This window comes from Aquarana catesbeiana, linkage group LG06, assembly GCF_042186555.1.
Source record: "Aquarana catesbeiana isolate 2022-GZ linkage group LG06, ASM4218655v1, whole genome shotgun sequence".
Classification (NCBI taxonomy): domain Eukaryota; kingdom Metazoa; phylum Chordata; class Amphibia; order Anura; family Ranidae; genus Aquarana; species Aquarana catesbeiana.
In genome coordinates this window covers 26781709-26925887 of record NC_133329.1, presented here as the reverse complement: position 1 = coordinate 26925887, position 144179 = coordinate 26781709, and the positions used below count along the sequence as shown (strand labels likewise).

The 144179-nt window shown below is 44.0% G+C and overlaps 1 protein-coding gene across 1 annotated transcript; it reads left to right on the top strand.

Annotated features, from left to right (window-relative positions):
- The first annotated feature begins 52926 nt into the window (after positions 1 to 52926).
- LOC141148241 (uncharacterized) lies at positions 52927 to 118296 on the top strand. The gene is made up of 4 exons (XM_073635495.1): positions 52927 to 53357; positions 90819 to 90948; positions 95869 to 95942; positions 117833 to 118296. The coding sequence occupies exons 1-4, from the start codon at positions 53033 to 53035 to the stop codon at positions 118204 to 118206; spliced, it is 903 nt and encodes a 300-aa protein (XP_073491596.1). The 5' UTR covers positions 52927 to 53032; the 3' UTR covers positions 118207 to 118296.
- Positions 118297 to 144179: the final 25883 nt, after the last annotated feature.

The window sequence follows — 144179 nt, the reverse complement described above, 5'->3', positions numbered from 1 at the left end:
AATTTGCGCCATGACTTGCTGTGCACGCTGATGCGCAAAGAAACAAAAAATTCACCCGTGGGACTTTAAATGAAGTGTCCATGGTGATCCCATATAAATAGAGAGAGTATAGAAATACCAAAATTTATTGAAATAAATATCATCCAGTACAAGCCATAAGCATAGGTGACAATTACATAGGAACAGCAACATGATAAAATGGTCCTAAAAACATAACCATCATGACATAACATCAAAGTATAAAAAGTACAGATATACATGATACATCTCTAACCCGACGCGTTTCGCAAGCTCTCCTCGCTTCATCAGGGGCTTATGTGTATATCTGATGTCTGTAATAACAAGTAAAAATGTATTGAAGTATAGTTTGTAATTGGACAACAACATGAAGCCGGAGCTAGTAATCCGATACCTACTTGTCAGGCACTTGACCTCAAAGAGGGCGGCCCCAGGCAGGGGGTGGTGGGAATACATCTCCCCCGGGAGCTGAGGGGGAGGAGACCACGAAGTGGAGGTCCCGGATCAGGCATAGGGCAGGCATGGCAAATGAATAGAGAGAAAAGAGATGGACCCGACTGTCACCCACGATGGTTACAGAGCGTGCTCACTGTAATAAAATATAACAAAGATATATATATATATATATATATCTAAGATAATGGCAGTAACCATATCCAAAGGGGTTTGCAGTAATATGATTGAGTATGGTGGGTGCAGGTTGTCCAGCAGAGAATGAAAGAGAGAGTGAGAGCAGAACAGAAAACAGAGAAAAAGTAAAAAAGATGTGAGCCCAGGTGTTACCCATAATTCTAGCAGGGCATAATCTCTGTAATGAAATATATAGATGTATATATATATTAAGGTGATGGATAATATGGTCTCCTAAATAGCCTAAAAATCCTACATGGCATGTACACCAAGATAAGGTACATGAATATGTTATTGTAAACTTGAATGGTTCATGTCACAGTGTAATGGGAGTTTAGGGTAGTAGGCTAGGGTACAGGAAATACAAGAGTGTCCTGCAGAGCATGCAGGGGGGGGGGTGATTTGAAAAGAAAGAAAGTGTAAAGGAAAGAGTGGGGGGGATAGTGAAGGAAAAGGAAAAAAGGGAAAAAGAAAAAAAGAAAAGAAAAGAAAAAGGAGGAATAAGAAAAGTTGGCAAAGAAAAAAGACAAGAAAAACTGCAGAAGTGAGAAAAAAAGAGAAAGATGCAGACAAACAAGAAAGTAAAGAGTGGTGAATAAACAAAAATAAATATCAATAGGTTGCAAGTGATATTCCAGGGTGTACCTATATAAATGGTAAGTGCACTAGTGGGGTGACATGTAAGAATATAAATATAATGGTGATGCCTACCAGTATGATCTCTCGCCAGTGTGTAGAAGGAGCCAGATGAAAAGAAGACTGACCATGCCAAAACCCCCGCCTAAATACCCGGACGTCCGCCGTAGCCTCCGCCCCAACGTCATACAAACGTCGGTGGGGGGACCGCACACACCGCGCCCGCCAGCGTGCGGCGGGATGCAGCAGAGGTACCCGCCCATCGTCTGGATGTTGACTGTGCTCAGGAGGTGGGGACACCGCTGTATGCGGAAGTCTCTCACTGTAGCACATGGCATGACGCCGATGCACTGGTGGCTCCGCTCCTTTTTTTTTTGCCAATGCGCAACTGACATTTTCGTATTTACAAAGCATTTGCGCTGGTAACGCAGCGCGATCCCCCATTTACTATTCTCTTCCCGGCTCACGGGAAGAGGTGATCTGTACGCCACTATAGACCTGGTGCACGGCATGTTTAACTTCAAATTTAAACAAGCTGGAAGTGCCAATAATATGGGGGTGATGTGGAGTGATGTGGGGAAGTGTTGTACTAACTGTCCAAGTCACAAATATGACCAATCTAGAACGAGAAAGTGACTTTCTCTGAACAAGCCGGCAGTGCTGGCAAATACATTTAAACTGTGGGAGGTGAATTTATGCACTGCGCATGCTCAAACGGCATTTGCGCTTTTTCAAATACTTTAGTTCAGTGCGCCGGCAAAATATTAGTAAAAGCATTTGCATAGGTTGAACGGGCACACCTCTGTTTTTTTTTTTTTTTTTTTTTTTTTTTTTTTAACGCTGGTTCGTGCGGCTCTAATGAAATGTCAGTCCGGCAAAACACATAAAAGTTCATTGATAAAAACAGCATTAAAAAAACAAACACAATTTAGAAAAAAAAAATGCGTGGGGTTCTGTCATGAAGATCCTGCCAGTAACCGGCGAACCAGGCGTCCGGGAACACGGCCACGGGTTCCACTGCGCATGCGCGCGCGTTCACGGGTGCGGTCACGCACGGGCACGCGCGCGCACACTCCCGCTATCAGGCGGGCTATTTAAACCGGTCTATCACACACCATCTCCGCTGTCTGCTCTACAGCGTTCTGTGAGTGTTACCTGATCTGATCGGTGTATCCTGTTATCTGACCCGGCTTCCTGTTTGACGATCCTGCTATCTGCCTGCACCAGACCCTCTTGGCTTGCCTGACCATCCCTCTGCATTCCCCCTGGTACCTCTGCTGTCCGAACGTTACCGACCACCGGCTTGTTGACCCTCCGCTGTGTTCATCAGCTTCCAGTCTGCTATTACCTGCTGTTGTTCCTGGTTCCAGTTCAGCTTTCAGTCTGCTATTACCTGCTGTTGTGCCTGGTTCCAGTCCAGCGTTTCAGGCTACCTTCTGCTGTATTCCAGTCCAGCGTTCCAGGCTATTACCTGCTGTTGTTCCTGGTTCCAGTCCAGTGTTCCAGGCTATCTTCTGCTGTTGTTCCAGTCCAGCGTCCAGGCTATTACCTGCTGTTGTTCCTGGTTCCAGTCCAGTGTTCCAGGCTATCTTCTGCTGTTGTTCCAGTCCAGCGTCCAGGCTATTATCTGCTGTTGTTCCTGGTTCCAGTCCAGCTTCCAGTCTGCTATTACCTGCTGTTGTTCCTGGTTCCAGTCCAGCCTCCAGTCTGCTATTACCTGCTGTTGTTCCTGGTTCCAGTCCTGCATTCCAGTCTCTATCCTCAGTCTACACCCCAGACTACTGACTCCAGAGGGTGCCACCACTATTGGACTTTCAGCAATTGTTGATCCTGCCAGGCACCCATACCACTCTTCACTCCTGGCCCTCTGTCTCCATTCCAGGGGAATGGGAGCTGTAAGGGAGGTCTTTTCCTGCACTCCAGGCTCACAACCTACCAGGTACGTGACAGTAGCAGACAGCCATGTCAGAGCCTGAGCAGGGAACCTCTCCTATGGAGGAACTTTGTGCACACCTGGCAGGATTGACTGAAGCAGTCAAGAACCTGCAGCAAGGATATACCAGGTTGGAGGAACGAGTATTAACTTTGTCCAGCCCCATGGGGGCTTCCTCTGCTCCTGCTCCTTCAGTTGGGCCTTCCTCAACGGTGGTGATGCTTTCCCCAGAACCAAAGGTTCCTACACCCGAACGTTTCTCCGGAGATCGCCATAAGTTCAGGGCCTTCCGTAACTCCTGTGAATTATTCTTCACTCTTCAGCCACGTACCTTTTCCCTGGAGGCTACCAAGGTGGGCTATGTAATTTCTCTGCTTTCTGGGGACCCTCAAACCTGGGCCCATCGCCTCTTGGAGCAAAAGGATATATCCTTAAACAACCTCTCTACTTTCTTTGACCCACTGGGTCAGTTGTATGATGACCCCCAGCTGTCCGTAACTGCGGAGACTGTCCTGCATACCCTTCAACAGGGTCGCCGGGCGGCAGAGGACTATGTGGCTGAATTCAGAAAGTGGAGTGCGGACACTAATTGGAACGATGCGGCTCTCCGCTATCAGTTTCGGATGGGACTATCTGACTCACTGAAGGATGAATTGGCCAGGGTGGGTACACCACTGACTCTAAATGCCTTAATCGATCTGGCCATTCAGATCGATCGACGTCTACGAGAGCGTAGGTCTGAGAGAGCGATGGGGTCTTCCTGTCCAACTTGGGTTACCCCTAAGGTTCCCCATCATTCAGCACCAGCACCACCTGTCTCCATGTTTAATCGACCTGAGCCAATGCAAGTAGGATTCCTACAGCCTTTAAGAAACAAAAAGTGTAGCGCTAAAAGAAAATACACCCTTAGTGTATAAATGTGAAAAATGGTAAGTGATGTATGATTGTCCAATATTTTCAATACAGACAAAGGTGCATCCAAAACAATATAAATGTCATTCGGTGACCTAATAATAAACAATAAGGACCTCAAAGGTCACCACTGGTGAAAAGGTGTGCAATATGCCGTCAACAGCGTGTAGTTCAGTACGAATATTTATGTAAAAAAAGTAATTTGGTATAACAAGTTTCTGGTTCAGCTGGTTGCTATTATGTCCATAGTATATACACAATGGATCTAATTGGGTGGTGAATATATACAAATCGATTCCATACACCGCACCACAGTGTCCTTAAAAGAAATGTGCAATGCCCACTCCCCGTGAAGATGGAGGCTTACAGGAGGGTTTGAACCCAGATCAGCATATACTGTCGGGGTCAAACCAGCTTGTATTGCACACCGGCAATGAGGGGGAGACCTTGGCAACCTGGAGATGGAAAAGTCCCAGGGGGCTTCATGGATGGGTCTTCTCCAAAGTGGCGTTAACTATCCCAACGTATAACTCATAGAAGATAGAAAAGGGGCCACATAGTGTAAATCCGTAAACAAATACTTTTATTGTAAAAAAGAAATACACTTACATTTTAAGAAGATAAAAAAGTGCTTGTGAATAAAATAAAGGCGGCAGTGGAGTCCTCCCAACGCGTTTGGAGGACTCCACTGCCGCCTTTATTTTATTCAATAAAAGTATTTGTTTACGGATTCAAATTTTTCAGTCCCTGTTCAACAGGGGCATGTAATTACAATTCCTGATCTAATATTTCACAGCAGGGCCCATTTCTGCACCCACCAAAAGTGAGTGAGGACTTACAGTGTTGTGGCACCAGCACCACCACCACCACCAAAGGCCCAATTTTTCTGCCCTTGTTCAACAGGAGCATGTAATTACAATTCTTGATCTAATATTTCACAGCAGGGCCCATTTCTGCACCCACCAAGAGCGAGTGAGGACTTACAGTGTTGTGGCACCAGCACCACCACCAGCACCAAAGGCCCAATTTTTCTGCCCCTGTTCAACAGGGGCATGTAATTACAATTCTTGATCTAATATTTCACAGCAGGGCCCTGTGAGGGCTTACAGTGTTGTGGCCACAACAACACCTAAGGCCCTAATTTCTGCTGAGTATATAGGGCAGGCCCCTACTTTCAAATATCTAACTTACAAATGACTCCTACTTGCAAACGGAAGGAGACAACAGGAAGTGAGATGAAATCTACCCCTAGGAAGGGAAATTCTCTCCTGTAAGAGTTAATATGGGAAAAACATTTCTCTTTTCCACTGATGCTTTCCAATCCTTGTTCCACAAAAAACCCCAAATTTTCAAAAAACATTTGTCATTGGGACAAAAAGTGAGGTGAAATCTTCTGAAGAGGAGGACAGACAGCAAAACAAATGTCACAGGGGTGATAACCCTTCCCTATGTTTTCCAAAAAGCTTAAAAAAGATTTTTTGGCTGGAGCTAAACACGTTAAAAATGTACCCGTTCAAAATTACAAACAGATTCTACTTAACAACAAACCTACAGTCCCTGTCTTGTTTGAACCGCCTGTATACTGCTGTTCAGAGTACAGAGCCTGTATACTGCTGTTTCCTTTTTTAATTTGGGTGCGGGGTTCCCCTTAATATACAAGACCCAAAGGGCCTGGTAATAGACTGGGGGGGTACCCATGTCGTTTGTCTCATTGATTTTCATCCATATTGCCAGGACCCAATATTACATTAAAGCCACAAGCAGTTTGACCTTTTTTCCTTTAAAAATGACATTTTGTGCAGTAACTGTTCTAAGCACGGGAAACATTTTGCTGTCAGACTGTTATAAACACGGGAAACACTCGCCACTTTACAGGCATACTATAGACACCCCCCAGGTACGATATTTAAAGGAATATTTCACTTTTTTTTTTACCTTAAGCATCATTAAAATCACTGCTCCCGAAAAAATGGCCATTTTTAAAAGGTTTTTTTGCATTGATACATGTCCCCTGGGGCAGGACCCGGATCCCCAAACCCTTTTTAGGACAATACCATGCAAATTAGCCTTTAAAATGAGCACTTTTGATTTTGAACGTTCGAGTCCCATAGACGTCAATGGGGTTCTAACGTTCGTGCAAATTTTCGGTCCGTTCGCAGGTTCTGGTGCGAACCGAACCCGGGGGGTGTTCAGCTCATCCCTACTAATAAAATATTTTGTTTGATATCTTCATGCAAAGCATCTAGAACCATACTCATATGTACCAAGCCTCCACGCTCAAATACAAGATTATTACCAACCAAAAATTCCATAATAGTTTCTATCCTGTGTGACAATTCATGGGGAGATTCATTTTGCATTTGTTGGATCTTCCCATGAATAGTAACATCAGAACGTACGCCATACAAAGCACACAATAATTCCAGTAATATGTCCATTGTCCTAAGAGGCTGAATACTAGGGATGAGCTTCGAGTTCGAGTCGAACTCATGTTCGACTCGAACATTGGCTGTTCGCAAGTTCACCGAACAGCGAACAATTTGGGGTGTTCGCGGCAAATTCGAATGCCGCGGAACACCCTTTAAAAGTCTATGGGAGAAATCAAAAGTGCTAATTTTAAAGGCTTATATGCAAGTTATTGTCATAAAAAGTGTTTGGGGACCTGGGTCCTGCCCCAGGGGACATGGATCAATGCAAAAAAAAGTTTTAAAAACGGCCGTTTTTTCAGGAGCAGTGATTTTAATAATGCTTAAAGTCAATCAATAAAAGTGTAATATCCCTTTAAATTTCGTACCTGTGGGGTGTCTATAGTGTGCCTGTAAAGGGGCGCATGTTTCCTGTGTTTAGAACAGTCTGACAGCAAAATGACATTTTGAAGGAAAAAACTCATTTAAAACTACTCGCGGCTATTGCATTGCCGACAATACACATAGAAGTTCATTGATAAAAACGGCATGGGAATTCCCCAAAGGGGAACCCCGAACCAAAATTTAAAAAAAAAATGACGTGGGAGTCCCCCTAAATTCCATACCAGGCCCTTCAGATCTGGTATGGATATTAAGGGGAACCCCGGCCAAAATTAAAAAAAAAAAATGACGTGGGGTTCCCCCTAAATTCCATACCAGACCCTTCAGGTCTGGTATGGATTTTAAGGGGAACCCCGCGCCAAAAAAAAAAAAAAAAAACGGCGTGGGGTCCCCCCAAAAATCCATACCAGACCCTTATCCGAGCACGCAACCTGGCAGGCCGCAGGAAAAGAGGGGGGGACGAGAGTGCGGCCCCCCTCCCTCCTGAACCGTACCAGGCCACATGCCCTCAACATTGGGAGGGTGCTTTGGGGTAGCCCCCCAAAACACCTTGTCCCCATGTTGATGAGGACAAGGGCCTCATCCCCACAACCCTGGCCGGTGGTTGTGGGGGTCTGCGGGCGGAGGGCTTATCGGAATCTGGAAGCCCCCTTTAACAAGGTGACCCCCAGATCCCGGCCCCCCCCCTGTGTGAAATGGTAAGGGCCTACCATTTCACGAAGAAAGTGTCAAAAATGTTAAAAATGACAAGAGACAGTTTTTGACAATTCCTTTATTTAAATGCTTCTTCTTTCTTCTATCTTCCTTCATCTTCTGGTTCTTTTGGTTCTTCTGGCTCTTCTGGTTCTTCCTCCGGCGTTCTCGTCCAGCATCTCCTCCGCGGCGTCTTCTATCTTCTTCTCCTCGGGCCGCTCCGCACCCATGGCATGGGGGGGAGGCTCCCGCTCTTCTCTTCTTCTTTTCTTCTCTTCTTCTCTTCTTCATTTTCTTCTCCGGGCCGCTCCGCAATCCATGCAGGCATGGAGGGAGGCTCCCGCTGTGTGACGGCGCTCCTCGTCTGACAGTTCTTAAATAACAGGGGGGGGGCGGGGCCACCCGGTGATTAAATCATTGCAGGGAACCATTCCTGTTTCTTTTAGAATTGCATCTAATTCTTTTGGTTTCAGAGGTTTCATTACAAGCGGAACTTCACCTGCATTGCTATTATTGTTGTAAACTGTGGTGGTCACAGTGGGTGCAGCTGGCAATGAATTATCAGATTTAATATGAGGTTCTGTTTCATTTGATAGAAAGTTTGTGTCTGTATTTTGCTGCAGATTGCTGAATCCAAGATTTGATGCATATCTGCATTCCTGAGATCTCTTCTCTAATTCCATAATTCTTCATTTTAATCTCTCATTTTCCTCTGATAATTCATGACAACGTTTAGATTTCTCAAGTGAAGCTTCCCCAATGGTAACTGCATGCAATTTAAAATTTACAGTCTCAGTTTCTGATTGGTCACAGACCTTGTTGCTTTTATCAACTGCATTCTGTAACTGGGCAATTTCCTCAACCTTACCCCTCAAAGAACTTTCCATAGTTAAACAGCAAGATAACAAGCCCTGCACAATACAACCTTTTCTTTTACTTTCTGAAATTTTGTTATTAAAAACATTTTTGTCTAAAAATTCCTTCATAAAAGTCCATGTCTGCTTACATTTTTTAGGAATTTCATAAGGACCACCATGACGCTTAATACAATTTAACCGCTTCAGCCCCGGACCATTTGGCTGTCTAAAGACCAGAGGACTTTTTCCAATTTGGTACTGCGTCGCTTTAACTGCTAATTGCATGGTCATGCAATGCTGTACCCAAACCAAATTTGCGTCCTCTTCTTCCCACAAATAGAGCTTTCTTTTGATGGTATTTGATCACCTCTGCGGTTTTTATTTTTTGTGCTATAAACGGAAAAAGACAGAAAATCTTGAAAAAAAATGATATTTTTTACTTTTTGTTATAAAAAAAATCAAATAAACTCAATTTTAGTCATACATTTAGGCCAAAATGTATTCGGCCACATGTCGTTGGTAAAAAAAAGGTCAATAAGCATATATTTATTGGTTTGCGCAAAAGTTATAGCGTCTACAAGCTAGGGTACATTTTCTGGAATTTACACAGCTTTTAGTTTATGACTGCCTATGTCATTTCTTGAGGTGCTAAAATGACAGGGCAGTACAAAACGCCCACAAATGACCCCATTTTGGAAAGTAGACATCCTAAGGAAATTGCTGAGAGGCATGTTGAGCCCATTGAATATTAATTTTTTTGTCCCAAGTGATTAAAATACAAAAAGTTGTCACTAAATGATATATTGCTCACACAGGCCATGGGCATATGTGGAATTGCACCCCAAAATACATTCAGCTGCTTCTCCTGAGTACAGGGATACCACATGTGTGAGACTTTTTGGGAGCCTAGCTATGTACGGGGCCCCCGAAAACCAATCATCGCCTTCAGGATATCTAAGGGCGTAAATTTTTTATTTCACTCCTCACTACCTATCACAGTTTTGAAGGCCAAAAAAAACCCAGATGGCACAAACCCCCCCCAAATGACCCCACTTTGGAAAGTAGACACCCCAAGCTGAGTATTTTGCAGCTCTCATTTGTTTTTGAAAATGAAGAAAGACAAGAAAAAACTTTTTTTTTTCTTTTTTCAATTTTCAAAACTTTGTGACAAAAAGTGAGGTCTGCAAAATACTCACTATACCTTTCAGCAAATAGCTTGGGGTGTCTACTTTCCAAAATGGGGTCATTTGGGGGGGGGTTGTGCCACCTGGGCATTCCATGGCCTCCGAAACTGTGATAGGCCGTGAAGAGTGAAATCAAAAATTTACACCCTTAGAAAGCCTGAAGGCGGTGATCGGTTTTCGGGGTCCCGTACGCGGCTAGGCTCCCAAAAAGTCTCACACATGTGGTATCCCCGTATTTAGGAGAAGCAACAGAATGTATTTTGGGGTGTAATTTCACATATTCCCATGGCATATTTGAGCAATAAATCATTTAGTGACAACTTTGTGCAAAAAAAAACAAACATTTTGTCTCTTTCCCGCAACTAGTGTCACAATATAAAATATTCCATGGACTCGACATGCCTCTCAGCAAATAGCTTGGGGTGTCTACTTTCCAAAATGGGGTCATTGGGGGGGTTTGAACTGTCCTGGCATTTATGCACAACATTTAGAAGCTTATGTCACACATCACCCACTTTTTGTTTACATAAAAAAAAAATTTTTTTTTGCAAGAAAATTACTTTGAACCACCAAATATATATATATTTTTAAAGCAAATGCCCTACAGATTAAAATGGTGGGTGTTTCATTTTTTTTTTACACACAGTATTTGCGCAGCAATTTTTCAAACACATTTTTTGGGGAAAAAAACACACTTTTTTAAATTTTATTGCACTAAAACACACTATATTGCCCAAATGTTTGATGAAATAAAAAAGATGATCTTAGGCCGAGTACATGGATACCAAACATGACATGCTTTAAAATTGCACACAAACGTGCAGTGGCGACAAACTAAATACATTTTTAAAAGCCTTTAAAAGCCTTTACAGGTTACCACTTAGATTTACAGAGGAGGTCTACTGCTAAAATTACTGCCCTCGATCTGACGTTCACGGTGACACCTCACATGCATGGTGCAATTGCTGTTTACGTTTGACGCCAGACCGACGCTTGCGTTCGCCTTTGCGCGAGAGCAGGGGGGGACATGGGTGCTTTTTTTTTTTTTTTTTTTTTTTTTTTGCTTTTTTATTATTTTTAAACTGTTCCTTTCATTTTTTTTTTTAATCATTTTTATTGTTATCTCAGGGAATGTAAATCCCCTATGATAGCAATAGGTAGCGACAGGTACTCTTTTTTGAAAAAATTGGGGTCTATTAGACCCTAGACCCAAGATCTCTCCTCTGCCCTCAAAGCATCTGACCACACCAAGATCGGTGTGATAAAATGCTTTCCCAATTTCCCAATGGTGCTGTTTACATCCGGCGAAATCTAAGTCATGAAATGCTTGTAGCTTCCGGTTTCTTAGGCCATAGAGATGTTTGGAGCCACTCTGGTCTCTGATCAGCTCTATGGTCAGCTGGCTGAATCACCGGCTGCATTCTCAGGTTCCCTGTTGAGACAGGAGAGCCAGAGAAAAACACGGAAGACGTTGGGGGGGGGCATTCCCTCCCACTGCTTGTAAAAGCAGTCTAGAGGCTAATTAGCTGCTAGGATTGCTTTTACATGAAAGCCGACCGCTGGCTGAAAAGAATGATACCAAGATGATACCTAAACCTGCAGGCATCATTATGGTATAACCACCCAAAGTCGTGAATGGCGTACCTGAAGACAAAAAAGAGAAAACAATAAAACGACAACTATTTTTTTTTTATATATATATATATATATATATATATATATATATATATATATATATATATATATATATATATATATATATATATATATATATTTTTTTTTTTTTTTTTTTACACTTTTTTTTGTAACTAACTTTATAACAGTAACCGGTTCCAGGTTCGGGTCCCTCAAAATGCGCTGGCATCTTGGGAGACCCTGTGAAAGTGCGCCTAGTCTGTGCAATGCTGTACCCTACGCTAATACTCAACTAGTGAATGGTAGCGTTCAAAACATTCACCAATGCAAAGACCAGGATTGTCAGGACAGGAGGGACAATAATAGCGGGTGTCACGCCTATATCCGCGCTTGCTGCAGACACAACATCTTTTTTGGGGGGGGTTCGTTGGGTAGGGGTACTCGGGAGGACATAAAGAAAATGCCTCTCATGCAGCCAACTGCATTTGGTTGGGGATGTGAATGGGGGAAGTACGGTCGCTGCAGAAGCGGTGGGTTCCCAATTATTAGGATTGGCGAATGCAGCAGGAAGGGCATTATGGGCACGACGGGCCTGTGTTTGTCTTCTTCTTGGTGGCAGCGGGACACTACTTGTGCTTGCCACCTCACCAGCTTGAACTGCACTTATGGGACTCGCCACGTCACCAAGTGTTACTGCAGTGCTGGTTTGACTACAACCGGGGTGTACTAGGCCGCTGGTGCTTGCCAGTTCACCAAAATGCTACAAAAAAAACTGTTAGCGATCGCAGAGATCAGGCCTGACTCTGCGAACGCTGCAGTTATGCATTTAGTGTTTTGTAAGTGACAGTGATCGATCGATACTGCACTTGGGTGGGCTGGGCTGGGCCGGGCAGAGGGGCAAAACACAGGTGCTAGCAGGTATCTGGGCTGATCCCGCTAACACTGCGTTTTTGGGAACCCTAAACTGCTGGGGACGCTAGTATAGATCTGATTGGATCAGATATTGATCCAATCAGATACTATACCACTAAGGGAGGTGTACGGTGCGTGCATGGGTGTTAGCGGTACTGGCACTAACCTGATGCTGCCTGGGGCTGGTGCTTGCCAGTTCACCAAAACGCTACCAAAAAAACTGTTAGCGATCGCAGGGATCAGGCCTGACTCTGCGAACGCTGCAGTTATGTGTTTAGTGTTTTGTAAGTGACAGTGATCGATCGATACTGCACTTGGGTGGGCTGGGCTGGGCCAGGAGGAGGGGCAAAACGCAGGTACTAGCAGGTATCTGGGCTGATCCTGCTAACACTGCGTTTTGGGAACCCTAAACTGCTGGGGACGCTAGTATAGATCTGATCGGATCAGATATTGATCCGTACAGATACTATACCACTAAGGGAGGCGTATGCTGCGTGCGTGGGTGTTAGCGGTACTGGCGCTAATCTGACGCTGCCTGGGGCGACGCATATCACCGCCGGGCGATCAGGAGGCTAAACCTTTATTCGGTAATAAACGGCGGGTGCCCTGACACTATAAAAAATAAACGAACTAACCAGCGTCACCCGTAACACTTATACGGTGATCAGTGGTGAAAGGGTTAACTAGGGGGCAATCAAGGGGTTAAAACATTTATTAGGTAGTATATGGGGGTCCCTGTCGCTATAAAACGCCAACAGCTTTCCTAAATATTTACCTCCCTAACTAACGTCACCAGTGACACTAATACAGCGATCAGAAAAATGATCGCTTAGCGACACTGGTGACAGGGGGTGATCAAGGGGTTAAAAATTTATTAGGGGGGGTTAGGGGGGTACCCTAGACCTAAAGGGGGCTAACAGTATCTGTCCTACCACACTAATTGTCACAAACTGACACCATGCAGTAATCATAAAAAAAAAAAAAACTGCTTGGTGTCAGTGTGACGGGGGGGGGGAGGGATGATTAGGGGGTGATCGGGGGGTAAAGGAGGGTGTTTTGTGTGCCTGGCATGTTCTACTGTGTGTGTGTTTTCACTCACAGTGCAGTCTTCTCTCATCGGCGCCGGAACGGAAAATACCGAGCCGAGGAGAGATGACATCATTTCCTTTGCTGCTGTTTAGCATACAGCAGCACAGGAATTATCTGATTGGCCAAAATATTTTACAGCGCACACATACAAGAATGACATTTCCTGCAGGGCTAGTTAAAAACACCTGAACATATTCAAAAAATACGGGGTTTGGTCACACTATATGGTCATATATTGCTAAGCCCACTTACTGCGACAAAGTACCCCGAATTAGTGGGTCCTACACTAGTAATAGAATGGAAGATCCTTTGTCTCAACCATGGGAGCTGAACTCCTCTATGTGGGAGAACTGAAAGGGATACATCCTATGCACTGGTGGCCACTAAATAGGAGGTAATGAGGAGGGGTGCTCCAGCCCAAAGTACTGGTCAGGGCCTATTACCATATACAAAAACATATTTGGAGGGCACACCATACAATGCATTTAAATTCAAGATGGTGCTGCTATAAGACCTACAAACAGTACAAAATATTTTACAGCGCACACATACAAGAATGACATTTCCTGCAGGGCTAGTTAAAAACACCTGAACATATTAAAAAAATACGGGGGTTTGGTCACACTATATGGTCATATAGTGCTAAGCCCACTTACTGCGACAAAATACCCCGAATTAGTGGGTCCTACACTAGTAATGTTAACATCATGTTAACAGTTTGAAAACGAATTCCTGATATTTGGCGCATATGAAGCTTTTATAAGGGTTTTGTCAATCTGCTTGCCCTCTAGAGAGTGATCCCCAGATCACGCTCCAGCCTAAGATAAAAACAACTATAGCTAGCACTACAGCATTCTAATTATTTTGGCCTCTTTCTCACGGGGCGGATCAGTGATGATCCGCCCCGTGAACATCCGCTGGCTCAGCGGGGATCGCTCCGCCGATCCCCGCTGAGCAGGAAGATGACAGGTGCATCGCTGCACACTGTGCAGCGACGGACCTGTCAGAGCGCCGCTCTCCCCTATGGGGGGATCGGATGATGACGGACCGTAGTGTCCATCGTCACCCGATCCGATAACGGATGGAAAAGTAGGTTTTTCCTCCGTTACACTTTTCGGATCGGAGCGGGTCGGATGTCAGCGGACATGTCACCGTTGACATCCGACGCTCCATAGGGATGAATGTATGTCCGTTTTTCATCCGAAAACGGAAGAATGAAAAACGGACATACGGATCGTCCATGTGAAAGAGGCCTTTATCTTACAGAGGTGCCTGAAGTATATACTTTATACATCCACTGTATCCAGTTTTAAGAGGTGGAAAGTTGGTTCTTGTTTCATCTTGTCATTTTTACATTTGTTGATTTTAAACTCAAAGTGAAACTCTAAAAGCACATCTACAAATACCTTATGCGTTTTCACCTTTCGGGAACCTTCTTAACAGGAAAGCCATCTGTTAAATGTAAAGAGGTGTGTATGAGCATTGTGGAACCACAATTTCCTGTTTTTTGTATTTTTGACCTTTTGGTACTTAGTATGCTTACCCCTAGCATACAATGTTGCCAACCCAATGAAGTGAAATTTACTGGCAGGATGCCAAAATTTACAAATGGCACCAATTTTTTTACTGGCAAAAATCATGACAATTACTGGCAGAGCCGCATTTTTTACTAACACTGCAAAAAAATACCTAAAATTAATGTTTTCAGTGCTAAACAGTGCGAGTATAAATATTTGAACTATAAACACATAACTAGTGCTATTAGCAATGTGTTTAAGTTAAAAAAAGTCAAAAAACATATTTCTCCATTGACATGAAGGTCAGGTTACTATAACCCAGCCAGCACTGGGTTCCCCCCTTACATCAGAGTCTGCAGGGACCCCCCTTACAGTGAAAGGGAACTCTTATGTAAAGGGGAATGCTGCAGATCATGATCTAAGTGGGAACTCTGATGTAAGAGGATGGCTCTGGTGACCAGAGACCACCTTATATCAGAGTCCACTGCATTCCCTTTACATCAGAGTTCCCACTTATATCAGGGTCTGCAGCATTACCCTTTCCCTGCAATCCTGCAGACTCTGATGTAAAGGGGAATGCCAGGAACTCTGATGTGGGGCGCACTCTGGTGACTAGAGACCACCTTCCACAAAGTGAATACACTAAAGCTGGCCATACACCTATAAATTATCTGCAGATTTTCTATGGTTGGATAGAAAATGTGCAACAGATCTCTCCGTGTTCGCTAAACTGTGTGGATGGAGGAATCTCCCACTTTTTCCATCTAACCATAGAAAATCTGCAGATAATCTATAGGTGTATGGCCAGCTTTAGGTAAGGGGAGTTACTAATAAAGGGGGAACCTTTATATCAGTGCCCCTTACATTATTTTATTCACTCCCCTTACATCAGCAACCCCCCCCCCCAGACTGGCCTGGCGGCCTTGTCACTGACCTCCTTTCAGGTGCATCGTGCACGGCTCAGTCAGATGGCTCCAGCTTGGTGGCTCTGGTTTTCTTATGGTCTCCTCTCCACAGTTCACACACGTACAACTTCTCCCATGACCGCCATGATCCTGGCAGCGGTCCCACTCATGACCCCTCTCCCAACTCCCCCTCAGAGACTGCAGACATGATGTAGGAAATGGTCAGAGGCTGCAAACAGGATACAGGAACAGGAGATGGTCAGAGGCTGCGGGCAGGAGATGGTCAGAGGCTGCGGGCAGAAGATGGTCAGAGGCAGCGGGCAGGAGATTGTTAAAGGCTGTGGACATGGTAGTTTCCTCCACTGTCCCCCTTCATATTACTATACCTATCTCCAAATCAGTCAGTGACAGTGTCCACCTTCTGTCACTGACTCACTGTGACTGTGTCCCTTTCATCTCTCCAGTCACAGACAGGCACAGTGTCCTCCTCTACCGGGTCAGTTTCACCCCCTCCAGTAATGTTGCCCGTCATGTGGCACATCTCTGCACCGTTGCACTCCCCCCGCTGAACCGCCGAGAACAACAAGTGGCGGCTTCCGTTTAAAAATGGCACCAGGTGGTGACATTACGTTACTGCGCATGCGCCGCCCAGCCGAGCTTGTAAGATCTTTCCCGAGTCCTGCAGGCTTCAGAATGGCGCATTCGCAGTTGCATGGCTGGCCCACAGCCATCTTTTCTACAGGCAGCGGCTGCCCGTAACGGACATTCACGGGCACCCTGAAAATTGGATGAAATTTACGGGCTGCCTGTAAATTAACGGCGGTTGGCAACATTGCTAGCATACATGGTTAGACACTATAGCTAGCTACTGTGTTCTTCACCTATAGCAGCCCTCTTTCGCATAAGGAAAGCAGGCCTACTGGTACTCTGTTGTCCCCAGGACTTATACACAATGCTATAGTATAGTGCCTGGCTACCACGCAAACAAACTGAGCAAAGCAAACAGGTACCTTTTAGTTGACAGATAGGCAGTGTGGTTCAATGACAGTCCAGGTACAAGGCAGGCAAGGTTCAGAATAGTCAGGATCAATCCATAGTCAAAAGGTGGCAGAGTTCAGAGAATAAACCAAAGTGGTAGAGTGATGTGGTGTCATATGTCATCCCATTGGAGAATATCATCCCTAATATGGTGTAGAACCAATCATATGTATATGTAAATGAAAGGGACTTTAAATATATGTCTCCAATGATTTTACACATGAAAAGTAACCATCTTTAAAAATAGTCATACATTTTTATTTATACATGTAAAATATACAAAGCTTTCAAAATAAATTAGACCCCAGTTGATTGGTAAATGGTAGGGACTTGAACTGTAGGGTCCCTGGAAACCATGGAATGTAGGTCAACACGTTTTGTGGGATAACCCGCTTCCTCAGGACCTCAGATCTCCACAAATATTAATCCTTTGACACCGACCACACGCAAATCGGTGGGTGAACCTTAGCGCCAAGCAACCACATATTTTCGTGAATTAGTGTAAATACAGCTGTGCCGAGAGCACGCTCCCGCCACAGTTACCAGTGGCTAACGGAAAGCTTTCCGATCATTTGGCTCCCAGTGTCAAGAGGTTAAACATTTAGCAAATATGTGTATGTAGCGGTAACCCCCTGGAGACTGCTGATTGACTCAATACCCCACTGGTCACCCTGACTCTACAGATCCTCTCTTACCTCTGACACCTTGGGTTCCATTCTGAAATGTCATGTTAATAATGAGAAACTCACACAATATCACTGAACCTCTCAGAAATGTTTACTGAGATAAAGAATAACACAATGAAAAGGGTATGAATAACAGATGAATGAACACAGGTTATGATTGACAAAAAAGTATTATTCAGTGCACATACATCATATACTTGTAACCTGATGACAACCTGAAGGGGTATATGTGAACAGGTGCACAGGGGGATAGATTTCCAATACCTTAAACACATGTATTGAATACCTTCCACTGAGGCCTCAGCACACAGACCTGTACAAAATGCACAACAATGAATACATTAGCACAGTGCAAATTCTGATTACATCTCACTAAATGACTCCCCCTATGTTGTAGTTCAGAGCATAACTCCAATGTAGAACAGTAAAGCTTAGTAAAAGGAGAAAGTGGTAAATGTTCCTTAAATTCCGGATGTCTTCAGCTAGCCTGATATTATACTGCAGTGATGATTTTGTATGTGCTTGTAATCCAAAAGAACAAAAGACAAGGGCTGCAGAACAAGATGCCAATAATTGCTCAACTAAAGAACTATTCTCACTTGTAGATTCCTTCTTACATGTGTGATTAATACAGTATGGGACCTTACAGCACAGGGGAGAAAAGCAAGGCCCCAAAGTCTCGCTGTATGATGCCTGGGTGCATCAGATCCACAGCCGTGGAACTACAAGTCTCACCAGTCCAATTAGAGGACATACACTCACGTTTGAGTAATTAGTACATTTTACTAGAGATGTGGGTTCACTGACATTACAGCTCTCCTTAGAGGTGACACCATCTCCCCATATTTATCTAACGGGTAGCAAATAACCACCTCCTCTTCTGGTGTCCCTCTTGGATATTAGACTGTATTAGTACCTATTTTTCACAATCTATATTGTCTATAATCTACTATGACTAACTATGTTGGAAAGAATTGGGATAACACCATGTCTGGTCTTTATAAGAATTTTTCTCAAAAAGAGCAAAAGGACTCTGAACTCTCTTCTTTTTTTTCAAATCTTAGAAAACTTCTAGAAAAAAAATCATCAAATCACTGGCACATACATTCATTTGAACATTACCTTAGAAACCACATTAACCCCTTTGGACTACGGATCCAGATTTTCCCCCACCATGGAACATATAGATTCATCTTTTAAAGAAGCATGGGAAAAAAACTTATCAGCATGCTCAGAAGGCATAATGTCCCTCTTAATAGATGAATATAAGAAAACTATTATAAAAATTGACAGTGAACTGGAGCCCCTGTATACGCAACTTTTACCCTTCAAAACACATGCATTGTTCGCTAAACTAGATAATGATCTTAATGAACATCTGGAACAATTTAACAGAAGTATCCTTGTCAAAAAGGAAAACAAATTCCTGAGGGACCAAACTGCTTTTCTTGAGCAGAAATCATACAATTGGAAAAACACTCAAACCATATCCAAATTTAAACCAAGATCGTATCATAACGATCCTGGGCTGTCAGATGCCTCGTCGGTATCTTCTTCTTTTTCTTCCAGGGTACAGTCTGGCTCAAAGAGATCGAGAAAGTCCAAAACGAGGGCCGAATGGAAGTGGTTCTAACGGCAAACATCCTAAGAAATGTATCACCAAATCGCACAACCCTCCGGCACACAATCTTGGCACACAAGCGACACAAGGTAATATCCTATCCAATATGAGCACTTTATCCACACTACCACACCCGGACACTTACGCACTTTTTACCAGGCTATCCACTGTGGGCAACAAGGCATCGCCATCCAATGTGGTACATGATGACAGTGCGACCAGGGAACCTATCAACTTAGAATCACAATGAAATAGAGATCGGGCCGATAAATCCCAAACTCCTTCAGACATGTCCACCCGAGATCTAAATGTGATCAACTTATCTAAGTACAAACCAGCCCAGCCAGGACATCAACACATTTGAGGCGATTAGGGACCTCCAATTATTTGCCCTCAAATTATTTTTAAAGCAACTATACTCTAAAGAAATTCCCACTGAGCCTTGCTTCAAACTAAAGGCCTTGAATGCCCTAGTTAGTTTGCTTGAGGAAAATTAGGTTTTTGATCAATCAGATTGATCTGGAACACCACTTAGGGCGTTTTGATCAAACAGTACCCCCCACAATGCTTACTTTCAAAAAGAAATCTGACAAATTTCCATCACTAAATACCAACTCCAACATCCTGGCCTTTGTTAAATTGGTGGGCAGCGAGATATGTAAAATAAGAATCAATAGTTCCGATCAGGGCAACTTGTCCAAAGATGAAAGATTGGTCCTTAAAACACTGAAAGAGCACCCGGGCTTAACAATAAAGCCCTCCAATAAGGGGGGCAATATTGTAATTATAGATAATGACAAATATGTCGACATGTGCATGAAAATTCTTTAAAATAATAAATGGTATTGTAAGCTTAATGCCAATAAAATTGAAAACTTTAAGCAGGATTTTTATTCTTTGGTGGACTCGGCACATGTTCAAATATTATCACCAAATCCTAATGGGAATTCATTAGGACCAAATTCCCTAGGATCCCAACATTCTACTCTTTGCCCAAATTACATAAATCCATGCAACACCCACCCGGCAGACCCATTGTATCCGGCAATAGGTCGCTGATGGAAAACCTCAGTATCTTTGTTGATGGTTACCTGCGCCCGTATGTGACCAATCTCCCTAGTCATCTTTGGGATACCTTGCATTTATTGCAAATTCTGGATGGTTTGTGCATTTCCCCCACGTCAATCTTGGTTGCTGTGGACGTGGAGGCACTGTACAGCTCCATACCTCACGACAGGGGCCTAACATGCATGAGACATATTATCTCTAGGGATAGCTGGCTCGCAGGCCTAATGGGTGAATTTCTGTTGGGCTCCTTAGAATTCATTCTCCACCACAATCATTTCACCTTCGATGGTTCCCACTTCCTCCAGGTACAGGACGTTGCGATGGGGACCTCTTGTGCCCCATCGTGCACCACCCTGTACCTGGGGGAGTGGGAACACATGATTGGAGAATCTGAATCCATGGCCCCCTTCATGAGGAGTGTCGGTCTTTGGCTTCGATTCATCAATGACATTTTCCTCATTTGGGACGGCCCACCTGACCAACTGGAATCTTTTTTTTTTTTTTCCAATAAATTTTTATTGGGTTTTACAAATTACAGGTTATGTGGTGACAGTGAGAAACAAAAACATGCAAGTATAAGCATACAGATTGGTTATTGCAAGTGTTGTCTGATTATAGATTATATGAACAACGTTCCTAAAGAAGAAATTAATTGTTAACAAAGTGTGTATAAAACATAAGTCAGAACAGTTAACCTGGTATGGTAGGAGGAGGGGTAGGGTAGGGAAGGGATGGAAGGGGTACAAGGAAAAAGGAGCAGGAAGGGATAAGGAGGGGGGGAAAGAGAGCCTCAAGTGGATGTTTTAGACATTCAGTTCTTACATCATTTTAGATTTGTACCAGAGAATCCATGGATTCCAACGGACCAGTGTCTTTGTGTGAGATTGTTTGCTGCGTGACAGGAGGGTTTCATACGTGAAATGAGATTGAACTAAGTTGGTTACTTCAGTGAGGGTAGGGATGTAGTCTGATTTCCAGTTTCCAGTGATCAAGAGTTTGGTAGCTAGGGGAACATGTGTGATCATTGATCTCTGGTATGGTGGAAAATCGTCTATGTTTAGATTAAGAATGGCTAGCTGTGGGGTAATTGTTATCGAGCAATGGAATATTTCACGGAGCATGGTTTCCACATTTTTCCATAGTTGTGTTACATGTGGGCATGACCAAAGAATGTGGAGGAGTGTGCCTGAGTGGCCACAGTTTCTCCAGCATTCCTGTGGGGTGTGTTTGTGGAATTTGGCCAGTCTGATTGGAGTTAGGTACCATCTCATTAAGGTTTTTTGTGTGAGTTCCCATAGGGAGGTGCAGTTTGTTGCTTTGTAAATAGATGTGATTGCTGTTTGCAATTGGGTGTCTGTGAATTGTGTTTGTAGGTCATTTTCCCAGTCAAGGAGGGGTTTGGATTTGATGAACATACTTTTTTCTTGTAAATGTGAGTATATAAGGGAGGTCCCCCTTGTGTTATAGTGTTCTGTAAAGAAGTAGTTCCAAAGTTTTAGGGGCAGTGCTCCTTCTATACATGCGTGTGCCGTTAAACATTTTTGTAGTCGGAAGTAAGTGAGGAAGTCTTTGGAGGGTGCCTTTAAGTCTTTGCTGATTTGCGAAAAGGATTTGCATGTTGTGAGGTTGTGAAGTTCTTGTGTGTGTTTTACCCGGTCTGTAATCCAAGATGGGATTGATAAATCAGGTGTAAGAAGCTTCAGGGTATTTAAAGGAATGTGTAATGGTTTTGTCGTCAGACGTGCCCATTTTGTAATGTGCAGTGCATGCCAGACTTTAACTGAGGCTTGGACTGTCGGTGAGTAATGGAAAAGGTAAGTATTGTGTGTAGCGGTACTAAATAGCCAATTGGCGAGGTTTTTGCCCGGCGTCATGTGATTTTCTATATAGCTCCAGAGAGTTGTGGGTGATGTATTCATCGATTCTTTTATTTGTGATAGAATGGTGGCATAGTAGTAGTCTTTGATGTCTATATATCCCATCCCACCTGTGGATCTGTGTTTAATAAGTTTAGTGTGACTACATCTAGATTTTTTCCCTTGCCACACAAATTGGCTTAGGACGGATTGGAGAGATTTCAGGTAGGATGATGAGAGTGGTATTGGAAGTGTGCAAAAGATGTAAAGCAACCGGGGCAACACCATCATTTTAAAGGCTGCTAGGTGATCTGCCCATGAGAATTCATGTTTAGAGAGTCTTGTGGTTTCAGTAATCATCATTTGTTTGGCGCCCGTATAGTTGTGTGCGAAAAGCCCTCTAGTGGATTTGGTAAGAGTAATGCCTAGGTAGGGAATACCATCATCCACCCACGGATAGGGATATTGGGTCTGAAGTAGATTACTAGTGGTTGCATCAATGCCTAGGTCTAGGATGTAGGATTTATGTTCATTAACCTTGTAGTAAGATAGAGTACTAAACCTTTTCAACAACAGTTGGACTGAAGCAAGGGAAGAGTGTGGGTGTGTGATCATCATTATCACGTCGTCTGCAAATAGGTTTATTTTATGTTCTATGGTGCCAATGGTGAATCCTGATATGTTGGAGTAGGATCTGACATGTTCTGCTAAGGGTTCCATGATTAGGTTAAAGATGATCAGTGAGAGTGGACAACCTTGTCGGGTGCCATTAGTGATGGGAAATGGCTTGGATAGCATCTCCAAGGTATATACCTGCGCTGATGGGGCGGAGTATAGGGCCATTATGGCCTTCAGAATGGGACCTTGGAAGCCAAATTTGCCTAGGGTTGCTTCAAGGTATTTCCAGTGAACTCTGTCGAACGCCTTCTCTGCATCCAAGGATAGGAGCAGAGAAGGCGTTCAAGACATCTCAGCATGGTGGATTATGTTGATAATTCTGCGAGTAGCATCAGTTGTCTGTCTCCCTTTTGTGAAACCTGATTGGTCTTTGTGTATTAGAAGGGGCATTAGGTTAAGTAATCTGTGGGCTATTAACTTGGCATAAATTTTTGTGTCCACATTGAGAAGAGATATGGGCCGAAAGTTTTGTGGAGAGGTAGGTTCTTTCCCTGGCTTCGGTAATGTAATGATTAGGGCAGTCAGCATTTCTGAGGGGAGAGAGAAGGATGAAGCAGCGTCATTGCACACCTTGGTCAGATAGGGTGCTAGTATAGTTCCGAATTGTTTGTAGTACTCTCCTGTAAGACCATCTGGTCCTGGAGATTTGTTAGTGGGTAGTGAGGAAATTATATTTCTGATTTCTAGATCTGTAAATGGGGTGTTCAGGGTGTCTAGTTGTTCTGCAGTTACTTTGGGGAGGTTAATCTCGCTAGGGAATGCTTCTATGTCAGGTAATGACGGCTGGGTGACAGATGCGTCATCCTTTAGATTGTAAAGTGTATTGTAATAGTAACTAAATGCGTCAGCAATAGCTTGTGGTTCTATCAATTTCTGCTTAGTAGCTGGGTGGAATAGATGGGTAATTTTAGTTTTGGAATAGTGACCTTTGATTCTGTTGGCCATTGCCTTTCCGGCTTTGTTGCCCGTGGAGTAGTGTTGTGCTCTAAAATGTTTGTGTGCTTTCTCAAAGGATTCTAAAAGGAGAGATTTTAATTCTTGTCTAAGGGAGTCTAGTTTAGTCTTGGTTAAGGGATCAGGATTAGTTTGATTTTGGTGGTCTAATGTTTTGATATCTGAAGTGAGTGTGTCTAGACGCTGTGATTTCATCCTCCTCTCTCTAGCATTAAGTTGTATAAGGATCCCCCTTATGAATGCCTTATGGGCATTCCAAAGAACAGTGTCATTGCTAACAGTCCCTGTATTAGCATCAAAGTACTTTGTTAAACGGTCCTTAATATAAGCAGAGTGGGCCGGTGAGTGGAGAATAGCAGCATTCACCCTCCAAATCCGTGTTCGAGAAGTCTTCGGTGAATCTTCTATGGTCATTGTGACCGGGGCATGATCCGACCATGTAATGGTCGATATCTCCGTGGAAGAGATTTTGGGCAGAGTCCATTTATCCACTAGGAAGTAGTCAATCCGAGTATAAGAGTTGTGTCTAGGGGAGAAATAGGAATAATCCCTTTCAGTGGTGTGATGGCATCTCTACACGTCAAAAAGATCGTGAGATCGGAGAAACGGTCCCATAGGAGATGTGAATCTGCTAGAGTGGGAGGAAGAGTCGATGGAGTTGTCAGGTACTATATTAAAATCGCCACAGATGACAAGATGACCCTGTTTAAAGCGATTGATTTTCTTCATCAATTTGGATTTGATACTGATACAATGGTATATTGAACGTTATTTAATAAGCAGTTCAATGCCAGATATCTTCCCGCAACATCTTGAAGACTGTCATGTAGGGTGAATAAACATGTATTTCTGACGGCTATCATGACTCCGTTTGTTTTGTCAGGGCCTGAGGCTCTAAAGATATTAGAGAATTTTTTGTTGGAGCATTGAGGTTCAGTATTTGTCTAAAAGTGTGTTTCCTGGATGCACATGACATCACAGTGGGAATCTTGGGCTGTTCGCCACATTGATGATCGTTTGGCATGATGATTCAGGCCTTTCACGTTCAGTGACAGAAATTTAGGCATTTTGAGGGTGGCGTGTAAATAAAGTGGAGTAATGTGTTACTTACAGTTCCACAGGTGGGTGAATTGCTCGAGGAGGTTGAGGTCAGCTATAAGTCCTGGATCCGATGTACTGGAGCTCCCGTGGATGAGGAAGGAAGGGAGAGAAACAATAGGGTGGTTAGTGGTAGACAAGAGGGTAGAGGAAAACAGGTGTCAGAAAGATTGCGAGTGTGAATTGTGGGTCACTGGGGTTGGAGTGTCACCATCAGGTATAATACCCCAATTTTTGAGCAATTGTATGCCTTCTTCTGTGGTGTGGATGTTGTGACGTACTCCATTTCTGGTAACCATCAGCTTGGTGGGGAAGCCCCATTGGTATGGGATTTTGTGATTGTTGAGGGGTTTTGTGACCGTTTGCAGTTGACGTCTCTGTTGACGGGTGTATTGGGAGATGTCAGCAAAAGTTTGCAGCTTTGCGTATGGATGTGGGAGCTGTCCCAGGCGTCCCAGGATTGTGTAAGGAGCATGTCCTTGGTGTGGTAGAAGTGGATGCACATTAGAGTGTCGCGTGGTACTTCTGCGGGTAGATGAGGAGGTTTTGGTAGACGGTGGATGCGATCGATGATCGTCTCAATCGGTGGGAGATCTGGGAGGAGTGTTGAGATCAATTTCCTAGCATAGGAATTTAGATCTGCAGGCAGGATAGTCTCAGGGATTCCTCTGATTTTAACATTTTGATGCCGTGAGCGATCCTCGAGATCCGCCATTTTGGCACGCACCCAGCAGTGCTCTTCTCTGGTATAATCATGTGCATCTACTAGGTCATTAACTGTTTCTGTCATGACGCTCATTTGTTTTTCCATAATCCCCATTTTCTGCCCTGTGTGCAGCATTTCTGTTTTAAATGCTGTAAACATTGAGGAAATGTCAGATTGGAGGGAGCTGTGAAGGGACATCAGCATCTCTTTCATCATAGTGTCTATGACAGGCTGATTAGTAGTGGGGAAGGCTGCTATGGGGGAAGATGCAGGTGGATGTGTGAGGAGGTTTTCTAAAGCAGGCCTTACCTCCTGTAGCTGATCAGTTGTATCCAGTCGCATCCTTGCTTTAGCAGGGCTGTTGGAGGTGGATGAGGGGCCTGAGGATAGCTGGGAGCCTGAGGAGTTATGTTGAGGTGTAATGGAGGATTCTTCAGCATCAGGCAGGTCAGTGTAGGAATCCTCTGATGATGAGGAAATCTGTGATTTTCGTGGGAATCCTGTATTCTTTTCTTTTCCTAGAGGTTCCGGTCTGGTTCCCCAGGTTGTGGGGGTCTGAGGGCTGCATTTTTGAGGGTCAGATGCTGTGATTTGGGGTCCGTTTCTCCGTTCAGTGCAGGAGCTGTGAGATCATGCTTCCATTCAGCTCGGCTGTTAGCCACGCCCTCTGGAATCTTTTTTGAAACAACTAAACACTAATAACTTTATAATTACATTCACATTGGCACGGAATAGATCCTCCCTAACATTTCTGGATGTCAACATCCATAAAGATGAAATGGGCCGTATCAGTAGTAGTCTCTTTAGAAAACCAACATCTGGCAACACTATCTTACACGCCAGTAGCTTCCATCCCAAAGCACTTACAGCATCTATCCCTTATGCCGCGTACACACGGTCGGACTTTTCACCTGCAAAAGTCCGACGGACGCCGCCGGACCAAGTCCGGCGGACAATCCGACCGTGTGTGGTCTCCATTGGACTTCCGACGGACCGTTTCGGGTGGAAATCCGACGTACTTTAGATTTGAAGCCTGCTTCAAATCTTTACGTCGTACCTCCGCCGGACTCAGTTCCTGACGGAAAGCCCGTTCGTCTGTATGCTAGTCCGAAGGACCAGATACGACGGAGGAGCAGGTTACTGCATCTCGCGCTCGCGAGCGGAGAAGAACCAACCGGACGCCGGGAGAAGATGAACCAGAGGGACCCCCGAAGACGGAAGAAGACCCCCCCGGAGCTGTTTAATAAATTATTTTAAAAACCTGTGTTGTGTTTTATTATTGACACTTTTTACCTAGGTGAATGGGTAGGGGTACCATGTACCCCATACTCATTCACATAGGGTGGGGGGGCCGGGATCTGGGGGCCCTCTTATTATAGGGGGCTCCGGGATTCCGATAAGCCCCCCGCCCGCAGACCCCGACAACCAACGGCCAGGGTTGTCGGGAAGAGGCCCTTGTCCTCATCAACATGGGGACAAGGTGCTTTGTGGTGGGGGGGGCACCGCAAGGCGCCCCCTCCCCCAAAGCACCCCCCCATGTTGAGGGCATGTGGCCTGGTACGGTTCAGGAGGGGGGGGGGCGCTCGCTCGTCCCCACCCCCTTTCCTGACCGGCCGGGCTGCGTGCTCGGATCGGGGTCTGGTATGGATTTTGGGGGGACCCCCACGCCGGTTTTTCGGCGTAGGGGGTTCCCCTTAAAGTTCCATACCAGACCTAAGGGCCTGCGACGGGGCTCGCAAGGTTTCAATCTCGCCAAAAAAAGCGGCGAGATTGAATTCCTTTTCTAGTCCCGTCGTACCCAAGTCACGTTCAAAATGAACGGACTTGTCCGTGTGTGGGAAAGTCCGTTCATTCTGAAAGTCCGGCGGAAGTCCGTCGGGAAGACCGGATTCCGGAAAGTCCGGCCGTGTGTAGGCAAGTCCGGCCGTTCAGAAAGTCCGGCGGTAGTCCGCCGGAAGTCTGGCGGCAAGTACGTCGAACCTAGCTTTCTAGAAAGTCCGACCGTGTGTATGCGGCATTATAGTTAGTATTTAAGGATACACAGGAATTGTACTGACGACACTATTTTCAAAAATGAGGCCGATTTGCTGCGTGAGAGACTGCTCCGACGTGGATACTCCAAAACTTGTCTTAAAAAGGCTTACAATAGAGCTCTATTAAGACAAGAAATGATCTTTTAGACAACCCATCGTCAAAAAATAAGAAAACCAATCCAATCTCTATAACAACCAGGTTTTCCAATCAGGATGAAACGCTCAAAAGGATTACCAGTAAGTACTGGCATGTCCTTACTATGGATCCCAAAATTGCCCCATTTGTCAGCAAAAACCCTGCATTTACTTACAAACGGGCCAGATCTCTTAAAGATCACCTGGTCTCCAGTGAGTTTAACAACTTGGGCCGACAAGATCCGTGCAAATACCCAGGTACTTTCACCTGTGGGGGTTGCAACTATTGTCGCTATTTGAATATCACCAGAAATGTGATACTCCCCAATGGAGAACGTTATGAACCCAAAAACCACGCCAATTGCCAGACAACAGGCGTGGTCTATTTCCTTTTGTGTGACTGTTCCTGTTTTTTTGTAGGCAAGACGATCCAGCAGTTCTGGGGTTGTGCCTACCGACACATTGTGTCAATGCAAACCTGCAATCCCAGTTTTCCACTGGGGAGGCATGTCACAGAAGTACATGATGGTGTCACACCAAAAATATCCTTTCTCATCTTGGATAGGATGCATTCCAGAATATGGGGTGGTGATACAAACAAACTACTCCTACAGTCTGAACAGAGGTGGATATTTTGCTTAAATGCGACCAAACCACCTGGCTTAAATGGAACAATATCATTTAAACCCTTCCTGGAGGGATTTTCTTCGGGAGGATCTGAGTGGGAACCCCCCGAATAAGCAGAGGCTCCGACTAACCGACTGCAACCTTCATGTAGCATTCTGGTTATGATCGGACCCCCTGCTTGTCGCTTTAATGTGTGCAGCATTTATTCTTTTCTTTTCGTTCTTTCTCTTTTGTTCTAATGTTTCTTGCTTTTTTTTTCATGTATTATGCATATAATACTATGTATGTACTTTCATATTTTGTTGTTCACTGCATTGTTAATATATTATTATATATGACCGATTTATTTATACATTGCTTATCCATCCAGGCTACCAGGTGATTGGTCTGTGGTGACTCGAGAGAGACCTCCTTCCCTTCGGGTGGGTGGGACCACTTCGGTCTGTATCCTCTCTTTCGTCCTGATAGCCTCCAGTCGGTGCAGGGGGGGCGTGGCATGCCTGTTTTGACATGCCCCGCCTCCCCAATCTCCGGCAGTCTGTTGTCCGGGTTTCCGTGGCAATGAACACGCCGGATACTGCGCCACAAGACTTCGACGCGGGGTGACACCGCCGTGACGTTACGCTGGCCCCGCCTCCCTGGGAACCAGTGTGACGTAGTCACGCCAGGCCGCACCCCCTTTGGGACGCTCCTCCTCCTCTCCTATCAGGTGGCGTGCAGGAGATGACGCCGCGCACCACTGCATTTGGGGGGCGTCTCATCAATGCCTATACCCAGTGTTAGGTACCTCCTCCCCCAGTCAAATGAGCCTATCACACGGCTACTTCTCAACAAGCTTCACATATTTAAGGATCAGCTGTTATCTAACAGCTTTCTGCTTGCAGCATATCACAGACACTCTGGGGCAGCTGATTCATTTAGGTTAAGCTAATCTCTGACCAGCTGACACTACTATTAGGTCTATCTATAGAAGCTCACTTGGAGTATCCAAACCAATATCTTACTTAGCTCTGTACCCTATTATTATTATTTTTTTTTAGATCTTCCAGTCCTCCCCAATACACACCAAGGAGGCCTGGTTCTAGTCTGCCTTATATCGCAAAAGGACCCTGAAAATGACCCCCCCTTTCTTGATTCTGTGGATATACAGTTGAGAGCTGGCAAGCTGGTAGGTATTATCTTACCCTCAAGATCCTGTCCCCCACATCCCTACATACTCTTTTGCTGTCTGGTAATCCATATAGTGGTGGTTGTATGACAATTCAACCACCACGGACCCCCCTATATATTCTATATATATTATACATTATATATATATATATATATATTCCTTACTGATTCACATATACCCTTTTTTTTTTTCTCATAGTGACTGGGATGATACGGGGACCACTTCCTGTGAATTGGTTCTGTCCTACTCCTTCAAGGAGTGACAATAAGTGCCATTGGAGATGACCTTTGTGGAGCTGTTCTGACGTTTAGGGTACCCCTGCCAGCTCCGGGGACGGTATCCACTCAGTGGTACCTCTCCCCACTGCTTCTTTTCACTTCAGGTTCCTCCGTGTCCCTGTTCCTTTTCTTGTCCCAGTTACCTGCCTTTGTCTCTCTTCTGGTCTCTCTGGATCTGATCCCCCTTGGATGCTTTGGATGTTTGTATCAGCACACACGGGCAGTACCTATACTATTATCCAATATATGTTTGGCTAACTAATTACTATATATATGATCACCTAGGACAAATATTGGAAGTACAGCAAACTGTTTAATGCATTGTACATACTCCTAAATCTTGTCCTTTTGGTCGTTTGACTGTAGATATAAATTATTGTCATGACCAAACTTATTACCCCTGAAGAGGTTGATCCCCTTATTACCTTGAAACGTTGGGTTTTGTCTATCTGTTATTATACAATAGGGTCGCTGGTTCGAATCCCGACCACGACACTACCTGCCTGGAGTTTGCATGTTCTCCCTGTGTCTGCGTGGGTTTCCTCCGGGTACTCCGGTTTCCTCCCACACTCCAAAGACATGCTGGTAGGTTAATTGGATCCTGTCTAAATTGGCCCTAGTATGTATGAATGTGAGTTAGGGACCTTAGATTGTAAGCTCCTTGAGGGTGTAGGGACTGATGTGAATGTATAATGTATATGTAAAGCGCTGCGTAAATTGACGGCGCTATATAAGTACCTGAAATAATAATAATAATACAATAGAATTGGTCAATGTTATTTCTTCTGATCTCCATGAATATGCATCTATTTTAGTGCTTATTATGTTATGTCATAGTTACTATGTTTTTATCTTTTTTCCATAATAAATATTTTTTTTTAATTACTACTCCTCTACTTCATGTACTAATATATATATATATATATTTTTTTTTTTTTATTTAAGTTATTTGCAGCGATACAAAATATAAAAAAAGACATAACATTTACAATATAACCATACTACAGTTACAATTAGCAAGAATACTCCTTTTCTGGATTTTATGCCCCACCCCCACCCCACCCCCCTCCCTTAGAGAAGACGAACCTTTTACACACCTAGTTCCCAACATACTACCCTTCTCGTTACACTCTCTAAATGTTTCTACTGGAGACTATTTATTCTGTGTTACCTCTCCTGATTAGGACAACAGATACTCATAAGCACTAGTGTAGCACTGACGAGGAGCCCACCATCTATAGTACCCATGGATTCCATAACTTTATAAATTTGTTATAGTTACCCGACCTGGTGAAGAATGTTTTTTCTTTCCACACTAAAGAATTGATGGTGCTGACCCAATCTTCCGGGGTCGGAGGTGTTCTTGATTGCCAAGATTGAGCAATTAATTTTCTTGCTTGATACAAGCACCTTGCAACAGCTATTACCGTACTCCTATTGCCTAGTTCTTTGCTTATGTAACCCAGAATACATATTTTTGGTTCGGGCTCTAATTTGACTCTAAACGTGGTGTTAATTATTTCTAAGATCTCATGCCAATATCTAACCAGTTTTGGACATCTCCACGTCATATGTATTAAGCCCCCTGTATCGCAACATCTAGGGCACTCATCATCAGGCCTACATCCAAACATATATAATTTCTTGGGGGTGTAATAATCTCTATGCAGTAGTAACAGGTGCGAGGCTTTTTGTGAGGGAGAAATCGATGTCTCTGGGCCTAGTTCTAATATTCTCTTCCACTGAACATCTGTTATTTGCCCCACATCTGCCTCCCATCTGTCCCTACTCCCAAAGGGCCCCGCCTGAGTGATGATTCTGTTCATTAATTGAGCATAAATCTCAGCTGTAAGTCCCTTGGTGGTGTCTGATTTAATTATTTTTTGTAGTAATGAGATCTTGCTCCAGGCAAGCGGCTGAGCACTGAACTGTTTACCCAGGGCTTGTCTAATCTGTAGGTAGCTGTAAAATATTTGATTTGGTATCCCATACTCTTGCCTCAGATCCTCAAATGATTTTAAGGTGTCCCCTTCATACAGTTGGATCAACCGACTCACCCCACATATTTCCCATAGCTTCTTTTTGTCTATGGTTAGTAATTTGTGTAGATATTTGTTATTCCAGATTGGTGAATATTCTGAGATTCCATTATACCCCATGATTTTTCTAACTGTCTGCCAAACTTTAATAATCATTTTAAGTGTCGGGATCTCCTCTGGCCTTGAACCTGCCTCTAGTGTCTAATGAGCTATGCGGGTTCCCCTGTAGTATATTTTTGGCGTTATTATTTCCTCCTCCCCCACTGGCGCATCGCCCCAAGTGTTGTAGCTGGGCTGCCAAATAATAACTAAACAGATAAGGAACGCCCAATCCCCCCTCCGTATCAGGGCGCTGCAGCGTTTGTAGGGCGATCCTGGCCTTTCCTTTTATTCCATATTAGCTCTCTAAAGAGAGCTTGGATTTTTTGGAACCACTTCTCTCCGATCAGGGAGTTGTGGAATAAATACAACAGCTGTGGCAAACATATCATTTCTGCTCCAAATATCACATTTTTTCTTGAATTTCAGTAGTAAAGGGGCTAGATTATCCTTGATAAACAAGTTTGGGTCTTTAGACAACACTATGCCGAGATATTTCATCTTCTCTGTAATCTTTAACTGAGGGGTTCCCACCAAGATAGAGTCATCCAATGGGTCAACTGGCAAAAGGGATAACTTCTCCCAGTGAATAGATAAGCCAGAGAAGCTGCCAAATTCCTCAACTATGTGCATCACTTTTTCCAAAGAGGGTCCCGTGTCTCCCAGGAAAAATAAAACGTCGCCTGCATATAACGCTATCCTTTCTTCACCCCATTTCCTCTGAAATCCCCGTTAACTCAGCCGATGCCCTCACCGCTTCCGCTAAAGGCTCCATAGCTAGAGCGAATAAGAGGGGGGACAGAGGGCACCCCTGTCTTGTCCCCCTCTCAAGCAAGAAACGCTCTGAATAACCGTTGTTTATTTTGAGCCTAGCGCTTGGGCGATTGTATAGCAATTTCAACCATCTGATAAATACCGGGCCAAATCCGAAACTCTCCAGTGACCACCAGAGGTACTCCCACTCAAGGCTATCAAAGGCCTTGGCTGTGTCCAGGGACAAAATAGCTCTGGAACCCGTATTTTCTGTTGGCACCTGGAGGTTCAAATACGCCCTTCTGATATTTGTGCTTGTGGACCGACCAGGGATGAACCCCGACTGGTCCAAATGCACAAGTTTTGCAATACATTTATTTAATCTAGATGTCAGCGCTCTTGCAATTATTTTAACATCGGAGCACAATAGTGATATTGGCCTGTAGGAGTAAACTTCTAAATGGTCCTTACCTTCCTTTGGTATTACTACTATATTAGCCTCTGTCATGGAGGAGGGCAACCCACCCTCCTTTGCCGCCCACTCCAACACCTCTAGGAGCTCCGGGAGCAGGACCTCTCCGTATTGCTTATAAATCTCCAGTGGTAACCCGTCTGGGCCCGGGGATTTCTTACCAGACAGCTCCACAACTGCTCTTAGCAGATCCTCTAAGGTCAGAGGGGACTCCATCTCTCTCCTTTCTACCTCCGAAAGTACAGGTAAGTCAACTCCCTCCAGGAACCTATCCATTTTGCACCTGTCTGAACGCCGGCACGACCTCTACAGGTCCTATAAAATGTAGAAAAAGCCTGCAAGACTGCCAAGGGTTCAGACGTAATCTCTCCAGATGTGGTCCTAATTGAGGAGATAGCTGAAGGAGATGTGTTGGACTTAACTAAAAGTGCAAGCATACGACCCGTTTTTCCCCTTCTCCAAAGTAATTTTGTCTCTGAAAGAGCCTCTTGTTCTCGGTTTTTCTAATAATTACTTACCTACCTGTCAGTGACCCAAATCAAGTTCCATTAGAGGACATACACTCACGTATGAGTAATTTTCTCTTCAAGTCTCACCAGCAGTCTGTAGGAAAGAAACTCACTCAGCAATACTTTAGTCACTACTTGGATGGGCAGGTGCCCTCTCACCACAATGGATCCCAGCAGATGTTGGACTCCATCCAGAATCTCCTCCTGGTGCCTCTGTCAGTGAAGATGGCATCACCACGCTGTGCTGCAACTCCCGGTTGCCTGGAATGCAGATGGCATCAAATGCTCTGAAGCGCAGGCCGATCCGCCTGCTAGATTAGCAGGGCCATCCTCCAAGATCTCTCTGAGGTGGGCGATCCGGCTCTCCGCTGTATAGGCCGCAGTCTTTCACACCTGGTCACTCACAGACCTCCTGCTGACAGGTGTTGAATGGCGTCCAGAGAGACTGAAAGCAGGCCGCACCTGTGCTTTTATCTCCCCTCCCAGCAGGCTGTTCTGTGCACTTTGCATTGTGTGTCCTGTAGTCCAGAGCTGATTCAGCCAAACGAGTAACATCCTCATCCAGACTACATATCCCACAATGCATCACTCTGCTCACTTCTCAGAAGGAAGGAAAAATCCTGACAGAGATCAGCAGACACTAGGGGGAGCCAAACTCTTATTCAAGAAATAATGAACCATTCAACATATTAACTATAGTAGCAACCCCAGGGTTACATGTAAAAACCACATATACTATTTTTCACATAACAACACTATATATTTACAATTCCTTCAAAATATTCTTGTTTGTGAAAAAAAGTATATGTGGAATTTACACATCTTTGCTAAATGTTTAATATGTGTCTTTAAATACCATTGTAGTGATTTCTGTATTGGTGGAAATTTGAGGTCCTGAGGAAGCGGGTTATCCCACTAAACATGTCAACCTATAATCTATGGTCTCCGGGGACCCTAAATTTCAAGTCCCTACCATTTACCAATCAACTGGCATCCACGTGATATTTAAAGATTTGTATATTTTAACATGTCTAAATAAAAATATATGATTATTTTCAAGGATGATTACTTTTTGTTTGTAAAACCATTGGAGACATATATTTATATATTTACATTTACACTACATATGATTGATTTCAGAGTTCAGAGAATAGTCGAGATCTGATCCGAGGTCATCAATAAAGGAATCCAAAATAGTGGAGCAGGGCAGACAAACCGGGAGCTTGGAGCACGTGTTACAAATGCAAAATCACAAGCATGAGACTGCATGCTTGGCTGGCTTAAGTCAGGTTTGGTCTCTACCCAGAGATTGGCCACATCAATCACCCTGCAGGTGGACAAACAAGGAGAATTCATCATAGCCAAAATCAGGATGCAGGAAGGAGACCAGCAGCAGTCAAAGAAGAGGAGGGTTTACACCCTCCTGTCAGTAGTCATCCCTGTTGAACATTCACAAAAAAACTGGTGTAGATGGTGTCCAGAAGTTGCTGAAAGTCACTTCAGTAGTCAGTAGGACAAATCCAATGTGCAAATCAAAAGGTATCTGGTCTTCACTATCGAAGAGACTGGGTTTCAGGTCAGACCTGGAAACGAGGTAATCCCAGCCTGACTACCATTTGCATTTCATGTTTTTCTGGTTTCAAACTTTCTAAACTGTGTTCTTGTTTGATTTCTGGTAAATATTTGGATACAACATGAGCCCAGCAACTCCATGATTGGTGAAATGTTCATAAATGATGGCATTGAGGCTGTAAATGTTGTATTGAGCAGAAAGGGTACTATGATTATACCATCAGGATCCTAGTTGTGTTTGGCTGATAAATGGTAAATTTGAAGAGTAACTCCACTATGGGTGATCTATGTACATTTGTTGCAGATTCCTACCTTTTGTTATACTGAAGCACTAGCTGATTGTTTGTCTATGTCCACTGTAGGGGGGGTCTGTGTAACATGCAGGGGGTCCAGAACTGTTAGGGGGGTGTCTGTGTAACATACAGGGGTCCAGAGCTGTGGAGGAGCTGTGTAATTAAAGGGGTCCAGAGGTGCAGGGTGCTGTGTAATGTGAAGGGGTCCAGAGGTGCAGGGTGATGTGTAATGTGAAGGGGTCCAGAGGTGCAGGGGGCTGTGTAATGTAAAGGGGTCCAGAAGTGCAGGGGGCTGTGTAATTTAGAGGGGTCCAAAGGTGCAGGGTGCTGTGTAATGTAAAGGGGTCCAGAGGTGCAGGGTGCAGTGTAATGTAAAGGGGTCCAGAGGTGTAGGGTGCTGTGTAATGTAAAGGGGTCCGGAGGTGCAGGGTGCTGTGTAATTTAAAGGGGTCTAGAGGTGCAGGGTGCTGTGTGATGTAAAGGGGTCCAGAGGTACAAGGGCTGTGTAATGTAAATGAGTTCAGAGGTGCGGGGTGCTGTGTAATGTAAAGGGGTCCAGAGTAGGGTGCCCACGTGTCCCGAATTGCCCGGGACAATCCCGCAATTAGCAAGTCTGTCCCGGTTCCCGGGCACCTTCATTCCGGGACAATACAGTGTCCCGGAATGATACTGACAGAGTGAGCAAACCCCGCTATAGCGCTGGTGCTCACTCTGCCTCCACCTCCACCTGGTACTCTATTGGCCACTGGTTGTTACAGCCGCCTGGTGTGTAGCAACCAGTGACGTAATAGATGTGACTCCCTGCTCAGCACTTAAAGCGGAGGAGGAGTTAACTTCCTCCTCCTCCGCGCCTAGTGCTCTCCACCACGCTGGATGCTCTCCCACCTCTTCTATCTTCTGGCAAGTGACACTGCATCTGGGCTAGGTGTCAGTGGGGCATCCCAAAGAAGAGTCTCTGCTACCTCATTTCCAGTCTCCACAGGGATCTCTACTGGGACCGTTCACAGCATGGAGCAGCTGACACCAGCGATGTTCCCCGATCAGTGTGATCGCACAGTGAGTGTTATTCTAGTAGGGGGGAGCTGCCAGCCTCTGCCCACACCATAAGGAGAATCGCCGGGGACACTCTGGATTGTCAGAGAGAGTTGTAGGAGTTCTATAAAGCTGTCTGTTAGATGGATGAGCCTGTGCCTCCTTGTCAGTCCATTTCTTCACCTTCCCCCTCCCTAACCTGCCAGCTTGGAATGCTCTGCGGTGGCCGTGCTACAAGAATCATAAATCACTGTGAGAGGACAATGAACAAGTGCTCAGGAGGGAGAGGGAAATGTACAGCTGTCAGTGTGTTTGTACATGTCTACTGCCTGTGTGTGCTACACTGAGACATGGGACAACACTGGCTATGTGCAGAGAGACTGCTCACCCACTCACAGCATGTCACTGTACACAGAGAGACAGTCCCTGACCTGGAGACCAGTCCCTCTCCTTCACCCTCTACTGTGTATGGCATCTCCCAGATTAATAGGGACAGTCCCTGTTTTATAAACCAGCCGCTCTGTCCTTTTATTGTCTTCTGTGACTCTACCAAGTGTAACTATCATAGCAGTCCCCGAAGTACAGAGAAGGTCCATGTTATAGACAGTCCATTAAAGAAATGGTCCTTATTATCCACTTGCTCTCTGAAAGATTTACCCCTCCTTAATGACCAGGCCATTTTTTGCAAAAAGTCACTGCGTTATTTTAACTGACAATTGCGCAGTCATGCAACGCTGTAACCAAATAAAAAATGTCCCCTTTGGTACCAAAAATAGAGGTTTATTTTGGTGGCATTTGATCACCTCTGCAGTTTTCATTTTTTACACAATAAACAAAAAAAGAGTGACAATTTTGAAAAAAAAAAAAATTTTTTTACTTTCTGCTATAAAACATCCACTAAAAAAAATTGAAAAAAATCTAATTTCTTCATCAATTTAGGCCTATATGTATCCTGCTACATATTTCTGGTAAAAAAATACTAATAAGCGTATATTGATTGGTTTGCGCCTATATGTTTATAGCATCTACATGGAACATTTATGGAATTTTTATTTATTTTTCTTCTACTTGTAATGGTGGCAAACAGCAACTTATAACGGGACTGCAATGTTGCAGTTGACAAATTGGACACACTGCATCTGGTGGCAAGTGACAAGCTCAGGGCTCCCACTGATTCTGCATTATGGTGAGTTGAACTATTTCATTATATATTACAACGTGGTCATAGAAATAATGTGATTTAATCATCCTGACACCATATCAAGCACGGTGTCAGGATAATTAAAGTGCTAACACCAGCCATTCACCCGACAAATCACCCACTGCCAAATTCCCCATCAACTCCTGAGACTACATACCACCTCCACCTCGCACACCACCACCCATCCGCCAGTTGCCTCCACCCCCCGGTCATTGGCAAAAAATTGTTCCAGGAAACAGGTCCCTCAAGAATGGGGGGGGGGGTGTCCCTGAAGGGCAGTTTGGAAATGTGGTCACCCTAGTCCAGAGGTGCAGGGTGCAGTGTAATGTAAAGGGGTCCAGAGGTGCAAGGATAGTCCTGGCCAGAGAGGCAAAAACTCCATTGTGGAGAATATAATAGCTGAGCAGTTTTTTCATTACAAAATGACTTTTCATTGTGAAAAACAAATGATTGATAAGACATATTTACAGAGTACCGGCTGTACACTCCTGTGGCCAGAAGGCCTTCTAGCTGAATTGTTGGCATGCTTACTTATCAGCACATGTAAACACAGACAATTCTACATAAAATGGAAGACGTACAAAAGACAAATATGACTTCAACATGGCTGAACTACTTTTCAAATCACATTATATATATGTATATATATCCCTTACAATTAAGGTAATTGAATCAAAAAGTACCCTAGACTGTGATCGCAAGAGGGAAACAAATCAAACACAGAAATTTCTTTAATTTAGTCATTTTTGCAGTGTCTGGTGTGGATCCAGGTGACTTTTCCTTCAAGTTTTGCACAACTTGTACATGAAATAGATGCTGTATTGAGTCTCCAAACATTTCCTTATATATAAATGTCTCTTAACAATCTACAAGTCACCTGGCATGAAGTTTTAGATCCTTCCAAACTTTTAGGATCTTGAATTGGGGGCGAAAACACATAAATGAGTTTGTCAAAAACCTTAAAAGATCAGCAACATTCTCTGTGAGATCCAAATGGAGGACTTCAGCTGCTGAGACAAAATATAAGCAAGTGCGTAACACACTCCCAAACCAAATACCATAGGGAGAGAGTCCAACATTCGCTTGAGGGCTTGATAAAATAGAAGAAAACATTCAGGCAAAAGTTTTCTAGTTTCTTACTCTACTTTGTCCGCTACATTGTAGACAGTAGGAAGTGTAAAAATAAAACCTCAAAACTTCTAGTAAGGACTCTCCTATAAAAATGATTTCCTCTGTTACTCTCTGTAGATTCTGCACTCTGTACTTACAAACTACTTCTGATAACACTTTTTACTGTGGCCTTTGCAGTAGCATTTGCCACTGGACATCCAGAAAACATGTCCATACAGACAAAATGCATACTTGTAAGATCCTGACTTGGGCGTCTGGATATATCTTTTAGTAATCTCTGGAAGGGATGTTCAGCTTTTGGTAACTCCTGTTTCGTAAGAAGTTGCTCCCTGTGCCCTGTGGACCACTTGTTCTTCTCGTTCTGGGGTCCTTGAATTAATAATGCCAGCTATACTGGGCCAGAACTGGGGTGGAATCTGTGAGTTGCACAGACCCAGCAAGTGTCCAGGGCTGTAAATGCAGCATCCTTAGAGTTGCCTGGTCTGCTTCCATGTGTGAGTTTTAATGTTTGTATGGCTACCTCAGCAAGAACCTGGAAGGCTGAAAACAGCCAATCAAATTAACTTGGCATTCCTAATTGGTTTACCTGCCGAAGTAAAAACAAACTTCTGGACCTTCAAATGGAACCAAAAGCTCTCTATATCTCGACTATCTATATAAATATATACTCTTTTTATAGGTCACAGGCTTTGCTGAAACATGGAGCTCTGCTTCTTGAGCTGGGGGGAAAGGATCCAATGACTCTAAATACAGAGTATCCTTCTGGGTGAGAAACTGCATACTCAGTATGGGTATTGCCATCCTCAGTATAAAACCGGGATCAAATCTACAAAAAATTAAATATCTGGGTCTTGAGGGAGTGTGTCCTGCACAGGGCTCACAGCAGCTGATTCCTACACCATCAATTTAACACGTGGTTTTTCCTTTGTCTCCAGCCTCCTCTAATGGAGGCAATAAGGTGGCTGAATTCAAATGTACACATTTTTCATTGTTAGATTTGTACATAAACAAACAAAAAAATTCATATTTTGAACCTTTCATTAGACAAACATTTAGTTAGCTGTATATTTGCTGCGCAGAATGTGGGACCATTAAAAATTAAATTATTGACCAAAATAATGCAAGTTACTTTGTCTAATAGCACCTTTGCATAAAAGCTACAGCTCTGATATATCGGGGTGAACCCTTCATTACTGGGCCCAGCTTGCATAGATATATTACAATGGCTTGTTTTCTATCATGCTGTTTGTGTAAGAACTCCAGTTTCATGTTTTAAAAAGACAACTTCTTCCTGGCAATATTATAATAAATGATAACAATACCCTGCGGTCATGCAGAGATGTCCATAAATCCAAAATATTCTTCTGCTTATACCATTGCACTTACAAGGAAAAGGGGCACATCATTTCACAATCTACAAATTCTGCTTTGGATTTCAAAAATAAAAATAAATAAAAACAAAGGGACCAACAATCTGTATGATGTACCAGAAAGCGCTCAGCCACATCAAAAACAACTGGCTGCAGGTGGGATCTATCCTAACAGGGTGTGTGGACTTGATGTGATGGGTCTGTTATATTTAAATTTTATTTATCATTACTCTCACATCATGGACCGCACATCAAGTTATTATCAGACCTTAAGATTTCATTGTTGTAGAAAAACTTCTTACGTATCCCATCCATCTTGGCTTTGTTAAATATTATGGCAGCTTTATTCCAAATAACAACCTCATCTTAATCTTTTTTTTCCTCTCAATAAGGGCTTATTGTATAGATGTAAAATTACAAAATGGTTATCTTAATCTAAACTAATCCCATTCATTACAAATTTCCCCATTAACCTGCATTTCATTTCCAACCAAAGGTTTTCTAAACCAGTTTCAATATATCTATATTATTAACAAAATTGTTAAACTCATATTAGAAATGAATACTCAAATTATAATTTCAATATCACACACTAATATATATCCACAGATAAATTTCCTTAAAGGGGGACATATTACTTACCGTATTTATCGGCGTATAACATGCGCCGGCGTATAACATGCACCCCAAGTTTAGGAGGGAATTTTAAGGAATTTTAAGAAATTTAAGGAAAAAAACTTTTAGGAGTAAACTTTAAGGAAGAAAAACTTACATTAAAATGCCCATCAATACAGCATTATCAGAGTCCATCTGCAGCCATGTCAGTGCAGCCTTGCCCCAGTGTCCATTGCAGCCTTGTCAGTGCAGCTTTGCCCCAGTGCAGCTTTGCCCCAGTGCAGCCTTGCCCCAGTGAAACCTTGCCCCGTGCAGCTTTGCCCCAGTGCAGCTTTGCCCCAGTGCAGCCTTGCCCCAGTGCAGCCTTGTGTGATTGTCGCCGACATACACAGCCGTGTGTAAATTCAAATATGGCACTGAGTCTGCAGGGACTCGTCGGAGCCGAGATACATATACCCGAGTGTCCTCGGCGCCGCTCACAGTCACGCCCAGTCCTGCCCTATGATGGACATAACACAGGTCCAATGGTGGGACTGGGCGGGACTATGAGCGGCGCCGAGAAAAGCCGAGGATACTCGGGTATGTGTATCTCGGCTCCGACGAGTCCCTGCAGTCTCGGCACCATATTTGAATTTACACATGGCTGTGTAAGTCGGCGGCGATCGCGGCAATCACCGCGATCGCTCCGATCAGAACAAAATTGGCGGGGATCGGCCTATAACACGCACCCACGATTTCCCCCTGATTTTAAGGGGAAAAAAGTGTGTGTTATATGCCGATAAATACGGTAATTTTACTTAATTTCCCTTTTTTAAATGCACTGTTTCCACTATCAAAGGATATTCAATTTATGTAATACACGGTTAAATGTAACCTTCATTTTACCATGTTTGGAAAACAGATTCAAAAATAATTGTGATCACATTGTTTATCATTAGATTTGTTAACCCGGCACATTTTGTTATAAATGTTTTGACTAAAAAACTGAAATTGGAATGGAATACTTCCAGCTTATCAGTACCTCTCATCCCAGCTACATTCTTTCAGGAGAGTGCGAAGGAGGGGGTCACATCTGCATACATGGCACACACAAGCAATAGAACTAAAGGTTCCAGCATTCACACACATACACAAATATCTCTCTAAAATCGGTTACATTTTTCCCATTTGTACACAACACATGCATATCATTCTCTCACTTTATTTTAACTCTTTTTATTTCCCTGATTAACTTCTGCTTTCCTTATTTTGTTCTGATATCCTTTGCATCCAGTGTATTGTAATACCATGCTTTACATGCTCTACCTTCTATGATCAGAAGGACAGCCATAGTGCTCATCCCATCTTCCCTCTCTGACAACATATAAAGTATTCTGTTTTAACTCTCATTTCTCTGTTTCTTGACTTTACTAGTTGTAGTGCCTGACACCAAATTCATCCCACAACTTAACATGAATATGTCCCTTTCTGTCTAGTATTAATTGTCACCCTTGATCCATCCTGCTCACATAGATAGGACTTTAGGGAGATAATATATTGTGGGGATCCGTGGAACTAGAGGCACCAAATAATTCTTCTCTTTTTTATTAAGGATCCCTAATGCGTAACCCTCATTAACCAGTTCCACTAAGGCTCGTTTATATTTCTGGGTGGGATTATAGTTTATAGGAGTGTAAGTGTCTCGATCCTGGAGGATCTTAAGCATTTCTCGAATGTAGTCCTTCTTATTGAGAACTACAATACCCCCACCCTTGTCAGATTTCTAGGTCCTGCGTTACCGGAAAATGCGGGGGTCATTTTTAGAGGGGCCCGTTCCATACAGGGACAAATTGCCCCCAACATCCTAGATCCCCCAAAGAAAATTTCCTTTTTCCAACAATGCCAAGGCTACTATCTGTGTCGTAGGTGGAGTGTATGTGTACATAACGGGTTAAGTGGACGTAAAATGGATACCTTCAGTTCCACGATCACATCACGTATTTACCACATGTACCACTCAATATGTGGTTTATTTGATTACCTGCCCATGTAAAAAACAATACGTGGGCAGGACTATCAGAACATTCACTATACGTGTAAATGAACACATTGCGGGTATAAAAGGAGGTAAGGACAAACATACGGTACCCCGACACTACTTACTTCACCATAACAAGGACCCCACGGAAGCACTTTCCAGGTGATTGACAAGTTCGTCCCCCATTGGCGGGGGGAGTCACGCCTCTGGGGGGTATCCAAGCTCGAGACATACTGGATACACCAGCTCAGATCCTATTTCCCGTTTGGGCTTAACGTGGAATGGGATCTGAACTCATTTATCAATCTATCCTAATATATCCTTTTCAGTTTCACCCTATTCTAGTGTCATCCTTTTTTGTCACTACAGTAACCCTCATTCAGCACATCTTTATACATGATTTTACACATTTTACACACTCCATATATATCCATACTTTATATTTGGATATATTCACATACACTTTTCCTTACCAGTATACACTTTTTGTCTCGACTTTTGAGTCATGACACTGATCATTATCTTTTTATTCATTTTTCAGGAGGTTTAATGTTTTCGGCCGAGTTCAGGTCCGGTCCTAAAACACTCCATTTATTTCACATTTTTCACCAGTATTTTTTATTTTTCCTTTTTTATTTCACATCATATTTTATATTTCACTACTTTCACTTTCACTCCTTGCATGTCTGTCTTTACATTAAGAGTGATACCAGGATTGTCCGGAGAGGGCACCTATTCCCATCTTCCCTGGCATACTGATGTACCCTTAAAGGTGACTGGCGCCAGGGGTCATGGGGGAGTTTTTCTCCTGTAATGGATGACTGCAGTGCGGGTACGTCCGCATTATTGCGGACTTCCCTAACATTGCGTCCCCGTTGCCTGACAACCCACCTTGAGTGACCACGTGTGAATGATTGAGTCATCACATGGAGGACAACCCAGGGTCACGTGACGGCTGTGCGGACAAGCCTCTTGTGTTCGCCGGTGTTCTGCCGAGAAAGTTCCACTCGGCGGATTAGTTCCCCCCTCTACTGCGCATGCGCAGTAGAAGCCGGCGGAAATAGCCGAAGCGGAACAGCTGAAAATCAGCTGTACACGGCGCCTGTAAGAGGGCCCCTCGCGGGCTCGCTTCGCTCGCCACGCTTCGGGCACGGCCTCGCTGCGCTCGGCACTTTTAGATTCCCCCTCTAGGTCCACTTGGATAGTGGGGAAGGAATCTGGACCCAGAGCGCAGGCGCCGTGTACAGCTGATCGAAGCGTTTGAGCTTCGGCTATCTCCGGCGGCCAACAGTAGTACGTACTGCGCAGGCGCTGCGCCTGCGCAGTACAGGGGGGAACCTATCCGCCGAAGGAACTTATTCGGCAAGACACCGGCTCTCCCGAGTCAGCGATGTTGCTATCTGGCAACCTATCCCGGGTGTCCCTATGTGAATGACATCAATCATCACATGAGGGATTACCCTGGATCATGTGATGATCGCACTGACTCACCCCCCTGTGCTCGCGGGCTCCCGAGCGGTAACGTGCAGGGTTGCCAAGGCAACCCTTCTGCACGGTCCGCATGTTTCTAGTTACCCAGCGCCACGTGACGGCCGCGCGGACACGCCTTCTGTGTTCGCGGGCTTTTAGTTAACAGCGTGCCCGGTTGCTAGGCAACCCTCCTGCACGGACCACACAGCCTCAAACACTGATGTCACACGCTCACGTTCTGGCTGAGTTCCCGGGCTTTCTGCACACGGACGCCCATTCCGCAGCCATAACCATTCATATGGACTTGGAGAGACTTTACACTTTCATTGGCTCACAAGTTCACAGATTGGACATTCTTAAGGGGAGTGTTATACCCTAACAGGTGATGTTCTTTGGGTCCAATGAGATTCATTTTTGTTCGTTTGTTTACAGCCTATTGGTCTTGATCATTTTAGATGGTATACAGTAGTTTATAAATTTGGGCAGTGTTATGAGGGTCCCACATGCCCCTATTGAAGGTCATTGAACCGAAACGCGTAGGGTGGCTTTTATAGACCCTATACACTGCTTTTATTTTGTGATCACTTTTTATATGTATTGTGTTTTTTTATGAATAAAAACACCCAGAATTACACTATATGGAAGCATTCCTTCCTTTTTTCATATATCCTGGAGAACTGTGGAACCACTTTGCCTTTTGGAATCCATTTTGGCTCTGCTTTGGTGGACATAGAGGGGACGTCCCGGCCCTGTAGAGGCTCTACCCTTGCCTCCAACACTTCACCATTTTGCCCAGGGTGGCATCAAGCTCCATTGATTCTATGCTCATGGCAGTAGAATCCAACCTCTCTGGTAAGCGTATTCCATCTATTCGCTAAAGTTGATGATATACAAGCTGACGGTTGGGAAGCAGACAGGATCGATACACAGATTATTTAATCTCACTGCAGACTGTTGTCCTATTTGGACTATACATTCCCCCTTTTTCACTTGGGACATTACGTCTATATGCACTTTGAATTTTATTCACTATTAACTCTTGTGTGTTTTAGCGCTACAATTTATTTTATGAATGCAGCCCCACCATTGCCATGAATGCAGCCCCACCATTGCCATGAATGCAGCCCCACCATTGCCATGAATGCAGCCCCACCATTGCCATGAATGCAGCTCCCCCATTGCCATGAATGCAGACTCACCATTGCCATCAGTGCAGCCTGATCCATGCCCATCTGTAGCCTCGGAGGGGACAGGGAGGGGAGCGGGACGAGCGCCAACAGATCACATATAGGAGAAACTCCTGTTTTCTCAGCGGCCTCTTTAATACAAAGTCCCGCCTCCTATGATGGACAGAACAGTCGTCCAATGGCAGTGCAGGAAACGGGACTTCCTATTACAATGGCCACCATGTAAACAGGAAATTCTCCTGTATGTAAGGCACTCATCCCGCCCCCTTCCTGTCCCCTCCAAGGCAGCCAGAATATATATCTTTTGTGGCCCTGGTGCACAGAGATTCGTTTGGGTGCCACAAAGGATATATATATGTCCAAATTACCAGCTGCAAATGGCCCGCGGGCCAGACTTTGGACATACCTGGTCTAATGGGAACTGGTTTCATAATTAACTGTCAGGTGTGGAGCTACAGGGCACTAATGAGGAAATCTGCTGGGCCTGAATCCCTTTAGACATGTTCCTATTGAAAGTATCTCTCAAAAAATGTGTTGCAAGGGATGCCTGAAATCTGACTAGTATCTTAGGCAGACTTCTGGGAAAATTGGTGAGCCAATCACACAAGCAGGAAATTATGTTTCTGGGGAGTTGTCAGTACACACTCTGTGTACAGAAAACTCCAGGTAGCCATATTGCAATGTATTTTCAGAAAATTACATTTTCACCTGGCGCACTTCTCCCCCACACTCACCCCTCTATGGCAGCCAGCATCTCTCCCTTCCGGCTGCCTGTAAATACATTCACAGCAGAGCCGATTCAGACAGTGCAGCAAGCCACCTCCTCCCCGGCTCTGAGGATGCCATATACACAGGACAGGAGGAGCTGTGGAGGAGTCAGGGAGCATGGACACTGCTGTGCAGAATCCGCACTGATCTGAGTAGTGTACAAGAGAGGAGAGCAGAATTACAGTGAAGGGGAGAATAGCGCAACCGGGAAGGGAGAGAAAACAGGGACTGGAAAGAAAACAGTGACCAGGGAGGATAAAACAGGAGCTGGGAAGGGGAGAACACAGTGGTTGGGAAAGGGAGGTAGGTTTCATGCAATAAGTGATTTTAGGGGAGAATACTGTATGTGCTGGGAGGGAAGAGAACTTGTGCTAGGAAGGGGGAAGGAGTCAGATTTAAAGTCCAACCTCCCCCAAGCCCCCCTTCCCCTTCTTAGCACAAGTCCTCTCCCCTCCCAAAGTGCCCCTCCAGCACATATCCTCCTACTCCAAGAAAGATGCCAGCTGCCATCATTGTGTCTGGGACCCTGGGCACCCCACAAGAGCTGCTGGGCATGTGCCCTGGGTGCCCACAGTAGTGCACCTCTGACAGGCAGGCGATTGAAGCCAAGTGGCGGTACTTGTTTTGGTATCTGGCTCTGGGACTCAGCCCAGATTTATGGGACAATGGGACTTTGTTCAAATCGAAGGAAGATCCCGTCAAATCCAGGATGGTTGGGGGGTTATGCTAGAAGTGCGGAGAGGATTTGTGCTGGGAGGAGGGGCTGGGGAAGGAGGGATTGTGCTGGGGGATTTGAAGAGGGGGAAGAAAGGTTTATGTGAGAGGAGTTATGCTATGAGGGGTGTCTTGGGAAGGAAGATTTGTGCTGGGGGGATTTGTACCAAGATTAAGAGTTGTGCTGGGAGGGGTGATTTGGGAGAGGGGGGGTTGAAAAAGATTTGTGCGGGGAGGAGGGATTTTGGGGAGAGGATTTGTGCTAGAAGTGGGGAAAGGTTGTACCCTGGGATGGGGTATTTGCGTGTACAGATAATTTGTGGTGGGGGATTTAGAGAGGGAAATTGGGTGAGGCAGGATTTGTACTGGAATAGTGGTTGTGCTGGGAGGGAGGATTTGGTTTGGAGGTAGAAGAGGATTTATTTTGGAAGGGGAGATTTTGGGGACAGTATTTATGTTGGGAGGGGGAAGTAAGGATTTGTACTGGGATGGGGAAGAAGAAGAATTGTGCTGGAAGGGGGGATTTGAGGGGTGGAGTAGGATGTGTGCTGAGGAAGGACTGAGGATTTGTATTGGAAGAGGGATTATTTGTGCTGGGAGAGGAAGAGAGGATTTGTGCTGGGGGGACAAAGATTTGCTCTGGGAGGGGTGAGCATTTTGTTTTGGTAGGAGAGAGAGAAGAGATGGGAGAAGACAGATCTGAAGGGGAGCTGTCGCAGTTGGACGACGATGGGCAGCGAGGAGAGACGGTGGTGGTGGAGACGGGACCTTCGGCTGGTGGAATCCCTTCCAGGCATCAGGGTAAGACGACATGTCATAATTCATGTAATGTGGGGTGTGATGTGGGTGTGGGGGGTAGTGGGGGTCAGGTCTCGGCGGGGCGGTCAGCAACGACCGTGCCTGGTAATCCGGCCGCGCAGGTCGCAGACCGCGCAACGGCGGATGCAGGGCTGCAAGGGTTTGTAATGGGTTTGAAGGAATTATTAAAAAGGTTTGAGCCAGGGCCAAGCGGGAGTCAGTCTCCGGCGGCGGCATGGGTGGATCCTGGGGAGGGACGGGGGATTCGGAATGGCTTGGTCACGGGCACGGGGATTTCTCCTGGGCCTAGTGCTGAGCGAGCGGCACTGGTGACAGAAGTCGCGGGGGTGGCAGTGCAGGCGGAGGTTCCTAAGACACCTGAAGGGGTTACGGGGGAGGGGGCAAAGAAACAAGACTTAGTGAGGCTGGCAGATGCCGCCAAATGCAAAGTTTATGTGTGCTTTGAGGGGCCACTTGGAGCACATCTGAAGCTGGAAGTGAGGGAAAAAATTTGGAAAGGGGAGTACATGGAGATTTTTGCGCTCTTGCCCCTTGAAAAGTTTAATCTGGATAGAGTTAAGCCGGAGGATAATAAGAAAGAGGATGAAGAAAAACGAAGGTATAGGCTCATACCCAGGACATTTACGAATTGGCTGCAGGCTTTTGCGATCATGGCGAGTGTGATTGGGGAGAAGAATCCCGAGCACTGTTTGGCATTGTTTTGCTACTAGGACGCCGTGGGAGAAGCTTACAGAGTCTACGGGGGCACGGCGTGGCTGCGGTATGATGAGCAATTCAGACAGCGGAGGGCTATCCGCCTATCATTGAGGTGGGACCATAAGGACATCAGCCTATGGATGCGCCTGATGACTTCAGCTAAGCCGACGGGTCCGTTTTTTCAGGGTGGGGCAGGTGGATCAGCCAACTCCGGACAATCGGCCACAAGAAAAAAAGGGGTTTGTTGGCAATTTAACAAAGGGTCCTGTAGATTTGGAGGGTCGTGCAAATACAAGCATGAATGTTCAAGTTGCGCGGGGGGGGGGGGACACCCGGTATCGCGGTGTTTCAAACAAGGAAAGGGCCGTGCCGGCGAGTCTGTTAGTAAAGGGGACAACACCTGTGAAAGTGGGAAGGATGGAGCCCTTCCTAGATAGGTACCCAGACAGGGAGGCAGCGCAGTTGCTAGCTCGGGGGTTTTTGGAGGGTTTTAAAATCTCTTCTCACCTGGTTGACACGCCCCCGAGGTCACGCAATTTGAGGTCAGCGTTGCTTCATGGGGAAGTGGTGGGTGAAAAGTTGCAGAAGGAAGTTAGGTTAGGCCGCATGAGTGGTCCTTTTGCAGAAGTACCAATACCGGAGTTGGTAGTGTCCCTGCTAGGTGTGGTGCCAAAGAAAAAGCCTAATAAGTTTAGGCTGATACACCACTTGTCCTACCCAAAAGGGGGGTTGGTAAACAATGCCATCGACCCGGAGGAGCCTAATAAGTTTAGGCTGATACACCACTTGTCCTACCCAAAAGGGGGGTCGGTGAACAATGCCATCAACCCGGAGGAGTGTGCAGTATTGTACATGTCCTTTGATGCAGCGGTATTTTGGGTTCAGAGGTATGGGCAAGGAGCACTGCTAGCAAAAGCGGACATAGAGTCGGCTTTCCGCCTGTTACCCGTTCATCCGGAGAGTTTTCGTTTATTGGTTTGTTGTTGGCAGGACGAATATTACGTAGATCGTTGTTTACCTATGGGGTGTTCGATATCCTGTGCTCTGTTTGAAAAGTTTAGTTCCTTCATTGAATGGGTGGTCTGGGACGTCGCGGGATTGAACTCCATCATCCACTACTTGGACGATTTTCTCTGTGTGGGCCCCCCTGGGTCGGAAGTCTGTGCGGTCCTGTTGGTAACGTTGGAGCATATTGCAGAGAAGTTTGGCATCCTGCTGGCCCCGGAGAAGACAGAAGGTCCAAAAACTGAGTTGAGTTTCTTGGGCATTATTCTGGACACCGAGGTAATGGAGTGTAGGCTACCCGAGGATAAGTTGACGGCGTTGCAGGGGGAAATTCGGGGGATCATCGGACTTCGGAAAGTTCAACTACGGGCTTTACAATCATTGATAGGTAAGTTGAACTTTGCGTGTCGAATTTTGCCTATGGGAAGAGTATTTTGCAGACGGCTGTCTGCAAGTACGGGGGGGTGGAGTCTCCTAGGCACTATGTACGTTTGCTGAAGGCTCACAGGGAGGGCCTGAAAGTTTGGCACACGTTCCTGGCTAAGTTCAACGGCAGGGCGTTGTGGATGTCAAGGCCAGTGAGCAACTTTGATCTGGAGTTGTATATGGATGCGGTGGGTTCAGCAGGGTTTGCAGCCTTTTTCCGAGGTAAGTGGAGTGGCCACAGTCGTGGAAGGATTCAGGTTTGCTGAAGAACATGCTACTGTTGAAACTGTTCCCAGTGGTATAAGCGGTAGAGTTATGGGGTGAGTTGTTCAGGAATTTAAAAGTTAGGTTTCATGGGGATAACTTGGGAGTGGTGCAGGTGATTAATAAGGTATCAGCGGCGTCACTGCCGGTGATTAGGTTGCTTAGACACCTTGTCTTGAGATGCCTACAGCTAAACGTGTTTATATATGCTGTGCACCTCCCAGGAGTGGAAAATGTTGTTGCTGATGCACTTGATTTCAGTGGGACAGATTCCGGGAATTGGCGCCAGGGGCGGAGCGAGAAGGGGTCCCGTGTCCAGACTGGCTGTTGAGGATTGCCTTGGAGGATTAGCAGACTGGATCAAACGGTCGGTGAGCGATGCAACGTGGGCTGCATACAACAGGGTATGGCAGGAATGGGTATCTCTGCTGAGACAGGTGAAGAAAGGACAAGAGGACCAAGATCTCAGGTTGTTAGTTTTATATTTCGTTTCCAGGAATTTAGAGGATGGGGTGTCGGTGTCTGGGCTGGAGAAGAAGTTGGCAGGTTTAGCGTTTTGGTTAAAGTTTCAAGGTTTACCTGACCTTACCAGAGATTTTTGGGTAAGGCAGGCACTGAAGGGTTACCGGCGTGCTAAGATGGGGAGGGACTCCAGGCGTCCGGTGTCGTTTCAGTTGTTGGGTCAGATAGTTGGGTGTTTGGACACTGCTTGTTCGTCAGGATACGAGGTGGTGTTGTTCAAGGCGGCATTCGCCTTAGCGTTTTTTGGGGCATTTAGGATTAGTGAGTTAGTTAGTCCCTCCAAAAAAGAAAAAGGGGGGTTGGGGGTGTTGGATGTCAGATGTGGGGATGATAGGTTGTCCATATTGGTTAAGAAATCAAAAACAGATCAGCGGGGCAAGGGTAAGACCATGCAGGTTTTTTCGTTGCCCGGTTCTCCCTTGTGCCCAGTAAACTTGGTGCGAGAGTTTTTAGCGATGCGCCCGGGGGGGAGGCCCCCTTTCTAAAACATCAGGATGGATCGTTTTTATCTCGCTTTCAATTTATTGCAATTTTCAAAAAATGTTTGGGGGCATTAGGTTTGGAGGGTGAAAAGTTTTCATCCCATTCATTTAGGATAGGGGCGGCTATGGAAGCAGTTCGGTGGGGATTGGATGAGGCAGCGGTGAAGAGGATTGGGAGATGGGAATCTAGGCGGTTTAGGTCTTATGTTCGCCCGCACTTATTGAATGTTTAAAAAAATAAATAAATACATTTTTGTACGATGTAATACAGGCATATTGAGGTAGGTGTTGCTTGTTGATGATTTGTTGGGAGTTATTGATGTATTGGGGGGTTTTTTTTGTGTTTCTTTCTTGCAGGTCGACAGCAATGCCTTGTGTGGATAGTGGGCCACTCGTATGTTTGTTGGGGGGCCAGGAGGGGAGATGCAAGAAGGGATGGGAGACAGCTGGGGTTTTCTAGGCAGGAAGTGTGTCTTAGGTGGTTTGGTGTGCCGGGCATGCTATGGGGAAGGACAGTGGCAGAAGTTAACAAATTTGCACGCCTGGACAGAGCGCCAGATGTGTTAGTGTTACATGTAGGTGGCAATGATCTGGGGTTAAGGTCAATGTTGGATTTGGTGCGAGACATCAAATTCGATTTTTGGCAGGTTAGGATGTCTTTTCCATGCATGCTTATTGTGTGGTCGGATATCGTACCACGTGGAGACTGGCCAGGTCGGTCGATAAGATCAACCGGGCCAGGAAGAAGGTCAACAAAGAGATTAGCAGTTTTGTGGTGAGGAATGGAGGTCTGGCCATACGGCACCTGGAATTGGAGGTAGATACCTGGAGATATTTGAAGAGAGATGGAGTACACCTGAACGATGTGGGGATCGATTTATGGGCATTGGGTCTGCAAGATGGGATCCAGCGAGCTTTGAGGGTGTGGCAGGGCACACAAGGGTAAGGTGTTACCCTGGTGTGTGCTGTGGCGTGATGTTGGTCTTTGCGGGTGAAGGATTAAACCCCACATATGTAAGAGATTGGGACCCATCGCTAGTATGAGGCCCGTTGGTGAGATTTCAGCTAACAAGGGTTTTAGCTTGAATTGGTTATTGGTGCACTGCGGGCTATTGGTTGGTTGTCTCCGAGCTAGCTTGTCAGCTGGAGGCCTAATTTTTAGTTATAGTACCGCAGTGCCTGAGTGTTTTGAGTTTTAAGTTTGGTGGGTTTTTCCCTGCAAAGACCAACGGGAGTTGTAGTTAAAAGGACATTTCAGGTGTTTATACGGTTATGTTTATGTTGATGTGAAATTATTATTATTGGTTTATGTTTAATAAAGATTATTGGCTGCTACGGCCAATATTTTACTCCATATGGGTGTGGTCTCAATTATTGGGGTAAAAGGTGGGGGTATGCAGCTAGGGGTTGGATGATGTAAAATGGGGTAAGCAAGTGACATCTGTTATACAGTAGTCATGTAAGGTAGGCTCAGACAAAGTGTTAGCTCGCTGTCTCTTTTCACTGTGAAAAAACATATAATGGAAGCAATTTTGTGATTATACTGGAGTTTAAATGTATCAAAGCATATTTTATGGGTACAAGAAAGCCTGGGTTTTGTTTACCGATGCCCCTTAAGCCACTCTCACTGTTAACAACTTGGCCACACACACTTTTTGCCGTGGCACGCATAGCGCACTGCAGGTTTCTGCCTCCCTAAACTGTCCTTCATTCTCAAGTTCAAAGTTGGGAGGTATGTGTGCCATGTAAACAAGCAGAGGAAGCAATGTTGATAATCAGATACCAACAGTCCTTTCACTTTCATTTTCTGCATTTTATAAGCAGAACTCCACTCTTCTTGGGCAGTTGGTGTGTTTGAGAGTATAAAGATAAGACGGAGGAGATCCCTGTAGATCAGCTATGGATAGTGATAGTACTAAAGAATATATCCAGGATTTCAGCCTTGATAAGTGTAAACTTGGTAATCAGGGCTACAACCGGGTCCTCCTGCAGCTATTTGGTTTTACAGGTCATGGAAAATCCTGCTTCATCAACTCCTGTAAATACGTTATAGATGACGGTCCATTCAAGATCTACGCAGAGCCTGCTTCAGGTGTGATCAGTCATGGGGCAAAGACAATGAAAAGAAGTTCATATAAGCTCACCAAAACCATCACGCTGGTCGATAACCGAGGATGTTTCAAAATGGATAAGGATGAGACCGGAGAGATATACGCTCAGCTTGGTAAGTACAGGAGCTGTCACTCTATTCTTTGCAATATATGTACTTTAATCTTTGACAACAAGTTTCAGATTATTGTGGTCAGTTCACTATGTATATTAAAAAAGGGGAAAAAAAATGCAGCATTGCCTATGTAGCGGTACCCCTGTGAGGGCTGCTGATTGACTCTATACCCCACTGGCTACCCCGACTCTGCAGATCCTCTCTTACCTCTGACACCTTGGGTTCCATGCTGTAATAGGATGTTATCAATGAGAATCTGAAACAATGTCACTGAACCACTCAGAAAGTTTACTAGAGTGAATATTACACACAATGAACAATGCGATTAAATCATACACAATAAATGACAGTTGATAACAATCAGTATAGATGTGGAAACTGTGCTTTCAATAATCACCGTAGGGAGTATATGTAGACAGGGGTACAATGGGAGAAGTGCTCAATATACTCCAAAACCTATATTAAACAACTTCCCACTGAAGCCTCAATACGCACACCAACTGCAATATAATGTTATTTACATTCAAAGTGGTTGTAAACCCTCCTGAAAAAAAAAAACCCCTGCAAGATAAAGGTATAATGAGCTAGTATGCATAGTATAGTAGCTCATTATGAATTACTTACCCAAGAACGAAGCCCCAGCAGCCGCCCTCGTCTCCCCCTCCGGCCGGCGACATCTATCCCGGAGGTTACTTCCAGGTATCGCGGCTCCGGCACTGTGATTGGCCGGAGCCGCGATGACGTCACTCCTGCGCATGCACGGGAGCCGCCGGGAAAGGCACAGTACAACTGAAGCAACGGCACATGTAAATACAGGGATATTTCATAAACCATGCAGGTTTAGGAGATATCCAGTGCAGCTACAGGTAAGACTAATTATAGGCTTGCCTGTAGTTTAAAGTGGTTGTAAAGGGTTTACAACCACTTTAATAATACATTGCAATATTTAATCTGTACTCAAGAGCTCCCCCTAGGCTGTAATTCAATTTTAAAACTACAAAATAGAACTGTGATGCTTTGCAAAAAGATGATAAAAGTTCCTTGGCTTCAGTTATCTTCAGCTAGCCTGTAGTTTAAACTGCAGTATTTGTAATCCAACAGGGCAAAAGGAGAGAAAGCAAACTGTAGAATAAATGGTATGTTGATAACTGTTTGACTAAAGAAATATGGCACTTATAACTTCCTCCTTATGTGTGAGTGTTAGACAGTACTAACTTTACAGCACAGGGAATAACAAACCCCAGAGTTCAGCTGTATGCGGCCTGTGAATAAGTAGAATCCCTTCCGTGGAACTACAAGTCTCGCCAGCAGTCTGTAAGTAACTCACTCAGCAAACAGTGCACTTTACTGAAATTAGGCAGGTGCCCTCTCACCACAATAGACTCAGAGGCTGTAAGGCTCCATCCGGACTCTCCTCCTGATGTCTCAGTCTGATGAAAAGATGGCACTGTACTGCTCCTGCGGATGGCCGAGATGCAGGAAAACTTCCAGATGTCCAGGCACTCCACAATGATCCGTGGGCTAAGCTGGCAGGGCTGTACTCTGAAGTCCCTCAGAGGCTGGTGATCCTGCTCCACGCTGCATAGGCCGCAGTCCCCTGGTCACACACACAGACCTCCTGCTGGAAAGTATTGAATGGCGTCCAGAGAGAGCGAAAAATGGCCACGCTCTTCCTTTTATTACTGCTCCCAGCATACAGTGCTGCGCACTTTGCATTGCCTGTCTTGTAGTTCAGGGCTGATCCAGCTAACAGAGTCACTTCCTCTTCCAAACTACATCTCCCATAATGCTTTGCAGCGCTGCTTCTCAGGAATTAACAGGAAGTTCAAATGGCATTAAAAGGACACTAGAGGGAACCGAAATCATTTGCAACCATAACAACTGTAATGCCTTTTATTAGAAAACCCTTGGCTACATCTATGTGGGATAATAACTGGCATTCAATAATTTAATCAATAGTGACATACACCTGTGATAAATACCCAAATAATAACCTAATAGGTTGTATATACAAAATATATGAACAAAAACCGTGTGCAAAACAAATATTGTAGCTTCCCTGGTACTTTGCATCTCATGCTGCAAGGAATGGACCCAGGAAGAGTGCTGGCTATTGTGGCTACCATTTGAGCTCCATGCACACTAGTGTTTTTGTAAGCTCCTAGAAGCTGTTATTAGCATTTTTCCTGCTCTTAGAACAGGGCTCAGAATTTCAAGTCCTGAGCCACTAGCCAGGCCTTAAAAGTTACTCGCCACCAGTTTCCTCACCCAACATAAATTATCTCATGAAATTAAATTGTTAAAGAGGAGGGCCCATGAGAAAAAAAAAATTAAAAGTCAGCAGCTACAAATACTGCAGCTGCTGACTTTTAATCGGGCACTTACCTGTCCCAGGGTCCAGCGATGCGGGGGATCGAAGCCCCGCTCGTCCCCCCCACCGCTCGGCGGCGCCGGCATTTTGACTGTGGGCGCCCGGCTGTGGCTTCACAGCCGGGCACCCACTGCGCGTGCGCGAGCCGCGCCACGCGCTGTCACTGGCCCCGTAATCATCTGGGACCGATCACGTGTCCCAGATGAGTGACAAGGGGGAGGGTAGAGGAGCGATCTCCCTTCTTGCGCCGACGGAAGTGATGTCACCAGCCCAGGCACCGAAGAAGGCAGACTACAAGGGACCCCCTAGCAACAGGCATTTAGAGGTGAGTAAAAAAAAAAATTTCTCCAAATGTTTTTTTATTTTATTTTTTTTAAGCACAATACTAATTTTTTCTTTTTTGGGGTGGAACTCCACTTTAAATGTTTTATGCAGAATGAAATTCCAAAAATAAATATTAACAACAACTTTAACAATATTAACATAAAGCATATCAGTACCCATCATTAGTGCAGCCTCACAGTACCCATCAAATGCAGCTTTACAGTGCCCATGAATGCAGCCACACTGTGCCCATCATTGCAGCTTCACTGTGCCCATCAAATGCAGCCTCACTGTGTCCATCAATGCAGCCTCACTGTGCCCATAAATGTAGCCTTACTGTACCCATAAATACAGCTCACTGTGCCCATAAATACAGCTCACTGTGCCCATAAACGTAGCTCACTGTGCCCATAAACGTAGACTCACTGTGCCCATAAATGTAACTCACTGTGCCCATAAATGTAACTCACTGTGCCCATAAATGTAGCCTCACTGTGCCCATAAATGTAGCCTCACTGTGCTCATAAATGTAGCTTCACTGTGCCCCTAAATGTAGCTCACTGTGCCCCTAAATGTAGCTCACTGTGCCCATAAATGTAGCCACACTGTGTCCATAAATGCAGCTCACTGTGTCCATAAATGCAGCTCACTGTGCCCATAAATGTAGCCTCACTGTGCCCATAAATGTAGCCTCACTGTGCCTATAAATACTGCTCACTGTGCCCATAAATACTGCTCATTGTGCCCATAAATGTAGCCTCACTGTGCCCATAAATGTAGCTCACTGTGCCCATAAATGTATCCACACTGTGCCCATAAATACTGCTCACTGTGCCCATAAATACTGCTTACTGTGCCCATAAATGTAGCCTCATTGTGCCCATAAATACTGCTCACTGTGCCCATAAATGTAGCTCACTGTGCCCATAAATGTAGCCTCACTGTGCCCATAAATGTAGCTCACTGTGCCCATAAATGTAGCCTCACTGTGCCTCGTAATACTGCTCACTGTGCCCACAAATACTGCTCACCGTGCCCATAAATGTAGCCTCACTGTGCCCATAAACACTGCTCACTGTGCCCATAAATGTAGCCTCACTGTGCCCATAAATACTGCTCATTGTGCCCACAAATACTGCTCACTGTGCCCATAAATGTAGCCTCACTGTGCCCATAAACACTGCTCACTGTGCCCATAAATGTAGCCTCACTGTGCCCATAAATACTGCTCATTGTGCCCACAAATACTGCTCACTGTGCCCATAAATGTAGCCTCACTGCACCCATCATCAATACAGACTCACCATGGTGTGTGTCATGAAGCCGGGTCTGTGTTCGACGGCGCTGTAGCAAGGTCCCGCTCGCCTAGACCCGCTCGTGTGATAGGCGGAACACTGATTTAATCTACTATCACACGAGCCGGTCCAGGGGGGGACGGGACCTTGCTACAGTGCCGCCGAACACAGACCCGGCTCTGTAACACACAGCCTGCATCTCCGTTACACACAAGAGGAGGAGAGAGGGAGGGGATCGGTGCAACCTCCTCTCAAAGCAGCCCCAGTTCAGTCCGGTCCTGCCACTCTGTGTCCTCCAGCTGATTGCTTCTTGCAGAAGAGGTGCAGGCTTTTTTACAGGACATTAGAGTGGCTGGGGGGTCAGGGAATCCCCCCTCCGGGCTGCTCTGATGTCCTGTAAAAAAGCCTGCACTGCTTCTGCCAGAAACGATCATCCAGGAAGCAGTCAGCCTAGTCCACCCCTGCTTCTCACTCGCCCTGCACTAAATTCCACAAACTGCACTAAAATGCGAGCAGGCGAGTGAAATTTTTGAGGGCTGTCCTAGAAGTTAATTATTGTTATCCTATGTGTCCATGCACACTACTTTACGCTATTAGTGTTTTTTAAGCTTCAGCGTCTAGGAGCAGAATAAAAAAAAAACAGCAGAAACACTCCTTAACGCTACTGAGCGCTGATAAATGCTACTAATAGCGTTTTTTTATTTTTTTGTTTCCTTTTTTTTATGGAACTACAAAAATGCTAATAAACCGCTAACACTGCTAAATGCTCTTAGGCTGGGTTCACACTTGAAAAGGCAGCGGTTCACAGCAGGAGTCCGGTGCGTCCCCATTCACCATTTCAAGTCCGATTTCAGCCCAAATTGATGGCTGAATTTGGACCTAAAATGGACCAGAAGATGCACAGGACTCCTATGCAATTCGCACCGGAGCCAATGCTGAAATGTGTGAACCGGCTCCATAGAGAGCCAGTCACAATCTCCTGGCATGCAAATTGCATGTGGGGAAACCTGCATCCAATTTGCATAAGTGTGAACCCAGCCTTAAAGAGGAAGTAAACCCTGGTGGGTTTTACTTCCTCTTTATTTCACTGCAAAGGTAAAGCATAATGGGCTACTATGCATCACATAGTAGCCCATTATGTGACACTTACCTGAAAGCGAAGCCTGCAATGTCACTGGTGTCTCCACTAGCAGCGAGCGTCCATCTACAACCCCTCTTCCTTCCAGGGCCACGAACTCCGACTCTGTGACTGGCCAGAGTCACGTGACGTCACTCCCGCGCATGCGCGTGGATGCCAGCAGTTACTGCATGACCCCTATTAGAAACGGCACGATGTGGGGGCGTGGCTACCGTGCTGCTGTACGGACGCATGACTTGTTAGCTCTGCTCTAACTTCGGGAATCGAACCAGTTCGAGGCGATCCAGTCCGCTTATTTCAGCACCAGCACTCCGCTAACAACCCACATCACCCCAGGAGATGACCTGGAAACGGCAAAACTCTTCACAGCCAAAGAAATTGAGGAATTTCTTTCCCCCTGAGAATCACAATGCTGCCCAAGATGACGCAGCCGGCTGCTCCCCGGTCACATCAGTCGGATCACACTCAGCCACGCCAAGCCCGAGCTCCGGAACGGGACAACATTGTCACTCTCCAGACGCCTCCACTCCACTCTTCGGCAGTCCAGCCAAATCGAGACCCCGCATGTCTGCTGACCCACACAGCCATAAGGTTAGTACAGGCCAGGGCTCGTTGGAAGACATGAGGGAGATGGCTGACTCCATTAACTCCTTCCCCACTGTAAATCAGCCTCTCTCAGACACAACCTTAAGAGACATGCTGGTCTCCCTACGCAACTCCCTGCATGCAGACATGATGGAATGTATGTGGAACTTTAAAGTGGAAGTGGGAGAACTAGGAGGCAGAGTAGATCATGTCCAAAAAAAGATGCTTGACTATGCAACATCATACAACACACTAGTAGATGCACACAATGAGTCGGACGAGGTGACCTGGCTTAAAGAGAAAGTCGCTGACCTCGAGGACAGATCACGCAGAAACAACGTAAAGCTGCGTGGAGTCCCAGAAAATGTCCAGCCATTGCAACTGCGCCAATATGCTCAAGAATTTATGTCAGCCTATTTACCATAAGTCCCCTCTTCGGAACTAGTCATTGATAGGATCCACCGACTACCCAAACCAGCACACCTTCCAGACAATATACCTAGGGACGTTCTGATGCGGGTGCATTTTTTCCACGTTAAGGAACAATTCATGCTTGCCTTCAGGAAAAACACACAACCCCCTGAGCAATATTCTAATATTCAGATGTTTGCAGATCTTTCACAGTTTACTATGCAAAAGCGCAAATCATTGCTAACTGTGACCTGAACTGTGACCAAAGCATTACGTAACCACAATATTGTATACAGATGGGGATACCCAACGAAGCTTATTATCACCCATGAAGGCAAAACCTCGGTGGTTACCAATCTAGAAGAAGGTCTATCTCTGCTGTGAACATGGGATACACTCCCAGAGCAAACCCCTGACAGATCCACCTCCACATCGAGGTTGGACAACCAAAGCGAATGGCAGGTCATGTCACACAAAAAGAAACCAAGTAAACATAACACCCAGAGGAGAATGATCACCGCTCCAGGAGCACTAAGCAGACAACAAGTGAATCCATCTTGGTTCGGAGGTCATAGGTGCTTGCTAATGCTGATAATCCCCTCTTTTTTTTTACTTTTTTTCATGCAAAATGCAGCGTTTTGCATGTAATAAAATTAAATGGACCAGCATCAAAAACGCAAGTACAGCATTTTTACAGCGTTTTTGCAGCATTTTTGCTGCGTTTTGCTTTTTTTTTTTTTTTTTTTTTTACAGTTTTTTTTTTACACTGTATACAGTCTGTATATATATATTTTTGCCAAAAATGCAAAACCCATCAAAAACGCTGCAAAAATGCTGTAAGAATGCTGTAAAAATGCTGTACTTGCGTTTTTGATGCTGGTCCATTGAATTCTATTACATGCAAAACGCTGCATTTTGCATGAAAAAAAGTCCCTGACCCTTTTCAAAAACGCAGAGGTACAAAAAGGCATTGATGTGAACATGTTCCATAGGAACCCATGCAACCCAAAATTCCCATGCATTTCTGCAAAATGCACCAAAAACGCGCTAGTGTGAATGGAGCCTAAAGGTGTATCCCATAAGGCTCCATTCACACTAGCGCGTTTTTTGATGCATTTTGCATTTTGCAGAAATGCATGGGAATTTTTTAACATGGGTTCCTATGGAACATGTTCACATCAATGCCCTTTTGTACCTCTGCATTTTTGGAAAGGGTCAGGGACTTTTTTTCATGTAAAATGCAGCGTTTTGCATGTAATAGAATTCAATGGACCAGGATCAAAAACGCTAGTGCACCGTTTTTGCAGCGTTTTTACAGCATTTTTGATGCGTTTGACGTTTTTTTTTTTTTTTTTTTTTTTAGACTGTAAAAAAAACTGTAAAAAAAACTGCAAAACGCGGTAAAAACGCGACAAAAACGCTGATAAAACGCTACAAAAAAGCTCTCAAAAACGTGGCAAACATGACAAAAAAGCTCCAAAAAACGCTCAAAAGCAACATGCAGTTTTAGTGCTTTTTGCATTTTGCAGATTTCCTATGGAACACGTTCTGTAGTGCAAATCTGCAAAATGCAAAAAGCACTAAAAAAGCATAGATGCGAATCCAGCCTGAGCCTGGATTCACACCTGTGCATGTTGCTTTTAGAGCGTTTCTGCAGTGTTTTTTGCGGTGCTTGCCGCATTTTTGAACATGCGTTTATGCCGCGTTTTGCGTTTTTTTTTTTTTTTTAACAGTTTTTTTTTTATACTGTATACAGTGTTAAAAAAATGAAAGAAAAAAAAAAAGCAAAACGCGATAAAAACGCGGTACTTGAGTTTTTGGATGCGGGTCCATTGAATTCTATTACATGCAAAACGCTGCATTTTGCATGAAAAAAAGTCCCCGACCCTTTCCAAAAACGCAGAGGTACAAAAATGCATTGATGTGAGCATGTTCCATAGGAACCCATGTTAAAAAATTCCCATGCATTTCTGCAAAATGCAAAATGCATCAAAAAACGCATTAGTGTGAATGGAGCCTAAAAGGGCAAAAGCACTTTTTAGACTTCTGGGTATATAGGTCCACATATGAAGGTGAGTTACTAATAGAACCGGTGAAGGATTCATGTGGTGTATTAAAGATCACATTTCTTGACTGAATTGTAGAGCACATTTTAAGGAGAACTGCATTTAAAAGGACATTTGATGTGTGTATACATGAAGGTAGTAAAGCAGCTACAAAGAACTGCACATTGAAGTTCTGACTGTTTATTCGGAGACATTCACTTGAATGAGAGGGTGACCCTTTTATTGCTAAACAGTTACCTATGCTGTAAATAGTGATGTGTCGAACACCCCCCTGTACGGTTCGCAGGAGAACTCCCGAACAGGGAAAATGTTCTAACACGAACAGTGAAACCCATTGAAGTCTATGGGAGCCAAACAAGAAAAATTAAGTGCTCATTTTGAAGGCTTATAGGCAAGTAATTGGCCATAAAAGGGGTATCGGGGTCTGGGTACTGCCCTGGGGGACATGTGTGTCTCTCTCCCTCTCTATCTATCTATCTATAACTTTTTTTTTTTTTTAAACAATTGTTTTTTTAGGAGCAGTGATTTTAATTATGCTTAAAGTGCAACAATAAAAAAGAAAAATGTATTTACAATTAGTGCCTGGGGGCTCCCTTTAATGTGCCCGTAAAGTGGCGCATCTGTAGCATGCATAAAACATGCTGCAGCAAAAATGAAATTTCTAAAGAAAAATGAACAAGTAAAATCCCATTTAAAATGGCTCGTGGTTACAATTGATGGCACCCGGCTATTAAAAAAATAAAGAAAAAAAAAACCAGCATGGGGTCCCCCCAAAATCCATACCAGAGCTTTATCCGAGCATGCAGTCCAGCAAGGAGAGTGTTTCACCGCTCAGGTGGATCCAGACCCAGGTGTAAAGTTAATGTGAAGCCTTCAGAGTTGAAGAGTCCCAGGTGCTGGCTAAATGCTGAATAGAGCAAGGTGTTGGATAGAAAGATCTGGATGCCGCACAGTGGATGAAGTAGAAAACTTGTCTTTATTGTAGAAATAGGACCATCAAAAGTACAAGACAATCATGCAGGATGTACAGGATCAGCTGACGCGTTTCACACTCGAAACTGAGTGCTTACTCATAGCTGGCAATTATTGGAATGACTAACATTTATATACCCTAAGAAAAACATCATGTGATCACATAATTAGATGAAAAAATGGGTAACAGCTGGAAACCGATTTTGTGGAGTCTTGGCATCTGCTGACCAATAAAAGGGACTCTAAAAAAGTGATATTTAAGTCACTAAAAATGACCTAAGTCAGTAGGAATGGAAAAATGTAAAAATAAACGTGATTATGTAACCGTATGTGTGTAAACAATAAAAAAAAAAATATATATATATATATATATATATATATTGTTATATTGTTATATTGTTGTTTTTTATGTGTTTATCAATATAAATGTAATAAAACGTGAAAGGGATGTGATGTGAATGTAAAAATGAAATGTGAACAAACAAAATGATAAAAAATAAATAAATAAAAATATGTGTGGATTAAGTATAGACATAATGATATGTATGTACTACGTATAAATATGTGTGTGCTATATATAAAAAATAAAGTGAATGCTGTGGCAATATGAGTATAATAAAGAGCAAGGGATGTAAAGTGGAGACAAAAGTTAAATAGGATTTATAGACAAAAGTGGTGTAAATATTGTTAATTGCTGTAACATAAACAACGATATAATGTATCACAAATGTGTTTAAATAAAACTGCGTGTATATGTATTCAAAATATATATTGCAGCGGAATGTTCAAAGGATATGTGAACAAATGGAGTTGGGATTAGCTGGATAGCAAAAAAATGCTATGCTATGATACTTGTTTTAGCCGACCACAATGGATGATTGTGAAACGAGATCGTTTTGTGTATGGGGTATGCAAGAATGTTCAAAGTGAGAGAGAGAAATCTTTAATGATGTAGCATGAAGTTGTGTGTAAAGCGTGGTTGTATGACTACAATTAAAGTATATATTAAGGTTTTTTAATAATAAAGATAAACAGTGACGTCAAGAACAAAAAGATCTCGCCAGCCCAATGCACCACAGTGTGATCTAATTAGCCTGTGGATGTAATTATGATGTGTGTGAAAAGCCTGCTAATAGTTTAAAAATAGAACACCACAGAGAGTGTGCAGAGCTCTACTGATCAAAAGAGAGAAATAAAGCAATGCTACCAAAGTAAAACCTATTCAGGCACAGATAAGCATTGTGTGAGACAATGAGTGATTAACCCGTGGTGCTCTGTATAAAAGTACATTCTTCAAATATAGACGTCAGCAGATGCCAAAACCACTATACAACTAACAATTTTAATGCTGACATTAAATAGAAGTAATAATAAACTCACTAGTGGGATGTTAATATGATAATACCAACAAATAAAATGATTTGATACACAAACAGGTACACAAGAGGTCGGAGTAGATCCAATCTATAAAAATAGTAAAGGATATGTCATTATATTAAGTATCATAATAAAACAAGTTGCATCATGTTCTAGCACTAAACAGGTCAAATGGACATAACACACGAACCATAACATGTAAAGAGAATCTTTTTTTCTTATGTATAGATTCATGTTCCGTATAGCTAAATTATGGTCCCAAAAACGCTCTTATAAAGTTAGACATAAATTTGCTCGAGAATGTAGAAAAGGATCTACATGAGACATATATATATAAATAAATCACTTTTTTCTCATTTTTTCAAAGCTAAAAAGGTAAAAATAAGAAAAAACAACAAAAATGGAAACGGAGATTAAAAATAAAGTCGTGAATATCAATGAAATGAATATGAATATCATAAAAGTAATCAAAAACACAAAAATGTGAAAAGGTAAAATTCTTTATGTTAAAGCTGTTGTGCGTGCATCCAAAAAAGAAAAGAAAAATCAACACGAAAAAGTGATGAGATATGTATTGTGTTTAAACAGATTGGATGTCGCAGAACAGCATTATATGATTAAAGGGTACTCGTACAATTTCCACTGGCCACAATATATTGAAGACTCCTAATTTATCATGTTAAATATGGTAAATATGTCAAAAAGGGGTCCATACAAAACATATAGATTAAATAAACTGTAAATATATTGCTCATATCAGTATGTAAAATAAACTATGTCCATGTATGGACCAATGTTGGTCAGTGGGAGTGAGAGAACCCATGTAATGACACCATGTGACTGGAGTGTATGATGAAGGAAAGGGGGAGGAGGGGGGGAAGAGAGAGAGAGGGAAGAAGAGTATTGAAGTAATATAGAAGTTGAATGCAGCCCAGCAAGTCAGGAAAGGAGAGGGGATGAGTGAATCTCCTGAACCATACCAGGCCACATGCCCTCAACATGGGTTGAGTGCTGTGGGGCGGCTCTGCTCTCGCGTGCCCCCCCAAGAACATCCGCTAATGAAATGACATCAAATGACAGAGCGATCACATGTAAACAAACCGGCGTCATGTCATGACGCTGGTTCCTCCCTCCCCTCTGTGTACCGATCCGTACAGTGTGAGAGGAGAGGGGGAGAAATCGGATGGCAGCAGCGCTGTGGGCTGGATCTGTAGTGCCCACAGTGCTGCTCTGTGACAAATGCAGTCACATCCATCCATCCATGCTCAGCCATCCCTCCATACTCTTATACCCTGCACTACTCTGCAATACTCTGCACTACTCTGCAATACTCTGCAATACCCCGCAATACTCTGCAATACCCCGCAATACTCTGCAATACCCCGCAATACTCCGCAATACCCCACAATACTCCACAATACTCTGCAATACCCCGCAATACTCTGCAATACCCCACAATACTCTGCAATGCTTTATACTGCCTATTCTTGTAAGTGCAATTTCTTTTATATATTAAATTTGTTATGCGGATTTACACTGGTTTTCTTTCATCTCCTTGATCCTGAGCCTGTAGTTGGTGTATGGTCTGTATACCTGCTGTACTTCTAATTTGACGCTGAACGCAGAGAAGCAACACCACTGGTTTGGCATCTGGATGTCCAGTTTTCTTACAGGCTTATCAAGCTTGCCTTCTGGTAAGTGCGACATCTATGTGGTGATGGATCACAATGAGTGGTGGTTTTTCTTTTTTTTTTTTTAATTTTTTATTTAACACAGAAAACAGGTCCACAGGAACCGAGATAGCGGTGTATAGCATTTTAACATTGCAATACAAACATTTACATAAGTCTTGTAACACAGGGTTTGTCTTGTTCATCATAAAGGTCCTCTGTGGTGTAATGTAGTATGGGGCTGGCACATACTCGAGGTCCTATATGCGTAAGGTCTCCTAAATAGATATGTGTTGGGAATGTTATTTATCGACCTCAGGTTACAACAATGTCGAGTTGTGGTCTTCCAGTGACGTTAGTCAGGTAGGACTTATAAGTTGTTCCTTTGTGTGTCCTGTTCTCCTCCTTTTTCTTATTTTCCTGCAGGTCAAGAGAGCAAAGATAGAGAAGAAAACATAGAGAGAGAGGTAGAGAGGTTAGGGAGAGGAAAGAGGGGGGTGGGGGATGGTGGGGAGGGGGGGGGGGAATCCGCGAGCAAGGGAACTCCAAATTGTCTCGTCGAGAGTCTTTCTCGACTATCGATTAGTGACTTAAGTAATTCTAATACAGTTTAAGTATCTGTGTCTTCTCTCAGGAGGGCTTGTCCCTCGGTTGAGTATTTAAATATGTTCCATAATTGCCACGTTTTGGAATATGTCTCACTTCTATTCTGACTTGTGAGGATCAGATCCTCCAAATTACTGATTTCGTCTACCCTCCTAAGCCAACTGGTAATGGAGGGCGGTTCGGGGGATTTCCAGTTGAGGGGGATACAGCTTTTAGCTGCATCTAATAGGTGTCGAACGATCGACCTTTTGTAAACCCGAGCAGGTGTATCAGTGGCATGTAGGAGGAAGTATGCCGGTTCGTCGGGAACGCTACGGTCAGTAAACTGCTGTATTATTCCACGAACTTTTTCCCAAAAGGGCCTTATTCGGGGGCAGGACCAGAAGATGTGTAATAGTGTGCCTATGTTTTGTTGACATCTCCAGCATAAATTCGATGTCTCAGGGAAGATTTTTTGTAATAGTGCCGGTGTTCTGTACCATCTCGTAAAAATTTTGTAATTGGTTTCTTGGAATCTGGTGCATATGGATGATTTATGAATGAAATGAAGGATGTGTGTTCTTGTTCGTGGAGTGAGTTGACAGTTCAGGTCCCTTTCCCATTTGTCAAAACTGGGGTGTTGATAGTTCCCAGAAGGTGTGATGAGGATGTTGTAAGTCAGAGAGAGCGTGTGCTGTATCACGCCGCTTTCCATACAGATTCCTTCGAAGTCAGTGTGGGGAGGGTCAGTTTCACTCGGGGGGGTCATGCTGTTTAGGAAGTGTGAGAGCTGATTTGCTCTCAGGAAGTCCAGTCGGTATTTACCGTTCGGGTCTGATAGCTCGGCCGGCGTTACCCATCTACCTCCAGAGCTGTAATGGGAGGCTTGATATATCCCTGCGTTTCTGAGTGTGCGGAATATAGGGTCTGCTATACCTGGGGTGAATTGTGGATTGCCTATTATGGGTCTCAATGGTGAGTTTTTAGTGGAGAGAGATGTTTGCGTTAGTAGACATGCACAGATTTTCGTAGTGGTCCCAATCAGTGGGTGGGATTGTATTTGTGCGGGGAGTGTGGAGCCGCTCCATGGGGCTCTATGTAATGGGATTTCAGATTGTGATTGTTCTAGTTGAGGCCATAGCTTTGTTTCCTGATGTCTACACCAGTCAATAAGCCTACTCAGGTGTACAGCCTGGTAGTATGTCTTAATCTCCGGCATGGCCAGTCCACCATGGTGTTTCGGGAGTGATAGTGTTTTCCTCGGGAGGCGTGGTTGTTTCCCTGCCCATAGAAAAGTCAAGAATAGGGAGTGTACCTGTCTGAAATAGGTTGCGGGTATGTGAATAGGTAGGGCTTGTGATAGATACAAAAATTTGGGCAGCACCGTCATTTTGAGTATATTGCAACGTCCAAACCACGAGTGTAGGCCATTTTTCCAGCTGTGTATTATCGTTTGGACGTTTTTTAGTAAGGGTGGGACGTTAAGTTGAAAGATTTGGGAGAGTTTTGGGGGAATATAAGTGCCTAGGTACTTCAGGGCCTTATCTGTCCATTTGAAATGGAAGTTGTTCTGGAAGTGTGTGAGTTGTGTCTGTGGGATCCCTATTCCCATGGCTTCTGATTTATTGAAATTAATTTTTAGGTTGGAAAGGTGGCTGTAAGTCTCGAATTCTTTCATTAAATTTGGAAGGGAAATTGCTGGGTTAGTGATGGAGAACATCATATCATCTGCATATGCAGATACTTTATGTTGGGAGCCTTGTACTTTAATCCCTGTGATATCTGGGTTCAACCTTACATGACACAGAAAGGGTTCCAATGATAGGGCAAAGAGTAAGGGCGAAAGTGGGCATCCTTGTCTAGTGCCATTTGATATTGGGAAAGAGTCTGAGACAACACCATTAGCTCTGACTCTAGCTGATGGCCTCGAGTATGCTGCGCTTATCCAATTAAACAGCTTTTCTCTTACTCCAATATGTTCCAATGTATCAAACAGAAATTTCCAGTGTATGCGATCGAATGCTTTCTCAGCATCTGTGCTGAGGAAAATACTTGGAGTCTTGTCTCTATTTGCTATATGGAGTAGGTTTAGTACTTTAATGGTGTTGTCTCTTGCCTCTCTGGTTGGAACAAAGCCCACTTGATCTAAGTGTATGAGTTGCGGTAAATGTTGTTGTAGCCTAGAGGCAATAATTTTGGTAAAAAGTTTAAGATCAGTATTTAGCAATGAAATTGGGCGGTAGCTCCCGCACTGTGTAGGGTCTTTACCTTCTTTTGGTATTATTGAGATCTGTGCTTGGAGTGTAGAGGGATGTAGTTTTGAGCCGGAGCCAAGGTCATTGAATAATTTTGTGATGTAATGGCCTAGTGAGGGAAAAAAAGTTTTATAGTAGTTAATGGTCAGGCCGTCAGGTCCTGGTGCTTTCCCCTGCTTGGTGGTTTTTATAGCCGATTGGAGTTCTATAAGTGTAATGGGCTCCTCAAGTGATTCCCTTGCCTCCGTCGTCAGGGTTGGCATGAGTGAAGAGGTTATATAGTCAGGTGTATTAACTGGCGTGGACGGTGTTGTGTGTAGGTTGTATAAAGAGTTATAGTAAATTCTAAACTCTTCCGTAATTTGTTTGGGTATGGAGACCATCTTCCCGGAGGCAGTTGCGATCCGAGGTATGTAGGATGCTAGTTTTTGTTGCTGTAGGGATTGGGCCAGGAATCTTCCACATTTATTACCAGATTCATAAATTTTTCTCCGGCATATCTGGAGTGCTGCTTTTGCTTTAAAATGTAGTAGATCTTTGACTTGTGTACGGGTGATATCTAGCTCGGCCCCTAGTTCCCTTGTAGGGGTTAATTTATGTCTCGTTTCTAATGTCTGTAATTTCTTAAGCAGGGAATCTAATTGTTCTGTTCTTTGACGTTTCAGTCTGGACCCATGTTTGATAAGCACACCGCGGATCACGGCTTTATGTGCCTCCCACACCAGACCAGCGTCACTGCCCGGGGTATTATTAGCTGTAAAATATACATCTGCGCAGACTTCTGGGTCTTGCAGTAGGCTTTCATTTAGTCGCCAGGGCGGGCGCTGAGTCGTGTGCGGGTCCGCAATGGCGTATCTCAGCACTATCGGGGCATGGTCGGACCATGTGATTGATTCAATTTTAGTGTTTAGAACTGCCTGTAAGTTTCTGTGGGGTATGAGAAAGTAATCAATGCGGGAGTACGACTGATGAGGCCTGGAAAAGAACGTATAGTCCCTCTCTCCCGGATGAAAAAGGCGCCAGGCGTCTATCAGTTGTGTCGAGTGTAGTGTTGTTTGTATCTTTTTGCATGTGGTGTTTGAGGTCGAGGATGTGCCAGAGGACGTGTCTTCTGCCGGGGTCAAGGGTATGTTGAGGTCACCACCTACAATCAGTTGGCCTACAGTGAACTGTATCAGTTGGTCTAGCCGTCTTTTAATGAATGTGTCTTGGTGCTCGTTAGGGGCGTATAGGTTCGTGAAGGTCATCTTTATATCACCTATCTGTCCTTTTAAGAATAGATATCGTCCGTCTGGGTCTGTTTTATAATCAAAGCATGTCCATGGGACTCTGGCTGATATTAGAATTGAGACTCCTCTGGACTTTGCTTGTGTATTGGTAGAGTGGTAAACAATGGAGTAGTATCTGTTCTTGAGGATTGGTATGGTATTATCTCTGAAGTGCGTTTCCTGTAGTAGGATCACGTCTGCCTTCAGGCGTTTCATGTCACTAAGAAGCATCCGCCTCTTTTCTGGTGTATTTAGTCCTTTCGTGTTTAATGATACTATATTTAGGGTGTCCATGCTCGCGGAGTGAGAGGGGGGAAGGGGGAAGGAGTTTGGAAAGAGGATCGGTTAGGAGGTTGGATGAAGGAAGATATGTAGTACAGATATAGTATAGTCAGGGTAGGTTACCCCAAGGGAAAGAGGTGAGTATTTAAAGTTTGAAAAGATTTTTGAAAAGCCTGCACTAGAGTGTGCAGCGTATTAGTGGCTACAGGCGCAAGAATTAATACTTGCTCGGGCGCTGTCCGGATAAACTCCGAGTTTGCAGCGCTGGCCTAAATGGGGTTGTGGAAGGGCACGGTCGAGAATTGAGTCTCCCCGAGTCTCTCTCCGCCCATGTCGTAATTTATGGTCATGTGTTTAATCGGTATGTTTTTGTATTCTTACATATAGAAAACAGTATAGAAAATAACATTCAATAGCGAGAAATTATTCAACAATAATGAAAGCAGCAATTCAAGTTTAGGTACTATCTCAGACTAAACGTACTACGTGCAAACAGAGGTCCCCATCTCCACCTGGGACAAAGGTCCCCATCATAACTTTTGAAAAGTGTTAGGGATGTTTCTGTAGATCCTTGACTCACGTTCTTAGATGATTGTGATGAATTCTCAGTCTATTGAGTTTGTGGGTTTCTCATCCCCCTTAGAGAGGGCCAGTCAGCATTCACCACATTCTATGTCAAGGATATAAAGATGTCTCTCCAGGATCAACAAAACTGAAATGAAACTTGTCTCCCTCCCTCTCCCCTATCCCCCACCCCCACAGTAAGATTCATTTTGCATTGAAAGGTAGCTGTTCCCAGTCTGCAAGGACCCTGAAGTTCCACCAGCTCTTTCACATTTTTTTATATGGGGATTAGTATGTTCTTCCGTGCCTCATATAAAAGATATCTGTCCCGTAATCTACCTCTATTGTAGATTCTCTTGCATACATGTGGGGGAGTTTTTCATTACCTTATTGTGACGGCTATACCAGTGGTTCTTCCCGGGGTAGTCTAGTGGTGGCCCTCGCTGCTGGGACATTCCCCGTGTGGGAAGTTACAGGGATGTAGTGTGGGGGCTGGCAGCAGGGTGGAATGTCTCTCCTCTCCTGTGGGTAACCCCAGCCGGGGTGTGTTGTATGAAAAGTGATGGATTTTTCATTTGGGGGTATTCAAGGAGAGTGCATTGAAGCTCAGCGGTGGTATATGGGGGGGACGCGGGTCAGGGATGGATGGGGCTGAAAGGTCAGCTCTACTCACGTTCGGCACCTCCGGATGCAGAGCGGCGTCTCCTTCTTCCTCGCTGACGAGGTGGTAATGGTCCCCGTGCAGCTGAGGGGCCCGATCTCCCTATCGGGCGTGGGAGGATCTGTAGCCAGTCCGGAACTGAGATCGGGGGTGCATCGAAGAAGCGGAACAACTCCGGCAGATCCGTAGCTGTTTGCAGGGTGAATGCGGCTGTGTCATTACGGAAGGTTACCGATAGTGGGTACCCCCAGCGGTACGTAAATCCCTTCTGCTTTGCCAAATCCAGGAGAGGTCGCAGCATAGCACGGCGCTTCAGGGTGGCTCTCGATAGGTCTGGCAAGATTCGGACCCGAGATTCGTTGTGGTCCACGTCTCCATGCTCCCAGGCGCGGCGTAGGATGGCCTCTTTCTGTAGGTAGCGGTGCAGTCTGCACACCACGTCCCGCGGGTTAGATGGGTCTGTTGGTCTCGGTCCCAGCGTTCTATGTACCCTGTCCAACTCTATGTCGGTGTCGGCTTCATCTAGGACGGTGCGGAAGATGTTTTTCACCGCTTCTGCTAGGTGTTCCGCGTCGACAGCCTCCGGGATGCCTCGAAGCCGTAAGTTGTTTCGACGGCTTCTGTCTTCGACGTCTTCCATGTGTAGCTGTAAAGAGACGGCTGTGTCCCTGTGCAGGTCTCGGGCTTGTTCCAGCGCTGATATCCTTTCCTCCAAGGAGGACACCGCCGTCTCTCCTGAAGCCACTCTGTCAGCCAAACTGGACACTTCCCCTCTCACTTCTTGTATATCTCGGCGATGAGTCTCCTCAAGCCGTAGAATCATCGCTTCAATGTCATTTTTAGTGGGAAGTGCTTGTAGGAGAGCACGGATGTCTGGGTCCATTGGTTCTGGTTCGGCAGGGTGTGTGGAGCTCATTTCTCTTATTATAGCGCTTTCTGGGGTCTCAGGTGTCCGGTTGGGTAATGTCAGCAGGTTTTCAGTAGAGGTTTGGCTACCTCTAGCAGAGGCCTGGTGTGTAAGTTCACGTGGAGGGCCTCGTGGTGCTGCAGCCCTGGCACCAGGGGAAAGTTCTTGCCTGAAATAACGTTGTATTTCTCCGGATTTCTGGTTGGAAGGGGTCCCCTTGGAAACAGCTCTTGTCCTGTAGTGTTTGTTAGTTTTCATACCGGTTAAATTGAGGTAATATTCCGGGTTTCGGAGTTTGAGAACGGGAGCTCAGAGAAAAGGCAGCCTCACTCAGCCATGTCCAGGCCACGCCCCATGAGTGGTGGTTTTTCATCCAATGTTTCCTACACAGCCTTCACTGGGTTTGTAGGCTGTAAATATGTACAAACAATGAAAATAATCCAAGTGTGCTGATGTACATAGATAATTACTTCATAAATCAAAAAGAAAGTTCATAATTATGTATCACATCCGCTGGGATCAAATATGAGGGGGAATGATGGTGATATTCTTAATATGGAGGGATCCGGTGAAACCGGGCTCTCTAGACTCTCACCTTAAGAGAAGCAGATATAGGCATCAAACAGTTTCTTTAGTAGATGCTGTATGGTGTAACTAATCGGTTATTCGGGTGGGGCTTCTCTGATGGCTGGATAATCCTCCCGGTATACAGATACCTGTAAAAATAGAGGAGGGGTTGCCCACCTGGGCTCCACCGATCCGGTGGGATGAACGGGGAAAGGAGAGAGAAAGGCCTCCAATGGTGTAGTAATTTTAAATAAAATAAAATTTATTAAGTGATTCAAGTGGTCTCTTACATTAAAAATGGTTAAAAACAGCATAACAGCGTAAAGAGTTCACAAGAGTGGCGTCTGAGGCGCCTCCTTACTGACTTCCGGTTACGTCTGCTCTCTGCCACGCCCTACGCGTTACGTCACCGCTTGTGACTTCTTCTGGGGAAGCGGATTGGCCCGAGAGGGATGTCATTTATATTGTGGTACCGGAAATGCCATAGCGGCCATTTTTGTTGTGGTCAGGTATGTTTATATTGTCGCGGCCATCTTGCAGGTGGCAATTTGTGCGGAACCGCGGCCATGTTTTGGAAAATCAAGCTGAATAGGCACGCTGGTGTATGCGATCTCTAACAGTGTTCTCGCTTTTTAAAATATAATATGGGTAAATCCAGTTTAGTATGCAGGAAGTGTAAATGCAATTCAGGACTGTTCAATTACTGTATAAGCAATATACAAAAATTATTATTAAATGTCGGCCATTTTCTTGTAGTTACTATTATTTTTCACAACGTATGATCCCCTCTCTAGCGATGGGTCCACATAGACGGCGGCCATTTTTGGGTGGTTAATTGTGTTGTCATCCGCCATGTTACTGTACGCAATGGTGTTAGAATATCTGTCTATATTCTATGTGTAAACTATGATAGTGAATCACAACTGGGGGCGTCAGTCGTAACCTGAGTCCCCAAGGAGATGTCTTTACATTTATATCCTCATTCTCATACACATGCAGATATATAATAAATATCATTCTTGTTACAACCATGTTATTTAAAATTGGAGTAAAATAGGTATATCTCAATATTCTATAATTGGGATAGATATCTCCTTCTAGTACAATTACAAATTAAAAAATAACATATGAAAATAAAGATTATACACAAAAAATGATGATTAAAAACTGTCAAATATTGTTTTTACATGATAAAAATTATTAAAAGTTATTTAAGAAACAATTTAAGTCGAACTCGTTCATTCCTCTAGGTGTTAGCATATGTAGAGTGTGTATCCAATATGACTCCCTTTGACTTATACTTCTGATTTTGTGGCTACCTCTCCACGAACCTTTATATTTTTCGATCCCCCAACATTTGAGTTGTGAAGGATCTCTATTATGTGCTATCGCAAAGTGTTTTGATACATTATGTTTGGGGTTACCTTTCATAATATTTTGAATATGTTCCTTAATCCTTACTTTAAGGGCTCTTTTGGTTCGTCCTACGTATTGTAGTTGGCAACTGCACTGGAGAACATAAACCACCCCCTCTGTATGTCAACCTACAAAATCCTTAATTTTGTGTATTTCTTGTGTTGTGGTACATGTAAATTCCTTTCTTTTACCCTGAAATTTCTGGGCGTGGCTACACGCAAAGCAATTTCTGCAAGGGTAAAAGCCTTTGCCTGAAAAAAAGGAGTATGGCGCTTGTTGTGGGGGTTCAATGACTGATTTAACTACCATATTTCTAATGGTTGGTGCTTTCTTATATATAATATTTGGTTGTTCCGGTAGTATTTTATTTAGATCTTTGTTATTTTTAAGAATATGCCAATGTCGTTGAATGATCCGTGATACTTGTTTATGTTGTACACTATAATCTAAGATGAGACTCGGTGCTTCTTGATGTAATGTTTTTCTAGAGTACTTTTCCAGCATTTTGGTCCTGTCCATGTTGTTTACTTCTTCTATTTGTTTGTATATCCAAGTAGGTTCATATCCTTTCTCTGTAAACCTGGACCCAATTAGTTCAGCCTGTTCCTTGTAGCCTTTTTCTCTCGTACAATTTCTTTTAATCTGGACGAATTGTCCTTTCGGTATATTGTATAGCCAAGTTTTGTGGTGGCGGCTGTCTGTGGATAAGTAGCTGTTGGTATCTACTTGTTTAAAGAAAGTTTTGGTGATCAATTTGTCTTCTTCTAGACTGATTTTTAGATCAAGAAATTCCACTGTTTTTTCATCAATATTCCACGATAGATGGATGTTCTTTTAATTTCAATTTAGTTTCTCTAGAAACTGTTCTAGTGCTTCTCTTTTGCCGTTCCAGACTATAATCACATCGTCGATGTATCTTTTTATATAGGGTGAGTTCTGGTGGGGTGTCTATGTAAATTGATTGCTCCTCCCACTGGGCCATGAACGCGTTGGCCACGCTTGGTGCGAACTTAGCACCCATTGCAATGCCTATAGCTTGTTTATAGTATGCTTGATTGTGCCAAAAATAATTGCATTTTAGGCAAATATCCAAGCATTTAATGAGAAATTTTCTCTGTTTGCAAATAAGATCGCTATATTTCCTGAGAAGCCACTTAGTTGCTGAACATGCATCATGATGTTGTACTATAGTGTATAGCGAGCTTACGTCCGCTGTGGCTAATATTGTTCTTCCTTCCAAGACTGGTGTTGTGGTTAGTAGTTGTAACACATGCTTTGTGTCTTGCAGATAGGCTGGTGTCTGTTGTACTGCTGGTTGAATAAATTGGTCCAAATATTGTCCTACTCTAGACGTGAGGGAGTCTATCCCATTAACAATTGGTCTACCCGGTGGGTTGTCTTGGGATTTATGAATTTTTGGGACAGTGTAGATGACTGGTATCCTGCATGCCTCCGGCACAAGGTACTTGGATTCTTTCTTGTTAAGTATTTCTTTTTTCACTCCCAATTGTATTAGATGTTCTAATTCTTTTTTGTATTTATTTGTGGGATCACCCAATAATTTGATGTACGTATTCTCATCTTGTAGTTGTCTTTCTAGTTCATTAAGGTACTGTTCCTTTGATTGTATCACTGTTGCTCCTCCTTTATCTGCCGGCCGAATTAAAAAAGTGAAAAAAGAAATACTTAAGAAAGAATCCAAGTACCTTGTCCCGGAGGCATGCAGGATACCACGATGGATGTCAATAGACGGTGGTGGCTCCGCCCTTCACTTCCCTATAGCACCAGCTGATCAGTGGTCGCTGCCAGGACTTGTGTATGTTGTCATTGCGATCATCGGGGGGACAGCGCCGCTTCCGGGGACTACGGAGCACATCACAGAGAGAGACTGTCTTCATATGCAGACATACTGCTCTCTGAACAATAAAATGTAGACTGAATACAAACATCGCTATCTTTTTACTGTGAGACCTCTCCCAAAATCCGCAAAAAAAGGACATACTGTCGCTCTGCCACGAGTTCTGCTGTTGTTGCTGACGGTATGATGACCTCCAGTGGATGCTGATAGAAGTTCCCACAGTCTGTTTAAAGTTTGCCTGCCAGCTGTGTTCCTCTGTAGTGGGGGATCATGGCCATTCGGTAAGAAGCTACCCCTTCCATTTCCGGTGGTGGATTTTCTTTGGTGGTCACGGATCAATCATCATTTATCACTTGGATTTTCTTTTGATTCTTTATGGGCGATTTGGAGTCACTACTTCACTTTATTTTGTCTTTTTTCACTTGATGGGACACTTTTGTGGATTGTCGTCTGCATCTATCCTCTTTTACACATACTATAATATTTTTTACTTATGTCATGTATGTAAAATTGCACATTTAATTAGCGCAATTCCTTTATTTTTCTATTCTTGACCAGACACATGTCGATCTGCCATGCAGTTCGTTGGCAAGCGTACCTAAAAGACCCACACCAAAGAACAAAGAGGACCTCTCCTTGCTCCTCATCAGCTGGGATCTCCAACCCCACTATACCTTCAGTCCTCTCTGAAACCTGCACTGAGAGGAATGAAGGTGTAGAATTAGGTGTGTCACAACCAAGTACTTGCGGGCAATCTGCTATCGGTACACAGACGTCAGATTGTACCAGGCAAATTTCCCTGCCCCAGCTGCTGCACCGCCAAAAGAAGTTCGCTCCCAGCCATCCACATGCCCAGCGGTTGAATGCTAGCTTGGCTAAATTGCTAGCATTTCAACTGCTGCCTTTTCAGTTGGTAGACTCTGCCCCTTCCATGAGTTTGTGGAATGTGCGGTTCCTCAGTGGCAGGTACCCAAATGCCACTTTTTCTCACGAAAGGCGATTCCGGCTCTCTACCGGCATGTGGAAGGCAATGTCTTGGCCTCGCTGGACAGGGCGGTCAGCGGTAAGGTGCATATTACCGCTGACTCATGGTCCAGCAGGCATGGACAGGGACGTTACCTATCTTTCACTGCGCACTGGGTAACTCTTCTGGCAGCTGGGAAGGATGCAGGACAAGGTGCAGTAGTGTTGGAGGTTGTTCCGCCACCACGCCTCCAAAATTATACTAGTGGTGATTCTGACACACCTCTCTCCTCCACCACCTCCTCTTCTTCTTTCTCCATGGCCTCTTCCTTGTCCTCGGAACCAGTGGTGCTCCGTAGGCGTCCAAGGGGCTACGCAGGCACGCAGGCAAAAAGATGCCATGCAGTGCTTGAGCTGGTGTGCTTGGGGGACAGGAGCCACACTGGGGCAGAGATTCTGTCAGCTCTGCAGGGGCAGGTTCAGAGGTGGTGGACGCCACGCCAGCTTAAGCCAGGTATGGTGGTTTGCAACAATGGCACCAACCTCCTCTCCGCCCTCCGACAGGGACAACTGACCAATGTGCCCTGTTTGGCTCACGTCCTTAACTTGGTGGTGCAGCGGTTTTTGGGCAGGTACCCAGGCTTACAGGATGTCCTGAGGACGGCCAGGAAAGTTTGTGTGCATTTCCGCAGGTCATATAATGCCAGTGCACGGTTGGCTGACCTACAAAACGAATTTAACCTGCCCCAGAACCGCCTAATTTGTGACATGCCTACCTGCTGGAACTCAATGTTGGCCATGCTGCGGCAGCTGCACAAGCAGCAGAGGGCCATTAATGAGTACCTATGCAACTATGGCACCAGGACAAAAAACCTTGTTTTTTTTCCCCACGCCAGTGGGCTATGATCAGGGATGCATGCACTGTCCTGTCACCATTTGAGGAGGCCACAAGGATGGTGAGCAGTGACAGTGCATGCATCAGTGACACTGTCCCTCTTGTCCACCTGTTGGAGCACACGCTGCGTGGAATAATGGACAGGGCACTTGAGGCAGAACAGAGGGAGGAAGAGGAGGACTTCCTTACCTCTAAAGGCCCCCTTTATCCAGACAGTGTTCCTGCGTGCCCACCGATCACACAGGAAGAGGACAAGGAGGAGGATTGTGTCAGCATGGAGGTGGAGCCTGGCACTCAGCATTAGCAGCAGTCTTCAAGGGATCATTTACAGTCTGAAGAAACCCATGGACTTGTACATGGCTGGGAGGAGGTGGCTGCGGATCATGTTGTCCTTAGTGACCCAGAGGACTCTGAACCGAATGCCTCAGCAAACCTACGCTGCATGGCCTCCCTGATCCTGCAAAGCCTGCAGAAGGATCCTCTTATTTGTGGTATCAAGGGGAGGGATGATTACTGGCTGGCAACCCTCCTTGATCCACGTTACAAGGGTAAGGTTGAGGACCTTATCTTGCCATCGCAGAGGGAGCAGAGGATGAAACATTTTCGGGAGGCCTTACAGAAAGGTTTGTGCAATGCATTTCCAGAGCCTGGGAGGTTACAATTTCCTGGTCCTCCTGGACAACGTGATGCTGAGGCTTCGGTCAGTCACAGAAGGAGCGGTGGAGAAGGTGGCCGTCTGACCGATGTGTTCAGACAATTTTTTAGTCCACAGCCCCAAGGTCTGATTGGTTCCAGCAACCATTGCCAGCATCTGATTCACATAGTGAAGGATTACCTAGGGGCAAGATTAGACTTGGACACCTTTCCCACCAAAAATCCTCTGGCTTACTGCGTCTTGAGGATGGATCACTGGCCAGAGCTTGCACAGTATGCAATTGAGCTACTGGCCTGTCCTGCATCCAGCGTTCTTTCAGAACGCACATTTAGTGCTGTTGGAGGCTTTGTAACCGATCACAGGGTGCGCCTGTCCACCGAATTGGTCGATCGGCTGACATTCATAAAAATGAATCAGTCTTGGATCACCAGCTACCAAGCACCTGATGCTGATGTAACTGAATGATTTTTTTTTTTTTAATGTGAGATCCCTTCAAGACTGCCTATGCTGATGCTGAGTGACTGATGCTGAGTGACTATCCTGTTATGCTGAGTCACAATCCTCTTCCTCCTCAAATTTCATGCTGATAGCTTGTAAGAACATTTTTGGTTCTGGGCACCGCCACCAGTGGCCAGGGTCCAATTTTTCTGCCCCTGTTTAACAGGGCCATGTAATTACAATTTTTGATGCAATACTTTGCAGCAGGGCTCATTCCTGCGCTCCAACTATAGCATCTGTGAGGGGTTGCAGTGTTGTGGCACCAGTGCCTAAGGCCCTATTTTTCTGCTCCTGTTCAACAGGGACATGTAATTACAATTCTTGATCTAATATTTCACAGCAGGGCCCATTCCTGCACCCATGAAGAGTAACTGTGAAGGCTTACAGTGTTGCGGCAACACCACCACCACCACCAACGGCCCAATTTTTCTGCCCCTGTTCAACAGGGGCATGTAATTACAATTCTTGATATAATATTTCACAGCACAGCAGGGCCCGTTCCTGTGCCCAACAGATCCCCCCAGGAATGTGATCTGTTGCCTCTCAGATTTCATTTTGAAAGAGGAGATCATGAGGAAAGCCAGGGGCTGAGTATGCTTTACATATCAAGGGGCAGAGGTGAAGATTTTTCAAGACCTGTCCAACATAACACTACAGAGGAGGAGAGAGCTGAGACCCCTACTGGACGTACTGAGAGCAAAAGCAATTGTTTACCGTTGGAAATTTCCCTTTTGTTAGCGTCTGCAAATGGGCACACAGTAAACCTCAGAGTACCCGAGGACCTGAAACATTTTTGTACTACCCTCAACATCCCGCTAATCGAGCTGCCAGACTGGTACAGTGACTTTCGCCTTCCGTCGTTGCGCAGAGCTACTTCTATGGATGACATCATTGAAGCAGGCAACTTCAATATCAGTCACCGATGCCGCACCCATCCACCGTCCTCTCCTCATCAGGCTGCAGGACCCCTAAGGAATGGCAGCCCCACAGCCTCACCTGATCATCCCAAGGCACGTCGCTCATAAGGAGGTAACCCATCTTCTCCTTGACAGATGGCCCACACTGACACGGAACACAACTCCACTTACCCTCTTGCAGGCTATTTGCTGAAGTCGGTTCGGGACGTGGAGCGGTACCAAGCCGTGCTGTCCGAGCTGCTGCTGCGGGAGGAGAACAAGTTTTGCGCGGACTGCCAATCGAAAGGTCATGTACTGAGAGCATGGATTCCTGGCTACAGCGGGCGAATCAATCGTTCCTTGTCACCCATCAATCAGCTCCTAGTATATTATAGAGCCTGGCTACCACTGTGAGTCGGTAAGCGCAATCTACAGTCACGGTGGTGGGTTATCACCTCTTTTTTCTTGTGTGCACACCAGGGTGTTAGTACGTTTGTATGTCCATAGAAGCATTTGATCATACTACACTATGGTCAGTCTTTTTTGTTATTTTTTCTCCTTCATTCATTGAGGGAATCATATCCTGAATCCGGACAGAGCAGATTGGTTTCCATCCCAAAGGACCTGGCTGGGTTTAAGCCATCCGTCTATTTAATTGATATTCTGGTAAGGGCAACCTACTCTTGTAATCTTTGGACTGTCATCCATACATGTTGAAGTATTCTGGTGATCTGGAGTTTGTTCCCATCTCAGGAGATATCTGGACTTTACTTTCAATTCTTAATTTTTTATTTTTCAATTTTTGATATATTCATTTTTTTTGTGTGGCATTCAAATTTCCACCATAATAACCCTTTAGATTACTTTATTATTTAGCGTGGTTTAATATTTTTTATTGAACACATGTTAACTAACTCCACCTGAGAACCATGCCTTAGCAGACTGCAATCTATACCACCCCCAACCATCCTGGAACACCTGACACCCAAGCCTACCTGACACCTAGAGGTAAACTCTCATTCTCTAACCTTACGGCTCCCCTCAAATCAGCCTTGAGACAATACCGGACAAATACCCATCGACACCAAACTCTTAACCATATCTGGAAGGGCGACATGTCTATTGACTGGAAACCCCAGCGCACTGGGCACTACTTCTCCAGACCGACGCAGGTCCCTCGACCCACATTGAAGCCCAGATCTCAGGCACTGGCTGGAGCTATCCACCATACAAACAACAACCAAGGACCCACCTTACATCTTTGCACCATGCAGAGTTATTACAAATTCCAAACCTGCCATAGAATGCCTGGACCACATAATATTCTGTCTCTAAACTATGCATGGGAGGCACTCTCCCCTAACAGTAGGGACTGAGCTACTCTATTCAACTAACCCCTACTTCCCCTCCAGCTACTATTACAACCTCTAAGAACTTGGTCTGGTTGAACTGATAGCACTAAGAACTGCCACGATGACCAGTGATTGTATGTACGTATACTCGAGTGGGGGTGGAGTGGGTAGCCAATCTGGCTAATAGGGACAGCCCCTGTACTTTGCAATAAACTCTTGGTTATCATAGCGCATATCTTAACACAGGGCCCACAGTCTAGACCTCTAAGGGAGGCACAGGGCACCGCTGAAACCCCATCCCCGAACAAAACAAAAAAATTAATTATTTAAAAGATAAAGGTAAAATAAAAATAATAATATAATAAAAGTAATCAAAGATCACATTTATACACCAGGCCGCTGAGAGCGATCATAAACCATAACCCTACATCTTTACCGCTCTCACTATTTGATTCTAACCGATTAATAAACACCCAGATCAAAGCAGGGGGTATGCCCCCCAATACAACGCACGGTGCCTCCCTCGGAATGGTCTGCCTAATATATGCAGTAAATGGTTGCAGGAATATTTGTCACTGTTGACGCCTTCCTTTCCGTTTCATAATTTGTTAGCCTTTCTTCAGTTAGACTGTTTCATGGTTTATATTGTTATGCCTGGTTACTTCTAAAAGGGGATTATATCCTCCGAGGATACCATGCCTTAAACAGATCCCCCGCAATCAAAAAGAACAACGGCTCACTAGCTATATTGAGCTGAACTATATGGATTAGTAGATATGTTAATCTGCCCAAGCTGACTAAGTTCAGCAGTTTATATATGTTAATATACTGTTATTAGTCTTAATGAAATTTCTCCACACACATTGGTTTAGTTCGGAGCCAACCAAACTAACCACCTGAACAACACAACACCCTGTTCCCAAACACCCAATGGGAAATTTAGCGACAAACATCCATGCCCGATACCCTGTATAGGTGGACGCTCCCCCTACACACCTTTTCTTTGACTAACCAACCCTTCTATAAGCCCACCAGACCTTGCCAGAACTCAAGATTGAATCCTTTTAGGAACCGTAGCCAACTACCCTCACACACAGTGGACTCTAAGAGCTCCAACTGACCCCTTCTGGAATTGCACCACAGGGGTAGGGCCAGGAGTCCGTACCTGCATCCAGTAGTTACACATCCCACCCCTACACCCCCCCAGAGACACATATCTCTATTCCCTCCATCCCCCCCTTTTTTCTTTTTCTTTTTTATTATACGTGTGGCCATCTCTCGCTTCCCTCTGGTGGGCGACCGCACATCAGGTCCAAAAAATCTTCAGGCACTATGGCTGCCCTTAACTCCTCAACGAGGAATGCCTCACTTAAAATAATCTCATTGAACATGAAGGGATTGAATATCACCGTGAAGCACACCAAAGTGTTAAACAGTATGCGAATCATGAAAGCAGACATTGTATATCTGCAAGAGACACACTTCTGTTCTACTTCTATCCCTAAATTATCAAACAGGGACTTTCCAACGTACTACCATGCAGCCTCACCAAATTCCAAAACAAAGGGGGTTTCAATCCTCATATCCAAAAATGTCACAATTCAGAAAACAGACACCCTCGCTGATGATCATGGCAGACACATCTTCCTGAATGGGAAGGGAACTTTCAAAATAGACCCATTACTTTAGCCAATATCTATAGACAAACAAATCCCAGGTTTCATTCTTTCATTCAACTTTGCAATCTCTCGCCAACTTTAAACATGGTATGTTAAACTTGGGAAGCGATTTTAACTCCCCCTCGATCCTCTTCTTGACACGTCGACAAGATCTTCCTGCCTAACATACAGAGCTCTACGCCAAATTAAACTCAGTCTACAGACTCTCCTATTACATGACACATGGCGCATCCTTAGACCATAAGAAAAAGACTTCACCTTCTTCTCAACCCCACACAACAAATATTCAAGACTGGACTATCTCTTCCTGACACAACAGGATCTCCCCTGCCTCACAAACGCTACGATAGAACCGATGACCATATCAGATCATCACTATGATTACACTTTCACTTCCTGACAAACTCTCAATTACCAGAATCTGGAGATTAGACCCTAAGATCTTGACTGACGAAACCCAGGTAAACACACTCACCAAATGTCTGGACAATTATTTCACAGATAATGACACCCCGGACACTTCAAAAATAACCCAATGGGAAGCACATAAGTGTGTCATTGGAGGCAGACTCATTTCCATGACGGCCAAACTTAAGAAAGATAGACAACAGCGGCTGTCAGACCTGTTCAAAACACTCAGGACATTAGAAGCACTCCACAAAAAGACGCTAGCACAACAAACATACCAGGAACTGATTGATACATGTAAACTCATACAAGAAGAACTAGGTCAAACTATCAGGAAAAACTTTATGTTGTCACAAAAACTTTTTTACGAATTCGGGAACAAAAGCGGACACCTATTAGCCCAAGCACTATATGCTAGAAAAGCCAAAACAACAGTACACAAGTTGCACTCCCTTACAGGCGACGTCTATACGAAAAATGACGACATAGCTCACGAATTCGAGAAATTTTACTCGTCCCAATACCATATTGACAAGACAAACACATTGATACCCTCTCCTGAGGCAAGGCACAATAAAATTACAGAATTCTTAGCCAAATTCTGCCCCAAAGGCATCTCAGCTGATTCAGCTGATACACTAGAAACCCCGATCACTCCATTAGAATGGAAAGAAGCAGTTAAAAAACTGAAAACCGGAAAAAGTCCTGGCCTGGAGGGCCTATCGGCAATGTACTACAAAACATTTGCAGACACTCTATGTACCCCATACCTAAAAGCATTTAATTCCATATACAAATCCAACCCACTCACCCCAGGAATGCTGGAAGCTCACATTACTGTAATACCAAAGGCAGACAGAGACCCAACACAAGCTGCAAACTATAGGCCAATTTCGCTCCTCGATGTAGATATCAAAATTTTCTCCAAAATTTTAGCTAACGGACTACTACCACTTCTTCCATCCATTATCCCCCATGATCAAGTTGGTTTTGTCCCTGGAAGAGAAGCCAGGGACAAAACTTTGAAAACCATGAATCTGCACCATTATATCACCACATCGAAGCAAAAAAGGCTTCTTCCTTTCACTGGATGCGGAGAAGGCATTCGGCAGGGTGGCATGGGATTATATGGCAGCAGTCTTTCAAGCAATAGGTATAAAACAGTATATGGTCAGTCTTATACTGTGTTTGTATGCTAAACCCACGGCTCGGATTAGAGTAAACAACACCCTGTCGAGTGCCTTCTCCATCCATGATGGAACGAGGTAGGGATGTCCCTTCATTTTCCAAATTACATATCCCTCCGGAGCTCAAACTTCATCCTCTCATCAGACCAACCACACAATGCTTCAGCATAATATGCAAATAATCTTCCATATCGACTATACCAGGTCCATTATCTCCAATGAGTTTGAACCCTGACTTCCCCCTAGGCATGTGTTTGGACTTTTTAGCACATCATTGGTCAGAGGAGAAGGTTCTCGCTCATCACTTCTTTGACCAAGGTAAACTCTATACAGCACCTCTCCTCTCTACATGACTTGACAGACCCCTGATCCCACCATGGACATACCTTCTAATTGCACATTTACCTGGGAACATCAGATAAGAAATCCTCATGCTCTAGGCAGCTTACGCCTTTTGAACACCTCTGTTCCCAATCGTCTCCCCAAACACACTTGATCTCTGCTACACATTCCCTTCTTTTCTTGGACTGTCACCCCAACAGCCCAGCTATATGCAAAGTTTGGGAAAAAGAACTTTCACTTCCTCTTACACCAGTGGATTGGGGTAACATCTACCTCAACATCCACAAAGGCTCCATTAATGTTTCCACTCAGGAAGACGGTTACAAAATTCAATCCCGATGGTACTGCACGCCAGAATTACTGCACAAATTTAACTCAGCAATCCCAGATCTCGGCTGGAGATGCAACACACACCCGGCACCTTACTACACATATGGTGGGAATGCCCACAGATCCAATCATTTTGGAAAGAAGTACATCGCATAACCTCACTTGTTACCACATATGACTTGGAATGGTCACCAGCTCAATTTCTCATACACCACCCCAATATATCTCATCGTACCTATCACAAATCCCTGGCAATGCACATGATAAATGCAGCCAAACAGTGCATACCGATACATTGGAAGTCCCAAACCATTCCGTCCCTGAAGGAATGGTTCTGTAGAATCAAAAGAATTGCAGAACTGGAAGAATTAATCCACATAGCAAGAGACTCCCCCAGCAAATTTGGCATAAAATGGGTATGCTGTAAACATTTACAGACCACACCAGAATACTCACTCTTACATTCCCCAAACAACCAGACAGGAATATAATATACACCAAACTTAGAAATCTGGACTTTCTAGGAATTAATAGAACCGTCCTTTCCTCATCACTACATAAATATGCGGATATCAAGTGGATAGCCCCACGAGGAGGGAAACGAGAGACGGTCAACCTTACTCCCAGAGACAGAATCCCTGTACACCATATCATTCACTCTCTCCCATGGACCCCCCCTCCCCCCACCACATACACAACATATCCCTTCACCTAAGCCCCCCCCCAGTTCGTTCCCCCACTCCCTGGATTAACATTTTTGATATCATCAAACAAATAATGACGAACACACTTTGCATGCCCCACACAGGAACCTCTCATGATGCACTACTTAGATCCCCAAAAGGTTACAAACGCCTATCTGGCCAAGAGAGGCACCACACAATTTAGAATACTTACAAACAGGTACTCCTAGCTGAGTACCAGCACCCAATAACTCTCCCCGAGATATTACGCTTAGTTGCATCCAACGAAATAAAGACTCTAATCTAATCTACTTGATATCTAAAATCTCACATAATGCACACTTGACTATAATACGAGAGATCTATCTCGATACATTAAAGCTAATGTTGGGTTCCTTTCATTGGATAATGATGGTTCTTTTTCTTAATGCATTCAGCCAATGTTAATGAACCTTTTATGTTGATGCAACCAGTACAATGTGAAATGTAACATGTTACTTTGTTTGATTTTATCAATAAAAATTTATTTGAAAAAAAAAAAGGACAGGATAAGCCAATCTTCTTTGGAATTCCCGATGGGAGGCCTCACCCTGGCAATAGGAAAGGTCCATCCATTGGGCACACAGGGTGGCAGGCTGGTCTGATCCTGCAAATCAGGGATGGAAGGAACATACAACTCTGCAACCTCCACAGCAGTCTATGTGGACACTTCAAAAGTGGGCTGTGCACACCAATAGTCTCTCACGTGTAGAAATGTGGGTCAGGCAGTCTCTCCCTACCTCCCCCTTCCTCCCTGTTAGAGACTGAATGGCTCTTCATAGGCCATCCTGCCATCACGATAAGCACCCGTTCTCGATGAATTGCTCTCCCCAGCTGTCATTCACGCCCCCTCTGACCCCACCCCCTCTGACATTACATGATGTCAGAAGGGGCTGTGTCACTCAGTTATGTCACCCTCCCCGTGTTGAGGGCAAGTGGCCTGGTATGGTTCAGGAGATTGGCTGCTTGTGGCACCTATTGCTATACCTTCAATCCTCTCAGTGCAGGTTTTTGAGAGGACTGGAGGTATAGTAGGGGTTGAGATCCCAGATGAGGAGCAAGGAGAAGTCCGCCTCTTTTTATGATGTGGGTCTTTCAGGTGCTGTTGCCAATGGACTGCATGACAGATCGTCATATGTCTTGTCAAGCATGTAGTGCTCAAGCAGCTGCTGTTCTGGCCACGCTTGATCCGCTTCAGGACATAGAATGCAAACAGCAATGGTGCGATCTACTGCACACATGTCGAAAAGAGCCCACACCATTGAACTTTTGGAAGTCAGCGGGGAGTCAGCAGCGCCCTGCACCTGTGGATCTCTGTTGTGTGATGCAATATGGTCGCTGCCCTTAAGCTGACCCCTGGGGGACATCCTGCATCATTGGAGTTGTGCCTCCTCCTCCTCATTTTCCCCCTCTCTTCTCTGAGGCACCCAAGTACAATCAATGACCTCATCATCCCCTCCCTCCTCGTCACTGGAGCAAACTTGGCAGTATGCTGCAGCTGGGGAACATGACTGCTAGTTTCTTGTCCTTCTGTGGCACCCCCTCTCTCTAGGCTCATGTTACTCCCTTCCTCAACCTGGGAACCAACATCGGAGCCTTCTAATTGCTGCGCATCCTCCAGCAGCATGTAACCGACACTATGTTTGAATAATTCTGGTTACCCCTCCATGCATGATGGTTGGGCTATGGAAGGAGTAACTGTGGACAAGGAGCCGGTGGAACCGGTGGAATAGTCAACTAATATGAGCCTGGGTGACAGAGGATGAGGAGGATGAAGACGGCTTAGTTATCCACTCCACCAATTCTTCAGATGCTTCTTCAGCATGTTGTGGCTCAATAACACGGCCAGCACTGGAAAAAAGTGTGCCCCGCCTGCAGAGGATGCACCATGTCCGCGACCACCAATTTTCACTGTAGACACAAAGGCTGCTTGCCCTATTTTAGTGGCCTGTGAGCATCTGTCTCTCCTTGGTGGCGTTCCGTAGATGATGGGGATTTTTTTTTTCACACCACACTACACTGTATTATATACTGTACACCACCTGCACTTTATTATAAGGTGTAAAATGAAAAGAAAAAAGGCACCTTTTTTTTTTTTTCATTTTTTTCTTTTTCTTTTTTTTCTTTTCTTTTCATTTTACTTCTAGAGTTTGCTTCTCTCTTCAAGTGCTGCAGAAAGTGCATGAAGACCTACTTCTATTTCTACATAGACTGATATCTGCTTGCTTTGTTACTCAGAGCGCTCTTATACATGCTATTATATACTTTACACACTGTATTATATATTGTACAACACCGACTGCACTGTATTATATACTGTACACCACCAGAAGTGTATTACATACTGTACACACTGTATTATATACTGTGTACACCACCTGCACTGTATTATATACTGTACATTGTCTGCACTTGTATATTGTACACCGCCAGCACTGTATTATATAATGTATATAATGTACACAGACTGCACTGTATTATATACTGTACACTGCCTGCACTTATATACTGTACATTGCCTGCACTGTATTATAAACTGTTCACTGCCTGCACTTATATACTGTACACCACACTGCCTGCACTGTAATATATACTGTAAACTGCCTGCACTGCATATATATATATATATATATATATATATATATATATATATATATATATATATATATATATATATATACTAAACTGTGTGCACTGTATATATAGTCTACACTGACTACACTGTAATATATATATATATATATATTTTAAACTGCCTGCACGCCACTAATTAACTTGCCTAATCCAGCTCATGTTCTCTCAAGTCTCAATCTCCATGTCACACTACATATGGCCAATGTGTAAACAGTCTTATATAGTGTGGGCGTGGACTTGGCCCCCTGAACATTGATTGGCCAAAGACACCCTGCCTTTGGGCAATCATGGCTCTCACAGTAGATCGCACTGTTATTGGCCAAAGGTCAGGTGCATGCTTTGGTCAATCAGCAGCCGTCGATGCACTGCAATCTTGCAGTGCATTGTGGGGCGATCTGCGGGCTCCAATTTGCTGCAAATGCCCCATATTCTTGTTTGTTCTACGAACAAATGAAAACCCGATGTTCGAGTCAAACATCGGGATCATTCCTAGTCCTAATGATGCTGTTTGTGAGTCACCAGCTTCTATTCTGAGCAACTCCCATCCCACATAAACTAAAACAAAAAGGCCTACCTAAATCCTAACCTCTTGCACCTACCTAGGTAGAGGTGCTACATAACATTGAGAATCGAACACATAAAAGTGGGCAGGAAAACCTAAGGCTGGGTTCACACCTATGCGAATTGAATGTGGTTTTCCCCCACATCCAATTCGTATAGCAGGCGATTGTGACTTCTCTCTATGGAGCCGGTTCACACATCTCCGCAGTGGCTCCCGTGCGAATTGCACAGGAGCCCTGTGCATCTTTTGGTCCGTTTCAGGTCCAAATTCAGACCAAAATTCGGGCTGAAATCAGACCGGAAATGATGAATGGAGACACACCGGACCCCTGCTGTGAGCCGCTGTGTGTTCTAGTCTGAACCTAGCCTTAACCACTTGCCGACCGATGTGCATCCAAACTTTGGCGACGGATATCGTTGTTATGGCAGCAGCCAGCTGCCATAACCACGTATCCCCGTTTTCGTGCGGCGGTCGGCTTTCAGATAAAAGTGGTCTCTGCGGCGGATTCACCGCGAGATCAGTTTTTTCGGTGGCGGGAGAGGGCCCCCTCCTTCCACCACGATACGGTGCCCTCCACCGCTTACCGGAGCCGTCAGTAGCGGTGGAGGCGATTGCGTCTGTCTCCCTTCTGTGCCTGGAGACGAGTGAGGCTAAGATGGCGCCCACTCGTCTCCATGACACTGCTGGGCGGAAGCGACGTCAAAACGTCACTTCTGCCCATACGTCTTAAAGGCACATTTTTTTCAATTTCATTTTTTTAAATGACTTTTATTTTTATTGTTGCATTTTAGTGTAAATATGAGATCTGAGGTCTTTTTGACCCCAGATCTCATATTTAAGAGGTCCTGTCATGCTTTTTTCTATTACAAGGCACGTTTACATGCCTTGTAATAGGAATAAAAGTGACACAATTTTTTTTTAAAACAGTGTAAAAATAAGTAAAATCATGTAAAATAAATAATAAAAATATATATTTTTTTTTTTTACGTGAGTAGCGCCTGCATATGAAAACGGTGGTCAAACCCCACATGTGAAGTATCGCCGCAACCAGTAGAGCGAGAGCAATAATTCTAGCCCTAGACCTCCTCTGTAACGCAAAACATGCAACCTGTAGAATTTTTTAAACGTCGCCTACGGACATATTTGAGGGTAAACGTTTGATGCCATTCTACGAGCGGTTGCAATTTTGAAGCGTGACATGCTGGGTATCAATTTACTTGGCGTAACATTATATTTCACAATATAAAAAAAATTGGGCTAACTTTACTGTTGTCTTATTTTTTTATTCAAAAAAGTGATTTTTTTTCCAAAAAAAGTGCGCTTTTAAGACCGCTGCGCAAATATGATGCAAAAGAAAAGTATTGCATTGACTGCCATTTTATTCTCTAGGGTGTTAGGAAAAAAAAACAATATATAATGTTTGGGGGTTCTAAGTAATTTTCTAGCAAACAAAAACTGTTTTAAACATGTAAACACCTAAAATCCAAAACGAGGCTGGTTCTTAAGTGGTTAATGTCCAGGGTGAGCAGGAACAGAGCCTGTAATTAGGGTAGGGACATCTCAAGGCTAAGGTCCTCCAGAGATAAAGATATCTAGGAGTTGACTCAGCCCACTAGACTTCATCTTTTTGTAGTGGGTTGGTTAATTAATTAGCAGCACCTGTTAAGCTACAGAATCACATAATATGCTACACTTGTCAAGCTGAAGCTAATATAACTACATTTTTATCAGCACTTTTCTGCAATTCTGTTCTGTTCTTTTTTCAGGGAACTTTTTACCACTTGATACTGAAGTTATCTGGCAGGATGATGGGTTTGATGCCTCTTTAACAAAGCTAATGAATGCGGAGAGAGAGGACCATTCTGCTGATTTTATTGTGCCCCTGTTTGTCTACAGGTAATGCTTCAACTGCCTTCAATGTGCAAAGTGACATGTATAGTACATATATCATTCAGATCTAGGACACTAACTTCACACATGAAGACGAGCTCTCTCCGGGATTTATGCAGCACTGCGTAACAATGAATGTATGTGGCATAATCAAATGTCACAAAAATATTGATAGATATTGTAAAATAAATGCAATATGAAAATATATATAGTGTATCCAAACATAGAATAAACCAAACACCCGTGAACAAATAAATAGCTTCAAGAAAAGTCCATCAACAAATGAAAACATGTGTGATCTTCTGTAACGTGGCAAGTGCTGCTGAGTTCGATCCACCACCAGTGAAAATGATTGGCCCCTTACCAGAGCCCCATGACCCCCCACTACAGAGGATCAGGGGAAGCCTGTGTGAAGATAGCCCTCCGGAGCTTTGCCAAATGGACTTGGATCCAAAAATCATAGATGGTAATTGGACATCATAAAGGACCGATTAGGATTACTGGGATACAGATCCCATCATGTCTCCCCAGCTCAAAATCACAGATGTGGCATGGAAGATAAAGGAGACTCCAATAGTGTAAAACCCTTCTATATATTGAACATTAAAACAGACATGTATAGGAGCCCCTGGACGACGTAAACTATGAAACAAGTAGAGCGGAGCGACGTGCTTGCGTCATCTTGCATCATCGTGGTTGTCCCAGCTGGACGGGTTTGTCTGTGTGCTCACCGGACGGAGCACCAGATGCAATAGGCGTTTTTTCTACTGCTTTCACGTGAGTGCATTACATGTCTGTTTTAATTAGGGATGAGTCGAACACCCCCCTGTTCGGTTCGCACCAGAACATGTGAACTGGAAAAAAGTTTGTTCGAACATGCGAACACCGTTAAAGTCTATGGGACACGAACATGAATAATCAAAAGTGCTAATTTTAAAGGCTTATATGCAAGTTTTTGTTAAAAAGTGTCTGGGGACCCAGGTCCTGCCCCAGGGGACATGGATCAATGCAAAAAAAAGTTTTAAAAGCGGCCGTTTTTTCGGGAGCAGTGATTTTAATAATGCTTAAAGTCAAACAATAAAAGTGTAATATTCCTTTAAATTTCGTACCTGGGGGTGTCTATAGTATGCCTGTAAAGGGGCGCATGTTTCCCGTGTTTAGAACAGTCTGACAGCAAAATGACATTTCAAAGAAAAAAAGTCATTTAAAACTACTCGTGGCTATTAATGAATTGCCGGTCCGACAATACACATAGAAGTTCATTGATAAAAACGACATAGGAATTCCCCATAGGGGAACCCCGAACCAAAAAAAAAAATGACGTGGGGGTCCCCCTAAATTCCATACCAGGTCCTTCAGGTCTGGTATAGATATTAAGGGGAACCCCGGCCAAAATTAAAAAAAAAAATGACGTGGGGGTCCCCCTAAATTCCCCCGTAGACCCCCACAACCACCGGCCAGGGTTGTGGGGATGAGGCCCTTGTCCTCATCAACATGGGAACAAGATGTTTTGGGGGGCTACCCCAAAGCACCCTCCCAATGTTGAGGGCATGTGGCCTGGTACGGTTCAGGAGGGGGGCTGCTCTCTCTCCCCCCCTCTTTTTCTGCGGCCTGCCAGGTTGCGTGCTCAGATAAGGGTTTGGTATGGATTTTTGGGGGGACCCCACGCCGTTTTTTTTTTTTATTTTGGCGCGGGGTTCCCCTTAAAATCCATACCAGACCTGAAGGGTCTGGTATGGAATTTAGGGGGACCCCCACGTCATTTTTTTTTTACATTTTGGCCGGGGTTCCCCTTAATATCCATACCAGACCTGAAGGGCCTGGTATGGAATTTAGGGGGACCCCCACGTCATTTTTTTTTAAATTTTGGTTCGGGGTTCCCCTGTGGGGAATTCCCATGCCGTTTTTATCAATGAACTTCTATGTGTATTGTCTGACCGGCAATGCATTAATAGCCGCGAGTAGTTTTAAATTACTTTTTTTCCTTTAAAATGTCATTTTGCTGTCAGACTGTTATAAACACGGGAAACATGCGCCCCTTTACAGGCACACTATAGACACCCCCCAGGTACGAAATTTAAAGGGATATTACACTTTTATTGTTTCACTTTAAGCATTATTAAAATCACTGCTCCCGAAAAAACGTCCGCTTTTAAAACTTTTTTTGCATTGATCCATGTCCCCTGGGGCAGGACCCAGGTCCCCAAACACTTTTTATGACAATAACTTGCATATATGGATCAATGCAAAAAAAGTTTTAAAAGCGGACGTTTTTTCGGGAGCAGTGATTTTAATAATGCTTAAAGTGAAACAATAAAAGTGTAATATCCCTTTAAATTTCATACCTGGGGGGTGTCTATAGTATGCCTGTAAAGGGGCGCATGTTTCCCGTGTTTATAACAGTCTGACAGCAAAATGACATTTCAAAGGAAAAAAGTAATTTAAAACTACTTGCGGCTATTAATGCAGGATTCATTCATTAGATCTTTTTAAGGCTCAATTGAATGTTCAGTATAAATGAGAAAAATATTGTACAATATATTCCTAATGCACCAAACCAAAACATTTGAACAGTCTTACAGTTGGCTTTCTCTAGCCACTTGCCGGCCGCAATACATACTGTAAATATGCATTGCGGCTTTGAGTGGTTTACCAGGGTTATGACTGAAGCTATCAGCCATAACACTGTTTTTTTTTTCAGCCGGCGATGCTGTTTCTCATAAAAGCAATTCAAGTGGTTGATTAGATGCTGGATCACTTTTACAAGCAGTGGGAGGGGACTCCCCCCTCCTCCTGCCACTCAACTGTGTTTTTCAAGCCTTCTGCTCTTACCGGCGAACCCGGGAAATGATCTGACAGTTTGCGTGGCTCGCCATAAAGGGGGAACAGAGACCAGATCATCTCTGATCACCTCTGGGATCTAGGAGGACCGAAGCAGTGTCATGATGTTACTTCTGGTCTATGACCGAATGAAAACTTTTTTTTAAGCAAAAAAATCAATTTTTTTTAATATCTTTTGCTTTCAAAGGTAGAGGAGAGATCAAAAACACTTTGACAAAGGAGGAAGGTTCCTCTGAAATGCATAACCCCCCCCCCCCGCCATCAGCACCACCTCCCACTATCCACCCCGAGGCAGGCATCCCAGTGCAGAACGTTGAACGTTGGCGGGATGGCAGGACCTTTTGACAGCTGACAAACCCAGGCTCTGTAAGCCAGGAGGGAAAGATACACACCAATGCCATTCCACACTGACAGCTTTGTATTCCACAAGCTTCTGTAATGCTGATACTGTATATGCTGACAACCTTGTGGTGCTCCTATCCAGTTTCTATGCTGACTATCAGGAATTTAATATGTAAGTGAGTGCTGGAGGAGCAGAACAGTGAGCGGTGCCTGAAAACCACCACTCTGAGCTCAGAGCAGACCCTAGAACTGAGTGTCTGTGATTGCTCAGTTCTCAGTGTAGAGCTGGCAGGAGACAGCTATAGCATTGGATCGAAGCTGCAGCCATCTAGGTTAGTATGTTTACATTTATACACTTTTTAACCACTTCTTACCAGTGGACTTATACCCCTTCCTGCCCAGGTCAGTTTTCAGCTTTGAGATGTGCACAGATAAGACTGCACTGATAGGATGCACTGATGGGCACTGATAGGCTGAACTGATAGGCACTGATGAGGCAGCACTGGTGGACACTGATCAGAAGGCACTGATGAGGCTGCACTAATAGGAGGCACAGATGAGACTGCACTAATAGGAAGCACTGATGGGCACTGATGTGCAGCACTGAAGGGCACTGATAGCCATTGGTAGGTGGCACTGATAGGCATCACTGATAGGTGGCACTGATAGGCAGCACTGATAGGTGGCACTGATTTACAACACTGATGGGCACTGATAGGTGGCACTGGTGGGCACTACTTAGCAGTACTGATGGGCACTAGTAGGTGGCATTGGTGAGCACTGGTAGGTGGCACTGGTGGGCACTGCATAGCAGCAGTGGCTGTCAGTGTGCGTGACCAATCTCCCATTTACACAAGCCAGTAATAGGCTTATTTTTTTCTCGCGCTGTCAGCATGAGGGGAAACAAAAGCCAATTACCGGCTTCTGTTTACATCATGTGATCAGCTGTCATTGGCTGACAGCTGATCACATGATAAAAGGCTGGGATCGGCCCTTTACTCTGATCTGTGATCAGCCGAAACCCAAGGACTCGGTGATCACAGAGTGCGCTGCATGCCACAGGGGGCACATGGGCAACACGAGCACAGGAGGACGTACATGAACGCCATCCTGGCAATTTAGGCCCACGCTCTAGCTGTCTTTCGGCTATAACATGGGCATCAAATGGTTAAACAAAGGTGACATTACTGGCTACATGTGGTAATGTTGAGCTGGAATTGCCCAAAATAAAATATCAGATCATCACATTCATGATAATCATTTTCAATATAAGGTCCAATATTATATCCCTCAGTATTTGAGTTTGACAAAATTGCAATTTTTTTGAGAAAATAATTATGTCAAAGAGAACACCCTTGTTGGATGCCACTCTGGTCAGTCTAAATGGGGGAGGGGGCATGGAATAATTACAATTTAAATCTCTTCTTGGCAAGGAATTCAATTCCTGCTTTACAACTAAGGGCACATCAAGTCTCTTGGAAAAGATTAATCAGTGATGATCTAGGAAGGAGAATTGCTGATTTAGCTTTTTTCCTCTCCTGAATCCTTTTGGGTTCATGAAATTTCAATCCAGGCAAGCATTGTTAATGTAATATATGATTCTCTGAATACCGAACAAAACGTATTAAATATGCTGCAACATTTAATGTAACCATTAACTATTTGTTGGTTTTTCACCAATCTCTCCATTTTTTTTGTATTTAACTGTTGTTATTTTGACAAATATATGCTTTAATCTTGCAGTGCTAAGACTGTTATTTCGAACTATCAGGTAAAGGAACTGAAAGAACTATTCGACACTGCCAAAAAAATAACAGGTACAGAATTATTTTAAAAGTAGACATTTGTTTCCAGTATTTTCTAAAGAAAAACTATTAACATAAACAATGACATGAAAAAAATGCCACACAATAAGGAATGTTCAGTTAAACTGCCCTAATACCGGACACTTTTACCCCCTTCCTGCCTAGGCCAATTCTCAGCTTTCAGCGCTGTCACACTTTTAATGACAATTGTGCGGTCATGTAACACTGTACACATATGACATTTTTATCATTTTGTTCACACAAACAGCTTTTTTTTGGTGGTATATAATTACCACTGGGGTTCTTTCTTTTTTTCTTCATACATTTAGGTCAAAATGTATTTGGCTCCATTTCTTTGGTGAAAATAACCCAAATCGGTGCATATTATTTAGTCTGTAGAAAAGTTATAGAGTCCACAAACTATGGTATATACAGAATATCTAAAGAACTGATCAGTCCTGATGTACTGATGGTCTATCTCATTTCTTGGGGCCCAAAAATGCCAGGACAGTACAAATACCCGCCAAATGTTCTCTTTTTGGAAAGCAGACAGTCCAAAGGTTGTTTGTAAGAGGCATGGCAAGTTTTTTTTAAGTTGTCATTTTTTGGAAAATTAAAATAAAAAAATAATTATTTTTTACTTTTTAACTGCTTGCTGACCAGCCGTCGTTATTATACTGCGTTGAATCGCCGTAGGTGTACGTCGGCCGCTTTAAAAGCAAAGCAGGAGCTGATTTGCGTGACCAGCGGCCGCGATGTCCAGCGGCCACCTGCGATCGCTCCACAGAGAGCCAGAATGGGGATTTGTCAATGTAAACAAACAAATCTCCGTTTTGTCAGGGGGGTAGAGAGAGATCTGCTGTTCCTAGTGATTAGAAACAGCGATCTCTCTCCTCCTCCAGTCAGTCCCCTCCCCCCCACAGTTAGAGATACCTCCCAGGGAATACATTTAACCCCTTGAGTGCCCCTAGTGTTAACCAATTCCCTGCCAGTGACATTTATACAGTAATCATAGGCTATTTTTAGCTCTGATCGCTATATAAATGTCACTGGTCCCAAAAAAGTCTCAACAGTGTCCAATCTGTCCGCCGCAATAGTGCAGTCTGGCTAAAAATTACAAATCGCCGCCATTAACCACTTGAGCCCCGGACCATTATGCATCATACCAGAGGTCTTTTTCCAATTTGGCACTGCGTCGCTTTAACTGCTAATTGCGCGGTCATGCAATGCTGTACCCAAACAAAATTTGTGTCCTTTTCTTCCCATAAATAGAGCTTTCTTTTGATGGTATTTGATCACCTCTGCGGTTTTTATTTTTTGCGCTATAAACCGAAAAAGACCGAAAATTTTGAAAAAAAATGATATTTTCTACTTTTTGTTATAAAAAAAATCCAATAAACTCAATTTTAGTCATACATTTAGGCCAAAATGTATTCGGTCTTTGGTAAAAAAAATGTCAATAAGCGTATATTTATTGGTTTGCGCAAAAGTTATAGCGTCTACAAACTAGGGTACATTTTCTGGAATTTACACAGCTTTTAGTTTATGACTGCCTATGTCATTTCTTGAGGTGCTAAAATGGCAGGGCAGTACAAAACCCCCACAAATGACCCCATTTTGGAAAGTAGACACCCCAAGGAAATTGCTGAGAGGCATGTTGAACCCATTGAATATTTATTTTTTTTGTCCCAAGTGATTGAATAATGACAAAAAAAAAAAATATATTTACAAAAAGTTGTCACTAAATGATATATTGCTCACACAGGCCATGGGCATATGTGGAATTGCACCACAAAATACATTCTGCTGCTTCTCCTGAGTATGGGGATACCACATGTGTGGGACTTTTTGGGAGCCTAGCCGCGTACGGGACCCCGAAAACCAAGCACCGCCTTCAGGATTTCTAAGGGTGTAAATTTATGATTTCACTCTTCACTGCCTATCACAGTTTCGGAGGCCATGGAATGCCCAGGTGGCACAAAACCCCCCCAAATGACCCCATTTTGGAAAGTAGACACCCCAAGCTATTTGCTGAGAGGCATATTGAGTGCATGGAATATTTTATATTTTGACACAAGTTGCGGGAAAGTGACACTTTTTTTTTTTTTTTTTTTGCACAAAGTTGTCACTAAATGATATATTGCTCACACAGGCCATGGGCATATGTGGAATTGCACCCCAAAATACATTTAGCTGCTTCTCCTGAGTATGGGGATACCACATGTGTGGGACTTTTTGGGAGCCTAGCCGTGCACGGGACCCTGAAAACCAATCACCGCCTTCAGGATTTCTAAGGGTGAAAATTTTTTATTTCACTCTTCACTGCCTATCACAGTTTCGGAGGCCATGGAATGCCCAGGTGGCACAAACCCCCCCCCCAAATGACCCCATTTTGGAAAGTAGACACCCCAAGCTATTTGCTGAGAGGCATGGTGAGTATTTTGCAGCTCTCATTTGTTTTTGAAAATGAAGAAAGACAAGAAAAAACATTTTTTTTTTTCTTTTTTCAATTTTCAAAACTTTGTGACAAAAAGTGAGGTCTGCAAAATACTCACTATACCTCTCAGCAAATAGCTTGGGGTGTCTACTTTCCAAAATGGGGTCATTTGGGGGGGTTTTGTGCCACCTGGGCATTCCATGGCCTCCGAAACTGTGATAGGCAGTGAAGAGTGAAATCAAAAATTCACGCCCTTAGAAAGCCTGAAGGCAGTGATTGGTTTTCGGGGTCCCGTACGCGGCTAGGCTCCCAAAAAGTCTCACACATGTGGTATCACCGTACTCAGGAGAAGCAGCAGAATGTATTTTGGGGTGTAATTTCACATATTCCCATGGCATGTTTGAGCAATATATCATTTAGTGACAAAAATTACTATGTGGCTGGGTGGTCCTCAATGTAATACAACACCTCATCCCAAAGATCTAATGATAAGGTCAGAGAAGGGGAATATAGGGATTATGACGGTGCCAGGAAAACACGGTACATATCAAGATTTTTTAAAAATGAGTAATTTTTATTAGAACATATCATATATAAAAAATAAACACAAAAATTACAGAATCAAGGTGTGCATAAATACTAAAAGCATATCTGTAGTGAATTTCACCGAGCTAGGCCTCATAGATGTTGCGGCCAATGCAAAGGATAGGTATTTTAGGTATCCGACATGTTTCGCCAGTATTGGCTTCTTCCGGGATAAGTTGTTAATACCTAAAACGCTACAGTAGTTCTGTGAAAATGACATAACAATCAGTGAGTATATTGGATAAGTGATACATTAAAAAAGATGTCATTTAATTATGTATATATATATATATGTTTGCGAGCTGACAGTATAGACTAACCTCCACCACCACCCAAAAGGCACCAAGAAAAGTTCCCCACACACCATCGGGCAGGCTAAAAGTCCTCATCCCAAAACAATCACCCCACCAGACATTCTATGGATGGAAATGAGATACCTGCAAGTCACCAGAGGGGGCCTCACACAACTCCAGCACTAAACCTCCAGCCAGGAGCACAATAGATAGCTGTAGAGGGCAGTAAAGAGGACCTGGCCAATTATGTATCTAGAGAGGTATAAATTATTTACAGTAAGTTCATCTATCATAATATCGCCTTTTTCTAGAAAGGTCATACAAGTTTCAATAGTAGATAGAAAAAGGAAAAAATTTTTTTTTTTTTTTTTTTTTTTTTTTTTTTTTATGTGGGACTAAAAAGTCTCCAATAAGTGTACTTACAGAATAGTGCTTTTTAAAATGAATGACAGGACACCGATAAATCCTTACGCTCAGAGAAAAACTCTAAACATCAACAGGAGCAAGATTTGCATAAACAGAAGAGGAGTTTATGTGCCACTTGTAAGACTGTCAGAGGGGAAAAAAAAGACATAATCATAGAAGGCACTTTGGTTGATCCATAAGTGAACTGCACCAGCACAAAGCAAGGTAAGTACAGACTTACCATTGGATAGATCTATAGCGAGATGCTGGACTAGGTAGAGCCAGCAGCCAGCGACAACACTAGATAAGAAAAAACCAGAAAGCAAAAGGTAGTGTAAACATGAGGTAAGTCTATTGAAGCCCCAAGCAACTGAGGGTGCATACTGGTACCTACCCAGTCAAGTGGTGGTTGATGCGTCGGTGTCCTGTAACATCCCTGGCGAGTGTGTTTGCCTGGGATGCCGGCGTTTTAATGCCCTCCACGCACGTGCGGCGTCTGACGTCACCGCACGTGTGAGCGGACGAAAAAAGCCACGGCGCATGCGCCCACCGCAAAACCGTCCCGGCCTACAAGATCCAGAGGGCATTGCGGTGGTGTCCAAGGTGATGTGATTAGCATCACAGGCAAGACGCGATGTCAGCCGCCGTATAGGGCGGAATGATACCTGGAAATGAATGGAAATTTCCAATGCGTCGTGGCTGAGGCGGGCAGAGGGGATCCCCTAAGCCCTTGGGTGTCCATACAGCTAAATGTGCACCTAGTAGGAGGCTGAAAAGTATCGGATGAGGTGCACATACCCCGCATCGGGAAGCAGGGACTCAGGGATAGAGAAACCAGAAGGGAGATTGAGAGGGAATAAGGGAAGAAAAAAGAAAAGAGAAAGTGGAGAAACAAAACAAGAGGAGGGAGGAAAGGGGAAGGAGGGAAAGGGAAAATAAAGAAGGGAAAAAAGAAACCTGAACATCCGAGGGAACGGGGACGTCCTCGAGGCACACAGAGGGAGGAGGTGAAAGTGGGCGAGGACAGTCCAGGGATATTTTTAAACCCCAAAGAAGTGCCTGCACACAAGGCAAGAAATTGAAACAGATAACAGGAGGAAAGTAGGAAGGGGTTAAATCCCTGGAGTGTGCTCACACAAGTCACCCTGACAGCTCGCAAAAAGCCATACTTCGAATACTAATAATGAAAATTCATAAACTATAAATCAAACAATAAAGTCAGAATATAATTTACAACAGTATACAAGAGGTATCTTAACCTAAACATAAGTAAATCATGATGTATCCCTAAATAAAAATTAGTATTATTTCAAAGAAGCGAAGGGGGGGAAGAAGGGGGGAGCTGTATCCCAATTCAACATAGCCAACTTATACATAGGGAGGGCTATAGGGAGGAGTATGAAAGAGACACACAAGCAAAATGAAATAATGCAATAAAACCTAAAATAGTTCATATCAAGAAGGATGTTTTTTATAAAAAGGGTTTGAAACTAATGTTTTCATTGAGCCCAGGATGTCTGGTAGCGTCCAGAATGTGTATCCACTTAGTTTCTAGTTGTAAAAGTTTCTGGTCAATATCTCCACCCCTTATATGTACAGGGATGTGTTCTAATGCTGTAAATCCTATAACGTGGGGATTGGACTCATGGTACTGTGCTATATGTCGATTGATAGAGGTAGAAGTCTTCCCTTTTAATAAGGGCTTAATGTGGTCTCGAATCCTCACACAAAATTGGCGTTTGGTTTTACCTACATAAAAACTGCCACAAAAGCATGTGGCAAGATATACTACACCAATAGTTTGGCATGTAATTTTATGTTTAATTTTGTATGTTTGACCATTGGGAAGCGGTTTCTCGCATGTATCGTAAATGAACTCACATGTGTCACAATGGCCACACGGAAATGTGCCATATCCAATTGAAAGACACTCAAGTTTGGATGTATGATGACTCGCCGTGACTTTATCCCTTAGGGATGGGGAGCGACGGTAAGTAATTTGAGGCTGAGACTGGATGTATTTTTTGATGGTATTGTCTACTGTCAAGAGAGGCCAAAATTTACATAAGATATCTCTTATTTCCTTATGATGTTGAGAATATTGGGTTATGACCCGAACAGGCTGGGCGTCATCCCTGTTTTTGGTGGAAAATATCAGTTTTTTACGATCCAATTTTTTAACTTTATTAAAGGCCTGCTTTAGCAGGTTATGGCTGTAACCTCTTCTTTTTAGTCTTTCATAAAGCTCATGTGAGGCTTTAAAGAAGTCTCCTTCGTCCGTACAGTTTCGTCTAATGCGCAAGTATTGACTGTAAGGAATGCTGTTAAGCAATGGTTTGGGATGGGCACTGTCAGCATGTAAAATGGTGTTCCCTGATGTTTCTTTACGAAACAGAGACGAAGAAAGGTTTCCCTTAGAGTCCAAACGTATTTCCAGATCAAGGAAAGTAATCCTTGTCTGGCTACACTCCATTGTGAACTTAAGATTATACGAGTTAACCGCCAAAGTGTCTATGAATCTTGAGAGATGTTCTCGAGTACCTGTCCAAAAGAAAATGATATCGTCTATATACCTGTGCCACGAAATAACGTGGCACAGGAAATCGACCAAACCATGATTGGAAAAAAGATCTTTTTCCCACCCCCCCAGGTACAAGTTGGCGTAGGATGGCGCACATTTAGTGCCCATGGCTACGCCTTGTACCTGGAGGAAGTGGGAAGTACCAAATACAAAATGATTGCGTGTTAAAATAAATTTCAAAAGGTCAACAACAAATTGATTATATGCCTCAGAGCTAGGGCCTCTGTCCTGTAGTAGCTTAGAGATAACTTGAGTACCCGTATCATGGGGTATTGTGTTATACAGACTTTCTACATCTAAAGCCACCATCCACGTGTTTCCCGGGAGCCTTAGATTCTCAAGAACACGGAGGAGGTGTACTGTGTCCTGTATATAGGAAGGGAGAGCCTGAACATGTGGGCTCAGGTACTTGTCCACCAAAGCACTTGCATTTTCTGTTAAGCTTGAACATCCTGATATGATTGGACGCCCAGGGGGATTTTTTAGGGACTTATGAAGCTTGGGCAAGGCATAGAACGTGGGTATTCTTCCATCTTTGACATTAAGGAATTTCCAGGTGTTGATATCTATGATTCCCTTCTGGTAGGCAGAGAAGATAAGTTCATAGTATTCACAAGCGTAATTTTCAATAAGTGTACGTGAAATGGGTCTGTACCAATCAGGGTTGTCAAGGATGTTGCGGCACATGGTTTCATATGCCGCAACATCCATGACAACCACATTACCACCCTTATCCGCCGGCTTAATGACCAAACCAGCGTGATTTTGAAGGGATCTCAAGGCCTGTCTTTGGGCTCCAGACAAATTGGAGGAACGTGGAGTGGAAAAATCAGTATCTCTGATGGTCTTGGTTATTTGTTCAACGAATGCCCAAATATTGGGATTCGTGGAAAGGTTAGGAAAATTGGTAGATTTAGGTTTGAAGGATAGGGGGGGAGGAAAGGATACTCCAGAGGCAACGATGCCGTGGTCATCAGATTGCCACTCGCATTCGTCCTCCGTACCACCTTCTTCAAGAAGTGTTAACAGATCTTCGATGGCCTGAATTTCGGCCACCGTGGGAGGGGTATTGTCAGAAGCTGAGGCCACCGTTGAGGTAACCTTTGTTTTATCAAAAATGACCTTATACATCAATTTTCTTGCAAACAGTTGTATGTCTTTGATAAATCGAAATTTGTCAAATTCTGCTGAAGGACAGAAGGTGAGGCCTAATTGCAAAACTTTTATTTGGTGTTTAGTTAAAGGAAAAGACGAAAGATTGACCACATCTAGGTCCATGGTATTAGGAACAGAAGTAGTAGAGGCTACAGAGTTGGGCTCTGGGTTGAGTTCAAGGCCTGGGATAAAAAAATAGGGGCTAACTTGGGATCAATCGACTGGGATGCTGTAGGGAACATAGTAGTTAAAGTAGGTTCACTTACCCGTCTTGCCATAGGAGCAGGGAGTGCCGGTAGTGCCGAAGTGGTGATAGGAAGTGCTGAGTGCAAAGTACGAGTGGAAGTAAGTGGTGGTCGTGGTAGTGCTCGTGTGAGTGGAGTGGGAGTGCTCGTGGTTTTGGGTCGGGCCCCTAGGGGCTTAGTAGAGTGCGTAGTTCCAAAAGTGCGTCGAATAGAGTCAGTGGAAGAGGTGGGTAAGTCATTCTTTCTTTTTTTAGGAATTCCATCTTGTGAAAGCTCACGATAGGTGGTAGATGAGCTAGAGGAAAAGGAAGTAGAAAAAACATTAGGTGCTTCAGTGTTATTTTTAGGTACATTAACCGGATTTGATTTAGTGAAAGGTTTTTTGGGGGTATTTCCATCCCACCTATAAGCATAACCATTGGTATGGGCGAGTTTATCCCGCAGAAACTTATTTTCTTTGGCATTAATTATATCTATTGTATACTCCTCGAGATGAGCGCGGAGGTCCTTCTCTCTCTGGGCAAATCTCGGGGAGGCTACATCTGCCGCCCGATCTGCAAGCCATTCATTAACAGAAACATCAAGAACTGCCAGTTCCTTATCATATTCCTCGCAAAGTGTGCGAATCATATTAAAGGAGCACATTTGTAAATTATCTTCCCAAGTCTTTTTAAGGGGGTCAGTGATTTTTTTGATATTGGGGAATATCTGGATTCTAAGTCCCCAGGGGACAATCTGATTCTCAACGTATTTTTCAAAGTAAGTTTTGTGCCAATAGACACGAACCTTCTTTTCCAATAAACGTTGCAGTCTAATAAAGTATTTGTCAAGCTCAGTGTCAGAGACATTTGAGCTAGTATGTGACGTTTGAATTTTTGTCATAAGGTCCTCCCACCCTGCCCCACAGAAATCAGCCATGGCTTCAGAGGAAACAGCAAAAGGATATACAGAGATTACACCGCAATCTATCAACTTCAAAAAAATAAAAAAGATTTTTTTAGAACATAAATTACGACAATTTTTTAGAAAGTAGTCAATACACAATAATATATAAGTGCATGTCCTGGCACAGACATAAATATAAATGTAAGAGGACGGCCCAGCCTAAAAAATGTGTATTCAAACACTGAAATTTCAGGATAAGAGTCCAGAAAAACCACAAAAATTACTATGTGGCTGGGTGGTCCTCAATGTAATACAACACCTCATCCCAAAGATCTAATGATAAGGTCAGAGAAGGGGAATATAGGGATTATGACGGTGCCAGGAAAACACGGTACATATCAAGATTTTTTAAAAATGAGTAATTTTTATTAGAACATATCATATATAAAAAATAAACACAAAAATTACAGAATCAAGGTGTGCATAAATACTAAAAGCATATCTGTAGTGAATTTCACCGAGCTAGGCCTCATAGATGTTGCGGCCAATGCAAAGGATAGGTATTTTAGGTATCCGACATGTTTCGCCAGTATCGGCACATAAACTCCTCTTCTGTTTATGCAAATCTTGCTCCTGTTGATGTTTAGAGTTTTTCTCTGAGCGTAAGGATTTATCGGTGTCCTGTCATTCATTTTAAAAAGCACTATTCTGTAAGTACACTTATTGGAGACTTTTTAGTCCCACATAAAAAAAAAAAAAAAAAAAAATTTTTTCCTTTTTCTATCTACTATTGAAACTTGTATGACCTTTCTAGAAAAAGGCGATATTATGATAGATGAACTTACTGTAAATAATTTATACCTCTCTAGATACATAATTGGCCAGGTCCTCTTTACTGCCCTCTACAGCTATCTATTGTGCTCCTGGCTGGAGGTTTAGTGCTGGAGTTGTGTGAGGCCCCCTCTGGTGACTTGCAGGTATCTCATTTCCATCCATAGAATGTCTGGTGGGGTGATTGTTTTGGGATGAGGACTTTTAGCCTGCCCGATGGTGTGTGGGGAACTTTTCTTGGTGCCTTTTGGGTGGTGGTGGAGGTTAGTCTATACTGTCAGCTCGCAAACATATATATATATATACATAATTAAATGACATCTTTTTTAATGTATCACTTATCCAATATACTCACTGATTGTTATGTCATTTTCACAGAACTACTGTAGCGTTTTAGGTATTAACAACTTATCCCCGAAGAAGCCAATACTGGCGAAACATGTCGGATACCTAAAATACCTATCCTTTGCATTGGCCGCAACATCTATGAGGCCTAGCTCGGTGAAATTCACTACAGATATGCTTTTAGTATTTATGCACACCTTGATTCTGTAATTTTTGTGTTTATTTTTTATATATGATATGTTCTAATAAAAATTACTCATTTTTAAAAAATCTTGATATGTACCGTGTTTTCCTGGCACCGTCATAATCCCTATATTCCCCTTCTCTGACCTTATCATTAGATCTTTGGGATGAGGTGTTGTATTACATTGAGGACCACCCAGCCACATAGTAATTTTTGTGGTTTTTCTGGACTCTTATCCTGAAATTTCAGTGTTTGAATACACATTTTTTAGGCTGGGCCGTCCTCTTACATTTATATTTATGTCTGTGCCAGGACATGCACTTATATATTATTGTGTATTGACTACTTTCTAAAAAATTGTCGTAATTTATGTTCTAAAAAAATCTTTTTTATTTTTTTGAAGTTGATAGATTGCGGTGTAATCTCTGTATATCCTTTTGCTGTTTCCTCTGAAGCCATGGCTGATTTCTGTGGGGCAGGGTGGGAGGACCTTATGACAAAAATTCAAACGTCACATACTAGCTCAAATGTCTCTGACACTGAGCTTGACAAATACTTTATTAGACTGCAACGTTTATTGGAAAAGAAGGTTCGTGTCTATTGGCACAAAACTTACTTTGAAAAATACGTTGAGAATCAGATTGTCCCCTGGGGACTTAGAATCCAGATATTCCCCAATATCAAAAAAATCACTGACCCCCTTAAAAAGACTTGGGAAGATAATTTACAAATGTGCTCCTTTAATATGATTCGCACACTTTGCGAGGAATATGATAAGGAACTGGCAGTTCTTGATGTTTCTGTTAATGAATGGCTTGCAGATCGGGCGGCAGATGTAGCCTCCCCGAGATTTGCCCAGAGAGAGAAGGACCTCCGCGCTCATCTCGAGGAGTATACAATAGATATAATTAATGCCAAAGAAAATAAGTTTCTGCGGGATAAACTCGCCCATACCAATGGTTATGCTTATAGGTGGGATGGAAATACCCCCAAAAAACCTTTCACTAAATCAAATCCGGTTAATGTACCTAAAAATAACACTGAAGCACCTAATGTTTTTTCTACTTCCTTTTCCTCTAGCTCATCTACCACCTATCGTGAGCTTTCACAAGATGGAATTCCTAAAAAAAGAAAGAATGACTTACCCACCTCTTCCACTGACTCTATTCGACGCACTTTTGGAACTACGCACTCTACTAAGCCCCTAGGGGCCCGACCCAAAACCACGAGCACTCCCACTCCACTCACACGAGCACTACCACGACCACCACTTACTTCCACTCGTACTTTGCACTCAGCACTTCCTATCACCACTTCGGCACTACCGGCACTCCCTGCTCCTATGGCAAGACGGGTAAGTGAACCTACTTTAACTACTATGTTCCCTACAGCATCCCAGTCGATTGATCCCAAGTTAGCCCCTATTTTTTTATCCCAGGCCTTGAACTCAACCCAGAGCCCAACTCTGTAGCCTCTACTACTTCTGTTCCTAATACCATGGACCTAGATGTGGTCAATCTTTCGTCTTTTCCTTTAACTAAACACCAAATAAAAGTTTTGCAATTAGGCCTCACCTTCTGTCCTTCAGCAGAATTTGACAAATTTCGATTTATCAAAGACATACAACTGTTTGCAAGAAAATTGATGTATAAGGTCATTTTTGATAAAACAAAGGTTACCTCAACGGTGGCCTCAGCTTCTGACAATACCCCTCCCACGGTGGCCGAAATTCAGGCCATCGAAGATCTGTTAACACTTCTTGAAGAAGGTGGTACGGAGGACGAATGCGAGTGGCAATCTGATGACCACGGCATCGTTGCCTCTGGAGTATCCTTTCCTCCCCCCCTATCCTTCAAACCTAAATCTACCAATTTTCCTAACCTTTCCACGAATCCCAATATTTGGGCATTCGTTGAACAAATAACCAAGACCATCAGAGATACTGATTTTTCCACTCCACGTTCCTCCAATTTGTCTGGAGCCCAAAGACAGGCCTTGAGATCCCTTCAAAATCACGCTGGTTTGGTCATTAAGCCGGCGGATAAGGGTGGTAATGTGGTTGTCATGGATGTTGCGGCATATGAAACCATGTGCCGCAACATCCTTGACAACCCTGATTGGTACAGACCCATTTCACGTACACTTATTGAAAATTACGCTTGTGAATACTATGAACTTATCTTCTCTGCCTACCAGAAGGGAATCATAGATATCAACACCTGGAAATTCCTTAATGTCAAAGATGGAAGAATACCCACGTTCTATGCCTTGCCCAAGCTTCATAAGTCCCTAAAAAATCCCCCTGGGCGTCCAATCATATCAGGATGTTCAAGCTTAACAGAAAATGCAAGTGCTTTGGTGGACAAGTACCTGAGCCCACATGTTCAGGCTCTCCCTTCCTATATACAGGACACAGTACACCTCCTCCGTGTTCTTGAGAATCTAAGGCTCCCGGGAAACACGTGGATGGTGGCTTTAGATGTAGAAAGTCTGTATAACACAATACCCCATGATACGGGTACTCAAGTTATCTCTAAGCTACTACAGGACAGAGGCCCTAGCTCTGAGGCATATAATCAATTTGTTGTTGACCTTTTGAAATTTATTTTAACACGCAATCATTTTGTATTTGGTACTTCCCACTTCCTCCAGGTACAAGGCGTAGCCATGGGCACTAAATGTGCGCCATCCTACGCCAACTTGTACCTGGGGGGGTGGGAAAAAGATCTTTTTTCCAATCATGGTTTGGTCGATTTCCTGTGCCACGTTATTTCGTGGCACAGGTATATAGACGATATCATTTTCTTTTGGACAGGTACTCGAGAACATCTCTCAAGATTCATAGACACTTTGGCGGTTAACTCGTATAATCTTAAGTTCACAATGGAGTGTAGCCAGACAAGGATTACTTTCCTTGATCTGGAAATACGTTTGGACTCTAAGGGAAACCTTTCTTCGTCTCTGTTTCGTAAAGAAACATCAGGGAACACCATTTTACATGCTGACAGTGCCCATCCCAAACCATTGCTTAACAGCATTCCTTACAGTCAATACTTGCGCATTAGACGAAACTGTACGGACGAAGGAGACTTCTTTAAAGCCTCACATGAGCTTTATGAAAGACTAAAAAGAAGAGGTTACAGCCATAACCTGCTAAAGCAGGCCTTTAATAAAGTTAAAAAATTGGATCGTAAAAAACTGATATTTTCCACCAAAAACAGGGATGACGCCCAGCCTGTTCGGGTCATAACCCAATATTCTCAACATCATAAGGAAATAAGAGATATCTTATGTAAATTTTGGCCTCTCTTGACAGTAGACAATACCATCAAAAAATACATCCAGTCTCAGCCTCAAATTACTTACCGTCGCTCCCCATCCCTAAGGGATAAAGTCACGGCGAGTCATCATACATCCAAACTTGAGTGTCTTTCAATTGGATATGGCACATTTCCGTGTGGCCATTGTGACACATGTGAGTTCATTTACGATACATGCGAGAAACCGCTTCCCAATGGTCAAACATACAAAATTAAACATAAAATTACATGCCAAACTATTGGTGTAGTATATCTTGCCACATGCTTTTGTGGCAGTTTTTATGTAGGTAAAACCAAACGCCAATTTTGTGTGAGGATTCGAGACCACATTAAGCCCTTATTAAAAGGGAAGACTTCTACCTCTATCAATCGACATATAGCACAGTACCATGAGTCCAATCCCCACGTTATAGGATTTACAGCATTAGAACACATCCCTGTACATATAAGGGGTGGAGATATTGACCAGAAACTTTTACAACTAGAAACTAAGTGGATACACATTCTGGACGCTACCAGACATCCTGGGCTCAATGAAAACATTAGTTTCAAACCCTTTTTATAAAAAACATCCTTCTTGATATGAACTATTTTAGGTTTTATTGCATTATTTCATTTTGCTTGTGTGTCTCTTTCATACTCCTCCCTATAGCCCTCCCTATGTATAAGTTGGCTATGTTGAATTGGGATACAGCTCCCCCCTTCTTCCCCCCCTTCGCTTCTTTGAAATAATACTAATTTTTATTTAGGGATACATCATGATTTACTTATGTTTAGGTTAAGATACCTCTTGTATACTGTTGTAAATTATATTCTGACTTTATTGTTTGATTTATAGTTTATGAATTTTCATTATTAGTATTCGAAGTATGGCTTTTTGCGAGCTGTCAGGGTGACTTGTGTGAGCACACTCCAGGGATTTAACCCCTTCCTACTTTCCTCCTGTTATCTGTTTCAATTTCTTGCCTTGTGTGCAGGCACTTCTTTGGGGTTTAAAAATATCCCTGGACTGTCCTCGCCCACTTTCACCTCCTCCCTCTGTGTGCCTCGAGGACGTCCCCGTTCCCTCGGATGTTCAGGTTTCTTTTTTCCCTTCTTTATTTTCCCTTTCCCTCCTTCCCCTTTCCTCCCTCCTCTTGTTTTGTTTCTCCACTTTCTCTTTTCTTTTTTCTTCCCTTATTCCCTCTCAATCTCCCTTCTGGTTTCTCTATCCCTGAGTCCCTGCTTCCCGATGCGGGGTATGTGCACCTCATCCGATACTTTTCAGCCTCCTACTAGGTGCACATTTAGCTGTATGGACACCCAAGGGCTTAGGGGATCCCCTCTGCCCGCCTCAGCCACGACGCATTGGAAATTTCCATTCATTTCCAGGTATCATTCCGCCCTATACGGCGGCTGACATCGCGTCTTGCCTGTGATGCTAATCACATCACCTTGGACACCACCGCAATGCCCTCTGGATCTTGTAGGCCGGGACGGTTTTGCGGTGGGCGCATGCGCCGTGGCTTTTTTCGTCCGCTCACACGTGCGGTGACGTCAGACGCCGCACGTGCGTGGAGGGCATTAAAACGCCGGCATCCCAGGCAAACACACTCGCCAGGGATGTTACAGGACACCGACGCATCAACCACCACTTGACTGGGTAGGTACCAGTATGCACCCTCAGTTGCTTGGGGCTTCAATAGACTTACCTCATGTTTACACTACCTTTTGCTTTCTGGTTTTTTCTTATCTAGTGTTGTCGCTGGCTGCTGGCTCTACCTAGTCCAGCATCTCGCTATAGATCTATCCAATGGTAAGTCTGTACTTACCTTGCTTTGTGCTGGTGCAGTTCACTTATGGATCAACCAAAGTGCCTTCTATGATTATGTCTTTTTTTTCCCCTCTGACAGTCTTACAAGTGGCACATAAACTCCTCTTCTGTTTATGCAAATCTTGCTCCTGTTGATGTTTAGAGTTTTTCTCTGAGCGTAAGGATTTATCGGTGTCCTGTCATTCATTTTAAAAAGCACTATTCTGTAAGTACACTTATTGGAGACTTTTTAGTCCCACATAAAAAAAAAAAAAAAAAAAAAAAAAAAAAAAATTTTTTCCTTTTTCTATCTACTATTGAAACTTGTATGACCTTTCTAGAAAAAGGCGATATTATGATAGATGAACTTACTGTAAATAATTTATACCTCTCTAGATACATAATTGGCCAGGTCCTCTTTACTGCCCTCTACAGCTATCTATTGTGCTCCTGGCTGGAGGTTTAGTGCTGGAGTTGTGTGAGGCCCCCTCTGGTGACTTGCAGGTATCTCATTTCCATCCATAGAATGTCTGGTGGGGTGATTGTTTTGGGATGAGGACTTTTAGCCTGCCCGATGGTGTGTGGGGAACTTTTCTTGGTGCCTTTTGGGTGGTGGTGGAGGTTAGTCTATACTGTCAGCTCGCAAACATATATATATATATACATAATTAAATGACATCTTTTTTAATGTATCACTTATCCAATATACTCACTGATTGTTATGTCATTTTCACAGAACTACTGTAGCGTTTTAGGTATTAACAACTTATCCCGGAAGAAGCCAATACTGGCGAAACATGTCGGATACCTAAAATACCTATCCTTTGCATTGGCCGCAACATCTATGAGGCCTAGCTCGGTGAAATTCACTACAGATATGCTTTTAGTATTTATGCACACCTTGATTCTGTAATTTTTGTGTTTATTTTTTATATATGATATGTTCTAATAAAAATTACTCATTTTTAAAAAATCTTGATATGTACCGTGTTTTCCTGGCACCGTCATAATCCCTATATTCCCCTTCTCTGACCTTATCATTTAGTGACAATTTTGTGCAAAAAAAAAAAAAATTTGTCTCTTTCCCGCAACTTGTGTCACAATATAAAATATTCCATGGACTCGACATGACTCTCAGCAAATAGCTTGGGGTGTCTACTTTCCAAAATGGGGTCATTTGGGGGGGTTTTGAACTGTCCTGGCATTTTATGCACAACATTTAGAAGCTCATGTCACACATCACCCACTCTTCTAACCACTTGAAGACAAAGCCCTTTCTGACACTTATTGTTTACATGAAAAAGTTTTTTTTTTTTGCAAGAAAATTACTTTGAACCCCCAAACATATATTTTTTTAAAGCAAATGCCCTACAGATTAAAATGGTGGGTGTTTCATTTTTTTTTTCACACAGTATTTGCGCAGCGATTTTTCAAACGCATTTTTTGGGGAAAAAACACACTTTTTTAAATTTTAATGCACTAAAACACACTATATTGCCCAAATGTTTGATGAAATAAAAAAGATGATCTTAGGCCGAGTACATGGATACCAAACATGACATGCTTTACAATTGCGCACAAACGTGCAGTGGCAACAAAATAGATACATTTTTAAAAGCTTTTAAAAGCCTTTACAGGTTACCACTTTAGATTTACAGAGGAGGTCTACTGCAAAAATTACTGCCCTCGATCTGACCTTCGCGGTGATACCTCACATGCATGGTGCAATTGCTGTTTACGTTTGACGACAGACCGCCGCTTGCGTTCGCCTTAGCGCTAAAGCAGGGGGCGACAGGGGTGCTTTTTTTTTTTTTTCTTTATTATTTTTTTGCTTTTTTATCTTATTTTTAAACTGTTCCTTTCATTTTTTTTTTTTTTAATCATTTTTATTGTTATCTCGGGGAATGTAAATATCCCCTATGATAGCAATAGGTAGTGACTCTTTTTTGAAAAAATTGGAGTCTGTTAGACCCTATATCTCTCCTCTGCCCTCAAAGCATCTGACCACACCAAGATCGGTGTGATAAAATGCTTCCCCAATTTCCCAATGGCGCTATTTACATCCGGCGAAATCTAAGTCATAAAATGCTCGTAGCTTCCGGTTTCTTAGGCCATAGAGATGTTTGGAGCCACTCTGGTCTCTGATCAGCTCTATGGTCAGCTGGCTGAATCACCGGCTGCATTTTCAAGTTCCCTGTTGAGACAGGAGAGCCAGAGAAAAACACGGAAGACGGTGGGGGGGGGGCATTCCCTCCCACGGCTTGTAAAAGCAGTCTAGAGGCTAATTAGCCGCTAGGATTGCTTTTACATGAAAGCTGACCGCTGGCTGAAAAGAATGATACCAAGATGATACCTAAACCTGCAGGCATCATTCTGGTATAACCACTCAAAGTTGTGAATGGCGTACCTGAAGACAAAAAAATGGTTAACAATAAAGCACAGTAAACAGTAAAGTATAAAAAATTACATACCTGAAAAGCAAACATGATAAAACATAATAACAATAAAACATTGCAGAATAGAATACAGTAAAAAAGAGCAGAACAATAGAGAGAGAGAATAGAGAGAGAGAGAACAATAAAACGACAACTATTTTTTTTTATTTTATATAATTTTTTTTTTTTTTACACTTTTATAACTGTAACCGGTTCCAGGTTCGGGTCTCTCAAAATGCGATGGCATCTTGGGAGACCCTGTGAAAGTGTGTCTAGTCTGTGCAATGCTGTACCCTACGCTAATACTCAACTAGTGCATGGTAGCGTTCAAAACATTCACCAATGCAAAGACCAGGATTGTCAGGACAGAAGGGACAATAATAGCGGGTGTCACGCCTATATCCGCGCTTGCTGCAGACACGACATCTTTTTGGGGGGGTTCGTTGGGTAGGGGTACTCGGGAGGACATAAAGAAAATGCCTCTCATGCAGCCGACTGCATTTGGTTGGGGATGTGAATGGGGGAAGTACGGGCGCTGCAGAAGTGGTGGGTCCCCAATTAGGATTGGCGAATGCAGCAGGAAGGGCATTATGGGCACGACGGGCCTGTGTTTGTCTTCTTGGTGGCAGCGGGACACTACTTGTGCTTGCCACCTCACCAGCTTGAACTGCACTTATGGGACTCGCCACGTCACCACGTGTTACTGCAGTGCTGGTTTGACTACGACCGGGGTGTACTAGGCCACTGGTGCTTGCCAGTTCACCAAAACGCTACCAAAAAAACTGTTAGCGATCGCAGGGATCAGGCCTGACTCTGCGAACGCTGCAGTTATGCGTTTAGTCTTTTGTAAGTGACAGTGATCGATCGATACTGCACTTGGGTGGGCTGGGCTGGGCGGAGGGGCAAAACGCAGGTGCTAGCAGGTATCTGTGCTGATCCCGCTAACACTGCGTTTTTGGGAGCCCTAAACTGCTGGGGACGCTAGTATAGATCTGATCGGATCAGATATTGATCCGATCAGATACTATACCACTAAGGGAGGTGTACGGTGCGTGCGTGGGTGTTAGCGGTACTGGCGCTAACCTGACACTGCCTGGGGCTGGTGCTTGCCAGTTCACCAAAATACTACCAAAAAACCTGTTAGCGATCGCAGGGATCAGGCCTGACTCTGCGAACGCTGCAGTTATGCGTTTAGTGTTTTGTAAGTGACAGTGATCGATCGATACTGCACTTGGGTGGGCTGGGCTGGGCCGGGCGGAGGGGCAAAACGCAGGTGCTAGCAGGTATCTGGGCTGATCCTGCTAACACTGCGTTTTTGGGAACCCTAAACTGCTGGGGACGCTAGTATAGATCTGATCGGATCAGATATTGATCCGATCAGATACTATACCACTAAGGGAGGTGTACGGTGCGTGCGTGGGTGTTAGCGGTACTGGCGCTAACCTGACGCTGCCTGGGGCTGGTGCTTGCCAGTTCACCAAAATACTACCAAAAAACCTGTTAGCGATCGCAGGGATCAGGCCTGACTCTGCGAACGTTGCAGTTATGTGTTTAGTGTTTTGCAAGTGACAGTGATCGATCGATACTGCACTTGGGTGGGCTGGGCGGAGGGGCAAAACGCAGGTGCTAGCAGGTATCTGGGCTGATCCCGCTAACACTGCGTTTTTGGGAACCCTAAACTGCTGGGGACGCTAGTATAGATCTGATCGGATCAGATATTGATCCGATCAGATACTATACCACTAAGGGAGGCGTATGCTGCGTACGTGGGTGTTAGCGGTACTGGCGCTAATCTGACGCTGCCTGGGGCGACGCATATCACCGCCGGGCGATCAGGGGGCCAAACCTTTATTCGGTAATAAACGGCGGGTGCCCTGACACTATAAAAAATAAACGAACTAACCAGTGTCACCCGTAACGGTTATACGGTGATCAGTGGTGAAAGGGTTAACTAGGGGGCCATCAAGGGGTTAAAACATTTATTCGGTAGTATATGGGGGTCCCTGACGCTATAAAACGCTGACAGCGAACCTAAATATTTACGTCCCTAACTAGCGTCACCAGCGACACTAATACAGCGATCAGAAAAATGATCGCTTAGCGACACTGGTGACAGGGGGTGATCAAGGGGTTGAAACTTTATTAGGGGGGGGTTAGGGGGGTACTCTAGACCTAAAGGGGGGTAATACTAACTGTCCTAACACTGTAACTGTCACAAACTGACACTATGCAGTAATCAGAAAAAAAAAAAAAAAACTGCTTGGTGTCAGTTTGTGACGGGGGGGGGTGATCGGGGGGGGATCGGGGGGCGATCGGGGGGGGGATCGGGGTGTTTTGTGTGCCTGGCATGTTCTACTGTGTGTGTGTGTGTTGGTGCACTCACTCACATGTCGTCTCTCCTCGGGCCGGAACGGAAATTACCGAGCCGAGGAGAGATGACATCATTTCCTTTGCTGCTGTTTAGCATACAGCAGCAAAGGAATGATTCGATTGGCCGGCGGCGATCGCGAGGGGGGGCCACGAACGGATGGTCTCCCCCTCACCTCTGATCGCCGCTGGACAAAAGACGACCGCCTCGGGCACCGGGGGGGGTCCGATCGGACCCCCCACCCGCGGAAGGCAAATCACGTACATGTACGTGATTTTGCCTGTCCGTGCCACCTTGCCGACAAACATCGGCGTTTGGCGGTCGTCAAGTGGTTAAATTAACAACCTTAATGCTGGCTAAAGATGAGGGGGGACTCTCTATCCCACATCCAAAAAATGATTTTTTGGCTATACAAATCCAGCAATTTTTTGGCTGGATAGAGGTAGATGAGAATGATCCCATACAGGGGTTATTACTTCCACTGGGTAAGGGATATTCACTGATGTCCCTACTAGAGACAAAAACCTTTCAAAAAGATAAGAAATTCATGACAGGTGAGCTATTTAATAAGGTATGGCTAGCAATAAAAAAGATTACTAGCATTACAGGTTATACTTCCTATACACCAATATGGAATAACGCAAACTTTGAGGAAGTGCAGAGATTGGAGGGATTTGGGCTTTGGAAAACTCAGGGGCTGAGATATGTGGAACAACTGTTTTAGAACAATAACATAAAATCATTTGCGCAAATATCTGAGGAATTCGGGATTCCAAGACAGAGGTTCTTTCAGTATCTCCAGCTTAGACATGCCTTTCATATCCAGGCCCGTACATCTGTATTTAAGTTTAATGTCTCTAAAATAGCAATATTTTTGAAGAAAAGAGATCAAAGGAAGGGACTTATCTCTAAAATATGAGATATTGCAGTGTAAATTTAAGGAAGCGGTAGTGGTGCCGGCCAGGGCGCAGTGGGAACGAGACCTGGGAGCACTGACTGACGCTCAGTGGTCGGAGGTCTTGTCTGCGATCCCAAAGGTATCTCTGTCAGCTACTCAAAAATTAATACAACTTTTTATTACACATAGATCATACTATACCCCAGAAAAACTATTTAAGTGGAAATGCAGGGAATCCCCCTTATGCCCCCGGTGTAGTGGTGCACCGGCTAATCTAATACACATGTTGTGGAAATGCCCCAAACTCCATCGATATTGGCAGGATATAATTAAAAACATAAATAGCGCATTAGGTATAGAAATTTCACTAGACCCAAATTTATGTTTAATAAATAAAGTGGAGGAACCAAATATTTTAAAACATACACATATCGCAATGACGAGAGGTGGATATCTATATACCCCCCAACGGTCGAAGAATGGAGAACACAAATAAAAGAAACCATAATAAAGGAGGAATTTATTTATACACATAGAGGGAGCCGAGATAAATTTGATGCTATCTGGAAAAGCTGGGTAGAGGCCTGGGACAATGAAAATAAAAGATTAATCAATATGGGAGAGGGACAATTTTGGGAGAAGATGGGAGGATTGGGGTCGAGGGGGGGGGGAGAGATACAGTAGGGGGAGGAAATCTTTTTTGTTGTTGGGTTTTTTTTTTTTTGCTTTTAGTTTTTGTTTTTGTGTTTTTTTTTTTTTTTTGGGGTGGGTGAATGCTAGAAGTAAGATTATGTATCTGGAATAAAATGTATGTATAAATGTATAACTTGTACTGCTATGAAAAGAATAAAAAAAGTACTGATTTAAAAAAAAAATAGCAGTGTTTTACTGCCGATGCTATGGGCGGCTCGGTGTGAAAGGGCTCTTAATGATATCATTTTATTAGCTACTTTGGCATTACTGTGGCAGTAACTCTGTACAGCATTACAGGAGATGGTGGAGCTGCAGCATATAACTCAGAAATAATAAAAAATAGAGGAATATACAGTCCTTTGTATAATGCATAGAGCTTCCAGGATTGTGTGTGTAAGTAATATTGTAATAAAAAAAGAAATTCACACTTTGTTTTTTTCCTGTTTTAAGGACTCATGCCCATTGTGGTCATCACTCGTGCGCTCAACAGTAATCTGCCAGACGTGAAGGAAAAATTCAGGCTGATGGGGGTAGATACTATGTTTTCACTGGAGAATTACACTGTTGAGGATCATCAGAAAACTCGCCGTAAACACGAGACCATCCTGAAGTGTCTTTATGAGATCATTAAAGATGTGGAGTTCCGAATGAGAGAGAAAAGAAATCCTATTGCTGAGAAGATCGACAGAAAAAGCATTTTATTAAACTTTATTCATGAGAGAGATCAAGAGAAAACAGTGATGAAAGCTGAACATAGAGCAAAAAGAGAACTCTTAGCAGATCTGGAAGCCGCTAAAAAGGAAAGTTCTTGTATTATACAATAGACTCGTTAAGCCTGATTTAAGCCCAACCTGAAAAAGCTAACTTTTTGTAATTAAAGTGGTTGCAAAGATTAAAGGTTTTTTTTACCTCAATGCATTCTCTGTATTAAAATGTTACCAAACCCAGTAATATGAAAATAGTTCATCCCCCCCCCCCCACAGTGCCCACAGCTTATAAATCTTCTTTTTACATTAAAATCCTGCCACTATATACCTTTTTGGATGATCTGTATACCACGGTTACATCATAAACTGCACAGTTTCTTCAATGCTGAGAGATCAGGAAGGAGGAGATTTCCTCTTCAGCCTGTATACACGCCCACATGTGTGATGTCAATATCATGTGACCTGGCTAGCTCTGAGAACAAGTAACTGTTCTCTCCAGCATAAAATACACAATTGAGCATGTGCAGGTCGGTTACACTGACTGTGTTAGCTGGCCTTCCCCAGATAGACATTACAGGAAGGGGAGGATCTGTGCATACAGGATAAAACAGCCTTTTTACACAATGCAGAGGATTAACCCCTTAAGATCCACAGTGAGTATAACAAGCATGCTATGCTTTTACTGTTGTGGGTTTAGTAACACTTTAAGGTAATAAATCTTGTACGTGCAGCTCCCCCCCCCCACCCTTACTGGACCTCATGAAAACAGTGGGAGGCATTGGCTCCTGCTTCTGTCAATCAAATCTAGTGATGAGTGTGTAGGGGGCAGGGCTGAGCCTCACTGTGTGTGTCAATAGATGCACACAGTGTGGCTCTGGATGGACCCCACATGAGTGTACCCATAGCAAGTGACTTGCTATGGGGGCACTGATAAGCAGGAGTATTGGCAGAGGCCCGAGAGGAGGAGGCTGCTTTGTGCAAAACTATTGCACAGAGCAGGTAATCATACCATGTTTGTTTTTTAAAAAACCCTTTACAACTACTTAAAAAAACAGTACCCCTAACTGGGCAAATAATAAAAAAGCAGCTCCCAGGTTACAATACACACCTTCAATCAAGAGCTGTCCCACAGAGAATCTCTTCTCCACAGGATGTCCTCCAGGATGTCTTCATGTTTGAATGACTGACAGCATCACAAAACCCAAAAGTCTAAAAAAAAAGACAGTAAATGCAGAATGTCATGGCCCCAACTTCTAAAGGGGGCATCACCATAGGGCCCTTCTTTCACTATTTAAAAGAGAAGTATGGGATTTTTTTTATTTTAGAATCATACTTACCTAGATGGATGCTGCATCTATCCAATGCTGTATCTGTACCCGGTCAGCTCTAAGGCTGAGAACCGACCGATCAAACAACAGATCACTCGGTTCTCGGAGCTCCCTGAGCAGAGAGCTGGGGAAAGTCAGTAACTACTGTCTGCTCTGCTCCCCATGCTCACTGAAGCGCTGGGCTGTGGAGGGGGCAGAAGCGGCCGGCTCAGGCTCTCAGCGGTGCTGTGCCAGTCCAGGCAAGTGGACGGATCTGTGACATTAGCCGACAGTGTGCTTCAGCCCGCTGTCTGCTGAAAACGGGTCACAGGAGTGCAGAACAAATGAGCTTTGGCTGTACTTCTCCTCTAATCCTTTAGAGTGCACCAATGATGTCCTCAAGTTAATGCCATTCTCTGCATCACTGAGGACTGTCTAGCTCAGAGAAGAGGCAAAGAAGAGTAGAGCCTGTGGCCTCATGTAGCAACCTGAGACCTTAGAGGGGAGAGTGGAGCACTGGAGGGTGCAAATACAAGCCCAGAGTCAGGCTTTTAATAGTCCCAGTGGTGCTCACAAAATCAAAGGATTTTTTTTTATCATCATTATTAAGTTAAAGACCCAACATGGTCACACAGAAGGCAAAATAGGAGAATAATGGAGTCCACACACATAAAACTATAAAGACTAAGGGTCTACTATGATGTGTGGCAGCAAAATCACCTTATATTATCTGGTTGAATTATCTAGTCAACATCATTATTCAATAATTTTGATGGAAATCTTAAGTGTTTTATTGATTTACATATTTTTTTACATATGTGTGTTAAAGAGATCAATTTAGTGTCAATAATGCTATCAATGTGTGTTAATGTTTATGGCCCCTTTCACACTGATGGACCTGATTGGATCCGCCTGCCAGTTTTTCAGGCAAGCCCAATTGGACCATCCATTGCTCTCTATGGAGCGGCGGATGTCAATGGACATGTGTCTGTTTACACCCACCGACATCTGATCTGATCCTATGTGCTAAAAACAGATGGAAGGGGATTCCCCATCTGTCTGGTGGATCGGATCGGATAACAGTCTGATGGAAATGGACAGGTGATATGTTTCTATCTGACAGCCCATAGAGGAGAGCGGGTTGTGTCTGTGTCAATGTCTGCTCTGCATCAGCGGAGCGGACACGGACCTGTAATCCGCCTGCTCAGTGGGAATCTGTGCAGAGATCCCCCGCTGGCAAACATCGCCAGTGTGAAGGGTCCTTAAATCTTGTTTCTATAGTTAGTGCTTAATTAATACAGTCACTGAGCAATTTATTAGGAGCACCTGTACACTTGCTTGTTCATGAAATTATATAATCAAGCCAATCTCATGGCAGCAATGTAATGCATAACATCATACAGATACAGGTCAGGAGCTTGAGTTGATGTTCACAGAAAACATGAATGGGGGAAAAATGTGTTTTTGACTGTAGCATGATTATTGGTGCCATCACCTTGTTGATGGGAAAGGTCAATGGACAGGTTGGTTAGAGCTGACAGAAAGGATACAGTAACACAGATAACCGATCTTTATAACTATAAGAATCTCAGAATGCACAAAATATGTACCCTGGTGGTGGATGGGCTGCAACAGCAGAAGACCATGCTGAGTTCCTATCAGCCAACAACAGAAAGATGAGGCTGCAGAGGGCACGGGCTCAAAATGTAGAATGGTCTGATGGATCTCAGGTTCTGCTGAGGCACACAGATGGTAGGCAAGTCAACAGATCTGAATTCAGTAGAATATCTATAGGATGTGGTAGAATGGGGAATTCACAGCTGACAAATCTGCAAAAATTGTGTGATGCAATCATCTCAACATGGAGCAGAATGTTTAAGGATTATTGATCAATAAGGAGACGGAAGCGATGTGTCACCCTGATTCCCCTATCCCCCTCCCACTTGCAAGCATGAAGACATTCGCACACACACCCCTCCCTACCCTCTGTATGCTACCCACTTATCCCCCTTCCATTACTCTTCAGTTGCTTTCACATATCTAGCCACTTGCCGACTAGCCGTTGCAGTTGTACTGCGGCAGAATGGCACGGCTGGGCGAAACAACGTTATGTTACGTTGCTTCGCCCTGTGGCCACTAGGGGCTCTCCCCCGGAGCCGAAGCGAGTGCCTGGCGGTCACGATCACTGCCGGGCTCCCGTGATTGCGGCTGACACATAGAGAACCGGGATCTCTGTGTGTAAACACACAGTTTCTGGTTTTCTGAGGGGAGAAGAGACATATTGTCTGTTCATACTGCATATTGTTGCAGTCCCAATAAAAATCGCAGATCGCCGCCATTACTAGTAAAAAAAAAATGAATAATAAAAATGCCATAAATCTATCCCCTATTTTGTATACACTATACCTTTTGCGCAAACAGATCAATATACACTTATTGCAATTTTTTTACTAAAAATATGTAGAAGAATACATATTGGCGTAAATCAGTGATGGCGAACCTTGACACCCCAGATGTTTTGGAACTACATTTCCCATGATGCTCATGCACTCTGCAGTGTAGATGAGCATCATGGGAAATGTAGTTCCAAAACATCTGGGGTGCCAAGGTTTGCCATCACTGGCCTAAACTGAGGAAAAAAAAATGGGTTTTTTTATATATTTTTGGGGGCTATTTATTAAAGCAAAATGTTAAAAATATTGAATTTTTTTCAAAATTGTCGCTCTTTTTTTGTTTATAGCGCAAACATAAAAACCGCAGAGGTGATCAAATACCACCAAAAGAAAGCTCTATTTGTGGGAAAAAAAGGACTTCAATTTTGTTAGGGTACAACGTGTCACGACCGCGCAGTTGTCAAATAAAGCGACGCAGTGCCAAATCGCAAAAAGTGCTCTGGTCAGGAAGGGGGTAAAATCTTTCGGAGCTGAAGCAGCTAGTTATGCCAACCTAAATCTCAGCTTTACTGATAAAGTGGTTATTATTCCCATATCCTACATGGATCAAAAGCATAATCTACTGAAAATAGCATTGGCCAATGTTTCTACCAGTGGCAGCTGGTGGTAATTTGTTTATGGGAGGATGGCAAACACATACACCCCCCCGCCCGGTCGGTCGGGTCCGCTGCACTTACCCTATCTATAGCGGGCAGCGCAGCGGGCATCACAGATAGCGGGCATCGCGGTTTCCCTGCAGATTGCTTCTCCTTTCAGCCACTTTGGAATTCAGACCCGCTTCCTGATTGGCCAGGTGGAGGATCAGTGTTTCAATAGCGACCCTTAATGGACGGGCCACCCCTTGTTTCTACTATTCGTATTCTTAGCCTCCTACCTAACATTCACCAGGTTTTGCTCAGAAATTTTATTCTTTCCTTGTTCCCTCATTTTTATGCTGACTTCTGTGAGAAGCAGGTTTTAGGTAGCTTCAAGTTACTTGTTCTAAGTTTTATTCTTATGTACCATTGGAAGTTGTGTATGTGACTCTTCAAACCTCGCTGTATTGTTTTTATTTCTTGGTAAAACCCAATAAAATTCTTGGAAAAGAAAGAATGTTTAAGGAATGTGGAATCCATGCCACAAAGAATTGGGGAAGGCCTCACCATGTTCTTGTACAGTGTTCCTAGTAAATTGCTCAGGGAATATACTCTATGTACATGGGAGTGGGCTCTCTTTGATGCTCATTTTTACAATGGAAGTTTTGTAGTTTGTGCCGCCATTGAAAACATTACTTTTCCTTTGTGATTGATATCTTATCTCAGATAGCAACTGATTGCAGATTGAGTCCTTGTTTCCTTACTAATCTAAAAAATACGACATTTAATAAATAAAATATGTTTGTAAAATGTGAAAGTCAAATTACTTCACTTTGGAAAGGTACGGGAAAGGATTATAACCCCTGTCAGAATTTGATCATTATAGTAGAAAATAATAAAGTGGTTGTCAACTCTTACATATACCCAGTGAAGTGATTGACCTCAGGTGATACACAAAGATGAAGCAGACAAAGAACCTCCTGCACTTGAAAGTGGTACTCAGATGCTACAGGCTATTAATTCATTGGTCCCACCTTGTCTCCCAAGGAAATGCCACGCTTCGCTGCCCTCCTAAGACTGATTCTGCCTCTCAGCCAATCAGGAATCGGGTCCTGAGTGCCCACCCAGTTGTGTTACAATAGCGAATTAATATTCGCTATTAAACCCCTGATCCTCCCCCTAGCCAATCAGGAAGCGGGTCTGATTTCCCGATTGGCCGAAAGAAGAAGCTACCCTAGCAGTCATGTGTTATATCTCCCCTTTACTGCTACTCAAGTGGGTACAAATGCTTTGGGTTTTTGGTTAGCGGGATTAAATAAATGTTCAGCCAAATGTTCAGCCAAAGTGGTCAATGGGAGAAAAAAATGCCCACCAGCTGTGATCAGTGGGAGATAAAAAAAAAATGCCCATCTCCGGTCAGAGAAAGAAAATAATTCTCATTATTTTTAGTCAGTGGCAGGAAAAAACGGTCCACATTTCGTGGTCTGAGAAAGGAAAAAAGTAATTGCTATTTGTGGTCAGTGGGGGGAAAAGTGCCCACATCTGTGGTCAGTGATGCTGGTTATCTGTAGCTGGTGGGGGATAAAAATACCAACCAACTCTGGTCAATGGGAAGTAGAAAAAAATCTGCTATTTGTAGTCAGTTTTGGTGTCAGTTCTGAAGATTGGTATTGGTATTGGTACCCAAGAGTATCCTATAGCAACTGTAAAGTTTGAAACTGATCTAGGTACTGTAACTGATCTGGTTGGAGTTGTACCTCATTTAGTCCATAGTGCCATAATTGGGATTTCCCTAAGTTTTAGGAACGGTGGGATCATGCAGACTCGGTCGTAGTAACTGAATCAGAGGTGGAGCTGGAATCCTTGGCCGGCGCAAACAAATTACCTTTGTGGCAATCAACATTTTTTAAAGACTGACAAGGGTGCATTTCCCTACACACCAAACACCACTGGTAACCTAACTTTTATTAACTACTTGCCGACCGCATAACATAGCTCTCCTGCACCAGATCACACACCTAGTACATGATCCGCCACTTCTGGGTAAGGGGCACGTGCGTGTGCCACTGTGGCTGTGCTGTGATTAAACAAAGCACAAGCTGATCGGTAACTGCCGGACAATGGATGTCCACTGGCACCCGCTGATCAGCAAGGAGAGACACAGAAGAGAGCTCTGCCTATATAAACAAGGCAGATTTCTGTTCTGTCACCGGGGATGTGCTGGATTTTGTTTCTCTGCAAAGCACACATAGTACACAAAAACACTGGTTAGGCACACATTTAACCCTTTGATCGCCCCTGATGTTTAACCCCTTCCCAGCCAGTGTCATCAGTACAGTGACAGTGCATATTTTTAGCACCGATCACTGTATTAGTATCACCGGTTCTCACAAAGTGTCAAAAGTGTCAGTTAGTGTCAGATTGTCCATCACAATATTGCAGTCCCGCTATAAGTCGCTGATCACTGCAATTTCTAATATAAAATAAATAAATACAAATTCCAGTATATATTCCATAGTTTGTAGACGCAATAACTTTTTGCGCAAATGAATCAATATATGCTTATTTTAGCAATTTAATTTTTTTATTAAACATGTTTTATAGCAGAAATTGAAACTATATGCACCTGCATAGACAAAAATCATTGCACTGACCCTGAGCCCAGCCTTATCAGTGCCCATCAGTGCAGCCTATCATTTCCCTATCAGTTCCCATTGGTGCAGCCTATCAGTGTAGCCTATCAGTGCCCATCGGTGCAGCCTATCAGTGCCCATTGGTGCAGGCTATCAGTTCTCATCAGTGCAGCCTCATTAGAGCACATCAGTGAAGAAGCAAAATTACTTTTTTGCCAAATTTAATGACAGAAAATAAGAAACATATTTTTTTTTTTCAAAATGTTTGGTGTTTTTTTATTTGTTTAGAAAAAAATATCATAAATAATGCCATCTTCCCCTTCATATCATACCCCATCATTAGTTTTTCTTTTACCTTGATCCTGTAATTAGAAACAGCTTTTAATACTCCCTGTAACATCATCACCAGTCTTGTAAAATTAGTGCATGCAAAAATACTAGAAGGCAACTCCTCCAGAACCACATCTCCCAAGGGCCCTTTCCCTAATTGCAATTGGGGGGGTGGGATCGATTCCGGGAATAAAGAATTGTTTGCTGACAAAAAAAAAACAGGCTGAGTTCTGTTGTCCAACAGGCAGAGCTGATAACATTGTTTGAGAGTTCAGTGCAGCACAGGCATGTGTCGTCCAGACAGGAAGCTCACTGGATTTCTGGCAAATCAACAAGTTTTTTCTATACTCACAGAGTTTTTAAAGGGATAAACCATGAAGAAATGTACATGTTTTGCAAGGATATAATACATGTTTTTCTTTTTTTTTTACTCTGACATACATGTCAAAGTTGGGCAATCTTCACATGTGTATGTTGAGATCAGTTCTATCTCTGTGCAAACCTTTGTTGCTCCAAATACTGTATGATGCTTTCAATATTGGATTGGGAATCCCAGTACATTCTGATTCTGCAATGATAATCAACATCCACAATTTAAAACATAATAGCTAATCAAAAAACAAATAGATACTTTATTAGATATATTAGTTTCAACCACAACACTCTTTCTATTTCCTATCTATTTCTATTCATAACTACCTACTGTATGACTTCCTTCCTACAAAATAGTACTATTATGCCGCGTACACACGAGTGGACTTTTGGACCGGACTGGTCCGATGGACCGAGTCCAGTGGACAATTCGACCGTGTGTGGGCTTCATCGGACCTGCAGCGGACTTTTTCGGTCAAAAATCTGACGGACTTTAGATTTGAAACATGTTTCAAATCTTTCCGAATGACTCGAGTCCGCTCGAAAAGTCTGCTCGTCTGTATGCTAGTCGGACGGACGAAAACCGACGCTAGGGCAGCTATTGGCTACTGGCTATCAACTTCCTTATTTTAGTCCAGTCGTACGTCATTACGTACCAATCCATCGGACTTTGTTGTGATTGTGTGTAGGCAAGTCCGTTCATTCGGAAAGTCCGTTGGAAGTCTGTCGAAAGTCCGTTGGATAGTCCGTCGGACCAGTCCGGTCGATAAGTCAACTTGTGTGTACGCGGCATTAGTATTACTGTTACTATTATCTGTAGTCTCACTAGACATCTAAATACTAGAAGAAAACAACACAAAGAGAGGTTATTAATAATATTATTATAATTTTTATTATTATTAATGTTAAAAAAAAGAAGAAGAAGATGGAGAAGAATGATGATAATAATAATAATAATAATAATAATAATAATTTTAATCAGTTAAATACTATATAAAATCACTGATAAATATTAGTTGTTCTCCTTTTTGGCCTTCCTGTGGAGTCAAATAACCATCTATGAAAAGTAATACATGAAATTAATTTTATAATTTTACTGTATGCAGCCAAATACAGCTAACACCTGACCCCTCCATATTATAAGATTATTAGAAAATACATTTTTTCTTGTTCATATATCACAGGACACAGAGACTTGATAATTTCTCAGTGGGTTAGATAGTCACCATCAGGTGATTGGACACTGGCAAGCCTAATTTCAAGGCGAGTTCCTCCCCTATATAACCCCTCTCTTATGGAGAGTACCTCAGTTTTTTCGCCAGTGTCTAAGGTGGTTGGTCACGCTAGAAGATGTGCTAAGAAGAAAGCTCTGCTTGATGGTCTCTGCGGGGGCTTAGGAGCTATACAACCGGATCCATACCTTGGGCCAATATATACGCCCAAGATGGATGGTACCCGGGCCTCATGTGTGAAGAAACAAGGTTTTGCCTGTAATGTCTTTCTTTGAGGACTGGGCTCTAGGATCCAGTGCTTTGGTGCACAAATTAAGTTGCGTGAAAAGTTTTTCTGGCAGAGTCTTCTACAGGCAAGGGAAGAGGATCCTGTGAGTAGGAACCCAGAACGCTGAAGGTTGGCCCAATGCTACCCGCCGTGATGGGTGAAGTTTGGATCTGTCTGTTATCAGCAGTCCTGCAGTGGGGATAAGGTAAGTGAAGACAATCCTAAAGTATACACATTATGGATTATCTTTTTTTGAGTAGTTGCATGTCTTACCTGGTTTCCGCCACTAGAGGGAGTAAGAACATACCTGGTGTATACTTACATGCCATCCAGGTTACATGCTCAGTGAAGCTGGTCTAAGAAGCCGCTCACCTCCTCCACTGCAGGCTCTGCCATATAATATAGAAGGGGGGATCCCACACTGTCCGGGGTTCCCGCGCAGTTCTCAGGGAATCCCCTTTCTCCCCCCTCACCCCCGGCCGCCGCCATGTTAGTCCTACGTGCAAGCACACAGGGGGCACACTTTTACAGTGATTTTTGGTGGGGAAGGAGGGGGGCGTGGTTGCGGCGCCGTGCACGTGCGGCGTGCATGGCGTACCAGTGCGCAGGCGCGAAGTGGCTATGTTTAAAGCCCAGTATGCCAGAGCTCCTGTAAGCAGTGGGACACAGAGCTGTGGGCAGTAAGCTTCTCAGTATATTCAGATCCAGGCATACCTAAGACTAGGGATGAGCCAAACACCCCCCGGTTCGGTTAGCACCAGAACCTTTGAACGGTCCGAAAATTTGCACGAACGTTAGAACCCCATTGACGTCTATGGAACTCGAACGTTCAAAATCAAAAGTGCTCATTTTAAAGGCTAATTTGCATGGTATTGTTCTAAAAAGGGTTTGGGGACCCGGGTCCTGCCCCAGGGGACATGTATCAATGCAAAAAAACCTTTTAAAAACGGCCATTTTTTCGGGAGCAGTGATTTTAATGATGCTTAAAGTAAAAAAAAAAGTGAAATATTCCTTTAAATATCATACTTGTGGGGTGTCTATAGTATTCCTGTAAAGTGGCGCATGTTTCCCGTGTTTAGAACAGTCCCTGCACAAAATGTCATTTTTAAAGGAAAAAAAGTCATTCAAAACTGCTTGCGGCTTTAATGTACTGTCCGGTCCTGGCAATATGGATGAAAATCAGTGAGACAAATGGCATGGGTACCCCCTAGTCCATTACCAGGCCCTTTGGGTCTTGTATGGATATTAAGGGGAACCCCGCACCCAAATTAAAATAAGGAGGCCCTATATACTCTGAACAGCAGTATACAGGCGGTGCAAACAAGACAGGGACTGTAGGTTTGTTGTTAAGTAGAATCTGTTTGTAATTTTGAAGGGGTACATTTTTAACGTGTTTAGCTCCAGCCAAAAAATCATTTTTAAACTTTTTGGAAAACATAGGGAAGGGTTATCACCCCTGTAACATTTGTTTTGCTGTCTATCCTCCTCTTCAGAAGATTTCACCTCACTTTTGTCCCAATGACAAATGTTTTTTGAAAATTTGGGGTTTTTTGTGGATCAAGGATTGGAAAGCATCAGTGGAAAGGAGAAATGTTTTTCCCATATTAACTCTTACAGGAGAGAATTTCCCTTCCTAGGGGTAGATTTCATCTCACTTCCTGTTGTCCCCTTCCGTTTGCAAGTAAGAGTCATTTGTAAATTAGATGTTTGAAAGTAGGGGCCTGCCCTATATACTCAGCAGAAATTTGGGCCTTAGGTGTTGTTGTGGCCACAACACTGTAAGCCCTCACAGGGCTCTGCTGTGAAATATTTGATCAAGAATTGTAATTACATGCCCCTGTTGAACAGAGGCAGAAAAATTGGGCCTTTGGTGGTGGTGGTGGTGCTGGTGCCACAACACTGTAAGTCCTCACTCGCTCTTGGTGGGCGCAGAAATGGGCCCTGCTGTGAAATATTAGATCAAGAATTGTAATTACATGCCCCTGTTGAACAAGGGCAGAAAAATTGGGCCTTTGGTGGTGGTGGTGGTGGTGCTGGTGCCACAACACTGTAAGTCCTCACTCGCTCTTGGTGGGTGCAGAAATGGGCCCTGCTGTGAAATATTAGATCAAGAATTGTAATTACATGCCCCTGTTGAACAGGGGCTGAAAAATTAGGCCTTAGGCACTGGTGCTGGTGCCACAACACTGTAACCCCTCACAGATACTCTAGTTGGAATGCAGAAACGAGCCCTGCTGCAAAGTATTGCATCAAAAATTGTTAAACAGGGGCTGAAAAATTGGGCCTTAGGCACTGGTGGTTGCGCCCAGAACCAAAAATGTTCTTACAAGCTATCAGCGTGATCATTGAGGAGGAAGAGGATAATTACTCAGGGATAGTCACTCAGCATCAGCATAGGCAGTCTTTGAAGGGATCTGAGATTTCAAAAAAAATTATCCGGTTACATCAGCATCAGGTGCTTGGTAGATGGTGGTGATCCAAGACTGATTCATTTTTATGAAGGTCAGTCGACCGACCGAGTCGGTGGACAGACGCACCCTGTGATCTGTTACAAAGCCTCCAGCAGCACTGAATGTGCGTTCCGAAAGAACGCTGGATGCAGGACAGGCCAGTAGCTCAATTGCATACTGTGCAAGCTCTGGCCAGTGATCCATCCTCAAGACCCAGTAACCCAGAGGATTTTCGGTGGGAAAGGTGTCCAAGTCAGATCTTGCCCCTAGGTATTCCTGCACCATGTAAAACAGACGCTGGCGATGGTTGCTGGAACCGATCATACCTTGGGGCTGCAGACCAAAAAATTGTCTGAACGCATCGATCAGGCGGCCACCTTCTCCACTGCTCCTTCTTTGACTGACCAAAGCCTCAGCAACACGTTGTCCAGAAACAGGAGTTTGTAACCTCCCAGTCTCTGGGAACGCATTGCACAAACCTTTCTGCAAAGCCTCCCGAAGATGTTTCATCCTCTGCTCCCTCTGCGATGGCAAGATAAGGTCCGCAACCTTACCCTTGTAACATGGATCAAGGAGGGTTGCCAGCCAGTATTGGTCCTTCTCCTTGATACCACGAATACGAGGATTCTTACGCAGGCTTTGCAGGATCAGGGAGGCCATGCAGTGTAGGTTTGCTGAGGCATTCGGTCCGGAGTCCTCTGGGTCACTAAGGACGACATGGTCCGCAGCCACCTCCTCCCAGCCACGTACAAGTCCATGTGTTTCTTGGGACTGATCCCTTAAAGACTGCTGCTGATGCTGAGTGCCAGACTCCACCTCCATACTGACACAATCTTCTTCCTCCTCCTCCTCCTCCTCCTCGTCCTCTTCCTGTGTGATCGGCGGGCATGCAGGAACACTGTCTGGATAAAGGGGGCCTTGAGAGCTAAGGAAGTCCTCCTCTTCCTGCCTCTGTTCTGCCTCAAGTGCCCCCATTATTCCACGCAGCGTGTGCTCCAACAGGTGGACAAGGGGGACAGTGTCAATGATGCATTCACTGTCACTGCTCACCATCCTCGTGGCCTCCTCAAATGGTGACAGGACAGTGCATGCATCCCTGATCATGGCCCACTGGCGTGGGGAAAAAAAAACAAGCTCCCCTGACCCTGTCCTGGTGCCATAGTCGCAGAGGTACTCATTGATGGCCCTATGCTGCGTGTGCAGCCGCTGCAGCATGGCCAACATTGAGTTCCACCTGGTGGGCATGTCACAGATTAGGCGGTTCTTGGGCAGGTTAAACTACTTTTGGAGGTCCGCCAGCCGAGCACTGGCATTATATGACCGGCGGAAATGCACACAGACTTTCCTGGCCTGCCTCAGGACATCCTGTAAGCCCGGGTACCTGCCCAAGAACCGCTGCACCACCAAGTTAAGGACGTGAGCCAAACAGGGCACATGGGTCATTTGTCCCTGTCGGAGGGCAGAGAGGAGGTTGGTGCCATTGTCGCAAACCACCATTCCTGCCTGAAGTTGGCATGGCGTCAATAGACATGTGCACACTGAAATATTTTGTTTCGGAATTTCATTTTCGTCTGAAAAATAAATTTATTTAGTTACTCCCAAAATTCGTTTTTATTTATTTCGTTTTTCGTTAAAAATTGCATTCGTCCGAAAATCCAAATTAAGGTCGAATCTGTCATTGAAGGCTTATGGTGTCTGTTGAATGCTCAAATAAGATTCGACGGAGCAGCTAAACTGTACGACGCTGTATAGTTTACCTGCTCCGTCGAATCTTCTTAGAACTTTCAACAGACACCATAAGCCAAAGTACATGTGTACTTAGTTCTAGCTATTTTACTGCTCCTCCTCTTTGGTTACAATCAGCCAATAACATTCATCATCATTATTTTTATTTATCTTTTCTTCCCTACGTCGAATCTTTTCTCCCTTACGTCGAATCTTTTCTCCCCTACGTCAAATCTTTTCTCCCCTACGTCGAATCTTTTCTCTCTATGTTGAATCTTTTCTCTCTATGTAGAATAATCTTGGACTAATGGAGTTAAGGTTAGGCACATTCGACCACAGGTTTGATGGACACAGATTGTTATTGTCGTCATCATCATGTCAAATTTCCTATCTATATCGAACTGTTGTAACAACGAAAACAAAAATAAAGCATTTGTTTATGTCGGATCTTTCGTTTTTCGGATCCTGCACTTTCGTTATCGTTTGTTAAAACGATAACGAAAATACCTGAAATTCGGACGAAAATGCATTCGGACGAAAACAAATGCACATGTCTAGGCGTCAACCACCTCTGAACCTGCCCCTGCAGAGCTGACAGAACCTCTGCCCCAGTGTGGCTCCTGTCCCCCAAGCACACCAGCTCAAGCACTGCATGGCATCTTTTGGCCTGCGTACTTGCGTAGCCCCTTGAACGGCTACGGAGCACCGCTGGTTCCGAGGACAAAGCACAGGAAGAGGCCATGGAGGAAGAAGAAGAGGAGGGAGTGGAGGAGAGAGGTGTGTCACAATCATTAGTAGTGGCATTTTGGCGGAACAACCTCCAACACTACTGCACCTTGTCCTGCATCCTTCCCAGCTGCCAGCAGAGTCACCCAATGCGCCGTGAAACTTAGGTAAGGTCCCTGTCAATGCCTGCTGGACCATGAGTCATCGGTAATATGCACCTTACTGGTGACCTCCCTGTCCAGCGAGGCGTAGACATTGCCTTCCACATGCCGGTAGAGAGCAGGAATCGCCTTCCGTAAGAAAAAGTGGCATTTGGGTACCTGCCAGTGAGGAACCGCACATTCCACAAACTCACGGAAGGGGGCAGAGTCTACCAACTGAAAAGGCAGCAGTTTAAGTGCTAGCAATTTTGCCAAGCTAGCATTCAACCGCTGGGCATGTGGATGGCTAAGAGCAAACTTCTTTCGGTGGTGCAGCAGCTGGGGCAGGGAAATTTTCCTGGTACAATCTGACGTCAGTGTACCGAAAGCAGATTGCCCACAAGTACTTGGCTGTGACACACCTAATTCTACACCTTCATTCCTCTCAGTGCAGGTCTCAGAGAGGACTGAAGGTATAGTGGGGTTGAAGATCTCAGCTGATGAGGAGCAAGGAGAGGTCCTCTTTGTTCTTTGGTGTGGGTCTTTTAGATACGCTTGCCAACGAACTGCATGGCAGGTCAACATATGTCTGGTCAAGCATGTGGTACCAAGCGGGAGATGTTTTGGCCGCGCGAGATACGCTTGAGACATATGTTGCAAATAGCAGCGGTGCGATCTGATGCACTCATCTCAAAAAAGGCCCACACCAAAGAACTTTTTGAATAACGCGCAGAGACTGCAGCGCCCTGCACATGTGGAGCTTTGGGGTGTGATGCAGTCAGTGTGCTGCCCTTAGGCTGGCCCCTGGAGGGCATCCTGCCTCGTTGGTGATGTGCCGCCTCCTCCTCCTCCTCTCTCCTATCAGGCACTCACATTGAGTCAGTGACCTCATCATCCCCTCTCTCCTCATCACTGGAGCAAACCTGGAGGTATACTGCAGCAGGGGGAGCATGACTGCCAGATTGCTGTCCTTCTTGGGCACCCCCTCTGTCCGTGCTCATGTTACTGCCTTCATCGAGCTCAGTATAATCATCAGAGCCTTCCAAACGCTAGGCATCCTCCTGGAGCATGTACCCAACACTGTGGTCAAACAGTTCGAGGGACTCCTCAGGAGGACATGGTGTGGCTAGGGAAGGAGTCACTGATGACATTGAGCCGAGGGAAGAGGCCGCTGCTTTGCCAGACAAAGTACCCTGAGCATGGGTGAGAGAGGATGAGGAGGACAAGGACGGCTTGGTCATCCACTCAACCAAGTCTTCCGCATGTTGCGGCCCAACACGGCCAGCTGCCGAAAAAAAAGGCCATGCGTGTCCCATGGCCGCGCGTTGATGAGGATGCACCGTCTCCACAACCAGTATATATATATATATATATATATATATATATATATATATATATATATATATATATAGATATATCTATCTATCTATCTATCTATCTATCTATCTATCTATCTATCTATCTATCTATCTATCTATCTATCTATCTATATATATATATATATATATATATATATATATATATATATATGTACTGATACTGAAGCTAGCAAAATCAACTGCCTGCCTGTAGTATGAGAACACCACCAACCTTCTACAGGTAGCTTTAGCTGAACACTGTGCAGAGCTCGCAAAAAAATAACTTGTATCTTTTTTAACTGCCTGCGGTAGTGATAGGATCAGGAAAACACCACCAACCTTCTACAGGTAGCTTTAGGTGAACACTGTGCAGAGCTCGCCAAAAAATAACTTGCAGCTTATTTAGCTGCCTGCGGTAGTGATAGGATCAGGAAAACACCACCAACCTTCTACAGGTAGCTTTAGCTGAACACTGTGCAGAGCTCGCAAAAAAATAACTTGTAGGTTTAGCTGAACACTGTGAGGAGGACGCACCACACTAACTTGTAGTTTTAGCTGAACACTGTGAGCAGGACGCACTAAACTAACTTGTAGCTTTAGATGAACACTGTGCAGAGCTCGCAAAAAAATAACTTGTAGGTTTAGCTGAACACTGTGAGGAGGACGCACCACACTAACTTGTAGCTTTAGATATACACTGTGCAGAGGTCTCACTACACTAACTTGTAGTTTTAGCTGAACACTGTGAGCAGGACACACTACACTAACTTGTAGCTTTAGATGAACACTGTGCAGAGGTCTCACTACACTAACTTGTAGTTTTAGCTGAACACTGTGAGCAGGACGCACTACACTAACTTGTAGCTTTAGATGAACACTGTGCAGAGCTCGCAAAAAAATAACTTGTAGGTTTAGCTGAACACTGTGAGGAGGACGCACCACACTAACTTGTAGTTTTAGCTGAACACTGTGAGCAGGATGCACTACACTAACTTGTAGCTTTAGATGAACACTGTGCAGAGGTCTCACTACACTAACTTGTAGTTTTAGCTGAACACTGTGAGCAGGACGCACTACACTAACTTGTAGCTATAGATGAACACTGTGCAGAGCTTGCAAAAAAATAACTTGTAGGTTTAGCTGAACACTGTGAGGAGGACGCACTACACTAACTTGTAGCTTTAGATGAACACTGTGCAGACTTCTCACTACACTAACTTGTAGTTTTAGCTGAACACTGTGAGCAGGACGCACTACACTAACTGTAAATAGTCTAGGTGCCTGACTGTGGTACTAATAGGATCAAAAGAACACCAGCAATTTTCTTCAGGTAGCTGTAAATACTGTAACAAGACAAGCCTGCCTGTCAGTAGGAAGATAACAGGAACAGATCTAGCTAAACTGAATACAGTGTATATATATATATATATGCAACACCTGGGATGCATATATATACACAATACACTGTAAGTGCAGCTAACTCACTGATTGTCCAGTCTAATCTAGCTAACTCAAATGAAATGATACTGTCTCTCTGTCTATCTATGTATCTCAACGCCGGAACACACACTACACAGGGCCGCCGTGCAGGCGGCCTTATATAGTGTGGGGCATGTTCTAAACCCCCTGAGCCATAATTGGCCAAAGCCACCCTGGCTTTGGCCAATTACAGCTCTCTCTACCGACAGTGCTGTGATTGGCCAAGCATGCGGGTCATAGTGCATGCTTGGCCAATCATCAGCCAGGAATGCACTGCGAGGCCGCAGTGAATTATGGGCCATGATGCGCCACACGAATTCGGCGCGAACAGCCCTTAACGTTCGGAATTCGGCGAACGACCGAACAGCCAATGTTCGAGTCAAACATGGGTTTGACTCGAACACGAAGCTCATCCCTACCTAAGACACCTACTTGGCATCAGGTTGTGCAGACTGAGCTAATGTTTATATTGTAAGACCAGGGCACAACAGTGATTGCATTTGTACTAGTACCTCTGCTTTGCAGCTTAGGACTATGTCTCCTCGTAAGAGGGCTTTAGGGGGAGGTAAAAGAGGCACTAAAAAATCACCGCCTACTACTAGGGGTTCTGGGCATGTCTGCAGGTTTCCATCCCCCCTGAAAGGCTGGAGGCAGCCTCACAAGATGAGTCTGCTCCTGTCAGGCTTTGCAGCCTTTCCCAATGTTACAGTTCCTGTATATGTCACTGAAGACAATATGAAGGCTGCATTGGATGGTTTGGAAGGAAGGATTACTACTTTTATCACAGCTTCCTTAAAGAGTTGCAGAAAAAGGGGTAGATCCCCTCCCTCTGCTTTAGGTTCCCTATCGGATGAGCATTCTGATGATGAAATATCCCTATCTGGGGATGGGGATCGTGAGCAGTCGGACGATTCAGGGGAAGAGGAGAAGCTCTCTTCTGCCTCCCAGGGCCTCAAAGTACAGGTGCAATACTTTACTAAGTTGGTGCGTACCACATATAGATTGCCCTCTGCTGAGGCTGCCAAATCCTGTTTCCTCCCTGGGATCCCGGAAATCCCCACAGGCTGCCTATACCTTCCCAATTCATCCCTTATTGGAGAAGTTGTTGTATGATGACTGGGGTCACCCAGATAAACTATTTTCTCCCCCTAAGAGGTTTTTTATGCTTTATCCGGTGGAGGAAAAATTCACCAAAAAATGGGAGGTGCCAGCAATAGATGCGGCTATTTCTTGTGTGAATAAAAGCCAGGCCTGTCCTGTGGACAATGCTCAGGGGTTTAAGGACCTAACTGATAAGAAGCTGGAAACTTTATTTAAAGCCTCCTTTTCTATGGCTGGCGCTGTGGTCCAGACTGCAGCAATCGGCATGTGCCAGTTCCTCAAGGAACAAATGAAGCAGGTGCTTAACCTCCACCCCACTAAGGAGGGTGAGGTTTATGCAGACCTTCCTAAGGCCCTATGTTTTGCGGTTGATGCCATTATGGATTCTGTTCAGCAAGCATCCCACCTTTCCCTCCTGCTCGTACACATGTGCAGGGCCCTTTCACTTAAGCATTGGGCAGCTGAAGCTTCGAGCAAAAGATATTTGATTGCGTTCCCATTCTATGGGGAATGCTTGTTTGGGCATGACCTGGACAAATACATAAATACATCCAGGTGATTACCGGGGGTAAAACCACGTTGTTACCGGTCAAAAGAAAGAGTAAATGTCCCACATTTAGACATTTTCTGTCCCGAGCCCCTGGATCCTCATCCTCCAGGCAGTGGCGACGGCCCCCCCAATCCAATACTAGGGGAAAGGTCCAAGGCCAAGCCCAAGGGTTCAAGATATGTTAAGCAGAACCCCAAAACCTCCCTATGAAGGGGCGTGACAGCGAAATTTGGCTACACACAGAGCACACAGCCAAATCTCTTGTTTCTAATAATAATAACAATTTCGTTTAATGATATAAATGCATCTCACCTTTTGATCATATGCCATCCTCTGGTGTGTGCCCCATCCTCACAAATAGACACAACACATCCTTACGTTACTAGCTCCAACATTGCTCTGCCAGCCAGCCTCCTTCAGCTGTCTGAGTGAGTCCCTTTATTAACATAACAGGAAGTCCCAAAACTCAAGGGTTGGGCTTCCAACAGCCAAACACCTCTTACAAAGCTTGTGACCTCAAAGAAAATGAACATATAAGGACATGACCAAATAAAGACATGACTTTCAACACAGGAAAATACAACAATCAGTTAACCAAATGATGATGACTAGAGTTCCTCGTGGATGGAAGATTATCTGCAGGTGTACGTCATGGCACCCCAAACATGTTGATCAGGCATACCAGGGGTGATAAAAGCAAACAACCGCTAAGCTGATAATGTCTTTGCAGAGCAAACACACCCCCACCAGACGGTCGTTCTGTGCATTGCACAGGGGCCCTTTGCTGGCGGACATGTCCTCTCTCCACAAACACCTCTCTCCAAACACCAGGAAGTTTTCTACTGCCTAACAGGTCTCAACTAGCGTCAGTCTGCCCCAGCTCTTCAGAGCGGGCTGCGAGAGGACAGACACTGGTCGACTCTTATGACAATACATTAACATAAAATTTTCCACAACAGTCCCTCCTCTTGTCATATGATCCCATGTGTCCCTCGATGAATCCTGATCTTCTTCTTAGTCCATAAAAAGTAAAACACGGCTTGACATGTAGACTCTGTTGGAGATGACGTGGTGACTTGTAGTAGTCGCCGGTTGTTCTGGGATCCTCTGTGTCTTGTACGTGGGTCGGGATTTGGGGCATCTCATCAGGGAAGATGTGGTCATCTGCTCAGGCTCTGGTCACGCGTCCAATCAGGCAACAGGAGCACCTCATCATGGCATATAGAAGGTATAGAAACAAATACAACATGAGTATATATAACCCTACTTCCTTCAACTATGATCCGTTGCAAAATAAACTATTCCCAAACCCTTAAAAAGGATTCCAACCTTCACTAGCTATAGCTCTGGCTTTGCCTTGTAGGGATTTAAACCTTATCCATATGGGCCTGAACTTTGTCACTACTATCCCTGATCCAGATATAACAATCTTTACTTATGAATTCCCAGAAACCCTTGGACTGTGGCAACTTCCTTGTAGCTTCAACAGTTACATGCAAGTGTTTCATAAGCTCAAGCCCCCACTGTGTACAAGCAATTCCCTTCCAGCTGTCCCTGTCATTCTTACCTTCTCTCGTGCCATCAGATCCTCACGATCGGCCTCAACATAAGATGCTGGGACGAGTTTCATCAGTACACATGAACCTCTTGCCTTAGGGGAATTACCTTATAAGCTGTAGATCTGCATTAATACCAAACTACAGTTGAAGCACACTTGTGGGCTACCTAGTTATCCCGATGCCAAAGCTGGCAAGAACCAGAGCTATTGTTAAAATTATAATTCATTTTACCCTCTAGAAATGTTCTGTTAAGTTCTATAGACAGGTGTCTGTTTGGATTTTACTAGTCTGTCAAAACTCCTCACACCAATATGAACGTCACATATAGCATGTACCGCCATCATCGCTGGGGCACTAATACCCGACCATGTGTCCTGTTCTCATTCTTAGCTAGTTGGGATGCTTTTCATCGTTACCCTTGCCAAAATTTATTAAACAAAAAATATAAATTAACGAAGATACTCCTCTACTCTTTGTGGTTGATCCACTTCTTGCAGTGGCTGGCGTGGTCTCATCCCACAAGCTTCTTTACAATGACCCAGTCACCTGGTTGGAAAGAATGTAAACTGGTTATTGTGTCAGTTTCCGGGATGGACTCGTGAACCCTGTGGTGGACTTTTTGAAAATCATGTTACAGTGATCGCACCTACCCCATTAGCTGAGAATGTAGGTGACAGCTAATGAGGAAAGTACAATTCTGTTTTTGGTTGACCTCCAAACAAACCTCATATGACAATAACCCAGACATCGGGACTGTGGTCACTGCATAACCTGTGCGTGGCTTACCATCTGGGATGTAATACCTGGAACCAGTGACAAAAAGGTTCTTAGCATCTGGGATGGGAGGCTACTTCACCAGACTGCTGCTTGCTAATTCAAATTCTATCAAAGAAAGACAGTCTTGGCACAAACTTGGTTAGAATTACAAAGGTTAGTATTGTTGGTTTGAAAATGTGTCATTCTCACCACTATCATCCCCCCTTTTCTTCCCTGCTCATTACAAACCGGAGGAAGACATGCAGGGTTTAGAATGGTGCAGAATAAAACAGTGAAATAGTCTATGATACTTTTACCTTCTTATGCCGCGTACACACGAGCGGACTTTACGGCAGACTTTGCCGGGCGGACTTTTCGATGGACTTTATGACGGACTTTCTGAATGAACGGACTTGCCTACACACAATCCACCAAAGTCCATCAAATTCGTACGTGATGACGTACGACCGGACTAAAACAAGGAAGTTGATAGCCAGTAGCCAATAGCTGCCCTAGCGTGGCTTTTTGTCTGTCGAACTAGCATACAGACGAGCAGACTTTTCAACTGGACTCGAGTTCGACAGAAAGATTTAAAACATGTTTCAAATCTAAGTCCGTCCAACTTTTGAGAAAACAAAGTCCGCTGGAGCCCACACACGATCGAATTGTCCAACGAAATCCCGTCCACCGGGCAAAGTCTGCCGTAAAGTCCACTCGTGTGTACACGGCATTATACACCTGTGCACACACTTCCAGAAACTCTTTGGACCTGAAAAGATACTTATAAACAAAAGTTATTAACTCTATCCTTCAAAGAATGGTAAACAATACAACATTCATGTACATTGGTAAATTGTCACTGACATTCCACAAAACCGATAATAACTAAACCCTCTGTAAATCTTACTTTCATGTTTTTACTAAACCACAACAGCCGCGACATGCAAGAGGGCTGTCGCGGTAGGTTCAAACATCTTGTTACCACATACAAACAATGAAACAAAGACAAACATGTAGATCCAAATGTGGGGAAGATATTTCATAGTTCCCAAAAACGAAAATGAAAAAAAATAAAAACGACCAGAAGGAATGCTGCCTTCACTCTTTTAGCAATAGAAAAAGAATACAAATTGAAAGGCACGAGAGCATTTCGAAATCTTTGCATGGACCAGCCACACAACGTTCAAAAACAGGCCTGTGTATTTTTAATCACACAAACGTGTACTACGCATCCACTAACTCTCTCAACATTACAGATTTCTGAAGCCGCAGTCGCGCTACATCAACTCCAGAGGGATACCCTAAATAGTATCCTTGGACCACCTATGTCAATCTTTCTGGGGTTTAATGGCCTTTTCCTCAGAACTAGACTCCATGCTCTTGTGCATCCGTCTGACTGTGGGAAGCCTCGCATTCCTTCCCTTGCACGGACTGCCATTGCCCATGGCGATTCGAAACGGCTTATCGTCTTATCCCTGCGTCCAGGGAAACCCTTGCACCAATTTCGGAGACCACCGCCTGGTGTCTTCTTACACGGTGGATTGACGGACTACAACCACTATTAGTCACTCAACTAGAAACACTAAAACAAGGCATCAACTCTATGGCTTGTTGTCCCAACACTTTTGGCACAGAACTACAGAGTACCACTCTTTTAACAACCAAACTATTAACTATGCCAAATGATTCGCCAACAACCACAGATCAACCCCCGAATTATGTCTCTACCCCTCACAGTGTATGCATACACAAGCGCATTGTGCTGTACGACCGTACACTGTGTCGCCAGACGAATCTACACAAAGCACTTTTGCCTGCTTCTTTTACAAAACACTGCGGCTTCTCTCTGTACCTTGATATTACAACAATAACTTGGATGCCTCCTGTTTGCTCTCTAGCCAAAACCGTATTACAGTATAAACCTTATTTTAAAAATAAAAATGATTTTGTCCTTCCAAACACAAGTCAAAAGACCCCAAGCCCCTCCCACCAACTTCCTGTTGCACACCTGAGTAGGAAGAGGGAGGGGAAGCCTCGAATAGCTTCATATTTTGTCTATCAAGACATTAGAAAAATCTATGGCTAACATCAACAAATAAAAACTTTTGTCCAGGAGTGGGTGGAATAAACCCCCATATTGCAAATGGGAGGGAATCCCCCTTGACTCACATATCCCCTGGAAAGTCAAACCAAAAGTTTTGAGACCGAAATACTACACAACAGTGTAACAAAAGCCAAAAACTGAAACTCCTTCAAAAAGACGGCTGAAGGAGTTTAACCAAAGTCTTTCCCTTCCACTGCAAGCCACAAACAAAATAGCGCCATTAACACATGAAATTTAGTTGCTGATCCCGCCAAAATCGAGATTTCCTAATAAAAACCTAAATGATTCTACTGGAAATGGATTTCAGCACAAAACCAGAGATATTTCGCTCGAGACTAAAATCAGCAGAAACAAAAAGGCAGTTGCAGCAATCGAAAATCGGTCCACGACAAAATGGTGAATGAAACCAGGACTACAGAAAAATGTCCGACATTAACAAATGACAAGACAAACCAGGATTTCTTCCTACAAAAACTGACTATACAATTAAGACACCAATTTTAATACTTATCCCTAGACCAATGTTTCTCAACTCCAGTCCTCGAGGCACCCCGACAGGTCATGTTTTCAGGCTCTCCATTATTTTGCACAGGTGATTTGATCAGTTTCACTGCCTTAGTAATCACCACAGCCGTTTTATCTGAGGGAAATCCTGAAAACATGACCCGTTTGGGCGCCTTGAGGGCTGGAGTTGAGAAACACTGCCCTAGACAAACACTTTAGGCTATGTCAATTAGGGCCTATACTGAAATATAGGCATATTTAACTAAACAATATTGGGTGGCACAGTGGTGTAGTGGTTAGCACCCCTGCCCAGCAGCAAAAAGGGCAGCTGGCTTGAATTCCAAACATGACACCACCCGCCTGGTCTCTGCATGTCCTCCCTGCACCTGCATGGGTCTCCTCCGGGCACTTTGGTTTCCTCCCACACTCCAAAGACATGCTGGCAGGCCAATTGGCCTCTGTCCAAAACTGGCCCTAGTACATGAATGCAAACCAGGGACCCCGGACTGCGGGCTCCCCGAGGGCAGGGACCGATGTGAGCATGCGATGTACGCGTGAAGCCCTGCGCAAACTGATGACTCTATATGGGTACCTTTAAACAAATATGAGCATCTCAATGAGACACAATGCACAGGGACAGGGACAACCGCAGACACACACCCACACTCAGGATGGACTACTGTCTCCACCCAACCATGCAATTATGTAATATATCCAAAACGCCAAACTTACATAAAACATGATATAAAACGTCTTAAACAATACACTCTATTTGACTCTGAGAGTTAGAACTCCCCCCATGCTATTACCTAGAAACCTGAGATCCCCTTCCCGGGTGTAAACAGCTCCTATTGTGATGTCCCAACAATGCATGGGCACTTGGATATGCGACAGGCATTTCAACTTAAAACCAATATTCAATACAAAAAACGCAATAGTTTCCTTGAAAAGTATGTAAACAGTACAAAAATAGAATTCACAAAATGGTGCCTAGAAGCCAGATTGTGGCTTAAAGCACATGGCTTTGCACACACAAAGGAATACACAATGGAGCATCTTCCCCTGTAGGAAGGCCGGCAGGTCTTCAAAATGGCCACCGATGCACATGGTGACCACAACAAAAGCCAGACCCCAACAAAATGGCACATTTTCCTGCCAAAACTGAAATTCAATACCAAGATGGATAAATATTTCAAAGTTCACAGACAAAGGAATAGAAAATGGCCGACCGCAGTCACATGGCAGACAACAAAAGAACAAAAGGAAATAGCAGACAAAAAACATTTTCCTGCCAAAACCAAAAATTTCTCCCCACAAAATTACACATTTGAGATACTAAATGAACACTTAGACAAACATTTAAAAGTGTTAAAGTTATGAAAAAGCACAACTTAGGAACACATGGTAGATGAAATCTGGACCACAGCAAGATGGCCGATGACAAAAAGACCATATTAAAAAACACAAGCACACGGCTGGCACATACCCTCTCCTCAAACTCAGTTCACATCAGCTTTCACAGGTACAAGACATTGAGAAATACAGACAATGAATGCTTCCTTTCTATTGTCAACAGGGAGTAGCCAACTTTAACCATTGCTTGGCCCCCCCTCCCCCCGGTAAAACTCATGTCATCTTTACAAACAGATTCAGCTACTTAGAACTCAGAACACACACACATTGCAGGCTGCGAATGATCATACATTTCTATTTCTCATATACTTATTACACAACTACACAACATACAGTTACTTACACATACATTCGAGATACAAATCACACACACACAGGTACACACAGGCACACACCAGACATACGATCAAACTTCCAGCATTATTTCAAAAGACGAAAAATGTGTTCTTTTCGCGAAGCAAACCCTCCCCAGGACATCTTAATGATCCGATTCTGAAGGAGGTTTTGTTCACTCCTACGTTCTGGTTCGCCAAGCTGACAGCGAAATTTGGCTGCACACAGAGCACACAGCCAAATCTCTTGTTTCTAATAATAATGTTCAATGATTTGCCACAAGGTTAGAAAAATGGGGTGTTAAATCATTAATTAGTACCATCATCCTTTGAATGAATAGAGCAATGTTGGGTTGAAAGAGCAGACAATAAGGACCTCTCCAATTGGATCCAATCTCTTTCAGAATTAATAGGACTATTGTGGTACCAAAGGGGTATAGACAAGAGTATTAAAAATTGTATAGTTTATTCAAAATGGGGATAAAAAGTCCTACAGAGGACACAATATGAACAATAACAACATAACACAATCATACAATAATTGTTACAGCAATATTGACAATCGAATTATATAAATAGTGCCTCCACAGGCAAATAGAGGCAGGTTATGTGGTACTTGCAGACGTGACCTCTACAGTTTCGCGGTTAAAAGCCGCTTCTTCAGGAGGCGTCTTTTTAGTACATACTCTACAAGATAGCAAAACATAAAAATATCAACATTGC

Bases quoted from the DNA above. Each gene is read 5' to 3' on its own strand.
- LOC141148241 (XM_073635495.1), top strand. From the start codon at position 53,033: ATGGATAGTGATAGTACTAAAGAATATATCCAGGATTTCAGCCTTGAT. The intron at 53,358-90,818 runs GTAAGTACAGGA...TTCTTTTTTCAG, and splicing joins AGAGATATACGCTCAGCTTG to GGAACTTTTTACCACTTGAT. The intron at 95,943-117,832 runs GTACAGAATTAT...TCCTGTTTTAAG, and splicing joins CACTGCCAAAAAAATAACAG to GACTCATGCCCATTGTGGTC.